Here is a 111,493-nt window from a genome sequence, read left to right as displayed (position 1 = left end):
TGTGGACAGAACTGAGTTGAAGTACCAATGGACTGAGTGTTTTAATGCACCTTCCTAGCTTCCCCTATGGTTTGTTTTTCTGCTGAAAATTCCCCTCACCTTGTAATCTGCAAACAGGGAACTATATTATGCAATATGTGTTTGAGTATCACCACTCAAATGAAACGTAAAAAAAAAGCAGCTAGTCACACCCTGATGCACCTGAAAGTCATTATTTGGAACCCATCCAATATGTTACATGTGCTGACCAAAATGTTATGGTCCCGGTACACCTAGAATAAAAGCCCGGGAAAGGATAAGATAAGATGCTAAACACAAGTTTAGATTTATTGAAAAGTTAAAGTGCCCATGGAATTAAGTGCATTACGGATTTGTAAGAAAACATACCTTATCTGGTTCCTCCCAGATTTTGGGTCTGCAACTCCCAAGAGCAGAAACTGTGGTGTCTTTATGATGTATGGTTTTTTTATACATATATACAACCTGAGCCTAGATGGAGGGAGTTCAGAGCATTGTCTTTCCAAGAAGGTCTCTGGCTTCTCCTATAGGTGCAGCAGGAATGGCTCTCAGAACAGAGAATTCAGCCATGCTCTCTGTCTCTTTGTTATAGCCTGTCACAGCCAGCCAACATAGTTTCGTAGAAGAGATCACCAGTGTCTTAAAACAAGCATTGTTTTCAACAGTTTTAAATGCCATTATCCTTTAAAAAGTGCAGTCCTGTCCACAGAAATTGTCTTCGTTCAGCTGAGTGGGGTTTTCTTCCAGGTGAATGCATATCGGGCTGCAGCCCACAAGTAGCAATAGATGAATGCACATTTAATCAGTGTTCATGCAGTGCCTTAGAAAAAAGGATGAGAAGACTTTTGGCATTTCACCTATTAGTATGTCTGTCATTTGCATTCCAAATGAGGGAAGAAACCAGAGATGCCTCAGTGGGGGAGGGGGGATATGCAGCCTCAATATGCTGTCCATCCTAGGATAGTGATTGTTGATACATTGGTATTCCTCCTCCCCCCCCCCCCACCGCTGCCGCCCCGACTCATCTATGGGCCAACAACAGGTAAGTTCTGGTTCTTGGGATCTCCCTTAAAAAGTGTGTTGCAAAAGCTGTATCTTGAGTAAGCCCAAAGAAATGGGTGCCACCCACAGGTATCATAATAGTTTCTGTGTCGCTGCCGTTAGGTCATGCATTCTGACGTAGAACGGCACCAGGGAACAGAGCCAGACTCCTGGTGAAGTATAGAATGAGTCAGTGGAGGTTGACCCATTGGACAAATGGAACATTGTCCTCATCAACCTCAGTTTGCTCTCGCTTGCCTGCCTCGTTTATCTTGGACAACCAGTCCAAGGGCGTCACTTCCTCTGCCATGGGTCATTTAAAGTGTATGGCTCCCCCATTTAATCACAAGAACTGTACTTTACTTCTCACACTTCCCAACACCCTTAACAAGCTACAGTTCCCAGGGTTCTTTGGAGGGAGCCATTCAAATGTATGGTGTGGATGTGTTGCCTCTTGTAAAACTCAGCAGGGAGGACAAAATTATAATTAGTTGGCTTTGCCTGTCATTGGCTCTGGCTGCACCTGCTGATGGTCTCCTTGCTTTCCATCCTACCAGCCCCAAATGGCACCAGCCAGCACTGGTAGGACTCACCATGCCTAAAGGGTAGGGAGAAACTGGCCAAAGTTTGTGCTGACTAAGCCTCCTTACTAAGTCTTACTTGATGAGTCTCCGCTGGAAGGAAGAATGAAGGAGCCATGTTGTCTGGCAGGGCAGGGAGAAAATAAGAACATAAGATGAGCCATGCTGGATCAGGCCAAAGGCCCATCTGGTCCAAAGGCCCATCTGGTCCAAAGGCCAACAGGTGCCTATGGGAAGCTTCAAATGGAACCAAAACACAGGAGCATCTTTTCCTTCTGCAGTTTCAGACAACTGGTCTTCAGAAGCGTTACTAGTTGTAAAGGCAGAGCATGATGGCTACTAGTTGGTGAGAGAGAATGATCTTCAGCTGATGCTTGTGTTTCACCATAAGAGCCCAGGGAGATATATGGAAGATATATGGGGTTGGGCTGGAATTATTAAGGGTTTGTTCTGTTTTTGTTAATATTTTTATAAAGTACTGCTGTTTGTGGTTTTACTCTGTATTTTTATGCTGCAAACAGCCCTGAGAACTTCAGATGAACCGCAGTATATTATTATTATTATTATTATTATTATTATTATTATTATTATATTGTTCACAATGACTCAACATCTGCAGGTCTATTGTGTCCTCCTGGGAGAAAGCGTGCAAATATAAAATACTGAAGTGTAACTGGGCAACCGTTTCCCCCTGCCTTACAACATATATTTCCGTAGACCAATGCAGCAACCACAACTCTTTCTTATAACTACTGCCCTACTTTAAACATCCTGGATTAACTGGTGATGGGATGTAATTCTTATGAATACCATCAATTGTGTGCGTAGGCCTGGGCATGCAATGTTGAAAGCACGAACGTAGAACAAAGAGAATGCCTATGTTAGATTTACAGACTTGTAAGATCCTTAGCCTGGAAATGTTCAACATGCGCAGTAGTAGGTGATCTGTGTGCCAAAGAGTTATCATGGGGTGTTACATAAACACATTTTCCCCCTTGTTCCTCCCCTTTTACGTGAAATAATGGGAGCGAAAAGGCACATCACAACCCTCAAAATAGTTAACAAGTGAATAAGAGAGAGCAAACTCTGCAAACTGAATGCAAACTGAATCAAAATCTTGCCCCTGTTAAGGTTAATTGGCAAACTCTTGCTGATTTTAAAAGGAGGCAAGATTTCAGGCCTAGGCTGCAAGCCAAAAGCACTGTTGCAATTGAAAAGAATTTTCCAAAACAAGCCTAACTGAGTTAGGAATCTAGGAAAAAAAGGTACTCATTCAATATAAATCTCAGCAGGTGCACGGAATACAAATAGGCTAATCCCACTTTGGAAGAGATGAATTAATCAGTTAAGCACCACATAAAATAATTGGACTCCATCCAGGGGACTGTGCACTTACGGACAATAAAAGCCAGCCAACCAACCAAGACTATCTTCCACTGTGTGGATGTAGAGAAACAAGCATTCTGCACAACTTGTTCTGCAAGGTGGAATTCAGGGCTTGGGAGCCACACAAAATTCTTTAAGGTGCAGCAGGGAACAGAGAAGAACAGCGGGTCTTCATTTTATATCCTTTCAAATGTCACTGTTTTTATTGCTTCCATTTGCCTGGCTACTCTTCAGTGCCCCTCCTCCCTTTCTTGGTCTATTCGTTCCTCTGCTGCGCTTCTCCATCAAGCCAAATCTGTCTCTTAAATTGCCTGGCTGCATCCTCCCCCCCCCCCTTTCTGATCCCTGTCTTTTGAAACCTTCACCACATGGCATCCATTTTTTACTTCATCTGGGACTAGTTTTCAAGCAAACATTTCAACCAGAGGGGGTTAACCTGTGATCCTCTGGACATTGATGGACTGCAGTTCCTACATCCTCCCTAACTATTGACAATGATGGCTGGACTGGTGGAAGTCCCACAACATCTGAAGACCACAGGTGTGTCACTTCTGCTTCCTGTAATTGTCGGAACCAGACAGAGAAAAATATTTAATCAAAACTGGCAGATAGGCCCTCTTTCCATAGATGTGTTTATCCTTGTTTTCTATTTTTGTCTTCTGGGCCCTAAATGAACAACTGCTTAAAGTACCAGCTTGTGTTCAAGAAGGATATGACTGGTTAGCCTAAAAGAATATGTAATTTAGAGAGCACCACTTGACTTTAATTTAGATAAACTCCTTCTGCTGGATTATACAGCTGGGCTGGACTGATTGGAAGCTTGCTAAAGAGATTGCGTACCATTCTGCTTTTCTTTAAATCAGCGGAGTTGGGAGTTTTAAAGGAAAAAACACATTTCCATGTTCTACGGCGCAGAAGACAGTGCTTGCATATGGCTGAAATTTAGTTCAGCAAAAGGAGCTTGGAGGTGGGGAAAGGACTGGAAATAATTATTTGAAACCGTAACTTCTGTACAGCTATGAAATACAAATCCTAGAAGGTATTTGCAAGGGCCCAGTATCAGAGGATCTGCTTTCCACGCAAAAAGTCCAGGGCTCAATCCCAGGTAGGGCTAATAATAATAATAATAATGATAATAAATTTTATTTATACTCCGCCCTCCCCAGCCAAGGCCGGGCTCAGAGCGGCTTACAAGCAATAATAAAAACAAGTTGAATGATTACAACTTAAAAACAAAATTAAAATACAACATTAAAATATTGAAACATTAAAATATTAAAATGTTGCAGGAGAAGGAAAAGAAAAAAGAAATAGAGGGAGGGAATCAAATTGGCTCCAAGCCAAAGGCCAGGCGGAACAACTCTGTCTTACAGGCCCTGCGGAAAGAAATCAGATCCTGCAGGGCCCTAGTCTCATGAGACAGAGTGTTCCACCAGGCTGGAGCCAGTGTTGAAAAGGCCCTGGCTCTGGTTGAAGCTAATCTCACTTCCTTAGGGCCTGGGACCACTAGGGTGTTGCTATTTATGGACCTTGAGGCTCTCCATGGGGCATACCGGGAGAGGCGGTCCCATAGGTATGAGGGTCCTAGGCCGTGAAGGGCTTTAAAGGTCAAAAGCAGCACCTGTACTCCACCGGGAGCCAGCGCAGCTGGAAAAGCACTGAGTGAATATGCTCCCATGGCAGAGACCCCGTGAGGAGCCTCGCTGCAGCATTCTGCACCCGCTGGAGTTTCTGGGACAGCTTCAAGGGCAGCCCCGCGTAGAGCGAATTACAGTAGTCAAGCCTGGAGGTGACCGTCGCATGGATCACTGGCTAACAAAGATGGCTTTTTGAAATCCTGGAAAGCCACTGCTTGTCTCTGTAGGTCACAGTTGGGGAACTTTAGGTTCTCCAGACATTGCTAAACTACAGTTCCCATCAGCCACAGCAAGTATGGCAATGGCTGGAGATGCTGGGAGCTATAGTTCAGCATCAGCTGTAAGGCCAAACATGCCTCACCTCTGCTGTATGCAGTGCTGAGAAAGAGGGACCAATGACTTCCTATAAAACAGCTTCCTATGAAACCTCTGCAAGCTGCTTGAGGCTACTCCATTCCAAGTGTGAACATATATCAACATATGAAGTTACAAGGTTAGATCATTGGCTTGTCAGCCTAGGATAGCCATCCCTATGTGGCAGCAGTTCTCATAAGAAGAGACCTTTCCTAGCTGTCTTGGCCATGATCCTTTAATAGGAGGTGCCAAGGATTGTGCTGGGGCTTCTTACGTGCAGAATGTATGCTTTGGAGCTGGTTAAAAGGAAGGTGGGCTGGTGTACTTCTTCCAAAAATTGATTGCAGAATTTTGGGACAACTTCCTCTTGGGTCTTGCTGATTCTGCTTCTCCAGTAGAGCCCTGGAGCAGGGCTCCTCGTCCATCAAATCTCAGAGAGTGAGAAGGAATGATATTGACACTGTATGAGGTATGCTAATCCTAGTCTGTGAAGAGCTTTAAAGATTAAAACCAACACAAGGTAGTCGATGCTCTTATCTCCCAGCTCTAGGCCTGGACAGGAAATCCTTATGTTTTGAGACATCTTAAAATAGTCATAAAGATTACGAGGGGATGAACAACAATGACAAGATCCACACTCTACAGTTGCCATGCCCTGTTGCAATTGGAAAATGAAACTTATGACATGCTGATTCAGAGGAAGCCCTGGATTGATCAAGCAATTGCTGACTCATCATTAACTCACACCCCAATGGTTAGGGATTGGCACTGCCTTCTTTGTGTCTAACTTTTTCTTATGTTGACCATCTTTGTATCCACTTGATTGTGGCTTCCAGTTCCAGATACTACTAGTCCAGCAGTGAAACAGCAGCTTTTGACAGTTTGGTCGCAGAAATCCAGCTATGGGTGGTATCCGAATACAGTGGTGCCCCGCAAGACGAACGCCTCGGAAGACGAAAAACTCGTTAGACGAAGGAGTTTTTCGTTTTCTTAGCCGCTTCGCAAGACGCATCTCCCTATGGGCTTGCTTCGCAAAACGAAGCTTGCCCCGCAAGCTGCGGGGAAGCGCAGTGCGTCTTCCATGTTGTCCCCGGACCTGTTTAAAGCAAGGGGCGGCGGGGAGAAGATCGCTTCTCCCCGTTGCCTGCCCCGCAATCTCCGGGGACAGAGGGGAAGGCGCGCGCCTTCCCCGCTGTCCCCGGACCTCTTTTGAAGCAAGGGTCGGCGGGGAGAATGCGGGGCAGGCAACGGGGAGAAGCAATCTTCTCCCCGCCGCCCCTTGCTTTAAACAGGTCCGGGGACAGAGGGGAAGGTGCGCGGCGCTTCCCCTCTGTCCCCGGACGGTCTCCATAGGAACGCATTGATTGATTTTCAATGCATTCCTATGGGAAACCGTGCTTCGCAAGACAAAAAACTCGCAAGAAGAAAAAACTTGTGGAACAAATTAATTTCATCTTGCGAGGCACCACTGTACTAGCAATGCTGTGCTACAAAGGGCCAGGTCATCTCTTCCTGCAGATTAGATGTTTTTGGGCTGCAAGTTTTCTCATTCCTCCTGACCACTGGCCATTCTGGGTAGGGCAGGTGAGAGCTGGATTCATTTGGAAAGCCACAGGTTCTCCATCCCTGATATTAAACAACACTATTCAACCCTTTTTCTCAGTAGTGATGTGTGGAAGTGAGAGTTGGACCATAAAGAAGGTCGATCGCTGAAGAATTGATGCTTTTGAATTATGGTGCTGGAGGAGACTCTTGAGAGTCCCATGGACTGCAAGAAGATCAAACCTATCCATTCTTAAGGAAATCAGCCCTGAGTGCTCACTGGAAGGACAGATCCTGAAGCTGAGGCTCCAATACTTTGGCCACCTCATGAGAAGAGAAGATTCCCTGGAAAAGACCCTGATGTTGGGAAAGATGGAGGGCACAAGGAGAAGGGGACAACAGAGGACAAGATGGTTGGATAATGTTCTTGAAGCTACTAGCATGAGTTTGACCAAACTGCGGAAGGCAGTGGAAGACAGGAGTGCCTGGCATGCTCTGGTCCATGGGGTCATGAAGAGTCGGACATGACTAAACGACTGAACAACAACAAAAATTCAACCATTAATGCCAGTGACAAAGTGGAACCCTACGTAACCCAGCACACCAGCTGCCATGTGGCAGAGTGATTATCCCCAAAGCTATGCGGGGGTTAACAGCACACTGAACAGGAGAGGGGCTTCATCAGTGCTCATTAGACAGCCTTTTCACAATCTGTTTACATAATGGCTTTACATCCTGCCGGAATGAGGAGTTCTTAACAGCCACACAAAATGCTCCCAGAAGCTTAGGAAAGAAAATTAAGACTACCTTATCCACTTGACTTTAGCGGAGAGGGGAACTCAGCAGATTGGAACGCTCCCAGTTAGAACAGTCCAAAGACATTTTAACAAAATGCTGAAAGATCAGGAGTTTTTTTCTTGTATACTTCACCAGGAAAACAAAAAATGTGCATTGGCTCAGCATCTTACACAACCACAGTAGCAGCACTTCAAGTGCTAAATGAAGGGAGGGGGAAGGAACTACCAAAGCAAATAAACAATTTAATTTTCTTCCACACACCATAATTACGCAAGGCTTGAACCTGAGGTTTGTTAAATATATTTCTTTCTCATGAAGGTTTACCTGGTGCCATTAAGTGCCAAACAGCTGAAGGTCAAACCTGTTTGCAAAGCCAAACATGCATAATAACTTTATTACTCGTGGAGACCTTAGGGAATGATTAACAGAATACCAAAGCCATGTTTTCTACCAATCCTCCACTCAGCAACATTTTTCAAGCTGAATATTTTGTTTCAGCGGACAAGGAGCATCTGTTCTGAGACAATATGCTCATGGAACGAGAGCAAACTTTGGGCCTGCTGGGACTCTCAAATGTTGCTAGACTGTTATGTTACCTTAAGCCAGCAACTTCCAAATAGCAGGTAAAGTCTCCCTAGTGGGTGCAGGGAGCTTTATGAACCTGTTGGCTATGCTTGGATGTCACAATAAAGGACGGTTTATTATTATGGGATCTCCTAGCTTTCCTGGGCTCCTATACTCCCCCTCCCCTCCTCTGCCATGGCTACGTAATAATGGAGAATCAGAGAATTGTAGTGTTGGAAGGGACCCTGAGGATCATCTAGGAGTCCAACCTCCTGCAGCTGTCCCACACAGGGATTGAACCTGCCGCCTTGGCGCTATCAGCACCACGTTCTAACCGACTGAGCTATCCAGGCATAAACTTAGTATTAAATTAAAAGTGGGGAGCTTCAAGCAAGGTGGCTGACTGTGGCCCTGCAGGCCTATGTGGCATCCAAGATTCTTACCCGGCCACATCATCATCTTCATTATTTCAATTTATTTCAATTTTGGATTATTGTATTTTAATATTTTGTTGGAAGCTGCCCAGGGTGGCTGTGGAATCCCAGCCAGATAGGCGGGGTATAAATATATTATTATTATTATTATTATTATTATTATTATTATTATTATTAACCGCTCTTTATCAAAAATCCCAGGGCGGTTAAAAATGTTAAAAACACATTACAGAACATCAACCTAATAACAAGCATATGACAGATAGCCTAATAATAAAATAGTCATCATAATAACAGCCCTCTCCACCACACTTTCCCAGGCCATAGATTATTTAATAGCCATAGGCCTAGGTAAAGAGGAATGCTTTTGCTTGGCACCTAAAGAAGTGTAACGATGGCGCCCGGCAAGCCTCTATGGCAGGGGTCTGCAACCCGCGGCTCCGGAGCCGCATGTGGCTCTTTTACACCTTTGCCGCGGCTCCGGGGCGGATACTAGCGAGGGGAGGAGGTGCATTGTGCGCCCCGACGCTCCCCACTGCAGCGGGCGCTGTACTGGCTGTGACGTCGCATGGGGGCGGTGCGTGTGTTAGTCACGCACTGTCCCGACGTCACCTTCCCGCCCGCTGTCAGATCGGACATTAAGGTAAGAAACAATATATGCAGTGTTATATTTGTTTTAAATGTTGCAATGGTTTTGCGGCTCCCAGTTGTTTTTTCTTCGGAAACGGGTCCAAGTGGCTCTTTTTGTCCTAAAGGTTGCAGACCCCTGCTCTATGGGGAGAGCATACCGCAATTGGGGAGCCACTACAGAAAAGGCCCGTTCACCTGTTGCCATCTTCTGAGCTTCTCTGGGATGGAGAGACATAGAGAAGGGCCTCAGATGACAAACGCAGGGTCTGGGTCGGTTCCTCTCACTTCCATACCCTGAGGGTCTGCAACCCCTTGCAGTGCAGGAACCTTTCACCCAATGTGGGGCTCAAACCCATAGCCCAGAGATTAAAAATCTCATGCTCTACCAACTAAGCTATAAGGTCTAGCATACTCTAGATAGGTAAGAGCTACATCCATGACTCTGCCTACTTTTCCCTCTATCCCCACCCACCATTGGAATGTGGCCCCAGAGAGTTGTCTAGAAGGGAATGCAGGCCTCAGGGGTTGAAACAATTTCCTACAGCTGTTCCAAGTTCTGTTTCATTTTTCTTTCATTGCTAATTCCCCTTCTTAGAAACCCGGTCTTTGCTGCAGCACACTGTGACTCTTGACTGAGTCACACATGTATCGTTCAAGGACTGTATATATGCTAGGGCTGCCATACCTCTAAGATATCAAGGGTGGAATTGACGTTCAGGGAGGGGGGATTTCCAAAAGGCGGCGTTTTTTCCCTGGATCTTAGGCAAGTCAATCAAAAAATCACAATTAATAATAATAATAATAATAATAATAATAATAATAATAATAATAATTTATTTATACCCTGCCCATCTGGCTGGGTTTCCCCAGCCACTCTGGGTGGCTTCCAACAAAACACTAAAATACAATAACCTATTAAACATTAAAAGCTTCCCTAAACAGGGCTGCCTTCAGATGTCTTCTAAAAGTTAGATAGTTATTTTTCTCTTTGACATTTGGTGGGAGGGCGTTCCACAGGGCGGGTGCCACTACCTAGAAGGCCCTCTGCCTGGTTCCCTGTATCCTCACTTCTCACAGTGAGGGAACCGCCAGAAGGCCATCAACGCTGGACCTCAGTGTCCGGGCAGAACGATGGGGGTGGAGATGCTCCTTCAGGTATACTGGACCGAGGCTGCTTAGGGCTTTAAAGGTCAGCACCAACACTTTGAATTGTGCTCAGAAACATACTGGGAGCTCAACAAAGCTCAACAACTTTCAGGGTGATCTGGCAACCCTAATATCTGTGTGTTCCTTTACATTAGTGAAGTAACTTAAAAGATTAAGAGTCCAGAGAAAAGTCTGCTCAGAAGTAAGGACCATTAAATTGTATGGAGTTTTCTCCCGGCTAAGCGTCCATAACTGGAGTGAGAACTACTTGTGGTCCTTCAGATGTCGTGGCACTCAGATTCCCGTCAGCCTCAGCCAGCATGAGGTGATAGCCAAAAGAAAGATAACTATTTGTATACCACTTAACCACAGTGGTCTCTAAGCAGTGTAGTCCAGCCATACTGCATGGCCACAGATGCCCCACCCCTGGTGTATAAGATTGCATCCTAAGGCTCCATCTCCACTGGGGGAGTTGTCCTAACCAGTGCTGGAGCTGTTGGGGCCTCAACACCCTGGAAATAATTTTGGCTGTCCCTTCTGTGCTCCCTCCCCTCCCTCTACTGAGAAAAGGTAAAGGGACCCCTGACCATTAGGTCCAGTCGTGGCCGACTCTGGGGTTGCGGCGCTCATCTCGCTTTATTGGCTGAGGGAGCCGGCGTACAGCTTCCGGCTGACTAAGCCGCTTCTGGCGAACCAGAGCAGCGCACGGAAACGCCGTTTACGTTCCCGCCGGAGTGGTACCTATTTATCTACTTGCACTTTGACGTGCTTTCGAACTGCTAGGTTGGCAGGAGCTGGGACCGAGCAATGGGAGCCCACCCCGTTGCGGGGATTCGAACTGCCGACCTTCTGATCGGCAAGCCCTAGGCTCTATGGTTTAACCCACAGCACCACCCGCATCCCTCTCTACTGATGCTTACTCCTTTATCTGCTGGCTTTCTGAGCCAGCAAGTAGATGCTAAGATACAGGTAAGTCAGAGGAAGTTTGGCTTGAGGGTATTTCCAAAATCTGGAACGAACCCTGATCCTAATCTTGGAGATTCTGGTCCTGGTCTACATGAGGATTCTGAACCTTAAGAAAGGCCTAGCGCTTTAAAGCTAAGCTTTGACTGTGGACTGAACTCCCTCAGGAGGTTGTGGACTCTCCTTCCTTGGAGGTTTTTAAGTAGAGGTTGGATTAAAGCATCTGTCTTGGATGCTTTAGTTGAGATTCCTGCATTGCAGAGGGTTGGGCAAGATGGCTCTTGAGGACTCTTCCAACTCTACGATTCTGCGATTCTATGATTCAAGCTAATGTGGCAGAACAGGAGGTAGTTTGCCGTAAATGAGGCAAAGGCACAAAGCAGAATGACCACAACTAGAATAATAATAATATAATAATAATTTATTATTTATACCCCGCCCATCTGGCTGAGTTTCCCCAGCCACTCTGGGCGGCTTCCAACAAATATTAAAATACAGTGGTCTGTTAAACATTAAAAGCTTCCCTAAACAGGGCAGCCTTCAGATGTCTTCTAAAAGTCAGAGAGTTGTTCTTCTCTTTGACATCTGGTGGGAGGGCATTCCACAGGGCGGGCGCCACTACTGAGAAGGCCCTCTGCCTGGTTCCCTGTAACCTCACTTCTCACAGTGAGGGAACTGCCAGAAGACCCTCGCAGCTGGACCTCAGTGCGATGGGCAGAACGATGGGGGTGGAGACGCTCCTTCAGGTATACAGGACCGAGGCCGTTTAGGGCTTTAAAGGTCAGCACCAACACTTTGAATTGTGCTCGGAAATGTACTGAGAGCCAATGTAGGTCTTTCAAGACTGGTGTTATGTGGTCCCGGCGGCTGCTCCCAGTCACCAGTCTAGCTGCTGCATTCTGGATTAGTTGTAGTTTCTGGGTCACCTTCAAAGGTAGCCCCACATAGAGCGCATTGCAGTAATCCAAGTGAGAGATAACTAGAGCATGCTTGACACACAATTTAAGGAAGCTGCTGGCCCAAGATCTGATGCTGGCTGGTGGCTTTCTCTCAAGTGGCTATACTACCTCCAGAATCAGAGGCAGCATTCATCTGAATACCAATTTGCTAGGAAACAAGTGTGGAAGAGGGCTATTGGCTTCATATTTTGCTTGCCAGGTTTCCCATAGGAATCTGGCCCACCACTGTTCAAAACAAGATGCTGAATGAGACACATCTTTCGTCTGATCCAGCAAGACCTATGACTTGCGTTCTTAACTTTGCAGACCTTCCAGACTTGGTTCCCAAAAGGGTTTCCGTTGTGATTTTTTTATTGTTTAGTTATCCTTTTTTAGCTGTTATATTGGGTATGTTCATCTGATTTTATGGCATTTTCTAAGCTGCCACTGCCCATAAAATATTTTAAATGATTAGTTGCAAAGGTTGTAGTGGCATTTTTAAGCTGGGAGTGCTGTTCTTTTTGGCTGTGTTGGAACATAAGGATGCAGCCTCCCTGCAATTAAAATTTCAGACGTATTCAGGACTACGGGACACACTCAAGTAGTGTAAGTTGTAGCACTTGTAGACACAAGTTGAGGAGTAAATCCAATAAAGGTATGAACAGATTTAATAGCCCAACACATGTGAATCCCTCAAGTCACTAGAGTAATGTTGCTATCATGTGGCTCTTTCAGAAATTTATTTGGAACTGCTTACCTCTCTGAATGTGGGTTTGCCTCTCTGAATTATCCTACTTTTACCTGAATCAGGAAACAGCCCTTTCTCTGAGCAGGCAGTAGCTAGAAAAAGTTTAGCAGCAGCAAACTAGAATCTACAGTGAAATAAACGAAGCCCAGTTATGTAACATGGGGCCAAATAATGACTACCTACGTGTAGAATTCATTTGTGTCAAAAATGATAGATGGAAAGCAAACAGGGAAGGCCAATCCACTTTAGTGACTACAAGTTAGAAAGCTCTCAATTTGCCACAATTAGAATTCCTGAATTTCTAGTTCTCAGAAGCTGCTCGTAAAGCCTCGCTGCCTTTCTGTTTTTGTTTTTGTTTTAAACTTCCTGTTAATTGCTAGAGCTTTCTGCTATACGATGAAGAGGTTTCATGAGGATTAACTACTAATATTTAATTTCTCCCATCTGCCAACTTTGTAATCAGCAAATCAAAGCTCAGGGGAAATCTCCAATCTTGCTAGCTTCCGTTTGAACAGATTTCCAAACTTTCAGGACTACAGCAATGCAGCTGTTACAGGCAGGCTTCCTCTTATTCACTGAATTTCACTTCAGGCACCAGCTGAGATGAGATCATACAGAGGTGACACCTGGGTCTGATGTTCAGTATTTGTTGCTTTGTGACTAAACCAGCACTACAGAATTCCAGCGAACAGGAATGGAAACAATCCAGAATTCATCGTCATATCCTAGTTTACATGGCACAGAGTCAAACCTGGATTCTGCCAGTATTTAATCAGATCCAAGGAACGACTGATGTTTTGGTTCTCTCCTTTAAATAGCATCCTTCCTCTATTTTCCTCACATTCCATTGCAAAACACCTTTGAAACTAAGGGAAGTTTGCCTCATGAAATGGAGGAACAGTCAACTTGGGTACAAGTCTTTGGATTAATCTGAAATGGTCCCTCAGCTAAATACATACATTTTATGGAAAGTGTTCCAATAACATCTGTTCACCAGGATTTATGGAATTTAGCAGATTCCATAGTGGCAGCAATATTTTGTTTCATGGGACAACTGAAGCCACGGTTCAATCATAGATCTCCAATTATTCTAGTTGCCTTTTATCATAGATGTGTCATGGTAATAGATACCCAAGCACGTGCTAGCAATAAGCCAGTTAAAATAAATTAGCACTAAATGCAAGAGAGCCTGCTTAGTTTTCAGGCATTTAAAAATGCACACAGGTCAAGAGAGCATGAGGTTTCTGCACGTATTCAAGTGCTTGATTGGGCATGGGAGGTCTAAGGGGGAGAAGTTAAAATAAATGTGACCTTTGTTACAACCCGATAGGTATGGTGCTTTTTTTCCAAATTGAGAATCCTGACTGGCCACAGCCTCTTATCTGACCTGCAATATTAACAGTGGACTTAAATTGCAGGGCTGCCGTAAGCCATTCTCTCAGCACAGCCCCTCCACACTGCAAAAGGGATAAAAAAAAGTTAACCACACCACATGCTTAGAATAATAGAGTTGGGACAAGGGTCATCTAGTCCAACCCCCTGCAATGAATGAGGTTTGAACCCACAACTCTGAGATTAAGAGTCCGATGCCCTAACAACTGGCTATCCCAGCTTATTGTATACTAATCTCAGCCCAACCTACAGTTTGGAAATAAAAGCAATGCTCAACACTGCAGGGTTGTTGTGCACTCTCAGCTTTGGCCCAATTCCCAATGTGCAAAAAGGATTTAATACCACTAACTGAAGACCCTGACCTGCAGTATGCAGTCTTAACCACAGTCTAGGGCTGGCACAAGGCTTTCTCTCCCAACCACAACCCCTATGGGGACAATGAACTACATTCGCTTTGGAATTTGTATTAGCAGGGTGGTTGTTGTTGTTTTTAAATCACAGTAAATATGCACCAAGAAGTAGCAGCAAACATTTTCTGCTCTCTTTGGCAGGTTTGTGAGGTGAGATAAATACAGTAGTGCCCAATCGCAGTTGCATTAAAATCAAGTCACTCCAGTCCATTCATGTTCTAATTCAATATTCTGATGTTTTCCCAAACAACCAGTCCATGCTCAGTCCTCATTGGGCTGTTTTTGGCGATTTGCTCTCACCTGACTTTTATTCGTACCTTTGCAAATCTCAGGGATCCCTGGAATGCACGCTATTTCTGGCGCTCTTCCAACCCGGAAGTCAGTCCCTGCGGCAGAAAAAAAATGGCGCTGCGGGGGGGGGGGGGAGCACGGAATCTCCACACCGATCCAGAGAACGTCTGTGGGCCAGTTCCAGGAAGCTCCCTGGCCCAGAACCGGCCCATGGGCCTTAGGTTGCCGACCTCTGATCAAGAGTATAAAGTAACAGTCTAAAGAATGGAACAGAAGAAAGTGTGAAACCACTTGAACAAATGGCAAATTCACATTTGGGATAGTACAAGTTTTGGACCAGCATACCTTAAAAACCACTTGCCACTCTGTACACTAGTAGTAGGGAACCTGTCAGACTCCCAACTCCCATCAGCTCCAGCCAGCATAGCCAATGGTGAGAGATGAGAGTTCTAGTCCACAGCAGCAGGAGGGCCACAGCTTCTCCACTCATGTCCTAAGATGTTCAGAGGCCTTTCTCCAGGTTCCCCTACCTTCTGAGGTATTGCAAAAGTAATAGTTGTGGAATGCTCTCCCCTGGTGAGATTTACCTGGCACCTACGCTGATGACATTTCAGCACCAAGCAAATGTCTTTTATTTTCTCAGACCCTTTAATTTGTTTTCTCTTGGCTGGCAGTTTCTTATGCCGTTTTTACAGATTCTGCTTTCTTTAGTTTTTTTGTTGGCTGTCAGCCTTCTTATATTCTGAAATTCTGTAAGCTACCCTGGGAATCTGACTGAAGGCTGTGGTTTAAGGCTGTGGTTTAAACCCATATAATAGATGCCAGGCATATTATTATGTGTTATGTCAACATACTAATGCCCTACTCTGCTACTGTGTTGTACTGCAGAGTTGAAATACAGAATATAATAAGTAGAAATAAATAAAAGTCACACATAATAAGAGATTTTGATCATGTTTGGAAGTGGCACATGATTAAGGTAATACAAGTTGCACTAATAATAGACAGCACATTTACTGAGCAACACATTTATTCAGTCCATGGCAGATTACTACTGTGCTAATGCTGTACACAATTAATTTTCCATGGTGGCAGCTTGCTTCATCTACAGTCAGGATGGCGGTTCAAATTCATATTGAAGAACATTTAATGGTGGCCAGAAGAGGATTCTGAAACAACACACACAGACAAACTCAATTGATTGAGCAATTTTCAGGAAGCCATTTGCATTCAACTTCTACGCTGTCATGTTTGGCCACTTTATAAGGACTGAAAAATATTGCAGATCAACTAGTGGAACACATTCTACCGTCCCCATCAACTTGGTGTGAACACATATGAAACCTGGCAACACCTTTAGAAAATGTGTTAGTGAGTTTTCTCCAACAACTTTCCCCCTTTGCTAGTTATCTTTATGAGAAACCAGTGCTTTTAATGACCATATTGGTAAAAGGATACTTAAGTTCATCTATTTTTAAAAATCAAAACACGCAGTACGCTAAAATCTAGGTAGACAGCAGCACTACTGCGTACAAGGAGCCTTACTTTCTAGAAAGTGTCTGTAAGATTAGTCTGAGAGCCCCTTTGCTGTGCTGATGCAATCTCCACCCTAGTGACAACAAGCAAACACTAACTAAAGTAGTTGCAACACTTCTCAGAGAAGAAATGGGATGCCGCAGTTCAGTAGCTTTCTAGCAAGGAGACCCTGCTGATGCCCTCAGCAGTTGGGCAGCTGTTGCACAAGCTATGCCCTCTGCAGCACTCAAGAGCACAGATATACCTGAAGTTTGTAAGGGCCATCAGTTTTGTTGATCTGGCGCAGACAGTGACTATTTATTTATTTTAATACCAATTAGGTTCTAGCTGGCTGGATGATGAAATATAACAGCATGTAGGTTTGGTTTTAAAATATTATGGGCAAATGCCTGCAATATACAGTAGTTGGTTATAAATGATTTTTATTCAGAACATTTCAGAAGTGGCAGCAGCATTTTCAGAGTTTTGTACACACCCTCAGCATCAATGATTGGGAACTATTTTACAATTTTTTTGAGCTATTTCAAGCTCTGTCTTGACTAATTAAACATTTTGCAAAAGAAAAGCTGTCAGTACTTACTATTTTCCAGTGACTTTTTTTTACCTAAGAAAATGAAGAAATTAATTAGAAAACTACTAATTAACAGTTCTCGTCAAATTTAGGCACAATGAAAAAGCCAGATTTAAGCCATGTTTTAAACATGACTACTACATCTACATCAGAGGTCAAAATTCAAGACTACCCAGTTTACCAGTTTCTAATCATTCTTAAGTGAGGCAATTCCACACCTGAGGTTTTTATTAAGGCTGAAGTCCTATGCAGTGGCCTGGGGATAAATCTCCATGAGTTTGGGATAGTCTTCACAGTAAACATGGATAGGATTGAGATGCACAACATTTACACTACTTATTGGAAAGAGATAGTAAGAAAATACTGCTGTGCAACTTGGTAAATATTGGCCATACAATAAGGGACTAGTCAAACTATTTTGTACTGGCACATGTACCTGAATAAATCATGAAAGTAATCCAAGACAGAAGTGTGGGAATCTGTTAATCTTTTACAAGAAGAATCCAAGATTTATCCTGGGCCTACTATAGTGTTCCACAGACCAAATGGAATGTGCATCTTTCATTGAAGCTGTTTTGATTAAATCAAGCTTTAAAAAAAAGAACTAAAAAGAATAATAATAATAATAATAATTTCACATAGAATTTCTTACTTGAAGTTAGGCCCTAGTTAAGGATGGCACCTCTCAGAATATTGAGAATTTTGCTATTAATATTATAGTTTATACAAGCTGTAGCTTGCTATTTTGTATTCAAATGAATGAAAGCTACTTCTGTATATTTTTTTTACATATAACCATAAACATAATCCATTTTTTGTTTTGATTCAGTAGCTCACTATCATTATAGTTCTGTTGGGCTAATATCCTCCCCAAGCCAATTTTAGCTGACACCTATAATTGCAACTTTAGAAGAGAAACGCACAAAACTTACCTCCATAGGAGATTTTGTAAAAGACGAGGCTGGTTAAGAGGGCACCAATCCATAGTTCTTGGTGAACTTGAGTATGGTAGATCTTTTGCATGTCCCACCATCTTGTCAAAGCACTCTTAAACATCTGTAAGTTGGAACAGAATGGCAGTCTTAGTATTTTGAAGTTAGCAAATGTCTAACATTAAGGATATAGTTGTTGTTTTTGAGAAAAAGGAGTGGGGAACCTGTGGCCGTCCATATGTTGCTACCAACTCCTACCATTCCTCACCATTGCTTATGCTGGCTGGGACTAATGGGAGTTAGGTTCCAACAATACCTGGAGGGCCACAGGTTCCCCATCCCTGAGTTACAGGCATAGGTCTCATTATAGGTAGTGGTACCTCGGGTTGCAAATGCTTCAGGTTATAAACTCCGCTAACCCGGAAGTATTGTATATGTAAGTATTGGAGCTCCAATACTTTGGCCACCTCATGAGAAGAGAAGACTCCCTGGTAAAGACCCTGAAGTTGGGAAAGACCGAGGGCACAAGGAGAAGGGGACGACGGAGGACAAGATGGTTGGACAGTGTTCTCGATGCTACCAGCATGAGTTTGACTAAACTGCGGGAGGCAGTGGAAGACAGGAGTGCCTGGCGTGCTCTGGTCCATGGGGTCACAAAGAGTCGGACACGACTAAACAACAACCCGGAAGTAGTTGCTCCAGGTTGCGAACTTTGCCCCAGGATGAGAACGGAAATTGCGTGCTGGTGGCGCAGCGACAGCGGGAGTCCCCATTAGTGAAAGTGCACCTTGGGTTAAGAAAAGCTTCTGGTTAAGAACTGACCTCCGGAACAAATTAAGTTTGTAACCCGAAGTACTGTACCACTATACTTAAAATCAACAGAATGCTTAGCAACATGCCCAACTCCAATCAATGTTTAATTGCATTTTTTTGGGGTAATGTGTTACCTTCAATATGGTCTTTTTAACTCCAAGGTGTATGGCAAAATTCCCCAACCTGGTGCCCTCTAGATGTTTTGGAGTACAACCTCCCAACTAACGGGCAGCCCCAACCACCACAGGGCAGGCTTAAAAACTTTTGCTTAAGAGTTCAGTCACTACGACATTTAGAGGTGTGAGATAGCTTTAATCAAAATGTGGAATGATTCTCAAGACCAGATTATGCCAGTGAACATGGTCATATGATTTTGACCACAGATGATAATGCAGGAATTCTACCAATGGCTGTCAAATGCCTCTTCAATGCTGTTTGACATATTCTGAGGTGTCATCTTTTTAGACAGGAAAAGTCAACATGAAGAAAATGGTCTAATATGCAGATATCATGCACACCTGAAATGTCAAAATAAATTTGCCATGTTGTTAATTGGCCTAGTGGGAATATCTCTCACTGATTCTGAAAGCTCTTTGCCAGTCCATTTCTAGGCATAATTGCTTTTGTTTACCTTTAAAGCCCTCACACAACTTGAGCCCTAGATAACTGAAGGAGTGCTGGACGGACTGCCCTTCTCTGAGGTCAGAGCACCAAGAGATGAGACAGGTGGCAACTGTTGATGGATGCAATCCTATATGTACTATCATGAGAGTAAGCCCCCCTGACTTGACTTTCTAACTTCTGGGCAGCTGGAACAACTTCTACCATCTCTTCCTGCTCTGCAAATTGCTGCTGCTGTCTCTGCAGGAAAAGTGAAATGCTGGGCCATCTTTGGAGGAGGACCCACCCACCACTTGATTTATAGTAGCTGAGCCGATCTTCACATAGGACTTCTGAGTTGAGAGGGGAGGAGGAGGTTTTCAGATACTTTGGGCGTAAGCCACGTTAGGGCTAGGCAGCTTTTCTCAATATCGGGGCCTCATATGTTGGGACTACAACGCCCATCGTTCCAAGCCATCATGACCAGGGATCACGGGAGCTGTAGTTCAAGAACATCTGGGGACCCAACGTTGAGAATACAGTCATACCTCGGGTTAGATGCTTCAGGTTGCGTTTTTTCAGGTTATGGACACTCCGAAACCTGGAAGTACTGGAACAGGTTACTTCCAGGTTTCAGAGGTTGCGCATATGCAGAAGCGCTAAACTGCGCATGCACAGAAGCACCAAATTGCAACTCGTGTGTGCACAGATGCGCTGCTGCGGGTTGCGAATGTGCATCCCGCACGGATCGTGCAACCCGAGCGTTCACTGTATATATAAAACACACTCACTCACTGTAAAAGAAGCAAGCCTTATGTTGCCCACCTCCCGTAGGAAGAATGCCTCACAGTGGATCAGACTCCCTCAGGAGGTGGTGGCCTCTCCTTCCTTGGAGGTTTTTAAGCAGAGGTTGGGTGGTCATCTGTCATGGCTGTTTGAGATTCCTGCTTTGCAAGGGGGTTGGGCTAGTTGACCCTTGGGGTCCCTCCCAACTCTACAATGACAAGAGCTGTTCAGCAGTGGAAGGTGGGGGGGGGGTCTCTCGTTCACTGGAGGTTTTTTACACAGTGGATTGAATAGTCACCTGTCAGAGATCCTTCAGCTGCGATTCCTGCACCGCAGCGGGGGTTGGACTAGATGATCCTCGGGAGTCCCTCTCATCTCCACGATTCCGGGATTGAGTCTCAGACCGGCCTCACCCGCCAAGCCAGCTTCTGCGGCTGACCCCTTGGGCTTGGCTCCTGAGTTTAAGTCTCTCTCTCTCTCTCTCTCTCTCTCTCTCTCTCCCTCCCCCCCCTCTCCACACTCCCTCCCTCCCTCCCCCCCTCTCTCTCTCCACACTCCCTCACGGTCCCGTAGCCAAGGCAACCCCGTTCGCCCTTCCGCAAGGCCACCAAGGCGCGGGCACGAAGGCCCTGGACGCCGCCTCCGCCGCCGGGAGAAGAGGGCAAAGCCTTCCGAAGGCTCGGAGCAAAAAGGCGGGCCTACCTCGAAGCCTGTGACACACAACAAAGGAGAACGGCGAAGGCGAAGGTCACAAAGCTGCCGCCACCAGGACCGCCGCCGCCGATCGTCGCAAGGCCTGCCGGGAGAAGAACAAGTGCCTGCCTAGAGCGCCTCTCCGCCCGCTTCCTTCCGCTCGCAGCGCCCCCTATCCTGGAGGAGCTCGCACGACAGCCGCCGCTTTCGCCTGCCCTACCCGGTGGAGAACTGCACATTGTAATAATAGGGATGATTCGCGCGGCCCAAGCTTTTATTTTATTTTATATGTCGCTTGACTGTGTGTGTGTGTGTGGGGGGGGGACCTCGAAGCGGTTGCGCAAGGCAAATTTACAGCCATAAATTACAAACACGATTGCGGAAAGTTTTGCTTCGAAGCTGCCGCTCCCACCGATTTCAATCCACTGCATCCGGATATTAAAAGCTGTTTTTACGCGAGCCGGATTTGCGAGCAGAGCCCATTGCATTGAGCAAGACTAGGAGCAGCATTAAAAAAAAAATCGCTCAGGATTCAGCTCGAACGGTCTCAAGATTGTATTCGCTTTCAAATTAGAGCCAGATTCATGTGCATGGTTACTGGGAAATAAGTCCAGTGGGGCTTGCTCCTAAGTAAGACTGCAATCTTACTCGGGGTGAGGATGAAGCCTATTAAATTAAGCGGGATTTTTCTTCTGATAATACATAGGATCGGGCTGCAATAAAACCTCTTTAAAACAACAACAACAACGCCTCATCTGCTTGAACCATTAAGGTTCGCATCTTTGGAGACATCACTGTGCAATAAGTCCCACTGAATTCAGCAAAACTTCCCTCGGAATAGGGTTGCATGGACTGAAGCAGTTCGACGTGCGATCCACATGCTTCTTAATTTAAGCGTCTTAAACCTGCTTGCCCAGGCTGTCATTTTTTTTATTTTTCACCGCAAGCGCTTGTCTCCTCCCAAAAGCAAAAACGGCATAGGTTACCGGTGTGGCAGGTTCTCCAAGGAGCTCAAGATGGCGCACGTAGTTTTAATTTTAAGCCCTCACACCAACCTTGCGAGGTGGCTGAGAGGCAGTGGCTGGCCTCACGTGATCCAGTGAGCTCGACACGTGTACTGTAAACAGGCACAGCTGCTGAAATTCTACTTCTCTTACAGCCGCTCAGTAATTATTTTGCTGAAGTTATTTGAGGATGATCGCAAAACCAAGTTGTTAAGAATGGGTTTGAATTACATACTAGACGGCTGCATTAGTAGGAGCCATTGGGCACAGTGGGACCTACTTCTGAGCAAACATACACCTATAATTCTTTATTTTTACATGTATATTCTCAAGCAGGTGTATGAGATTTCCCTCCTGCCGTTTTATATTCGCGACAGCCTTGCGAGGTAGGCTAGGCTGAGAAAGAAGTGGCGGGCCTAAGATCATCCAACGAGCATCACTGCTGATATTTTTTTTGAGGGGCGGGTTTCCTTGAACCTGGGTGGGTCTTCCCCATCTGTAGTCCGATGCTGTAACCGCTGTACCACACTGCACAGGATGGCGCTGTTTGTGGGCTAAACTGGACTACCGCCTGCCTGCCGTAGAACAATGGCTAACCTCATTGTAACTAAAAAAGTGCGCACGAAGTGCATGTTTTCCCTCCAGCAGAGTGGCTTATTATGGTATGCACTTTTGTGTTTTTATATTGTAAACCGTCCTGTGCTATTTGGAAGAAGGGCAGTATAGACATTTAATACTATATCCATCCATACTGGCGCAGCAGCAAAAAAATAAACAATACAAATGTACAAATATTTGGGTAGAAACTCCTCGATGCAGCCCAAGCAACCTGACAGGATGCAAATCGTCTCCTCTCGGATGATCAGATTGCCATTTAATTAGCTGGAAGAATGAAACAGATCCTTGGAGATGAGCTGTGTGTGTAAGAGTGCAAAGTGGTCGCCGCTGCCATTGCTGTGCGCGGCAACCTCCACCCCCAAAAAGACTAGTCGCCCCCTTTACCCTGCAGGAAGGTAGATTACATTTTTATTTTATTTAGAATTTATTTAGAATTGCGAAAGAAAAGAGTAAAAGCGAGACGACCCCGTCCTCTAGGCACGTTTACTCGTGGGTGGAAGAAAAACCGACGAGATAACTGCATTTTGCGCGATCGACCACAAAAGCATAGACAAACCGTATATTGTGGGTTTTATCTGTCAGCCTTTCTCATCAACTTTCCGCCCCCCCTCGAAGTTGTTGGACTACAATTCCCATCATCCCTGACCACTGCTCCTCTTAGCTAGGCATTGATGGGAGTTGTAGTCCAACAAACACCCATAGCTCTTTGCAGCACAGTTTCCAATTTTGGGGAGAAAGAGCAGCCGGTAGCAAGTGCGAGTAAATGATGCATATCTTTCTCTAATATACACACATCCCATTTCACACTTGCAAGGCTTACATTCGATTAAAGGTGCGGAAAGCAGATTGTACCGCAAGGTTGCTTGCAGGCCTAAACGCGCCTGAGTTTAAGCTGGACTTCGGTTTCAAACGGGCTTGTGCGGTCCTTACACACGTGCGCCGCGCGCGCCTAAACTGGGCGCAAGCCCCGTTTGAACGCGGCGGCAGTTACTTCTGAGTAGATGCGTAGGAGAGCTCTGTACCGGAAGCCACGCCCATTCAAGAGGAGTCGCAGAATTCTGCCTGCGGAATGCTTAGCACGTGGCTGTGGGCGGCGCCTAGCCATTGACCTGGGTTCTTAGGGGGCGCTGCGTGGCCACTTGGGCGCTGGCGCTGCTGGGGTGTCTTGGCTTGGCGAGGGGGCAGAGATGTTGCGAAAGCTCACCTTGGACCAGATCAGCGACTGGTTCACCATCGGCAAGGCCGTCAGCGGAGTAGAGTTCTTGGGGGGGCAGCCCCAGGCTGGTGGACCGGCTCACAGCCCGGGGGGGTCTGCGAAAGAGCAGGCCCCTTCTGCCAATGCGTATGTATTTCTGCGGGACAGCTTGTTGCTCACCGTTATTTATTTATATTTTGTTTTGGATGCTTTACTGAAAAATGAAGAAAAAAGCACAAAACGACACGTGCACAGAGTAAGATAAGGCACAAGAAACAGTACCCACGTAGAAACAAAAAGGAAAAAATAATAGTATTAAAAATAATAGAGGGGGGAAGCTTGTTATTGTAGTTAACCAGATCGTAATCTAATTTGCCGTTATTTATTTTAAAAAGTTTAGCAACTTTCTCCAAAGGAGCCCAGGGATATATATGGGGAGGGGGGGGGTTACTGGTTTGTTTTGTTCTTGTCTTTATTATGTACTGTTTTTGTGTTTTTATTCTGTGTTTTAATGCGGTGAACTGCCCTGAGGTTTTTTTGATGAAGGGCGGCATACAAATTTAATAAACAGGATTTGTAGATTGCTGTTCTGTTGAATGGTGGAAATAGTAATCTTGGGAAGAAATAGAGCTGCATAATGCACTCACCCCAAACCTAATTAGTAGAGTACATTAATCCCTGAGAAGAGTTGGGGCCTTGCAGGCTAACCTGCACAATCTATATTTATTGCTTACCGCATCACAGGGCAGTTTACAATATAAAAACACAAAAATGTGTAACCTAGTGAAAACAATACCCACCCCAAGGTTAAAATGCCATAGATTACAGTGGTACTTCGGGTTACATACACTTCAGGTTACATACGCTTCAGGTTACAGACTCCGCTAACCCAGAAATATTACCTCAGGTTAAGAACTTTGCTTCAGGATGAGAACAGAAATCGTGCTCCTGCGGCACAGCAGCAGCAGGAGGCCCCATTAGCTAAAGTTGTTTCAGGTTAAGAACAGTTTCAGGTTAAGAACGGACCTCCGGAACGAATTAAGTACTTAACCCGAGGTACCACTGTATTTAATTTGTCCAAAGGAAAAATAAGCTTTTTTCCAATAAAACATTTCATGCAGCTGATGAAGTGGTCTCTTCGGGACTGCTTTGCAATGAAAAATAGGCTGGGCCACAATCCTGTATGTGTTTACTCAAGAAGTAAGTGCTGTGGGGTTCACAGGGGCCTTACTCCCAGGTAGGGGTGTGTGGGATTGCTGCTTTTGTTGTTAAGATTATTTGTTCCTCATTGCAGGCAGGTGTTTGTAGCTCCAGGAGACTGGAGGAAAGCAAGTGAAGCCCAATGTCCAAGAGAAATAGCCTCTTAGGAATACTCAGTCTAAAAAGACATTTGAGGCCCCAGAGTGTATGTTATGTGTTTCATTAGAAACAGAAGGGGGAAAGGGGGAGTATTTTAGGGGTATGATCTCACCTCAGTCACCCGGAAAAGCAGGTGGTTGAGGCTGACTACCTGGCATGGGCATAGCCAGGATTTTTGTTGTGGGGTGCAGGCCTTTTGTTTGGGGGGGCAGAACCTCAGTTATATATTTTTGATTTTTATTCATGGGGCAGCTGCCCCTTCCTGCCCCACTCCCACTATGCCCATGCTATCTGGTAATATGTTAACTACTGTTTGTGAACTTATTGAAGGCATCTTTTTGGCCCCTGTGAGAGAAGATGCTGGACTAGATGAGCTTTTGATATCTCTTAGGTATTGATTTGATGGATTGTTTGATTTCCAAGCTAATCACGTTACCACCAGGTGATCAACACTTCACTTGCCCACTTTGACCCTGCCGGCAGTTTTTGGAATGAAAGCAAAAGCTAATGTACAGTAATCTAAAAACAGCGGCAACAACACAGGAGTCAATAAAATTAAAATCTAAGCTGTATAAATTAGAATTACAATTCAAAATTTCAAAGCCAGGAATCTAAGCGGCATATATTTTAAAATATCAGTGGGTAAGGTATGTCTTGGTCAAGTAAAACCTGACAGGTGTGCGCTCTCTCTCAAAAGTCACAAGACTGATTTATAAAGCCACTTTTTCTTTATGTATTGATGGTTGACTCCTCTGCAGGAGGGATGAGTTCTTTGGGACAGGGCTGGACAGGCACGGCTTTGCAGTATTCAGAATGGCTGTCTATCTGTGCAAAATCTAGAACCGTGTTATTCAAACGATGGGCCTTGGGCCACTTAAAGGCAGGCCTCAGCGCCACAGTTCCTTCTCTCTTGCCTGCCCAGCCCCTTAATTATGTCAGCTTTTTTGGTTAGGCTGGTGCCTGCACCAACAACTCCTTGCCTTCAGAGTCAAGATGGCTGGGAGATGTTCAGGGGCAAAAGGAAGGAAGGAAGGTCTCTGTCCTAAGTGGGGAAAAAGCTAGAGGAGGAAGTGAAGGAAATTAGACTGTGAGAGAAAAGGTTTCATATTTATTAATAATAACAATAGACTGGAAACCAAAAGGGAAGGGGATATAGCAGAAATGTAATAGGATCATGGATGAGGGATGATGGAATAAATGGGAGTTTTGAAGGCAGGGAATAAGGTACAAGTTGAGTGTGAAAGGAGAAAGGGAGAAGAAATTACAAGAGGGGGGTAAAAAAATACTTAGACATGTGGGAGTGGGAAGGGGAAATGATATATATGTTTTTGGGTTTCCCCACAGGCAAGCATCCTCTGGCTGGCCACTCTGAGAATAGGATCATAGATTTGTAGTGTTGGAAGGGGCATGTGGGTCATCTAGACCAACCCCCTGAAATGCAGGATTTTTTTTCCCCAAGGTGGGGTTCGTTTGGCCATATCCAGCAGGGCTCTGCTTACATTCTTCTCTTCCAAAGATTAACAATATGATAGCAGCTGAGAGAGATTCTCTCCCCCCGCCTCCATTCAGTCAACTGGTCGGAGTCGGTTGCGTGTAGTGTTTAGAGTATTGGACTAGGTCCCGATATCTCTGACCACTGGCAGTGATGACAAGGCGCTGATGCAATTTGTAGTCCAATACCATCCACAGGGCCATCGATCCCCTGGCCCTCCCAACACCATGAATGCAGACTGCGCATGCACCGCTTTGTGTGGAGGTCTCTGCATATCCTGCTGTGGAACCCTTGGCTGTTGCAAGGGTTTGGGGGTGGGCGGTGTCTGGATGATGAATTTTGGGGAATAAGGCTTCCTTTCTTTGGGAGGGCTTTATTTAAATAAAAAGGATAGGTGCGTAAAAGGCAGAAAATCAAGATCGGACTGCAAAGGGGAATTGACGGAACTCGGAGATTAGCTTCCTTGCACGAACAGTTTTTTCCCTCATTCTAGGAGTGCGTTGGATTCAAGATGCAGCCTTGAAAACCTACACAATTTATTATATTCTAAGCACCAGGGGCAAAAGAAATGTGTGTATGCAATAGGAAACTAAAGTCCCGTTTTTACTTAAAAGCAAGTCCTATTGAATTCAGTGGGACTTCTTTTCAGGTGAAGTGGGGTTAGGATTGCAGCGTTTGCCTCTCGACTCTGCCTTTGCTATCTGGTGGCATAACCCTAAAACTGCAAGCGTGTCAGTTGCTGTTCCGTAATGGTGGGAGTTAAATTTAGCTTGGATATGTTTGCGGAAAAGTCAATTCTGGCAACTATTTTCATTGATTTTCTGCTCTACTTATGTCAGTTGTGGCCACAGTTCCCACATGTCAGTTTCAAGCTATTGGGGGGGGGGGACCACCCTTCTGCATGAACCCCCCCCCACAACAAATGCTTGAGGGGAAAAGCATATATTGAAGTGTTTAAAAACCACAGACTAACAACATGTATATAAAAGCAAGCAAGATTGGAGTGTTTATATGAATGTATCCCAAGTTGGTTTGTTTTTAGATCTAACCAGGAATTTTACTGTATAGGGAACCTTTTTGTTTCTTCACAAAAATTCTGTTGGCTGCCATGTACTGTGGTAATCAGACTTATCAAATCTGCAATCCACTTTTTAACCCCACACTGCCGCATAGGACTTGTGGTTTATTTCCACTTCATGCCCCTCCCCCTCTTTAGGTATTTTTCTACTTTAGGATGATTAGAAGCAGAGAAGATCAGAGCTCTTAAATTTGTTACACGGTGGAAGTGCTGCATCGTTCTTACACAAGTATTAACAGTAGTAAATGAGTGCTGTCCTTGATTTTTTCTTTCCCTGCCTCTCTCATTGAAAAAGCAAATAGTGGTGTCCATTGTTTTGTGATTTGCCTTAGACCAGAGTGCTTCCTATCTGCTGAAAACCAACGTTATAAATAAGAGTGCAGAAAAGGCTGTATAATTTTTCCCTTTTTTACTGTTGAGTTTTCATTTCAGAAAGTAAATGACTTACTTTGGAAAAGATTGCATGCCTGCCGACCATAGAACAATCTCCCCTCCCCCATTTGTTATTGCTTTTCACAGTAATAATAATAATAATAATAATAATAATAATAATAATAATAATAAATTTATTATTTATATCCCGCCTATCTGGTTGGGTTTCCCCAGCCACTCTGGGCGGCTTCCAACAAATTATTAAAATACAGTAGTCCATCAAACATTAAAAGCTTCCCTAAACAGGGCTTCCTTCAGATGTCTTCTAAAAGTCTGGTAGTTGTTTAACATAATTTATTATTTATACAGTGATTTCATTTTTAAAATATTGCAAACTGAAGTTTTATACCGTACATGCTTATAGGAACATTATGAACAGCATACTTCAGACACCTCATTAAAAAAGTCTACTCTACAGTATGGATTGGGTTAGGAAGGTTCTTTTACACAACATGGTTAGCTAGCAAAACAGTAGAAAGAGGCTGGCATTCTAATTATCCTAAGGACTGTAAATTATATGCAAGTTGTAACAGGTTTAACATTCTGAATTTGCAGCAATGGGGCTGGAGTGGTATAAAATTTTGTGATTTCTTCAGAGTTGTTGAATCTTGCTGAAAGCTGGTAACCGAGGGACATCAGAGGCAACCTTGGGAAGAGAGGGAAACTTAACTTGATGGGTAGTAATAGGGAAGATTCCAAATTCTGTGGGAGAAAGTTGGAAACATGCCCTGTGTGTTCTTGTCAACATAACTAGATACAGTCGGGATCTCCTCTTTGTCTGTTTTGCCTGAGTTGTCGCCAGGCGCTGCAAAGTGCATGGAGCAATTTGTATTCCAAACGTCGGCCAGCTGCTCCTGTTGAGCCTCTCTCTCCAGATTGGTTAGGAACTCTTTTAAAACTTGCTTGAATATGTACACAATTTCCCAAGGTAAAACGTCGTTTTCTGCCAGAACCTCACGGAATCTAGAAAGAAGAGGGCGGGAAAAAACCCAAACAACCTGAAATCTAAGGTTGCTTCCAGACAACTTTTAAAAATATATATATATTAAATTGAGCATTAATTTTGATTCCTTTGCTGTGTATTGCATGGAAGGGAATTTCCAGTAGATTTTCCCTATCACTTATTGCAAGAGTCTGATGTTTCGGGGAAGTGGTTTTGTTGCCTGATACCTATACAGGAGCAACCTGAATTTGCTGGTATGTGCCTATCGCTTCTATCTCTTTTGTTTTTGGTGGCAGCGGAGAAAGATGTTCTGCCCTTTTTGTGGTTGCTTTCTAAAGACACCATCAAGGAACAGAGGAGAATGGCGCTTGTAATACATATTGATGTCATACAACAGTGGAAGCTATTCTGCTCCCCCTTCCCATATTAAGCTGTCTGAGCAAGTTGATTCAAACTGACGTTGCCCTCCAGTCTTTTACTGGGCTCAAAAAGAGAGCATAGGATTGTTCTGATTTTCTTTTTTGAATTCCTATACACTGCCTGTGGGTGAAAAGTTGTATGTATAGAATTAGGAATGTTTTAATGGAGAGCTTTTAATAGGCTGCTTTTGTGAGTCGCACATGTTAGCTTTACCAACATGTGTATGAATTTGGATCGCGACTCACTAGTTTCACAACCACAATGATAGCAAGCAAATTTTAAGCTATACACACTGGGGAAAAGGGTGGTTCATCCATATGCCGATACATATCATGTCTAGCAGAAATAATGCATGCACCTGATTTTTAAATAATAAAGACCTTTTAATAGGCATTGAATTTGCATAGCAAAGCTAAACTTTTGTTTCTAGAAGGCTTTAGCATAGACGTTTTGTTCATCACATTCAGGGAACAGATAAACATTGAAAGTTACATCAACCAGCATTTAACTTGTGCAGTTAAATTTGCCAAAATCGCTCCTATGCACACTTGGCTTGAGGTGACCCATTGAACTTGGAGGGACTTCGGAATAAGCTAAGGCTAGAGTCCAGAGCATACTTGCAATGAACTATGTAACCACACTGAGGACTATCTACCTGGGGTTTACTTTCCAGAAGCATTATTAAGATGAAACTGCAAGGAAAGGTCTTTGCAGTACTTGATTTTTTGCAGACGTTTATGTGATGCTAGGTCAATAAAACGGTGTTACCTGCTGAGAATGATTCCAGTTTGGCACGGTTGGATTTGGGAGCAAAGGACTTCAAGCTGTCTTTGTTCAGTCGCTGGGATAGTTATCTGAGGAGTTTGCTGGCTCTTCAGCCAGTTGTAATCCACACTAGTTTTCTGAACTTTTTGTTCATTTTCTATCTCCTGTATCAGGCGCTCGCGTTCCTTGAGGTGCCATTTCAGTTCCCTCAGGAGGGTCTTGGTCACAACCTCTGAGCCAGGGTACTGTCCGGTCTTATAGGAGTAGTTTTTTGGCCATTTCATCCAGCCAAAGAATGGCATTTTGGCAGCTGGTTTAAAAAGATGAGAGAGAAGGTTCTGCCTTCAGGTTTGTTGGGTGCAGTTATAACATTCGTAAATTACCACACAATCTGACACATAGAGGCGGCAATCCTATACACACTTTACCTGGGAGCAAAGCCCATTGAACTCAGTGGGCCTTGTACCTGAGTAGACATATATAGGATCACACTATTTGGTAACAATCTGGACATATAAGCTTGCTTCCCCTTTAAAACCAATTGGACTCAAACATGTTTGGATTGGGTCAGGTTATGCTGTGTGTGTGTGTTTATGTTTAAGCTTTTTGCACTGTATGAAGAGTTAACTAAGCAAAGCCCAAAAAACTTCACAAATGTGATTTTTTAAAACAGAGATAGAAAAGTTTTTCCACTGAACTTAATAGTTCCAGTTATTAAGATATGCATGTACATAACATGAATACATACACACATGTGGATGCCTGCAGTTTACTAAACTGTTAGAAATCTGGAAGTCCAGATCACTACCCTTCCCATGAAAGACATTGGTCGTTTCTGATCCTTGTTTGTTTCGTTTTTAGACAATACAATTTCTAAAGTCAATACAACTACAGTACTGTGCTTTTAATTTTCATTTTGTAAGTTTTGAGTGAAATGACTCACCTACTTACTGTACTTATTGAAAGGCGTATCTTTCCCTGATGTGGCTGTGTATGAGTTTTGCTCGACGTGAAGGCTGTTTATTCCAGCATCGTTCCCTTTTACAGGCAGTTGCACATTCTGTAAAAAAGCAGACAAGCATTCCTCACTCTACCCACTTGAGAAAGGAGCACTGAAGATGGCACAATCATCTTTTTGCATCCTTTTCCAGCTTCTCAGGTTGCTTAATTTGCTGCTTCTTATATTAGAGAGAGCCTGTGCACTTGGACGTGGATCCTTCTGAAATTCTTCTCCCAAAGTCCATTCAGGGTTTCTGCCTTTTAGACAGTTTTGTCTTGAGCAGTAGTTGGTCTGTTGTGTGGGCTTTGTTTTGTTTTAAAAAATAAAGGCAAGGACGAGGATTTCAGAAGCTTCTTACAGCTGTGATATGCATCCAAAGTTATTGTCGGTAGCTGGATGAACAACGATGGTCTGAAGTCATGCCAGATGTGCTTCTAGCTAAAGTTAAGACTGTCGGTCGGATGATGCGATGCTTGGATGTGCATAGCTGTAGGTCACAGTTTGGCGCTCTATTTCTATGCCTGTAGTGCTCTAAAAATAACCACGTTGCTTTCGTTGTCGAACTAAACTTTCAGGCCATTTTGATGCCGGATTCCCCCCCCCCCTTTGTCCCCTCCTGTTAGACTTGTGGTAGAGGAAGAAGAGGACAGGTCAGCGCAGCTGCTCTGTTTTACCTATCCACAGTTAACACACACATATATAACAAACCAATACAGCCTTGCGATAGCTCATCTCAACTGGATTTGTGCCAGTTGAGGGCTACTTGCACGGCCGCATACAGAGAGAGATTCCTAGTCTATACTTCCCCTGATTAAATTAATCTCTTAGTATTTGCGTAGTTCTTATTTATAGTCCGCAGCTGTTAACGGTTTCGTGGGGTTTTTTTTTAACATGATGAAGGTATTTAAAGAAGCAGCTTGCTTTGCTAGCACCTCCAATAAGCCACGAGAAACTTGGTTTTGAAAAATAAAAATCCTAGCTAGGATTTGGAAGTAAATGCACGTAGCCTGGCCTAGGATAAGGCAGCCTTCAGTATGTCCACCTATCTCAGTGTTGTCTTTTCTGCCTGGCAGTGGCCTTCCAGATCTCAAGCAGAGAGAGCTTTCTTATCCTTGGCTTACCTGTTTTGTTCAAAAGGGGATGCCCGGAAACCTGTGAGCCTTCTGCGTCCAAAACACGATCTTAACTACTGAACAGTGGCCCCCTCCAAGAAACCTAGATCCCTGGCTCTTTTAAGAAACAATACCCAGGTTTTACTGCAGACTTTTCTCCTCCATTATGTGAATATGACGACCTTCTTAGTCTGCCTTTGCTGACTGGCTGATTGGGGAGGGGAGAAGTACCCCCTTTCAAGATTCATTATATGTGTTGTTCGTGCAAAAAGTCTTAAACGGCCGTTTTGCCAAACCTTTTATTTCATTTCCTACCATAAACCTGAACAGAAAGTGTAGAATACAAGTCTATTCTGTTTTTCCCTCCCGCTGCTGTAATTTCCAGTGACAATATTCTCTTTTGTAAGTGTTGGTCTCTCCCAGCCAGCCCTCTTCCCCCTCCGTTGTGTTGTATTGAACTGCTTCGTGTGGTAGAACGGCCATGCAGATCTGGCCTGGATGTCATGCAATATAAAGGGTGACGTGTGTGGCTGTTATTAAAGCCGATGTTACTTATATGTTGGAAAAATTCAGGTGTCAGTATTAATCATCCTCAATAGGGAGGCTTTCACATTGCATTGTGTTTGGGGCAGTACAAAAAATAAAACCCACCAAAAAAAAAAAAAAAAAAAACGGGGAAGAGACTGGACTTGCAATGGCACAGCTGCCTTTGCAAAATTTCCGACGGAATTAAAATGTTCCCCGCCAACTTTTCTCCAGTGGATTTGCCAGGTCCCTGCACTATTTTTTAATTTTAATTTTTGTAAAAAAAACACACACACAAAAACCTGTACTGCAACTAGAAAGTTCTTTTTTAAAAAAAACAACAACACCCACCCTGTTACACATTCCCTTGGAGAATGCGATTCTTCTGTAAAAGGACTAAGTAAATTCTGTAACCTGTATGTTTGGTGAGCAATCTGCTGGAGATATTAGGCTTGCTTAAAATGTCTATAGTGTGGGTAGAAATTGTAAATGTCTGGCATTCCTCCCCCCACCCGTGGCTGGATGCAGCAAAGCAAAGCTCAGGTTGGAATTTAGTTTGACAGACCTTCTGTGTTGGCATAAGTGCTAATGCTTCCATGGAAAAACTGGATTCTCTTCTCCACACACCCCTATGTATTTTCATAGGTAGGTAGTTTATTTAAGAATGTGCTAACTAATAAGGAAATAATATAGTTGTGTGAATTCAGAGGGCTGGATGCTCTCGTTGCACCTCACGTTCCCAAAATTGATCCTGGCGTGACACCTAGACTGTTATACCATGCTGGCTTTTGGGTGATTTAGCACCCTTTTTTTGTGGGGAGGGGTGGGTGAAATAGCTGTAATCTCTTTTTGTAATGGCCCTGTTGCCATGTGGTCACAACCAGGAGGACATTACTGAAAGTGACCCTCTGCTGTGCAACGATACTCTGCCGTCTCCAAATGTGTTTCGATGCAACTTTTGCTAAGTTTGCTTGTGCTACTTGGTCCCAAAACGAACAGACAAAAAGTTCTGAAATCTGCAGAGCAGGCAGATTTAAACCTCCTACGATTTCGGTGTCCCTCCCTTGTTTCAGATAAAGTGATGCTCTCTTGTAGCACGTTATGAAGAAAACAGCTCTGCTTGATCTCAGCTGGCAAATGACTCATGGCCTGAAGTATTAACTTAAGATTTCTTTTTTTTTTTTTATCTGGAGCAGTAAGTAGAGCTGGCCTCCTTACTTACATAAGGCTTCCTTTCTGTCTTTGTTGCTTTTTAAAGACATATATGCTATATTAACTGTACTAGTTGGAGGCTTTTAATTAGTATTCATTATAGTTGCGGAGGCACCATCACTTGGTGGCAGAATCTATGCCAAGAAAGCCATTGTGGTCTAGTGCAGTGTTTCCCAACCTTGTGCCTCCAGCTGTTTTTGAACTACAACTCCCATCATCCCTGACTAGCAAGACCAGTGGCCAGGGATGATGGGAATTGTAGTCCAAAAACAGCTGGAGGCACAAGGTTGGGAAACACTGGTCTAGTGGTTAGAGCGTTGGACTAGGACCTGGGAGGCTGGGGTTCAACTCTGCACTCAGCAGTGAAGCTCACAGGGTGACCTTGGGCCAGTCACTGCCTCTCAGGCTAACCTACCTCACTGGGTTGTTGTGTGGGAATCTACTTTCTCATTGGAGAAGAAAGTGGGATATAAAAGCAGCCATTAAATAGTAGTAGCCATTAAACAGAAGTATTCAGAAGGTCCCATATTCAGTTGGCAGCATCAATTATTATTAATAATAATAAAATATAATAATAACTTTTTATTATTTATATGCCACACATCTGACTGGGTTGCTCCAGCCTCACTGGGCGGCCCCCAACAGAATAGTAAAAACACAAGAAAACATCTAACATTAAATATCTCCCTCTGCATTCAGATGTCATCTAAAAGTTCTTTATTTCCTTGTTGAAAGGAGCAGGCTTCAGAGTCAGACCTTGTCTGCCTAAGACAAGGCCTGCAACTGTTGCTGGCTTTTGTTCCTTCTTAGGCCAGCGGGGATATTCCAAATTTTTATTTATAGGCAGTGACCGCTCTAGGTACGTCCGATATGTGTTGTGACCGTGCACAAGCGCATTGCTCTGTACCTGAAAAATCACAAAAAGGGGGGTGGGTGGGTGGAACTGGGTGTTTGCAGGCTTTTTCAATGGCGTTTCGAATATATGCAATTCCACTTAAACACGCAATGCCTTGGAACGTAACCCCCAGGTAAATTGAGAGTTGCCTGTATTAAATTTGTATAGCACCCTTGATTTGTAGATCTCAGGGTGGCTCAAAACAGATAAAAACACAAAAGGCATAATAAGAACGCAAACCCAAAAGAGACCCCCCCCCCCACAGACTAATGAATGTTTTCTGGGAAAGTTCCACAAAATGGCCGCCGCCGTGGGTGTTGCGTAATTCTAAAGGCCTGCTGCATCTAAAAGAGCAGAAAAAGAAACAGCAACACAATATAGTATTTCCCCATCTCACATCGGTAGGCAAAAAGGCACCTACATCAGCCACCACCCAATTCATTCCCTGAGAGAAGCTCTTTGCATCTCTTCTTTGTTCAAAAAGGGAGTGATGGTGTGTGCCCCATTGTGGCATTCTGGGAGCATTCGTAGGAGAAGCCAAAGCAAACAGGCTCTCACATACGGCGTAGTTTGGAGGGGATTATTTGCTGAGACCTTTAGCACGCACCACATGGGAGGTGATTGCAGGGATATGGGCCCCTGTGTCTCCTGTGTCGGCAACCCCTGGCCTAGGTTCCCGGAGAGCTGCTGCCAGTCAGAGTAGGCAGTATTGGACTGTTTTGAAAAGAAGCATCCTGGGGTATAAGACAACTTCCAATGTTGTGAGGCACTAGGGTGGTGGCACTAGGTAGAAGTTGGACATAAAGTTCTATGGACCAGATGTTCCTTCTTAAGAAGCAATTTTAAATAGCTCTGGAAGCTGGGGAAAGTCACAGAAAATTGTGGTTAGATTTGAAGGGGATGGGGGCACAGGATAAAAAAAGGACTCTTGTCCCAGGTAGGCTGCCTGGATTTTGGGCAAGGCTGGCCTGAGATGTGTTGCTGTCTGTGACAGGGCACCGATTGCTCCCCCCCCACCTCCCCCAAGTTAAAGTGCATAATAGGCTTTGCACTGGAGGCAGAAATTGTCCTTCCTGGGCAGTAAAAAAACACACAAAACCACTTTAAAAATTGGGCTGCAGTTTTATTTATTTCCAGTGTAGAGAGAGTCGTTTTCATCATGCGTGGTCCCAGCAGCTTACAAAGCAATCAATAAAGCAATCCGTCAGTCAAAATCAGGCATAGGCAAACTCGGCCCGCCAGATGTTTTGGGAAAACTCCCATCATCCCTGACCGCTGGTCCTGTTAGTTAGGAATGTTGGGAGTTGTAGTCCCAAAATATCTGGAGGGCCGAGTTTGCCTATGCCTGGTCAAAATAGTACAGTGTATGAAACCCAAAAAGCACAGGCTCAGAGCTAAGTTGGCACTGTACTGCTGCAATAGCACAACGCTCAAATTGCATTGTTAATAAGGGTGTTTCTCAGTGTCCTATTTATCAGGCTTTTGTGACCATTTGTGATCGTGATGGTATCAGGGTGGTCATACGTGATCCCACTTTTAGTGCTGTTTGTTCCTGGAAGAGTTTTAGGGCAGTCACACTGCTTCATTTCCAATCAGTGTGTATCCCATATCTTCCTGCAGAAATCCCATAACCTATGATAGGTCTGGTGTTGCGTACAACTGCATCAGAGGGGTGAAGTCGTTAAGTTTTTATTTTACAGTCACCAGCATTTTTTACTCAAGAGAAACCATCAGCAGTTTCTTCTGTGGTCTTTCTAGGTGCAATCTAAACCACTGGTGGTCCGTGGCCTGCGAATTTTAAAACTCACTGGACTAATTATTAATGGAGGCATTAAAATTCTTCAGTACTATTCCTATGTCAGAATGACCCCTAGTAGTCATATTTAGGGCTTATGATTGACATGTCTTGGCTATGTGCTGGAGCTGCTTTGGGCATCCAGCTGAAAGCCTGGACATGACAGCTGACTGCCAAGGTTAAGTTGATGGCCATCTCATTTGTGGGGGGTGGGGGTGGGTTGCAGGCTTTATAATGTACAAATGTGAGCTTGCCCTTCAAGAGAACTCTTTAACTGCCAAGGGGTACTCTTTCTATATATTTTCCACATTCAGAAGCGAAGCAAGGGGTGTGCACCTGAGTTGTGATTGATTTCTCTCTTCCCCCTCCCTCCTCAAAACAAACCTTCACTTAAATGATGCTGTGGTCCTTTCCAAGGAAAAAATGAGAATGATAGGCAAGACTCAACCGATAAACTAAGGTCAGATGAAATAAGATGGCTGTGAGATCAGGGAATGCTGAAAGTCATTTTGGGCCTAGAAAAAGTGACTGAGCAGGTTGAATGCAAGGCCTGTAAGCTGCACACCTTTTGTACGTAGCTTGTATAGTTAGCACCGACCCCCCCCCTTTTGGGTTAAGAATTTAGATTTTATTCTGCGGTTCTACATAGTCTTCAATATTTATAACTGTTAAGCCCGAAGCTTTGAAATTCTGAAAAGGTACGCGTCATGCTAGTTAATGCAGTGGCGCATTAAGGTTTTTGAATTAATGAGTTTTCCATTCCCCCCTTTCCTTTCCCGATCAGCCTATTTCAGTAGCTGAATTCAAGCGTCTTCCAGTTTTGAATGCCACCTTGTCTACTAAAGGAAAGGCCACAGCCCCTGTGAATGTTGCTGCCATTTACATCGGATGAAAACTCTTTTCAGCGAGTATTATTAATAATAATAATAATAATAATAATGTAATAGCAGCTCTGTTGGATCACACTAAAGCAGGGGTAGGCAACCTAAGGCCCGGGGGCTGGATGCGGCCCAATCGCCTTCTCAATCCAGCCCGCGGACGGTCTGGGAATCAGCGTGTTTTTACATGAATAGAATGTGTGCTTTTATTTAAAATGCTTCTCTGGGTTATTTGTGGGGCATAGGAATTCGTTCATTTCCTCCCCCAAAATCTAGTCTGGCCCCCCACAAGGTCTGAGGGACAGTGGACCGGCCCCCTGCTGAAAAAGTTTGCTGACCCCCGTACTAATACATACCATTTCCCACAGTGACCAGCCAGAAGACTTGGGAAGGCAACAAGCAGGACATAGTTGCATGGTGGAACTCCTATAGTATGTAGTGAAGGCCACAGACTTTGATCTCTTTAAAGGAAGGCTAGATTAATTTCATGGATGATAATGTTTTCAATGGCCACTAGCTAAGACAGTTGTGTACTTCCGCCAATGTGAGAGGTGGCATTTGTCACTGAATATCAGTTTTTAGGGAAGGTTGTTGGGGAGAATGCTGTTCCTTGCAGGTTTCCTGTTAGGGCATCTGGTTGGTCACTGTGAGGACAGGAATCTGAACTAGCTAGCTAGGACCTTGGCTTGATCCAGCAGGAGTCTTCTTCTTTTAGGAGCACAAGAGCATTCTCCTATGTTCTCCAGTGGCGGATGGTTCAGAGACCTGCTGCTATGGCCTGGTACACAATGCTTTCTTCTTCTTCTGGTGGAACGTGCCGGAACCCAGTTCTGGCATCTTTTCTTGGCCCCTGCCTTGCGCTGCCGCCACCTTCGCCATCCTCCCTGCCTTGAGTGTTCGTGCCCCGGAGCATGGTGGGGAGTGATGGTGCTGCCAGCGGCGTAAAGCGCGGCAGGAGATCCGACGTTGCTAGGTTGCCCATGCACACGTCAAAAGCAAAGCAAAAGTATCGCTGCCGGATTAGGTTCCTGCAACCCTGCGTAGCACCAACAGGTGTTCTTTGCCAAAGAAGGCAACAAGATGGAGTTGCAGAATAATCGATGCTGAAAGAGTGAAAGTTTTACCAATCAGAAACTGCGAGGGGTGGGTGGGGGCTCTTTCAGGAAGAGCATCAGGAGCCAATCAAGAAAGGAAGCTGTCGGCCAGTAGGCTAAAGTAAGGCAAGTGTGAGCAGCACCATATCAGCGTACTGTGTTGATCATCCTTTTTGTGATGCACAGATTTGAGGGGGGAAACAATCTCCCTATAAGATGGTATAGCCCAGCATCTAGTCATGTGATTTTGGTTTCAAGATGGCGGCGACGTTGGCGACTATGGCGGTGAGCTCTGGCACTTCTTTTTCCGGAAAACGCTATTAGTACACATTTAAAATAGTAGTAGTAGTGATAATTATGATGATGATGATGATAATAATATAATATTTATACCCCGCCCACCTGGCTGAGTTTCCCCAGCTACTCTGGGCGGCTTACAGCATGTAAAAAATGACTTCATAAAACACTATAAAAGTCAGATAGTTGTTTATTTCCTTGACATCTGATGGGGGGGGGGCGTTCCACAGGGCGGGCACCACAACCGAGAAGGCCCTCAGCCTGCACTCCAGATGGAGCTGGTAGATAGCTGCCCCGGACACATAACTGACCTGCTCCCCCATGGAGAGCTGTGAGTCCAAAATGACTCCAGGCTGCATACCTGCTCCTTCAGGGGTACAGTTGCCCCATTCAGGACCAGGGAGTCCTCAACACCTACCCACCCCCTGTCTCCCCAAAACAGTACTTCTGTCTTGTCAGGATTCAACCACAATCTGTTAGATGCCATCCATCCTCCAGCCGACTCCAGGCACTCACACAGGGCCTTCACTGGTTCCGATTTGAAAGAGAGGTAGAGCTGGGTATCATCCGCATACTGATGAACACCCGGCCAAAACCCCCTGATGATCTCTCCCAGTGGCTGCATGTAGATGTTGAAAAGCATGGGGGAGAGGACAGAACCCTGAGGCATCTCACTAACCCCCCCCCCAACACCACAGTAAATTAATCAAAAGGAAACCGACATTTTTGCCTCTCTTTGTCTCTGGCTCCCCCTACTGTTGAACTTCTGCCCAATCAGTCTCAATAGGCACCTGCTTCCATGGCAGGTAAGTGCACCTCAGTGTAAGCTTGGGGAAGGGCAAATTTGACATAGGGCATCCACTTTCAGCAGTGACCTCACATTGTCGTTCAGCCCTTTGCCAGCTATAACTGAAGCAGCTGTGAGGGATGAGGAAGACACTGGTGCTGGAATGGGGGCAGTGTTTGTAAGAGCATCCATACAGATGAAAGCACAACTTCTGGGTTGATTGATGCTGGCATCAGTATTAAGTAAAACCCCTAGTCTCTTGCTAACAAAAACATTGATGTAGGGATGGAGAATTGGGTATTAAAGTGGAAAAATAAGGGCCTCAGAAATATCCAGGCTTGTGGAAGATGGGATGCTGTCACAAGTGCTTGCGTTCAGAGTTACGATTTCCAGTGGCTTTGGTACATCTTACTGCTTCCACTTAAATTCCCATTGTTCATGTGCTGCCTTAGCACCCTGTCACTTTGTATTATCGAGAGCATTATAGGTCAAGACCAGCCATCTTGTATGCTGAAAATTCCGTGTTAGAATAGCTAGTCCCACGACATGTTTTTTATATTTTAAGTTCTGGCGATTAATGGATTTGGTGTAGGTTTTCATTCAGTCATCATTTGGTGGGGGGTGGGGGGAACCTTAAAAAACCCCAAAAACATTTGCCCTGTTGCAAATCTCCAATAAACTATGTTCCATTCATTGCGAAGCTGAAATCTGCAACCCTACTCCAGCCGCAGGAACCAGTATCCTGATTGTGTAGCACTGAGAACTGGCACCCCTTGCATTGGCACTGGAGAGGTGGCGCTGACTTGTGCTGCTAGTGGATGTGTTGTTTGAAAACCTTTGTTTTCCTTTGGGGAGCTTTGCTACCACTATTTACTATTTACAGGTAGGTAGCCGTGTTGGTCTGCCGTAGTCGAAACAAAAAATAAAATAAAATAAAATAAATTCCTTCCAGTAGCACCTTAGAGACCAACTAAGTTTGTTCTTGGTATGAGCTTTTGTGTGCATGCACGCTTCTTCAGATACACTGAAACAGAAGTCACCAGACCCTTATATATAGTGAGAATGTGGGGAGGGGTATTACTCAGAAGGGTGTTGCGAATGGGTGATTGGCTGATAGGTGTGGGAAACCTGTTGACGATTGTTAACAACTGCAGTTAGTCTTACAGGAAAAAGCAAGGGGTGAGATGGCTAAAAATAGCTTTATCTTGTATTGTATAATGAGATAAGAATCCAATGTCTCTATTCAGACCAGGTCTCTCCATGGTTTTAATTCAGCAACTTCTCTTTCCAGTCTATTTCTGAAATTCTTTTGTAATAAGATAGCTACTTTTTACTATGTTAGTTGCTTTTCTTAAAAACTAACTCAAAGTGACTTACGTTAAAATCAGTTAAAAACAACAATGAAAACTTTTTTTAAAAAAAAGTCAAATGAAGGACTGAAAACACAGTTAAACCAAAAGGCAGGGCTACAAGTCCTGCCCTGCTAAAAGAGGCCACAATGCCATCCTTCAAATTAAGGGCTAAGAGGCTGGGTGAAAAGAAAAGCCTTTGCCTGGCACCTGAGACTGGACAAAGATGGCTCCAGGTGTGCCTCCCCATGGAGAGTTTTCACAAGCAGGAAACCACCTCTGAAAAATCCCCTTTTTTTGTTGCCATCCTCCAAACCTCCCATGAAGGGTGCACATGAGGAGGGGCCTCCACAGGGTCTGGGTTGGTTCATGTGGGGAGACGCTGTCCTTGCTTCATAGGTAAAAACCAGTGCCAGAATTGGTGTTAATATGTTCCGACTCTCCTGCCTCAGTCCATAATATGTCAGCTGCAGTTTCCATACTGTCTTCAAAGGCAGCTCAACAATGTAAATGCCTTGCAGTAGTCCAGCCTAGAAGTTACCAGAGCATAGACAGCAGAGGTTAGGCTTCTTCTGTCCACATAGGGCAGGGGTCAGCAAACCTTTGCAGCAGGGGACCGGTCCACTGTCCCTCAGACCTTGGGGGGGCGGACTATATTTTGAGAAAAAAATGAACAAATTCCTGTGCCCCACAAATTACCCAGAGATGTGTTTTAAATAAAAAGCACATATTCTATTCATGTAAAAACACTAGGCAGGCCCCTCAAATAACCCAGAGATGCATTTAAAAATAAAAGGACACATTCTACTCATGTAAAAACGTGGTGATTCACAGACTGTCCGCGGGCCGGATTGAGAAGGCGATTGGGCCGGATCCGGCCCCTGGGCTTTAGTTTGCCTACCCATGATGTAGGGGCACAGCTGGAGCCACAAATCGGAGCCACTGAGGTCACTTGGATCCTACAAGCTAAGTACCTGCTCCTTCGGGAGGAGTGTAACCCCATCTTGAACAGGCTGCCTCCCATCCATCTGGTCTAGGGAGCCATCAGCGCCTCAGTCTTGTCTGGATTAAGCTTTTGTTTATTGGCTCTTCAACTTCTTCCACAGCAACTTCTTGCAGTGAGGTGGTTGTTTCAGAGCCGCAAAGTCTTCCAGCTTTTGGATGAGAAATCGTTAAGGATAATAGAAATGCTCCATATACTGGGATGCTCCCTGTTTTTCATTGTGTGCAGTTGTTGTGACCATCTCTTCTATAGAATAATAAAAATTGTAACACATGTTTAAGAAATGTGAGCGTTATAGCTGTGTCATTTGTAAGATCCCTCTCCTCGCTTTTGAAATATGTGTGATGTATATATGTGAAATATGTACATATTTATGTGTCTCTGTGGTTTCCTTTGTATGGGTTCAGTCCCCCCCCCCTTTTGCTGGCATTGGCTCACAACCTTTTCTGAGGTCATTTCATAGCTTTAAGTCAGGGAAGACCTTTTGAAATCCCTGAATTCCTTTAAAGCCTAACGTGTTATTGTGGGAGTATATTTAGTACAAATGTGCCAATTATTTTTAGTGTTAAATTGTGTTTCCCTCCCAGTAATTCCTCTGAAGGGACAAGCTGGCATTCCTTTTGTTAATTTGATGTTATTTTTGTGGTTAGTGCTTAATAGCTAGCTATTGATACCAGCAAGCAAGCAGGCAAGAAGAAAAAAATAGCCTGAAGAGTCGCTTGGAAATCGCCAGAGCACGATTTCTGTTCTCATCCTGAAGCAAAGTTCTTAACCTGAAGCACTATTTCTGGGTTAGCGGAGTCTGTAACCTGAAGCGTATGTAACCTGAAGTGTATGTAACCTGAGGTACCACTGTAATAATGATTGATTGCATGTAATTTCATCGTCCTTTTATGACAGTTGAAAATCACCTCAGTCTGCCTAATGGTAGGACCGGCCCTGTGGTGCACCTTGGAGCTCAGTGTGTGACTGAGGGACCAAACCTGGTCCAGTGAGCATCTCCAGTTGCCATTTACAACTTGCTGCATCCTTCTCCATCACTTAACAGGAGTGCCTCATTTCATATCACTTCCAATTTGTATGCCACCTTTCTATATTACTATGCACAGGCTGGAACTTGTCTGTGACCGAATTAATAAATTCATTCATTCATTACTATGCACAAGGCAGTTTACAGCAACAAAGAACACACATCTTATAATAATCTGATCCAATATAAAAAGTCACCATAAAACATAACTTTAAAATGTAACCACTATATCAAACAAAGCAATCTTAAATAATCTATTAGAATATAATAGTACGCAATAAAATCTACAGTGGTACCTTGATAGTTGAATGCCTTAGTTGTTGAACAAATTGGCACCCGAAAGTTGCAAGTGAGTGTTATGTTTTGTGAACATTTTTTGGCAGCCGAACATCCGACGCAGCTTCCATGACTTCAACTTGGCTGCAGGAAGCTCCTGCAGCCTATTGGAAGCCGCGCCTTGGTTTTCGAACCATTTTTGGGAGCCGAACGGACTCCTGGAATGGATTAAATTTGAGAACCAAGGTACAAGTGTACTCTCAAAGCATCGGCAAATAAACAGAAATCACTCTTTACAATTACAATAAGTAACTACTAAACGATTGATAAAAACAACTGCAAGTCACAACACATAAAATGCCACAGTACATACAGAACCATGTAGAAGGATCAAATTGCGAGACAAAAGACACACAACTTGTAAAACTTTTTTTAAAATAAAGGTTTCTTTGAGTTTATGAAATAAGAGTGAGACTGTATTTTGTCTTCCCACCTGACAGAGCTCGACAGAGTGCTGGAGTTGAATATGTTGAAAGATACAGACAACTGGAGTCCGATGAACTCGATGCATCAGACAGCAGTTGGCCTCCCTGTGAACCAGGTAAAAAAAAAAGTCTCCTTAACTTTAAAGGCACCTTAGGCAGCCATGCGTAAATTGTGAGAAGGCATTGTGAGATGCTGCATTTGGTAGAGGCTGGATTAACATCATGTATGTGAACTTAAAGTGGTGTTTAGCTGGAGTGTGTTTGTGTATATGTGCAACACTTGTGCACAAGAGTCAACAGGAGGAACTGAGCGCATATTTTCCTAGACTGAAAATGCACGATGTTCTCAGAGGTTGCTGGATTGCATTCTGCATCGTCCCTGGCTATTAACCATGTTAGCTGGGGCTGGTGGAAGTCTGGATAGCTCAGTTAGTTAGAGCATGGTGCTGATAACGCCAAGGTTGCAGGTTCAATCTCTGTATAGGACAGCTTCACATTCCTGCATTGCAGGGGGTTGGACTAGATGATCCTCGGGGTCCCTTCAAACGCTATGATTCTGTGATAAAGTCTGGTCCCAACAACACCTGGAGCACATCAGATTGGCTATCCTTTCCCTACTGTTAAGTGCAGGCATCCCCAAACTCGGCCCTCCAGATGTTTTGGGACTACAACTCCCATCAACCCTATCTAACAGGACCAGTGGTCAGGGATGATGGGAATTGTGGTCCCAAAACATCTGGAGGGCTGAGTTTGGGGGTGCCTGGTTAAGTGTCTTCAACAGTAATTTGGGGACAGGCAGAGTGCAGTTCTCCTTCATTGTTTGCCACCCAACTATCTTGCATTCTGTCCAAGCATCACGTCTGCAGAAGGCCAGTTTTCTCTGGACCATGCTTTGCCACCAGCTGACCCATCACCATTGAAACTGTTATGAGGGTTTTCCTTGGGCCAAAGGAAGGGATTTAGCATCAGTTTTGGAAGCGTAGGAGGAATGATTCTCCCTTCATCTCAAGTCCATTGGAATTCTCCTGATCCCGCTCCTGAAGCAATCACAGTTGCTTATCTTTGGCCTGGAGGAGGAAGTTATATGCTTTCCAGGGTCCACAGAACCTTTGGGACAGTTGGTTCAGTCCACAGAATCTTGAGGGCAGTTGGTTTGGTCTCCCCTTTTGTATTTCTGCTAACGCAAGAAGATTCTATGTTAGAAACGCCCCTTCCCTTCCTGAACCCTCAACTTCATCCATAATAACTTCACCCACAGCGGCAAACTTAGCAGAACTTGACAAGAGGTCTCAGCCCCTACCCTGAGCAAAGGTTTGGGGGCTCACCGGCTTAACCCCCGCCTTCTTATAATGCTACCCACTTTCCTGTGTCACAGTTCACAAGAGGGTGAGCGATTCTGTGTGAAGAAGAAAAAAGTGTTCCATGGCAACCATTTGTGCTGTGGAGAAATTTATATTGGACGCCAATATTAAGCCCGTAAAGACCCAGTGTCAACATTTCTTCTATAGATCCTACTTAGAGCTAGGAAACAGCATGAAATTCAGGATTCTGGGTGTCACCAACAAACTTCTAGGCACCTAGCAATGATTCTCTTTGGATTTTTCCAATGCTGCCAGAACCATTTTCTCCTAGCGGCTTAAAATATCTTCCAGCATTGGTCAAATCATGCAGAGCTGTTGATGTTTCCATACTGACATCTCTGAATTTGCCAGAGGGTGGGTAGCCAGCAAGAATTGTACTGTTGTGACAGAATGCTGTAGTGTACATGAGTTTTCCCAAGGATTATATTTAGAAGAATCCTGGCCAGAAAACCTTATTAAAAGGAGGAGAAGTGTATTACTGCGCATTAGGGGCACAATCTAGCTGAAGTTAATCACCTTTAAATGCCATTGACCTTGGTGGAAGGGGGCTGATTGTTAAGACTAGTTGCATTTATATAAAGCTTTGGAATTACAGAATCATAAAATGGTAGCATTGGGAGGGACCCTAATGGTCATCTAGTCCAACCCTCTGCAATGCAGGAATCTCAAAGCCTACATGGCAGATGGCCACCCAACCCGGGCAACAGCACAGTGGCCCAAGTTGCACATTCATGTCAGCAGTGAAATGCAGGAAGTCTTTAAAGGTAAAGGACCCCTGATAGTTCAGTCCAGTCGCGAACGACTCTGGGGTTGCGGCTCTCATCTCGCTTTACTGGCCAAGGGAGCTGACGTTTGTCTGCAGACAGTTTTTTCGGGTCATGTGGCCAGCATGGCTAAGCCGCTTCTAGCGAAACCAGAGCAGCGCACGGAAACGCTGTCTACCTTCCCGACAGAGCGGTACCTATTTATCTACTTGCACTTGGACGTGCTTTCGAATTTATAGGTTGGCAGGAGCTGGGACCGAGCAACGGGAGCTCACTCCGTCACGGGGATTCGAACCACCAACCTTCTGATCGGCAAGCCCTAGGCTCAGTATTTCCTGTTAACATCCTGTAACAGTCCGGTGTGTGCCCTCAGCTTTCTCATCTCAGCAGAGAGAAGTGGTTTACTTCCTAGTGAGTTGTTGCCAACTCCCAATTTCTCTTTCTGTCTTTGAAGCTATGGAGAATCCCAGACATGGGACTATTACTGGTTGAGGGAGAGATTTTTTTTTAGTAAGCCTTCAGGTATTCCCATAAGCAAGGACTTGCTCTGAGGTTCCTTAGAAGCTTAGCTGCATGGACAATTGGTGAATGGTGTGAACATGACCACTCTCTGATTCTGTGAGTTTTATTCTTCCTTTGCTGTGTTTCACAAGAGAGAGGTTACCAGAGCATGGACAAAAGAAAAAAGTTAGGCTATCCCTGTTGGGCCACCAGCCGAATCTGATGGACGTATGGTTGAAGTATTAAACTGAAGTGTGGTTGTGGTTGTCCAAGCTGGGCTGTCGCACCCTTCTCAGTTAGGGACCAGACTGCTGCATTCCGGCTGATTCCAGACAGGTATTCCGCTCCTAGTGTGGCTCTTCTGTTGTAAACTGCAAGTGGAGTTTCAGTTCAGTTTGTGCACGATCAATATTGTACGTCATTTCATCCACATCAGGGTGTTATGTAGCGTCTGTGGATGGGGCTATTTGAGGCTCAGCAAATATTCATTATAATACTTGCAGAGGAAAGCCATTTTAGGACTCAGTTTTTTGGTTTTTCAAATATTACTATTGTTGTTTTTATTTACATTCCTATTCTTACGCTTCCTCCCAGAGGAGCAGCAAAGCCAAAACGTTAAATCAATAATATTTAAAAATAAAAACACGTTTCAAACATTTAAAAACAATGAAACCATCTAAGAACATGAGAACAAGTGAAAACATTTAATCAGTTAGTCACTTACCCTCACAGCTAATAGTTTCAAGTTGCCAAGAACAATATATATATACAAAATATGAACATTTGGCCATCAAATACCTGGGTAAACAGGATTTTTTTTAAGTTAACCTAAATCAAGTGGGTCTTTTTTTCTCCCCCATGTAATTTTGGGAAATAGGATTGCGAGAGGTGCTGTAAAAATACTTAGAAGTCTGCAGCTGATTCCGCTGCCAAATCTTGTTTGTATTCTCTAATAATTTACACATTGTATCAGCAAGGGCAAAGGATCTTGCTTGTGTGCCTGTCTGTGTGCTTTCAAAAAGTCCAGATTTTTGCCACCAGAAAAAAACAGATCTTTCAAGAAGCCATGAATAATGCAAACTCTGCAAATATGAGGAAATCCAGTTAATCCTCAATTCAAAGCGTGGATTTTTTGGGGAAGAATACTCTTTGTGGGGGCGGGGGCAGAGGAGGAGAACTATTCAGAAGATGTATAGAACAGAAATGAATCCAGATTATTTATAGCCAGCTATAAACAGGAGTAAGCAAAGTGCTTTTTTCAGAAAAGTGGCTTCAGATGCAAGAGCATCTTTTTAATAACTGCAGAGGCAACATAGTTCATGTAACTAAGCCAGGTCTTGGCATACAAAACAGCATACAAAAATGCATTATTTCAATAGCATCTGCTTTGCAAAAAAATAAATTGTATATTAGGTAAACTTGCATATAAGCCTGTGTATATTGGGAGAAATTTGCTTTAAAAGCTGATGGATTTTCAAAAGGACTTTTATTTATTCCAAACTGATGTGGAGAACTGAATTTAAGGTTGGAAAAAATGAGAAACTGACAAATTCGCATTTGACTTGACATGTGTTTTCTGAACCTTTTTGACTGTGTCTCTAGCTCCACTCCAACCACCCCAGCGTGAATCCAGTCCTGCAACTTGCATGCAAGTCAGCAATTACAAATATCCTGATCTGCCTGTATCAAGATACAGAGAAGAGGTAAATGATGCTGCATCTTGGCTTTATAAAGTTACGCTGTGTTTTCTTTCTCCCACCCCCAAGCTACTGTCTGCTTGGTTTTCACTTGTGCTAAAACAGGTATTGGAAAGGGTTTTCTTGCCTTTGATATTTGTAATTCATCAATAGCTTCCTCCCATGTATATCTGTCTCAAGCTTCTCTGTTGATGCATGTGGACTAGATTAATGGACCAAGGAGCTGTTTTTTTGGCCTATTCTGAATGAGCATCACAATGCCACTTAAGGAACGGGTTCACAACTTGAGCACTATTAACCCCCCCTTACTTTGGATCATCAGATAGTTTCTACCATTGCATCAAGTCCTTTTCATCCATTAAATCTTAGTGTGCCGGCTGCATCCTTTCTTGGGTAAAGAGGATCTCACTGTCGTCATCTGTGCTTTGGTAATACTCAGCAAGAACGTGGGGTGGCAGTGTCCCCAGAGCTTTATTTTCATTTTGGACAGTGTCAGGGAAGAAGTTATGGCAACTGAAGATGCTGGGATTGAATCGCAGAACCCTACAGTAGAGTTGGAAGTGTGGAGGGTCATGTAGTCCAAACTCAGCTTTCGAAATTTGCCAGGCGGAATTCAGCCACTTGTGACCAAGTGAAGATGCCTGCGTGCCAGGATGGATCCTTTGATCTCACCTGTTTTCACACACACAACACCACATCCTGTAGAATTCCACCCCTGATATTTCATCTGCACAATCGGAATCAATTTCAGGAACCAAAAACTGGAATGGAAAAATACAACTTTTTTTTTAAAAAAATTTAATTCAAAATTATAACAAGACATATTATCCAAAAACATATCATCCTTGTTTCCCCCCTCCCATTTTTCCTCCCTCCCCCCTCCCACACAAAACCACCCCACCCCACCCCCCAACTTCCCTCAGTTCCAGTCTTTGGTTTTTCTAAGAATGCTGTTTTCTGCATGTTACAAAGTTGTACAGATCCTCAAACTATTTAACTGATTATTATCAATAAAAAGTTTGTGAATGTTTATTCAAAACCTGCCAAGGAGTCCAGTTCGCTTTGTTGCGTCTTCAGATACTTTGTAAAGGGTTCCCATTCATCCTTAAAGTCACAGTTATCCTTGTCCCGTAGCTTATATGTCAGTTTTGCCAGTTCTGCATAGTCCATCAATTTTTCTTGCCATGATTCTTTAGTTGGGGTTTCTTCAGTCTTCCATCCTTGTGCTACCAGAACTCTCGCAACCGTTGTCGCATACGTGAAGATGTTTTTCAACTTTTTTGGCAGGTCTTTCCCTACAATCCCCAACAAAAATGCCTCGGGGGAAAAATACAACTTTTGAGCTGTCTGACCGCAAAATGGCAGCTGGACGTTCAGTTCTGGTGACTGTAACCCTGGTTTAAGGAGCCATTTGGCGTCTAGCTTATATAGCTGAGTTTCTAACACTGGTCCAACCCCCTGCCATGGAAGGTCATGTGCAAGGGAACACGGACTGAAAGAGTAAGGCAAGGCCATGCATAGGATTTGAAGCAGCAGTGGAGAACGGATGGTTTGCTGGCCTCAGTGTTTGCTGGACTGCAGTTTCTGCCCTCTCTGGCCAGAAGCCATTGTGATGGGAGCTGGAATCCAGCCACATTTGGAGGACCATAGGTTCCCCACCCCTGCCTTAAAGGAGAGGAGAAGCACTTTGTGTTGAGGATAACGTTCACAAGTGGGAGAGAGAAGCTTCTCTTTTTTTTAAAAAAAAAAATATTTTTATTAAGTTTCTTACAGATATAACACATATCACAACAAAAGAAAAACAGAAAAAAACAAAAGAAAAAAGACAAGATCACAAATATAAACAAAAAATAAAATAAAAACAAGGTACCTAAATACCTAAACAACCTAAACACATAAACAACACAAATGAATTAATTATTTAAACTTCTAACCTCATAAACATATTTTGGGCTTCCTCTGAGCCCTCCCATCTGAATTTCCTTGTAATTAAAATGTAGCAGTTTTCTGGTATCATTTTTTAAAAACACAGTATTCCAATTAAAATAAAATTTCTTAACTTTCCTTTAGGTTCTAAATCTTATTTATTTATTTAATTTAATTTAATCCTAGGCCTATTCTGGTACTTTCAAGTAATTTCTAAATTTTAATATCGCAGTATTTATTCAAATAGTCCTTAAATTTCTTCCACTCTTTTTGGTAATCCTCTTCTTTTTGGTCGCGGATTCTTCCAGTAAGGACAGCCAGCTCCACATATTCCATCATTTTCACCTGGAGGGGAAGCTTCTCTTGACCAACCCTCTAAATCCATCAGCGGGCAACAGAAAGAACAAATGTGGATCTTTTTCTCTTTTTTTAGTGTGAAAGAACTGAGAAGGTGATCAAAATCCAGAGAAGGCTGTTAAAGATTGTGGCCTGTCATCCTGCAGACGTGTCTTAAGTTACGGTTCTGTTTCTGTTTTTTTTTAATAGATGATCTCCTTGATAGAAAGCAACTCTGTGCTAATCGTGCGTGGATCTACCGGTAGCGGCAAAAGCACTCAGCTTCCACAGTTTGTTTTGGACCACTGTGTGCAGCGCTCCACCTACTGCAACATCGTAGTGACTCAGCCTAGGAAAATTGGTGCCAGCAGTATTGCGAGGTGGATTAGTAAGCAGCGGGCGTGGCCCCTGGGGGAACTTGTGGGCTACCAGGTACAGTGGCGTGTTCACCCAACGTTAAAGCGCGTGTTGTGTAAAGAACCCACCTGAATCTCTCTTTTCACTTTCTTCCCTCTTGGAATTGGAGGGGCCAAATCATCTGATTCTTAGACGGCCTTTGTTGTGCGCTGAAATAGAGGTTTAGTCGAATCCCAGTCTCCTGTGCAGAAAAGGCATTTGCCGTCCTGCTGCAGGTCTGTGGCTCAAGTTTCTCTAATGAATGACCACCAATTTTAGGTGTTTGCAGAAATTTAATACCTTGTTGCTTGTTCTTCTGAGGACATTTCTGTTCCAGAACAGCTTCTTTTTCATTATGCTCAGGTGACACTTGGGACAAACAAGGGTGCATTATAGAGCGCCTTTCATACCAGCCCTTCCTGTGCGTGGGAACCATTTCAACCAAAATTCGTTGACTGCCACAAATGTTTTCATGATACGTGTTTGAAGCAAAATGTGTGGTGTTTATATTTTTCAATGGTTTTTAGGTTGGTTTAGAAAAAGTTGCATCCAAGGACACGAGGCTGATTTATATGACGACGGGAGTTCTCCTTCAGAAAATAGTGGGGTCCAAAAGCCTTTCAGAGTTCACCCACGTCTTCATAGATGAAGTAAGTTGAAGGAAGATAAAAGATTGCACCAGGGCTGCTTATTGTAGGAAATGTTTCCATTGGGCTCTTAACCTCACACCTTCTGCATGAGAATAGCGCTTGGATGCCTGTAATATGTGCGTTCATCATTGAGAGCTGCCAGGTTGGTGTATCAGGGGCCAGGGCCTTCTCTGTGGTGGCACCATATCTTTGGAGTGCACTCCCCATTGGAAATGCAGATCATTGTCATCAAATTTATTACGAGTAAAACATACTACAACGACATAAATAGGGTGGTCCCTGAGAACACCCAATGGCCTGGGTAAAAAGGTACTTCTTCAGCACTGAAAGCTGTATAGCAAAGAAGCAAGGCTCACCCCTGTGTAGAGGGAATTTTACAACTTGGGAGCTGCTGCAGAGATTGCGCTTTCCTGGGCTGCTGCTGCCACCACTCTCAACTTCCGAGTGTGGTGGAACGGTACCAATAGGGCCACACTGCTATTCTTAACACCTGGGAGGGTCTGTAGGGTCAGGATTTCAGGCCTAAGTTGTTTAGGGTTTTAAACACTAATGTGAGCACCTTGAATTGGGCTGGGAAATGAAATGGCAGCCAATGCAGTTTCTTTAGGAGTGAGGTGGGTCCTAAATCACATCCCAACCAGTAATCTGGCTGCTGCATTTTTTGCCTTTAGCCTGTTTTATTTTCCTTTCGTACTTTGAACCGGTTCATGGTCAAATGATAACTCTGCACCTTTTTAGCTGCAACCAGGAAAGATGGGGTGAGAGAGGAAGAGAAATGTGCATGCCAGGGTTACCCTTCTGATCTCCTGACAACTAATAATAATAATAATTTTTATTTGCACCCCGCCCTCCCCTGCCAAGGCCGGGCTCAGGGCGGCTAACAAGCAATAATAAAAACAAGTTGAATGAATACAACTTAAAAACAAGATTAAAATACAACATTAAAATCTTGAAACATTAAAATATTAAAATGCAGCCTCATCACAGGAGGAGAAAGGAAAAAGAAAAAAGAAAGAGGGGGAGGGAATCAAATTGGCTCCAAGCCAAAGGCCAGGCGAACAACTCTGTCTTACAGGCCCTGCGGAAAGAAATCAGATCCTGCAGGGCCCTGGTCTCATGAGACAGAGCGCTCCACCAGGCCGGAGCCAGAGTTGAAAAGGCCCTGGCTCTGGTTGAAGCTAATCTAACTTCCACTAGGGTGTTGCTATTTATGAACCTTGAGGCTCTCCGTGGGGCATACCAGGAGAGGCGGTCCCATAGGTACGAGGGTCCTAGGCCGTGGTGGGGAGAATTAGCTAGGGAGAATGCTGATCTCTGAGCTCAGTGCAGCTCTAAAGTTCACTTCACTCGTGTTAAGCCCTCTCATCGCTGTGACCCCCTTCAGGTGCACGAGCGTACTGAAGAGATGGATTTCTTACTGCTGGTGGTCCGTAAACTGTTGCGCACCAATTCGCGATTTGTGAAGGTAAATTTAAACTACAAGTTAATGCATTCTGAAAAGGCAAGATCAGCTTATCATAATTCTGTGGCATGGAAATAATCTCCTAATACTGTGATGCTGGCTTTTTGGTGTTAGGGGTGTCGTGTAACAGCCTACCAGGCTCTCAAAGTAGTGACAGAGTAGGACTTAGACATCAGCATACAGGGACAAAGGACATCTTGATTGCGTCACAAACAGCTCTATCCTGAGATATCTGGTTGCTTTTGAAAGTCAATTAAGGCCCACCCTGCCACTTGCACACGTTCTCTTTCCACCCCCACCGCCCAGTCCTGCGCCTTCCAGGTTCCCTTGTTGTTCCTTTCACCAATGCCATCTGCTGCCAGCTATCACTCGTTCTCCAGCTGAAAAGGGCATCACAGCTGAACCCAGCCCATTCAAAGCCAGGAAACGCAGCTGGGAATGCCCCGGAGCGATCCCTGCACGTCGGGGCTGGCGAGTTTTCAGCTGGAGTGCATCATGGTTGGGCATTCTGTTTCCCCTGGAATAATTTCCTCTGGGAGCATCTACAGACTTCAGAGTACTCCTTGTGCATTTGCGATCTTTTCCGGCTCAACCCTCTGTTCATAGAATAGCGATAATGAAACCTGATCCCAACAGTTTCGCTGTTGGATGAAAAGGCCGCAAAGTGGTGGAAAGCATTGATGTGCTGCGTAAATAACTATTGAAAAGCATGCCATCTCTTCTGAGAAGTTTAGCAGGCTTCCACGGCTGTTTCAGGCATCCAACAGTGATGGGTAGCTGATGCAGCCTTTCCCTGATTGGGGGACCTCTGGAAGTTTTGGACTACAAATACAACAGCTGTGTTGGCTGGGGCTGATAGGAGTTGCAGTGCAAAGCATTCAGAGGTTGGGAGAGGCTGTTGTAGTAGACAGAGGCACAACGAAGGCAGCTATAGGAGGATAAGGCTATATCCTACCTCCACTGTTGGAAACGGTTGAGGTTGTTGATCGCATCTGTCTGTCTCAAGAGACAATGGATTGAGCCTCTGAAGGTGGTCAAACTGCTGTGTTAGCAGCACCGGCGTGACCTCTCCAGGGTTCAAACCTGGGCAGTGTATATGGAGGTCCTGGGCTGCCCAGACGACAAGCCCCCTCTCAGCCTCGTTCCAACCCCCTTCTGCCCACTCTGCTGCAGTACAGGATCATGTTTGCATTAACCAGCATTGATATGTTCTGTTGCTACTTGCAACGTTTACAAAGAATAAGGAAATAACATTGGAGGCGCATATTATAGTGGGGGAAGTATGTATCGGAGGATCGCCAAAACATGTGCCATCAGGACACAACCTCATCAAAGCTGGAAGTCAGGTCCTTCATTATTCAGATTTAGAAATTCCCCACATTACTTTCTCAGGCATGCACTCTTGGGTTGGGGCAACTGGCTAAAATGTTTTAAACAGTTCTAATTTTTGTTCTTCTGATTTGTTTTTTTGTTGGGTCGATGTTGGTTAAATGTTTAGTTGTGATTGGCGGTTATTTTAATTTGGGTATAACAGCAAATTGTTTATTATTGTTATTTGTTTCTATTGATTGGTTGGTTGGTTTGTTGCTCGTATAGGATATTTTGTTTTTTAATGTTTGATGCTTTGTTGTGTTTTTATTTATGTTGTAAGCCGCCCATCATTATTATTATTATTTATGTAGTAAGCTGCCTATTATTATTATTATTATTATTATTATTATTATTATTATTATTATCATTGATGTGGTCCAAAGGAAATCAGGGCAAGACATTTGGCACCAGCTTGGCTGCAGGAGTTGCCAGAAGGAGGCATACAAGGCACCATCCAACCGCCTTAGGGACTCCACTCTGGATTTGTGTAGGGTTTACTCCTTAACCTTTCCTTCTCCTGAAGATATACCTGCCACAAGGCAGTGGAGGTTTAGGACCAGAGTTTTCCTTCTCTTAGATGGGCTACCTTCCCAGGTTGACGAGCCCCATCTGCCCCTCCCTTCTTTCTACAGCACATGCAGAAACCTCCTTCTTAACTGGCAGTAAGCCTCTAAATACTAATTGCTGGGAATTGCAATTGAGCAGTCCTACTTGGGTGGTTCTCCCACTGGCAAACCAGATGCCTCTGGGAACCAGGATGCTGGACTAGAGAGGCCACTGGCAGGGCTGCTCTTACGTTTTGAGGCCTGATCGTGCTGATGACGAACCCTAGAAATGACATTTACACAGAGGGGATCTCATGACACTAGCAGAATGACATTTGGAAGCAGCCCCCCCTCCGACTCAGATTTTGTGACACTTCGTATCTATTAACGAGAGACACGTGTTTTGCAGCTATATTATGCCCCAAGGGTTTTTAATCTTCCTATTGTGCACATTGAGTAAACACGTTGTGCTTTTTTCTTGTATGGACAAGATGTAGTCAGTGTCTGAAACTATACCTACATCTCTTCAAAATGCAAACAGCTTTTTATTATTATTTATTATTATTATTTATTAAATTCCATAGCACCCTTTATCTGAGGAACACATGGCAGTTTACAAAATAAAAACATAAAAATACATAACATAGTAACAATACCACCACCCAAAAAAATTCAGTACACAGTAGGAATTCAAGCTGTGAAGCTTCTGAAGCTCATTTTCATACTCCCCCCTTTCCACAGGTAATTCTGATGTCTGCGACAATCAACTGCCAAGAGTTTGCCGACTATTTTGCTATCCCAGTCCGCAACAGGCTGTATCCGGCATATGTGTTTGAAGTAGAAGGCAAGCCTCACGCTATTGAAGAGTATTACCTCGACGACCTGAGGCCTATTCTCAGTCATATCAGGGTATGGAAAACAACTGGCTTTGGTCTCTCTGTCTAGAATAACTTTGGGGGTATTAAGGGTAAGGAGATGGGCTTAAAACCCCAAGAAATTCCCCCTCTCCTTTTTCTGGCATATGCATAGTAGCTTCAGGAGGTAAGAAAGGAAGAGGTTTAAAGTAGAGATTCTCCCCCTCCCACCCTAACATAACATCTTCCTTTTAAACCAGGTTTCAGATTCTGCATTGTCAGTGTAATGTGATCTAATGAGTGAATCCCGCCGAAGCATTGATTTAATGGTTTCAGACTTAATTCAGTGGAGAGGGGAAGGGGCCTGTGGGAGAGAAGAAAATTAATTGGCTGTACACTCCAGGCAGGCGTATCTTTTAATAAGCAAGAGTGCCAATCAAAGGCAAACTCATAGACTCCTGCAGTCATCGAAGTCCCGATACACAGAACAAAGAGTATCTGTCCTGTTATAACAATGTCCCGTCAGCATTCATGTATTTGACAGCAGTGTGTTGGCAACACCCATGGACAGAACAGGGAGGGAGGCTTATATAATCTTTCTGGATGTTTGTGAAAGATTCCTGGTGATGCGTGGCAAGTAAGAGAGTCAGGAAAGTTGACTAGAAAGTCTCTCCCTATCAGGTCAGATCAAGGTTTCTTTAGTGTGTGGTTGGACACAAAATGTGTGTAGTTTTTTGCGGGGGGGGGGGGGCGGGGATTTGCAACTGGGAAGCTGATAATGCGCAATTTGGAAAAAAAAACCTGTGAGGGATTAGGCACAATTAGGTGTTACATGTTTATCAATCACTTAAATGACAAGCAATGTCAGGGGTAGCAGGCACAAAAATTATATAAGGGTAGAACATACAGTTTTCCATATTTAAAAGAAACAGCCCAAACCGTATTTAAAAACAACAACATTTTTTCTTTGGCTGGAACCTCTTCTTCACATTTACCTTTCAGCAGGTAACACTTTGTCACCTTCTTCATAAAGTTATCCTGGTTTTGCACCTGTTAGTTGCTGATTTAAGGCAGATAGTCAGTGTATAGTAGACTATACACTGACTATCTCCACCCCCCCCCCTTTTTTAAAGTCTGACAGAGAATTTGTGCAATTGGAAAATCTGCTTTTTAAAAACTTCCAGGATTGGATCTGTCAGATGTGTTACTGCTTCTGTCAATTAGGTTTCCTAGCCATTTGATTTCAAGCCCGACACCTTCATGTGTATGGGAAAGGGGCTGCTTTAGGATCCTGGCTCCTCTACCCCAACCTTCTGAAAAGATTGTACAGCTTTAATCCTCCCATTATTGCTACTGTATTTCCTCCCCCTCTTCTCACTCCCCCTTCTGCCCTTCCTGGCTTACGGCCCTTCTTCTTTGCTTAGTAGGGAGGAACAAATAGGATGGTACAGGCGGTTGTGTTTTGTACCTTTAGGGCAGCTCTGAAGCAGCTTTGATAATAGCGGTGGAGCCCTTTTGGAGTTTTCCTAGGAGAAAAGGCACCAAGCTTTGTTTGCTATTTTATGAAGGCTTTTGCTTTTTTTATTTATTTTGAAAAAGCTGACAGCTATGGGTGGTATCGAACACTTTGGATCTGCTGATGCAGGGCACTTGAGCTAGCGGCCTCCAGCCCACCCTCAAAATCAGCCCCAGAGGGTTGGGCACATACCAAAATATTCCAACTGAGAAACAACTCTGTCCCTGTGGAGATGGCAATCTGGAAACAGTGGCTCATATTCTCCTGTCCTGTCCCCTTTATAAAGATCTGAGGAATGAGATCATCACCCCACTCCTACTTACCTGGATAGCTGGATAGCTGAGCCTGGATAGCTCAGTTGGTTAGACCATGGTGCTGATAACGCCAAGGTTGCAGGTTCGATCCCTGTATGGACCAGCTGCATATTCCTGCATTGCAGGAGGTTGGACTAGATGATCCTCAGGGTCCCTTCCAACTCTACAGTTCTATGATTCTATACCATTCCAGGCCACCCATCTGCGGCCACATTGTTCTTTCTCTTATCAGATCAAAATGATCAGACAACAGCAAAGGTTGCTAGGTTTATCGAGGGTGCAATGAGATTAAGGGCCACTATCTGAACAATAATCTTGACCATTTGATTGTCCTTCTACCAATTGTTGTCTTTTTAATTGTATATATTGCTTGTTTTATGTTGCTATGGCCATTGGCTAATGCAAATAAAGTTTTTTTAAAAAAAAAACTCTGGAGAAGCATTTTGGAAAGAGAGTAAGTGCTGCATTGGATGCAATTCTACGTAATGGGTTGGATGCCAGTTGGAAACTGGTGTTGTGGCCTCACAGTCAGAGAAGGTGGGTCCAAGGATACTCAGCCTCCAACTGGGGAATCGGATTAGGCTTCTCATGCTGATGTGTTGAGAACCAACAGAGTTGAGGGCTGGTGGTCTGGAACCTACACAGATGCTTGTCCTCTGAGCCTGACTCATCACACAAATCGGCTACCTGTTCTGCCCAGTGATGCAGGGAACAGAAGGAGGGACCAGCTGGTTGGCCCTTTAAGAACCACAGTCTCTCCCTTTACCTCTGGCCTGTGTCAGAGGTATGGGAGCTATCCATGGTGCTGCAACTACTAGCCTGGCTGGCTGCTGTGGAAATCTGGTACAGATGGGTTAGAACGGCTACAGCTTCTTCTTTCTGTGTTTTCATAAACATACACAAAGGCTTGGAGCCTGGTGCTACACTCCAGTGCATAGGCAGGTTCTGATGCTTGAGCAGAAAGCACCAGTTTTTAGAGCAGCCTTTCCCAACCTCGTGCCCACCTACCCCAGGCAGCTATGCCACTATAAATTTATGAATATGAGGAGGAATAGCATGGTTATTTATTATTTGTTACATTTCTGTATTATGGGAGTTGTAGATCGGAAGAGGTAAGGTTAGAATGATGCACAAATTTGGAATTCTTGTTTTCAGTGAAAATACTGCACCACATCCTTTCCTTATGTTTACAGGGTGCAGACCTACTTGCTTGTCATTGGTTACTCTGTACAAGGCTCCATTTTTAGTTTGTCTACATCTCGGTGCTTGAAACCCCCTCAACTACTTTTGCCAGTAGGAGAATGCTGTCCCCACTCAGGAATGCCTCTGGTCTGTGGGGGAGGGGGGGAGAATCCATTTTAAGAAATGCCCTGCTATTTGTATGCCACCTTTCCATAGTTAGAACCATACTCCTGCCTGGAAACCAATGTCCCCACTGTGGAAGGACGTGTGGATCCAGAATTGGCCTTCACAGTCACTTACGGACTCATTATGAAAACCGTGTTTATGGAAGACAATCGTACTCAGCTACGAGTGATCACCAAAGAAGAAGAAGAAGAAGAAGAAGAAGTTAGAACCATGCTCAAGGGGGCTTTCAACATGAAAAGATTTATGTAATCACAAAGCATGTCAAAAGTTTTATTTCTCTTATCTGAGGAGAGTTTTGTCATTTTCTTCCTTTAAAAAAAACCAAATTTACTTGTTTGCAAAATGTTCTATACCGTCAACATTAAGAAAAAGTGTCGTCGTATTGAGTAGCACAAAAATCAACAATAAAATTTCATCAGTAAAACCAAATGCAAAGCACATCACAAATCAGTAGATCGGATTATAATGCATCAACGTAACCTGGTGGGGGAAAGCCTGGGTGAACAGGCTTCCTTGCATGAATTGTTGTTGGATCCCAACAGCTGCTTTTCCTCAAGAGTAGAGCAACTTGGGAGTACTTTGGTTTTTAAAGGCAAAATAAATTATTTAAAATTCTCTTATTTTTTATTTCTGTGCTGGGCTCGTGAGAAGCCTGCATTGTGTTGGGTAAAGCTGTCTCTATCAGATTTGCTTCCAGTTTGAATGGGTCACTTCTGGCAGCCAGGGTACCACTTGTGGACTCTTGTATTTGTCAAACTGCAAACTTGCCTGGTAAAACGCCCTGGCAGCTCTTGTCTTCGGAGATAGCAAAAAAGAAAAAGAAAAAAGCGCTGAAGCTTCAGCAAGGTGAAAACTCAAGCTCTGAAAGCTACTGAAGCAGAGAAACTCAAACTGATGGCTTTTACATTCTAACAAGTAAGAAGGGAATAAGATAGAAGATGAAACGGCCTGTAGCCTTCATAAAATGGTTCACCAACCCATCCCGACCGTCCAGTCTCACTGCCTTAGGTGAAATATATGCAACTGTTCAAATGAAACTAACATCTTCACACAAGGATTTGGGTTAATGGTCACTGAGCAACAGGGTCAGGGAACCTCTCCAGATGTTGTGGATCTCAATTCTCATCATCCCTGACCATTAGCCATGCTCACGGGCTGGTGGCAGTTGGGGTCCAACGTCATTGGGAGGACTGCAGGTTCTTGGCAACATTATTTTTTTTGTTTGTTTGCTAACAGTCTAGCACACTTTATATTGTGATTGTTTGTTTCCAACATTGCAGGGGGTTGGATGACCCTTGGGGGAGGTCTCTCCCAACTCTGCAATTCTGTGTCCACATCTCTGTAGGACACCATGCATAGCGTGTGCTACGTGCGCCAAAAAAATTGTTCACCTCTTTTCTATCTCGGGAATGCCAAGTTTAGTACAGTGGTACCACTGAGCCTCTTGGGCTTGGCGATCGGAAGGTCGGCGGTTTGAATCCCTGCGACGGTGTGAGCTCCCGTTGCTCGGTCCCTACTCCTGCTAACCTAGCAGTTTGAAAGCACACCAGTGCAAATAGATAAATAGGTACCGCTCCGGCGGGAAGGTAAACGGCATTTCCGTGTGCTGCTCTGGTTCAGCAGACGCGGCTTAGTCATGCTGGCCACATGACCCAGAAGCTGTACGCCGGCTCCCTCGGCCAACAAAGCGAGATGAGCGCCGCAACCCCAGAGTCATCCGCAACTGGATCTAATGATCAGGGGTCCCTTTACCTTTACCTTATCTTGGTTGTCAAACTTAATCCGTTCTGGGAGTCTATTCGACTCCTGGAACCATTTGAAAACCAAGGCATAGCTTCTGATTGGCTGCCGGACTTTCCTGCACTCAGTTGGAAGCCACGTTGGACGTTTGGCTTCCAAAGAACATTCAAAAACCAGAACACTCAGCATTCAGGAGCCAAAACATACGAGTACCAAGGTGTTTGGGAATCATGGTACAGTTGTACATAAATGGAACTTGTAAAAACCAGCAAACTCTTTAAAAAGCATTGGTTCACTATCTGTCTACTTCTGTTACACAAAATTTTTAAATATGTTGATTAGCCAGGTTTCTCTGACCTTAGAAAATAATTCATTCTTTAGCCAAGGGGAACAAAGGCTGTTCACTCAGGTGGAATTGCATCTCCTTTTAGAAGACTTTCGGTTAATTAACATTGTGAATTAGGCTTTGAAAAATGTACTGATGGAAGATTTGTGTTGGCTGGGAATTGCAAGTTTCTTCATGTTCGCCTAAAAGCTCCTTTCTCATAAATAGACTACATCTTACCAAAGATTGAAGGAAGCAGCTTCTTTATGTTCCGCAATCCGGAGCAGAATGTGCCCATTTGTACTTCCTGCCTGTCAACTTTGGCACAACTGGGAAGAGAATAAAATCATACTAGTAGTCCTTCCACAGGAAAAGCAGCTGTGCTTGAAATGTATCAGGAATTCAGTTCATCATAAAATATTCTCTGTACCTGTTGGTTGCCTGCCTTCAGTATCTTGGTTGGGGAACAAATTGCCACCAGGGCTGTGTACACGCTATGCATTTAAGCACATTCCCCCCTCCCCCAAGAATATTGAGCAATGCAGTTTACCCATCACCAAATTATAATTCCCAACGACAGTTAAACTATACCAGCCTTATACGTAGACAGACCTCTTGGTCTATCTAGCTCTGCATTGCTTACACAGACTGGCAGCAGCTCTCCAGGATTCTCATAACATGGGGCGCCCCCCTCTACCTAGGAATGCTGGGAATTGAACCTGTGACCTTTTGCATGCAATGCAGGTGCTCCACCACCGAGCTGCCATCCTGCCTCACCTTGCTTTCTGTCTTACGTCTCTTCTGATTTCCTTCACTCATCCCTTCCATTCACAACACATGCCTGACCTTTTTTTTTTTCATTTGTAATTTTCAGTAGTTTTAAAGTCATTTTAACATTTCAAAACTCTACTTCCTTCCTCTTTCTGCGGTTAAATTTATATTTATCATTTCCTGCATATTCTGAATTAACTGATTCTTTTATATTTACTTTTATGAAACTTGAGGTTATTACAATAATCCTGCCAATGTCCTTATCTGTTTATAATTTATTTCTGCATATTCAGTAAACCATTTCCATTCTTTTATAGAAAGTTTGTTGTCTTGATTTCTTATTTTTCTGTTAAGTTTCGCCATTTCTGCATAGTCCGTGAGTTTTTGTCTGCATAGTCCGTGAGTTTTTGTATCCACTCTTCTTTCATTGGGACTACTACTACTTTCCATTTTGGGGCCAATAACATTCTTGCCGCTGTAGTCGCATACATAAATAAATTTCTATACTGTTTAGGTAGTTCTACCCTTATAATTCCCAGAAGGGAAGCTGCTCCTTTCCCCCCGAATGTTATTTTAAACATCATTTTCAATTCATTATATATCATTTCCCAGTAAGCTTTAACCTTTCTGCAAGACCACCACATATGATAAAGTACCTTCTTTCTCTTTGCATTCCCAACATTTACTCGATCTTGATTTATACATTTTTGACAGTTTACTCGGTGTTAGACACCATCTATATAACATTTTCAGGGACGTGGGTGGCGCTTGTTGGAAACTGGCCCCCTTGGGAAAGGCTGGCTCCTGTTCTCAGGCTTGTTGGGGCCTGTTGCCGGTGACCTACCCTGGCTGGCATCCTGGCAGACCAGGGAGATCTTGATAGGTGACACCTCCCTCGTGAAAGGTGCACAACCCCTTCCCCCTTGCATAGCAGCAGGAGAAAGAAAACAGTCAGAAAGTAGTCTATTTCATCTCTACTTTATTCCTGACTGTACACTGTACAAAAGCATATCTGCTCACTCAGAATCCTCCAAGCAACTGAGTCAGTTTTCTGGACACAAACAACAGGAAGGTCTCATGTTACACAGAGTACATAACCCTGAGAATCGCTTGGAACATCCTGTCCCACGCTTAGACCCATCATGTGATGTAAACATCGAACTGCTTGTTCGCAGCTGCGTAGTACTCATATCATAACAGCGCTGTGGTCTAAACCAGTGAGCCTAGGGCTTGCCGATCGGAAGGTCGGTGGTTCGAATCCCCGCGATGGGGTGAGCTCCTGTTGCTCGGTCCCAGCTCCTGCCACCCAGCAGTTCGAAAGCATGCCAGTGCAAGTAGATAAATAGGTACCGCTTCAGCGGGAAGGTAAACAGCGTTTCCGTGCGCTGCTCTGGTTTCGCCAGAAGCGGCTTAGTCATGCTGGCAGCATGACCCGGAAAAACTGTCTGCGGACAAATGTCAGCTCCCTTGGCCAGTAAAGCGAGATGAGCACCATAACCCCAGAGTCGTTTGCGACTGGACTTAACTGTCAGGGGTCCTTTACCTTTACTATATAACATTTTCATACAGTTTTCTCTTAACTTCCCTGACCTTTCTGCATCCCCTGTCCATTTACCATTGTTTGCAAGACCCCTCAGGCAGGGAAGGTGTCATAATTCCTTTGGTGTCACCCCGCCTCCTTAATACCAGCATTTTTTTTATAAATCGCAAGAGTAATAGTAACACCCCCCCCCCTTTTGCTCTACCCTCTAGATTCCTATTCAAGTTACTGAGGACCCGGTCATATCTGAAGAGATGTACAGAGCTGCAGTTTCTCTGATCCAGTGGTTTGACGAGTTGGAAATGAAAGAGAGCAGGTGAGATTCTGTTCCTCCTGCTCCCTGTGCAGAGTTGCACAGGTGGGCTCTGCTCCTCCAAAGAAGAGACCTTGGAACATTCCGACCAGGAAATTGGTGCTTGTCAGCAGTTGATGGTATCTGGTAGGGCAGAAGGCAGGGAGTTCAACAGTAGGTGGCGCCAGAGATGGTGATGATGATGATGATGATGATAATAATAATAATAATTTATTATTTGACCCCGCTCATCTGGCTGGGTTTCCCCAGCCACTCTGGGCGGCTTCCAACAAAGTTTAAAAATACATTAAAATGTCACACATTAAAAACTTTCCTGAACAGGGCTGCCTTCAGATGTCTTCTAAAAGTCTGGTAGTTGTTGTTCTCTTTGACATCTGGTGGGAGGGTGTTCCACAGGGCGGGCGCCACTACCGAGAAGGCCCTCTTCCTGGTTCCCTGTAGCTTTGCTTCTCGCAATGAGGAAACCGCCAGAAGGCCCTCGGCACTGGACCTCAGTGTCCAGGCAGAACAATGGGGGTGGAGACGCTCCTTCAGGTATATTGGGCCGAGGCCATTTAGGGCTTTAAAGGTCAGCACCAACACTTTGAATTGTTCTCAGAAACGTACTGGGAGCCAATGTAGGTCTTTCAAGACCGGTGTTATGTGGTCTCGGCGGCCGTCACCAGTCTCGCTGCCGCATTCTGGATTAGTTGTAGTTTCCGGGTCACCTTCAAAGGTAGCCCCATGTAGAGCGCATTGCAGTAGTCCAAGCAGGAGATAACTAGAGCATGCACCACTCTGACGAGACAGTCTGCAGGCAGATGATCTTATTATATGCCGCCCAGCTGACTGGGTTGTCCCAGCCACTCTGGGTGGCTTCAGCAATGACAGAGCCAGCTAATTCCAGCTTTGTCCTCATCTTCCTTCCTGGTGAGTTCTACAAGGGCAACACTGAGGCAGAGGAGAAAGAAGCTGATAGGCAGTGCCACCCCCAGACTTGTTATGAGTAAGAATCAGGCAGGTGTTGCCCAGCTGAGGGCAGACTGAGGTTGGGGGCGCAGTGCCCCATTCAGCCTAATGGACTAGCCTCTACTGGGCTTGCCCCCCTTTCTCCTTAAAGGGTGCCTTCAATGCATTGTGAAGGTGGGGACTTGAATGCTTCCCCATAACAAAACCAGCATTCCCTGCAGCTGTGGTTCAGTTCTGGAGGAAAACTCTTGAGTTTTCCTGTGATCGAGCCCCTTTAGTGCAGAATTCCTAAATGAATTCCCGTACTCAAACACACCAAGTGAAAACTACACCGACAGAACAGCCCTGGGGCAATGTTTTCTGCAAGTCCCCTGCTGCGTGTCCTGCCCCCTGTTATTTTGGGTGTTTTGCAAGAATCTGTCCCTCTCTGAGAAGGTCTTTGGTCCCTTGTCTCTTGGCAAAGGTTGTGATGTGGTGCAGGCTGTCTTAACCTCTTCCTGTAGACGTGTCTGGGCCCAGGCAGTAGCCAGGTTGTGACTGGGCTGATGGAGGTGTGTGTGTGTGTGTGTGTGTGCGCGTGTGTGCAGGCTGTGGCACTGGGTTGTGTGTGTGCCTGACCAGCCTAAGTTCTTTGCATTGGGGACAATTACCCCCATATTACCCCTGATAAATTGCACGACTGGAGTCCGGTGCCATGGGAAAGCAGCCAAATGCAATGGCAATCAGACCAGAAGTCGTGCCTCCATCCATACATGAACTGGGATGGGCATTGAAATATACTCAGAGTCAAGAGTGGATTTCATGCTCTTTATTCAGCTCATAGTGGTGAGGAGGAATGCAAGTTCCCCCAGAATGTCTGCTTTATATACATTATTTACACAATGGGCCCCACGTGATTGGCTAATTCCAGAATTCTCCTGTAGGCTAATCAGGTTGCGGATTCACTTCCACCTGGAGATGGATTGGGTGGCTCCTGTGGACCAATCAGACTGCTGCATTCTGAATCCTATTGTTCTAGGACCAATCAGACTGCTGCATTTTGGATCCTATTCAACTCAGTACATAACAGGCATCATCAGTAGCACAGCCTATGAATGTTTGGACTTGGCAGTACTTTCAAGCCTATCAAGGGCATGTCTGTTCTTTGTTTTCTTGGTGCCGTTTTCCAGTTGTATCTTTCGTCCCTCCTATGTTGAGTGGGTATAAAATATGCCAACCACTTCTATCTCTCCCCCCCCCCCCGATTTTTTTCTGCCCAGATCCAGATTAGGAATGTAAACATGGATTTGGCACCAAATTCCAAAATATGTCCCTATACTTGCTTCTTCTTCTTGCCTGTTTTTGTACGCTAATGCAAATTCTGCATAGACTAATACGTGTTTGGGCTACACAGATTTTGTTTAATGCCTTGTTTGCATTTAAAAGGACATCTGTGTCAAATGGAAGAGTTCGATAGCTGCAGGGAAGATTGTATCTGTGTGTGTTTGTGTAGTTTATGGATTAAATCATTTCAGAGAGAGAGAAAAATGCAACGAAAACTTCTTATATGGATGGGGGAACCCCCCATGCACTTTCTCCTGAGCGCTCTCTCTCTCTCTTTCTTTTCATCTTATCTTATTTTGATACTTAATGTCCATGTTAGTTCAGAGTGCAGAACGGATTAAGGCAATGTAATCTGCTGTGCTCTGGAGCGTTTTGAGTAGCCTGGCATGCAGTGACTGCAAAAACCTGAAAGCCTCATAGGGCCGGCTCCTAATTTCAAATTGCATTCTATTGAGATTTTTAGTACCGTCTTGTTGATAAGAGGTATTATAAAAGAGCAGAGTCCTCTATCATCATCTTTTTTGACAGTCGAGCAATTTTAACAATTGGGAGAGAGCTTGTTCTTGCAAGACTTCCAGGGTCGCCTTGTATTTATCAGAGGGCAGTTTCATAATAAGAAAATAAACAGAGGGGAAAACATTCACGGACAGATAATTGCTTTGTTTCGTGGTAATGTATGACCTTCTTTTCTCTCTCTCTCTTTTTTTTTTTTTTGGAGAAATATGGCTTCTCTGCACTGCCCCCCTCCATTGGATATCTGACCTAGTTTTAAATCAGAACAAAATGCTGTTTTTAAAATAGCTGCTGTTAACCTCAATCCTAATACTTTTTTTTACTGTCATAATCTCATCAAGATAAGGAAAATTACACTAGAACAAGTAGATTTTAGATTGCAGCTGCGAAGATGGGAAATTGCCTTACGCAGGGTTGGGGAGGTGGTTCCACCTAACTTAGTATTGTTGACTGTGATTGGCCTTCCATTATTTCAGGTGTGTGTGTGTTTCTTTCTCGGCCCTAGCTGGTGATGCTAAGAATTGGACCTGGCAGCTTCTGCATTTGAAACAGAGAAGGGGTGCCCTTCTCAAACAGAGGGCCACATCCCTTACGGGGAACCTTTAGGAGGTCTCAGGCCAATGATGGGCGACCCCAGAGGCCAAAGTGGGTAGAGCAACAATTCAGATTTCACCTCCATACAGTAGTTTCCGCACACACTGATAACCTCCCTCTGTTTCCTTCATCAAGGCAGCCTACAGACATTCCACTTGTGCAAAACATTTGAGCAGAGGGTATGAAATAGGACTACTTCTTCTTTGGCGATCACTTGTAGCCGAGTAAGATTGTCTTCCATAAACACGGTTTTAACAGTGGGTCCGTAAGTGACTGTGGAGGCCAGTTCTGGATCCACATGTCCTTCCACAGTGGGGACATTGGTTTCCGGGTGGGAGTTGATCACGGTGAAGGTTTGCCAAACATACCTTCCTCTTAGCACATTTCTCCCTTTCATCCTGAGTTTGAGCGTCTTCAAAGTCCATGACACCTTTGGTAAAGGCTGTTCTCCAATTGAAACTCTCACAGACCAGTGTTTCCCAGTTGTTGGTGTTTACACTACATTTTTTTAGACTTGCCTTGAGACAGTCTTTAAACCTCTTTTGTTGACCACCAGCATTATGTTTTCCATTTTGAAGTTCAGAATAGAGTAGTTGCTTTTGAAGACGAGAATCAGGCATCTGCACAACATGACCAGTCCAACGAAGTTGATGTTGAAGAATCATTGCTTCGACACTGGTGATCTTTGCTTCTTCCAGTACACTGGCATTCGTTGCCTGTCTTCCCAAGTGATGTGTACAAATTTTCGGATTAGGGAAGCAGGGGCAGACTGGTAATATGGGGCCCTGAGCAATGAAATTTCTTACTTTCCACAATAATTTCTTTTGGTACACTTTACCCATATATTTACTCGCATTTTACCTGTATAAATATAGGTGGTATTATTATTACTATTATTATTAATTTAATATTTTGCACCCCCTTGGCTTGGAACTACCTGCAATACCCTAAATCTGGCAATCAAGGTAAGGGTGTGGGTGAGGAGGATGTGGGGTGGGAGGTGAGGAGAGTCCTAAGTGCCATATAGCGAGGCCTGGGGCCCACGTTCCTGGGCTTGGGGTTCTGCACCCCTGATGTGCTATCCCTGAGTTATGACGGTTGACTCACAGATGAAGAAAGCTGAGGGGACTGAAGTCATCTGATGATTGGAATGGAATGCTGTAACTCTTTTTGCCTACCTTTACTAGTCTTCCCCACCCCCACGAAGGAATATTTGGTGCATTCTGTGTTGCATGCGCTTGTTGGTGCGGGAGCAATGGCGAAGCCAAGGTGCAAACTGATTTCTGTATGTCTCCAAATCCTCTGCAAAGTGCTGGGAGCCCTGCCCTTTTGAAAACCCACCTGATTAGTCGTTTTGCAGTGCTTCCTCAGTGCTGTTGCAATAATTTTATGAAGAAAGCAAATACAGTGGTACCTCGGGTTAAGTACAATATTCGTTCCAGAGGTCTGTTCTTAACCTGAAACTGTTCTTAACCTGAAGCACCACTTTGGGTAATGGGGGCTCCTGCTGCCACTGTGCCGCCGCTGCGCAATTTCTGTTCTCATCCTGAAGCAAAGTTCTTAACCTGAGGTACTATTTCTGGGTTAATGGAGTCTGTAACCTGAAGCATATGTAACCCGAGGTACCACTGTAAATCAGGGTGCCTCTCCAGACAGCAACAATGCAATATAGCACAATAAAAGTATGTGTGTGGGGCGGGGGGTAAAGCAGAACATTTGTGGTATATAAAAAGTTGCAGGGAGCTGTTAGATTTCTGTTATGCCACTGTGCAGTTTTTGGAGTCACAAGACTCTGTTGACATTCCAGACTGTTGGAAGTCTCACAGGAGACGGATGTTGATATTATTGGTTTCCTGTTTCTTTGTTCCTGTTGTTCTGTCTCTCACAGAGAGCAGATGCATATTCTTTTCTGTCCTGCGTAGTTAGACATAAACGTAGCAATGTAGCACATATTTCTGGCTCTTCTGCTGTTGTCTGGGTACTCTGCGTAATGGGAGCGTGCCTGAAGTCTCATTAGAGGCTTAGGTCATTAATCACCGTCGGAGCAGAGGTTGATGGATTCCGAAGATACGAAGAGGAGGAGAGCCATTACAGCTTGGTCGTACGGAAGCTCCGATAGGAGCTATTGGATATGCAGTCACGCACTTGATTGTAAACGAATGTCATGCGTTTGCCCAAAACAGTACTGAAAATAGGATCATGAGCTCAAATTGTCATGGGGGTGCCATGAAAAGGATGTCTGGAGGGGACCCTACATTCGTTCCCAGAACATGGCCCTTGACTGGGGAAAATGAAACCAGATCGTTAGAAACTGACTTGCCTCAGCCTCAGCCATAGTTTAGGGCCCTCCAGGTGTTATCGGACTCCAACTCCCATCATCCCTGAGCATTGGTCATGTGGGCTGGGGCTGATGGAAGTTGGAGTCCTGGAACATCTGCAGGGATCAAGGTTGGGAGAAGACTGTTTTAAATAACTGGCTTTCATTGTTCGCTTTCCTGGAAGCTCTTTGGGAACTGAAGAATGGTACACGAATAAATATTCATTTTAAAAAAGAAGTCGTTATTATCCTAGACTTACTTCCATCCCTCCCTTAGTATTTTTCTTCTAAAAGGAGATACTTAACAAGGTAAAAAGCATGTTCCAGCATTGCGAGACCCCCACTATCAGGTGCTTATGTAATATGTTGCACTACACTACACCAGTGTGGTGTAGTGGTTAAGAGCAGTAGTTCTGTAATCTGATGAACTGGGTTCGCTTCCCTGCTCCTCCACAAGCAGCTGCTGGGTGACCTTGGGCTAGTCATGCTTCTTTGAAGTCTCTCAGCCCCACTCACCTCACAGAGTGTTTGTTGTGGGGGAGGAAGGGAAAGGAGAATGTTAGTTGCTCTGAGACTCCTTAGGGTAGTGGTAAAGCGGGATATCAAATCCAGACTCTTCTCTTCTGCAGCATTTCATATCGAGGTCTAATTATTCCTATGAAGCGGAAGAGATTTGCAAAACTGACTTCTTTTGTATTCCCTTATAAAGAGGCTTGCAGTGTGTGTGCCCCCCTCCCCCCGATTGATCAGAAAAGCTCATAATTGGGGAAGCGGGGGTGACTTTTGTCAGATGTATTTAGCTTCATAGTTTTTGTGGGGTGCCGTTTTGAGTTCTGTTAAAAGTTACCTAAAATTATTGTTAAAGGGGGCCAGGTGGCAAGTGATTGGGGGGGGGAATCTGCCTCAGAACCCCTAGATCTGCTGCCCGTCACATTTCAGATTTTGAGAGTGCTGGGGATGGCAGCAACAAAATGAGCTTCTGCCACAATGGTTAGCTGATAGGTAACATTAAAGTCTGTACCACTTTGCAGGGCACCCATTTCCCTAATCTGGTGTCCTTGAAATATTGTTCTACAACACCCATCATCCCTGACCCTGGGCCATGCTGGCTGAGGTGGTTGGCTAGAAAATGGGGAAGGCCACTCAGATTCCTACTGTGAATAAAACATACACAGTTCAAAAGCATATGCCTTTGTTTTTCAGCTGCTAGAATTGCTCCAAAACATCAAAACTATTCTATTTGTTACATTGCCATCTCTGGGAGATGCATTCCAGTGTGAGCTGCTGTGATAGAGAGCTTGTAAAAGCTTGTTACACAACAAGTTTTTGAAATATAATAGGGAATAAGAACGCTTCTCTTTCTGTTGAGGCTATTGTAGGCTTCTTGCTTTTAGCTTCTTCATGCATGTATTTTGCAGAAATTGTAGCTCCAGGTAACACTTTGTAAACACATCTGTTCAATTAGCCGAATAACATTAAACACAAAGGGAAGCTTCCCTCGTTGGCATTGTGAGCGAATCTGTTCCTTAGGCCTTTCTTTTGGAAAAGTAGATCATTGTTGCTTTTAACGTGAAACTAATGCATACTGTCTCTTTCCCTAAAACCAGAAACCCGCATGCAGAAATCCAGTGTTTGGACTTCATGACTGAGCGTGGCAGTGTGCTGGCATTTTTACCTGGTGAGGTTTCTTTTTACTTTTTTGGGATGGAGGAGAAACTGTTTGTTAACATATGAGGAAATGTCACCAACTCTTTGTCATTTGGGCTGCGGTTTCTTTGTGTAGAGTTAGGCAGATAACCTTACACATGGCCAGACTATTTGTTCTTTATGGCCCAGTTGCCTGGCAGTGGTTTTCCAAGGACTTGGGCAGAGGTACAGTGGTACCTCAGGTTACATATGCTTCAGGTTACATACGCTTCAGGTTACAGACTCCACTAACCCAGAAATAGTGCTTCAGGTTAAGAACTTTGCTTCAGGATAAAAACAGAAATCGAGCTCTGGCGGCATGGCAGCAGCAGGAGGCCCCATTAGCTAAAGTGGCGCTTCAGGTTAAGAACAGTTTCAGGTTAAGAACAGACCTCCGGAACAAATTAAGTACTTAACCTGAGGTACCACTATATTTCAAATTTCCTGCTACCTGATCTCCCCCCACTCTTTTAGATTTAAACTGGAGATGCCGGGGATTATTAAACTTGGGACCTTATCTGGGCACTCCTATGTATAGGCTCTCCCTTTGAACTCCCGGTTTCAAACAGGGGCCTAGCCAGATGAGCTAAAATGGATTATGTGCTCTCATTCTTTGGCTCCCTCACCGGGAACAAAACGGAACAGCTTCATCAAGGTTGGCCTTTGCCATTGGCCAGGAGTATGAAGCCTGTGAATTGGTGCAGGCCTGGTGCAAATACTAGCTTTCAGCCATTACCTGATCAACTGAGACCACCTTCCTGCTTAATTTGAGGCTCTAGAAACCGAACACACCCTCCCAAGATACGGCAACCAACACTCAGCCTCTCAGCCGAGTCTGGAACATCCTGGGCAGTAAATGTTAACAACTTAGGTGAAGGTCACAGGGAATGCAACGGACACAGCGCGATAGCAGGGGTGTGAAATGCGAATGTAAGCCACAATCTGAGCACTTGGCTGGAGAATCAAAAAGTGTGAACGCAAACCAGATAGGAGACGTTTGTTCGGGGTGAAAGCCGCTTGCAGTTGAATAAACAATCTTCCAGATGACTATAAATGATTTTGTACTTCTTTAGCTCCAAGTAAACATGCAGCACACTATTTATCGGTTATTTTTCGCCCTCCAGGTTTGGCAGAAATAAATCGCATGCATGAGCTTCTCACGATCATGGCTCACAAGAGGTGAGTCTTAAATCTGTTTATGGTGAGAGGCGCTGTGGTGCTAGTCCTGTCAAATAAGGTCATTCACTCTCCCCGTCCCCCAATATATTTGCTTTTAGCTGCAGTAAGCTACATGGATAGGACAAAATTAAACTAAGGCCACATGCACTCCCTACATTTAACACCTATTTAAAGCATGTGACTCCTCCAAGGAGTGCTTGAAACTCTAGTTTACCCCTCACAGAAATATAATTCCCAGCACCGCTAACAAACATCAGTTCCCAATTCCATAGGGGTGGGTGGATGTGGTTTAAGTGCATGGTATTTGCACAGCCACATTTGATGAAGATAAGAGTTTGGTGTAATAGCACAGAAAGCTTGAGAGATCCTGTTTGGGGCAGCAGAAGGGTGAAAGAGAAACTATTACTCTACATGTTCTCTATTATAACTGCGGGCCCCTTGTGTGAACGCAGCTTTATGTGCTTGGTGGCCGGCCGATAGCATACAAATTACTGTATTTTTCGCTCTGTAAGACGCACCAGACCATAAGATGCACCTAGTTTTTGGAGGAGAGAAACAGGAAAAAAAAATCTGAATCTCAGAAGCCAGAACAACAAGAGGGATCGCTGCGCAGCGAAAGCAGCAATCCCTCTTGCTGTTCTGGCTTCCGGGATTGCTGCGCAGCCTGCATTCACTCCATAAGACGCACACACATTTCCCCTTACTTTTTAGGAGGGAAAAAGTGAGTCTTATAGAGCAAAAAATACGGTAAATGCATGTAAGGCAGATATGCAGATGACACAACCTTGATGGCAGAAAGTGAGGAGGAATTAAAGAACCTTTTAATGAGGGTGAAAGAGGAGAGCGCAAAATATGGTCTGAAGCTCAACATCAAAAAAACGAAGCTCATGGCCACTGGTCCCATCACCTCCTGGCAAATAGAAGGGGAAGAAATGGAGGCAGTGAGAGATTTTACTTTCTTGGGCTCCATGATCACTGCAGATGGTGACAGCAGCCACGAAATTAAAAGACGCCTGCTTCTTGGGAGAAAAGCAATTACAAACCTAGACAGCATCTTAAAAAGTAGAGACATCACCTTGCCAACAAAGGTCCGTATAGTCAAAGCTATGGTTTTCCCAGTAGTGATGTATGGAAGTGAGAGCTGGACCATCAAGAAGGCTGATCACCGAAGAATTGATGCTTTTGAATTATGGTGCTGGAGGAGACTCTTGAGAGTCCCATGGATTGCAAGAAGATCAAACATATCCATTCTTAAGGAAATCAGCCCTGAGCGCTCACTGGAAGGACAGATCCAATACTTTGGCTACCTCTTGCGAAGAGAAGACTCCCTGGAAAAGACCCTGATGTTGGGAAAGATGGAGGGCACAAGGAGAAGGGGACGACAGAGGATGAGATGGTTGGACAGTGTTCTCGAAGCTACCAGCATGAGTTTGACTAAACTGTGGGAGGCAGTGGAAGACAGGAGTGCCTGGTGTGCTCTGGTCCATGGGGTCACGAAGAGTCAGACACGAGTAAACGACTGAACAACAACAGACTCTGAATGTGCACTAACTGCTGCAGTATAGTTTTATGACATTTGTACCTCTGTGACATTGATAGATAAATCAAGGCTGCTGATGGTCTGCAGTTTTTCCAAAGGACTACTGAACTTCTCCATGGGAGACACTGTGTGCTTCTGAAAGTCCACATTCACTCTAAAAAGAAATGCGAAGCGCAAAGCAAATTGAACAGAAATCACTCATCGCTACCTCCTGCAGACTGCTCCCTGACCAAACTGTGGGAGGCAGTGGAAGACAGAAGTGCCTGGCGTGCTCTGGTACATGGGGTCACAAAGAGTCGGACATGACGAAATGACTAAACAACAACAACAACAACAACAAGAAGAAGGCAGCGAGCTTAAAAGCTCTTTTCGCACCTACTCTCCACCTGCCTTACCTTGTGTGGCCATTTGAGATCTTGCAATGGCCTCCAGAGCCTGTGTGAGGGTTTCCGAGAGCCCATTAAGCAAGGCAGAGACCTTGTAAATTCTGGAGAGGTCTTGCATGGCTCTGGAGGCCTTTGTGAGATCTCAGACGGCCCCATGAGATCTTGCACGGGCTCTGGAATGTAAGATTGCTTGTGCAGGGTTGGTTCCAGGGGACTGACTATATGCGATTTCGGCTTTACACGCTACCCCCCCCCCAAAAAAAATAACCCCTGCACAAGATCCAGTTTTATTTACTGCCCTCTTGAAAAACATCAGGGTGATATGTAGCAACATAAAAAACTGCAAAAGCAACACAGAGCAATCATTAAAACCAACTTAAGAAAATTTTAAACAACTGCTTGGGCCCTTATGTGAGAATAAAAAGTCTTTGAGAGATACCTGGAAGTCAGAAGCAAGGATGCCTGCCAAATCTCTGCTGGAAGTTTCCATACCATGGGACCAGCAGTGCCAGTGTCTGGTTGTGCCCTTCTGTTGCTACTGGGGCCACTTCCAGAATGTCACTATTTTGTCAGTGGGTTTCAGTTGTACGTGGTCAAATTTAGCTTGCACAGTTAAAGTGGGGTTGGTGTTCTTGTGCAACAAACTTATCTCCGCCCCGCAGGACTTCCTGCACTAAGGCAGGTGGCAGCAAAGTGCACTGGGATAATGGTTCTTGAGGTGGTATAATACCAGTGCAAACAAATCACAGCGATAGCTCGGTAAACAGCGGGCATCCGATTACCTGCCGGCAAACTTTGTGAAAATATATAGAGATGAATGCTCAATAAGCAGGTGGTTTGGAAGAGCTGCAAGTTTCTCACCTGTGTTTCCTTAGGTTGCAAGTATATCCGCTGCATTCCAGCGTCACCTTAGAAGAACAGAATAATGTGTTCTTGGCTCCAGTTCCTGGTTACCGAAAGGTGAGATTTTTGAACACTGGCTTCAGTAGTATTTGTTAACTCATAAATCTCTTTTTATATGCATCTCAAGGCTTATTTACAAACATGCTAAGATGCCCAGTTTTTTTTTAAAAAAAATTAAAGTAGCTATTGCAGACCATCCACATGCAACCCATATAGTCTTCTCATCTAAATAGCGTGGGGTTAGGATACCTGAAACATTATCTATTCCCATAGATGCCTACCTGAACAGGAGGTCAGTTTCTGAGCCCCTTCTCCAGGTGCCTTATCCAAAAAAAAAGCACCAGATGGCTGCTGGAGACGAGGACTTATTGGTGGTGGCTCCTGGTTAGAAAATGTGCTTGCCTGGTGCCCACATTATTATGGTTCTTTGGGTGCCTGGTGAACACATTTTTATTTTCTCCCAGGGTTTGAAATTAATCTTTTGGCGCTGTTTATGATTTTGCTTTTGCTGATGGTGTCTTTGTCTCTCTTAAATCTGTCATGGATGCTTTAGCTGAGATTCTTGTATTGAAAGGGGGTTGGACTAGTTGACCTTTGGGATCCCTTCCAGCTCTAAAGTTCTATGATTCTACTTGGTCGTATATGCTGTATATAAATAACAGTAATAATTTTTGCTGTGATTATTTGCTTTCTTGGTTTTTTTAAGGCTTTTTTATATTAAGGCTAGTAAATTGTTGTTGGGCAGCCTTTAAATGCCCTTAATTAAATCAATCACGTAAATCGTTAAATAAATAATTTCTTATTTTCTCTTTATTAAAACCTTCATGTAGATCATTCTGTCTACAAACATTGCAGAGAGCTCTGTAACAGTTCCAGATGTCAAATACGGTAAGCACGTTTTGATGCGTTATGGTCATAGGAATAAAAATAAATATTTGTATGTTCTGCTTTTCTTCTAGCATTATTGATAAACCAACATTTAAAACCCTTTGAGCTGCTTGCTTCAGAGTAACATCTGAGCATAAGGTCCCTGTTTTACTATGTAAGGCAGAATTGCTAAAGTATTTTTCTCCCTGTCTCGGAGCTCTCTCAAAGGCACATTTAAAACTAGGATGGAGTGTTCTCTGTGCCAAAAATTCAAATTCTGCCCCAAGGAAAAGTTTTATTTTGTTCAGAGAGAAAGTCAGGAAGAGGGACTTATTTATGGCTTTTGGCAATAACTACTCACATTAAATTAGGTATATTATTTTAATTTACTGTGATTCATTCAATTTGCATAAAATCAAGTGCACTTGCTTCGGGTGCTAGTTTGGTAAGCACCAGAAAGGTAAAGAAGGGGGGAGGTTTTAGGACAGAGAAGTGGGGAGTAGTGTTTATTGTATTCATGCAGTGGTTAGGATGTGTTGAGTAGATGTAAGGGAGCACCTCACATATACAGAAGCCTGGCTTTTTGAGTCCTTTGCAGACAAGTTGCTTGCATTTTTTTACCATAGGGACTAGAAACTTGAGCTTTTAAAAAATATTTGGCAAGCCAAATATTATAATGTTGCATGGAGTATAATGGTCACAAGGCAGAGGCCATTAGCCATACCAAACCTGTGCAGAAACCAGTGACACTTACAACACTATTTTTAAAGTATCAGAGTTCTGCAGCACTTTGATTCTTCCAGCTTCTGGGTTGTACACAAATTGCTCACAACCAAAGAATTCTAAGCCAACACAAGTTGGGTTCTTAAGTGCTTTTGATTTCTGTGAGATTAAAGTGTGTGTGTTTTTTTAACTTTCGTAGCTTCAACACTAGCTGTTTAGTCTGGAACTGCCATCCTTGGTTCGCTCGCTTTTCTTTACATAGGGAAGTCAGGCAATATTGTTGGCAACCCGGTACATTCTAGTGTGTTCTATATTGTATCTGTGTTTCTTTTTCACATCTGATTTGCGGAGATTTTGTCCACTTCAAATGGAATTGTCGCTCTAGCCTGTCAGTTGAAGACTGACGAACTTTTCAGCGCTCCCTTTGCCGTCTTCCCATGTCATTGCTTCCTGCCTAGTGGAGATATGGCATCATTGACTCTCGTTTTATTGACTATGAGTATGCATGCCTTAATTACAGGTTTACTTGAATTACATTTTCTTTTCTTTTTGAAGGAAAGCGAAGAAAACTTAACCAGGAATTGAAGAGCACACAGGCTGCTCAGAAAAGAGCAGACTAATTAAGTTGCAATTTAGTGCTTTAGTACCATAATAATAATAATAATAATAATAATTATTATTATTTATTATTTATACCCCGCCTATTTGGCTGGGTTTCCCCAGCCACTCTGGGCGGCTTCCAACCGAATATTAAAAACAACACAGCGCCAGACATTAAAGACTTCCCTAAACAGGGCCGCCTTCAATTGTCTTTTAAAAGTAAAGTTGTTGTTTATTTGCGTGGACAGGCGGAGTCCCCAGATCCCGAGCGGTCCCCCCCATCATGTGGAATAACGACTCACGACAACGTGCTATGGGATTAAATTGGCCACAACTTTATTAAATTTCAAATGTGGGTAGACCTTGGCTCAGGCATTGGGCGTTCTCCCTCCCCAGTCCCCAGCCAGGGACCTAGGGAGCATCAGGGTTATCCAGTGTGTGTGTGGGGGATGGGCCGGCTCTGGAAAACATATGTTCAAGCAGAGATAGCCGCCCCCGTTACGCCGCCGCAGGGGAGAGCAATGACGACCTTTCGGCGTACGGCCAAAGCCTCCCTTCAGAAACCCCTTTAACGGGGAACCCTGGTATCGCCGCTGCACAGAGGATTCTGCCCAAGGCCTGATACTGCCAAAGTTGTGACGTTTTGCTACGGGAAAGGCGAAACCTGCCAATGCAGGGAAATTCCTTTCTGGCCCTTTAACAGTGACCTTAACGTAGCAGCACCCGCATACCTGTGAAGAAAAGTTAACCTACAAAATAAGACATTAACTGAGGGTGGGTAGGGTGGGAGAAGCTCTGGAGCCAAGTGAGGATTCCCAGGTAAGATCCTCCCTCTATTGTGTGGGCAGGTAATCCCTCCCCTACCTGGCCTGGTCTCCTTGGCAACGCTTCCCTCAGGTGGGATTGGACAACTGACTGAGGTAGGCGGAGACCTCCAGGTATCCCACCTGAGGGAAGGCAAAGCCAAGCCTATGCTGTTGGAGCCGCTCCAGATCTAGGGGCTGCGCGCGTCCACGCAAAGAGCACCCCCCGTTTTAAGCGGGGAGCGGTCATTTCTTGACATCTGAGGGGAGGGCGTTCCACAGGGCAGGTGCCACTACCGAGAAGACCCTCTGCCTGGTTCCCTGTAACCTCACTTCTCACAGCAAGGGAACCGCCATAAGGCCCTCGGCGCTGGACCTCAGTGTCTGGGCTGGATGACGGGGGTGGAGACGCTTCTTTTCCCTTTGAAAAGAAAGCAAGGGGAAGAAGCCTTGAAGAGGAACCTTCTAACTAAATTTGCAGGGGATCTTACGTTGAATAAGAAGCATCATGAGTAAACATTACAACAAGCATCTTCACCATGGGGAAAGCATTGCCTGATGACATAGCACCATAGGAAGTGTTGTGTGATCTTTTAAAAGTCTGCTTTCAGCCAGTTGCAGAAAAATACAATCACACCAGCACGAAAGGGCTCTAACGTAGGAGAAGCCTTTGTGCTCCGGATGTGAGACCTTGCTCAGGAGCCGTAGGCATCAACTGGCCTAATCTGATAGGAGCATTGCTTTTTAAAAACCAACTCTTTTGAATGCTGTATTGCAGTGACGAACGTGTTTGTGTGTGTGTGTGTGTGTGTGTGTGTGTGTGTGTGTGTGTGTGTCGCTAGAGAGGAAACCTGCTTTGAGGCCCATAAAGTGTGAGCTGACTCTTGGCAGCAACGTGAAGCATCTAAACAATTATGCGGAGCGACACAAATGCAAGATCAAGACCTTCCGATTGGCACTAGCAGCTTCTCGACAAAAGGGAGCTCCCTGTCCCTGCTAGGAGAGAAGGAGGCTTGTTTTCACATCCCACTCTCCATCCTACCCCCCACCTCCTCGCAGGCACTTCCTTGATTTTGCCTGGTGGTTTGGTATTACTGTTTTGTGACCTTTGCGTTGGCAGCAGCCCCAAGCTTAGCTGACAATATTCTCATGACCTCTGGTGGTAGCAGCAGCAGCAGCCACGAGGTAAGGAGGAGAATGTCTGTGCCCTTGTCTTAATCCATTCACAGTTGCTTGATTTTTTAAAAGGAGGACAGGCTTTTTCAGTGGGTAGTCAGAATCTTCCGCCTGCTGAAAAGCGTGTCTTTTAGAAATGATAGCTCCCTCCATTTTAAGTCTGGTCTTCAGTTTAGCAGCTAAAAAAGGTATAACTTCTGCAATGGAGATTACCTCTTTAAAATGCAAGCAAAACCAAACACCAATATCTTTTTTTTGGGGGGGGGGGTGTAAAGTTTGCATCAGATTCAGACTGCTGCTGCATATTTTAATTAATCACATGTTTATCCCACTCTTATGATTCTTCAGCCGGGATGTAAGAAGTCATCATTTTCTGTTCTGCCCTGCATTTATCCCATGCAACACTGCTTCAGTTCTGCTTCAGTTCATCTTCTGCAAAAAGCGCATTACTCATTCTCCGCTGTGGCCAAATTACGTTGTCCTAATGTTCTTCCACTTCGTTCACTTGAAGTGCAAAGGAAGCACAATGCAAATAAGGGGAAATCTCATTAATTAAATACTGTTTGCAGACTGAAAGCAACAACAGTGAATGCAGATTGTATTCAGTGGAGTGATTTTCATTCTGGACCTGGGACGAATAAGCAAACATTGGCAATTTCTGCTCCTGTTTCTGTTGGAATTCTCCATCTTTACTCTTCAGTGAGGCAGATGTGCTTCTTATTCTCTGTCTCCTCTTACAATCCTCTCACAACAGCCCCGTGAGATGAATTAGAGAGTTACCCACATCTTTTTGCGGGTTCATTCTAAGTCAGGGGTTGGCAGATTTTTTTTTTTCTTTTTTTGTATATAATTTTTTATTAGTTTTTTTAACATATCATTTTCAACAGTAATTAAGCATACTTGTATATCTTATTCAAATTTTTGACTTCCATCAATCCTGTCTGAAAATTTTGCAATCTAATCTCTCAATATGCATTTCTTATCTTCGCTATTACATTTCAAACTCATAACCAATATCTATCTTTTTCTACTTTGTAACACTTCTTATATTTCTCCTTACAAAACTTATTGTAGTCCTACTAGCGTAATTTGTTGATTACAGTTTCTCTTCAAATAATTCATATTCTTCTTCCAATCTTCTGTAAATCTCTGGTCCCGCAGGTTTCGAATCCTTCCTGTCATTTTGTCCAATTCTGCATAGTCCATTAATTTCGTCTGCCATTCTTCTTTCGTAGGAATTTCTTCTTGTTTCCATTTCTGGGCTAACAACACTCTTGCTGCAGTTGTTGCATATAAAAACAATTTAACATCTTGCTTATTAATGTCCTGACCTATAATACCAAGTAAAAATGCTTCTGGTTTTTTAAAAAATGTATATTTCAACATCTTTTTTATCTCATTATATATCATTTCCCATAAGTTCTTTACTTTTTTACATTCCCACCACATATGATAAAATGTTCCTTCTTTTTCTTTACAGCAGATTTTTTCAGCAGGGGGCCAGTCCACTGTCCCTCAGACCTTGTGGGGGAACGTACTATATGAGCGGTGTGCAAAAGGGCTCTGGAGAGGGACTGCTTTAAATGGCGGCTGCTCAAGAGGGGCGCTCAGCCAACAGCTGCTCCTGTGTCTTGCGAGCGGCAGGGGCTGGTGGCGGCGGGGGGGACGATGAGCAACGCATGAAAGGGCTCCGTAGAGGGGCTGGCACCAACAAAGCCCAGCCCCCTTCCTCCTCTAGGCAGGGCAGGGAGAAGCCAGGAGGAGGGAGGGAGGAGGTGCCGCCGCCGCCACGTATGTGTTTGGGGGAAATGGCGCAACCCGAACAATCAGATGCACGCCTATCCACATGGCCATTCCCAGACCATCCGCGGGCTGGATCCAGAAGGCAATTGGGCCGGATGCGGCCCCCAGGCCTTAGTTTGCCGACCCATGTTCTAAGTCATGGTTTGGCATGGCATTGCTTGCATTCTGGGCCAGTGACTGGCGTGAGCTTCATGTCTGCGTGGGATTTGAACCTTGGTCCCTGCCCCCCCCCCAGTTACCATCAAACTTTCTAACCCAAGGATTAGGCACCTGTGGACCTCCAGAAGTTGTTGGACTCTCACTCCCTTCATCCCCAGCCAGTCTGGCCCCAATGATCGGGGGTGTTGGGTGCTGCAGACTCCTAGAACCATAGAATTTTAGAATTCTTGAGTTGGAAGGGACTCCAAGGGTCATCTAGTCCAACGCCTTGCAATGCAGGAATCTCAGCTAGATCATACATGTCAGATGACCATCCAAGCTCTGCTTAAAAACCTCCAAAGAAGGAGAGTCCACCACATCTTGTGGGAGTCTGTTCCACTGCTGAACAGCTCTTGCTTTCATAAAGTTCTTTCTGATGCTTCAGAATCTCTTTTCCTGTAACTTGAATCATTTTGGGTCTTATCCTTTGGAGCAGGAGAAAACAAGCTTGCTCTGTCTTCCATGTGACAGCCCTTAGATATTTGAAGATGCTTATCATACCGTATTGGCCCGGATATAAGCCACACTTTCCCCCCAAATTTCGACCATGAAAAATTATGACTGCCTCCAGTTGAGCCAAGTTGAACACGGTTTCTTGTAATGTAACATGCCGTTTCAGATCATCACTCTTCTGTTTTGCATAGTCTTTTCCTCTCTTTTGTGTGTGTTATCTTACATTAAACCAACATTTGCATTGCAGAAGCACAGTTTTATTCCGTAAACTTTGTTCGTTCTTATTTATTTATTTATTTATTTATTTATTGTAGTCATTGATTTCTGTTTGACCAAAAATCTTGTCTGTGATGAAGAGACCAACTATCAAAGCTTGAGGCTGTGCTGGGCTTCTAAAAGCAGCAGTAATCAGAGGAGAGGTAAGGGTGGTGCTGATGTAAAGTTATTAATATATTATTATTCATTTCGTTTGTATATCACTTTATATTTTAAAGACAAACTCTGAAAGTGGTTTACAACACATTATACCATCAAGTAAAACAATCCAGAATACAGTGGTACCTCGGGTTAAATACGCTTCAGGTTACAGACTCCGCTAAGCCAGAAATATTACCTTGGGTTAAGAACTGCTTCAGGATGAGAACAGAAATCGTGCTCCGGTGGCATGGCAGCAGCGGGAGGCCCCATTAGCTAAAGTGGTGCTTCAGGTTAAGAACGGACCTCCGGAACGAATTAAGTACCGTATTTTTCGCTCCATAGGACGCACTTTTTCCCCTCCAAAAATGAAGGGGAAATGTGTGTGCGTCCTATGGTGCGAATGCAGGCTTTCGCTGAAGCCTGGAGAGCGAGAGGCATCGGTGCACACCGACCCCTCTCGCTCTCCAGGCTTCAGGAAGCTATCCACAAGCCTTGCAAGCCCGGCGGGAGGTCCCGCGAGCTCACGAGGCTTGCGGGCAGCAGCCTGCAGCCCCGGCAAGTGTCCACAAGCCTTGCGCGCCCGGCGGGACCTCCCACCGAGCACACGAGGCTTGGGGCGGCAGCCTGTTGCCCGAAGCACGCGGAGCCCTCCGGAGGGCTCCCCGTGCTTCGGGCGAGTGTCTGCAAGCCTTGCGCACCTGGCGGTAGGTCCCGCCAGGCGCGCGAGGCTTGGGGCGGCAGCTTGCCGCCCGAAGCACGCGGAGCCCCCCGGAGGGCTCCCCGTGCTTCGGGCGAGTGACTGCAAGCCTTGCGCGGCCGGCAGGAGCTCCCGCCGGGCGTGCGAGGCTTGGGGCGGCAGCCTGTTGCCCAAAGCACAGGGAGCCCTCCGGAGGGCTCCCCGTGCTTCGGGCAAGTGTCTGCAAGCCTTGTGCGCCCGGCAGGAGGTCCCGCCAGGCGCGCGAGGCTTGGGGCGGCAGCCTGCCGCCCGAAGCACACGGAGCCCCCCGGAGGGCTCCCCGTGCTTCGGGCGAGTGTCTGCAAGCCTTGCGCGGCCGGCAGGAGCTCCCGCCGGGCGTGCGAGGCTTGGGGCGGCAGCCTGTTGCCCAAAGCACAGGGAGCCCTCCGGAGGGCTCCCCGTGCTTCGGGCAAGTGTCTGCAAGCCTTGCGCGCCCGGCAGGAGGTCCCGCCGGGCGCGCGAGGCTTGGGGCGGCAGAAGGGTCTCCTTCTGTTCCTTCTCCAGGTTCGCTGAAGGGCGATGCCCCTTCTCCCTCTCTGCGCAGCACCTCTCCTGTGAAGGAGGGGCACTGGGCAGAGAGAGACAAGGCGCAGTGCTCCTTCAGCGACGCGTCTGTCCTGGCTTCTGCTTTAGCCCTGCGCAGCCTCTTTGGGCAGGGGGAGCCTTCATCCCGCTGCCCTGAAGAGGCTTGACGCGGTTACCCCAGAAGCCAGAACAGCCACACGGTATCCCAGAAGCCAGATCCCTCTTGCTGTTCTGGCTTCTGGAGTTCAGAATAATTTTTTCTTGTTTTCCGCCTCCCAAAACTAGGTGCGCCCTATCGTCCGGTGCGCCCTATGGTGCGAAAAATACGGTACTTAACCTGAGGTACCACTGTAAAACAAATCCTAGCTTCAAGGAGGATGCAGAACTACAGACCAGGGTGCAAAGGGTTCTATAATGAAGTTTGCAGGGGTGGTAGAAATGTTGGTCATGGGGCAGATTTGTCTGATGGGTTTGGAAGGGCTCTATTCCTTTTCTCTTTTTTTGCCCTTCCAAAGGCTGCAAAATTCAAGAAAGATCCCAAAAGCCCCCAGTGTCTCCCTATTGCTGGTGCCTCTGTGGGTGATTGATTCTTTAGTCCATTTTTGAGCATAAGGCTTAAATGAAAGCAAGCAGGTGGCATTTGTAGGATACGGCAAGCTCACCTGTCAGGAGTAGCCACTGTCAAGGAAGTTTTAAACTCAAACGTAACCAGTCAAAGCAGCTTATGCCTTTTCTGTGAAGGTCGTGCTGGACGAGTTTCTAAAGGATACTGCTACAGGCTAGTGTACAAGGACTTCTGGGAAAACTGTATACCTGAGACCACCTTGCCTGAGATGATGGTAAGAATCACACACAATATATGTATACCTGCCAATTTCGGTTTCTCTCAGTTCCTCGTTTTTCCAGATCTTAAATTCAGTTCTCCACATTTCCGCAACAATTTGTGAATTTCTTCCCGTGAGAATCTGGCAGCGATTTGATGCACATCTTTCCCAATCAACACATTTTTGCATGCAGTTTTGACTAATAAACACATTTTTGCAAACCGTTTCCTCCAATATAGTGCATTTTGGCATTTGCATGCTTATACACACTTTACTCAGATATAATGCGTTTTTGTGCACATTGTTTGGAGAAGTGCAAATTTCGAGGGATAGCTGTGTTTTGGTATGCATAGTGGGTTGAGAAGTGTGAACTGGGTGCTGTCCAATTAAAATGCAAGTATGTGCCCTGGGGCTCACGGGTAGGCCTCCTGACAAAACAATTCTTCACTTAGCTTGAGAAGGTTTCAGTCTTCTGAGGAGGCACCGAACCCCAATGTGGGACCATGCAGATATCCAAGGAGCCACAGTTACAGGTGAGCAATCTGTCTCTCCTGCTTGCTATGTCTGTCAGGAGATTGATGGCCTGGTTTATACATCGCTTCAAACTGTAGTTAAGCTAAACTATGGTTCAAATCTAGATCTGACATCATGGGCGCTTCACTTTTTCGCTGCTGCTGCTGCCCCCGGGAAACAAGTCATGGTTTGGCTTAATGTATTGTCCAAACCAGAACTGTTTTCTCTCCAAGCAAACCACAAACAAGTAGCCAAGGTTTGTTCTTGTTTTTATTATGTATTTTGTGTTTCTTACCTTTTTTTAATGTGGGGAACTGCCCTGAGATCTATAGATGAAGGGCCGCTATACAAATTTAGTATATATATACAAAACGAAAGGTGCTTTCATGGCTTACTGTTTATGGGTTACCTGGAGAAAACGGACCAGGTTTCTGCCGTAACGCTAAGCCAGGCCACAATTTATTCCTTGCAGCATGGCAGGAGCGGAAGAGTAGCAAAGCACCCATGGCCTTAGCATGCACTTGCATTCTGTGCATTCACATTTAAGCACGGCTTCAAGTGATGTGTGAACATGGCCACTGTCAGGAGATTATTACTGTGCCTCCTCCCACCCCCATATGATTTGCTCAGCCCAGAAAGTAAAGGCGAACATCTTTCCAGCCGCCCGCGAAGAGATTTGCAACACAGAATCGCATTTGTCTTCACTGTGCTCTTATTCTTCCTTTCAGCGGCGCCCACTGGAAAGTACTGTGCTGAAGGTGAAGCTGCTTGACATGGGCGAACCGAGGGCCTTGCTAGCAACCGCTCTGTCTCCTCCCAGTATAAGTGATATTGAGCGCACCGTTCTGCATCTCAAGGAGGTGGGCCCTTCTATTTTGTGTTTTTTTTTTTATAATAATTTTTATTAAGTTTTCCATTTTAACAATCCAATCCAGTCACATTAAATATTCCAAATTATACAAACATATATCATAAAGTCCAAATATTTTGCCAAATTATAATTTTTTTGTTGGGGGTTCCCATGCTTCAAGTTCAGTGGGGTCCAATCATCTCCTATTTCTACTGCTTTGAGTGTCCACTAGTCCCATCTTTAAATCTTCTTGTAATTTCCTTCTTCTTTCATAGCCTCTGAGTTGTTTCCACAGGCGAGCTGAAATGAGCAATATTATGCTTCTGTGTGAACTTTGTATGACCCCCCCTTTTTTTTTTTTGCAGCTGGTAAGTCTTTCATTTGCAGTATGTTCTCACACGCTGGTATTTATGCTGAATCCATCCAAAAGTCCTTCTCGGGTGGCAGACGCCATCTTTGCTCAGTTCCGATGAAATAGAATCTAGGCGTTTGCTTATGGGCCCTTCTGTTTTGATATATTAAACATCAGAAACCGGGAACACTTGCCCAGGAGGCATCCGCTATCCCTCAGTCACGCCCTTCTCTGGGCCCAAGTGTTTTTGCCTGGCTTCAGCAGGCAAGATTCACCTAATGTGCCCCTCCAGCAGAAGCTCTCTGCAAGGACTTCCCTTGCACAACAGGGCATCCTCTCCTCTCCCCACTGCCTGTCGGGATTCACAGAATGCTGTGTGAGATAGTAAGTCTGCAGGCTTGAGTTTGCTAGCTGATGCAACTGGCGGATGCAATCAGCCTGCAATGCTTTCTATAGAAGTGCTGGGTCAGAACGACTCAGCAGTAATGTGCTGACAGTTGATTGGCTGTCATCGGTTTCAGAGGGAAACCTGTCCAGCAGTAAAAGAGGTGGTGTAGAAGGGTGTGGTCAGAGAGAGAGAGAAAGTTTCTTCCTGTTTGCCTTAAGGTGCAGCCAGGTACTCTGTTGGACTGTATGAGCTGCTCATGTATTATAGCCTGTAGATTATTGTATATATTTTGTGTGTGTGTGTGTGTGTGTGTGTGTGTGTGTGTGTGTGTGTATATATATATATATGCAGGTTTTGGTGTCCTCGGGTGTCTTCCCGTGTAAAAGTTGGGGTGTCTAGGCGACGTTTCGACGAGGTCTCACTCGTCATCTTCAGGCTGGTGCTTTCGGCTTCTTGTTACTGGAACAGAGCAGGATCTCAGTGTTTGAGTTCCTATAAATACTGAATTACAGACACCATCCAGTAGCCAATCCATGGTGGCACCTCCGGATGCTGCACCCCCCTGCAATCCCTACACAGATCTGGCTGACACAAGCCACAAAACCACAGCTCGCCCCTATACACGAAGCCAAGCCAGAGCACAACTAAGTACAGTACAGCCATCTTCTCAGGAAAACTCTTCACAAAGTTCAAGAGGTCAAGACACAAAGACTTTAACAACTAATCCACACCTAATGACCCACCTAAGTGGTACTCAGGATATCACTCAAGAAATCACTCAAGATATCTCTCAAGTAATTAAGGAACAAAAGAAGAAAAGGCACACTAGCCTGGGAACTTCCTCTCTGCCCAGAACATTGGAGGCTATACACCACACCCCCTCTACAGTATTTATAGGAACTCAAACACTGAGATCCTGCTCTGTTCCAGTAACAAGAAGCCGAAAGCACCAGCCTGAAGATGACGAGTGAGACCTCGTCGAAACGTCGCCTAGACACCCCAACTTTTACACGGGAAGACACCCGAGGACACCAAAACCTGCATTCCTGTACCCGTGAAAATCTACGAAAGCATATATATATATATATATATATATATATATATATATGGTAAAGGGACCCCTGACCATTAGTTCCAGTCACGGATGACTCTGGGGTTGCGGTGCTCATCTCGCTTTATTGGCCGAGGGACCCGGCGTCCAGCTTCCTGGTCATGTGGCCAGCATGACTAAGCTGCTTCTGGCAAACCAGAGCAGTGCACGGAAACGCCGTTTACCTTCCCGCCGGAGCGGTACCTATTTATCTACTTGCACTTTGACGTGCTTTCGAACTGCTAGGTTGGCAGGAGCTGGGACCGAGCAACGGGAGCTCACCCCGTCACGTGGATTCAAACCGCTGACCTTCTGATCTGCAAGCCCTAGGCTCTGTGGTTTAACCCACAGCACCACCCGCGTCCTGCAATAAATATATAGCTCACAATAAATATACTGCACTGGAACTCTGAACCTGGACTCTGAACCTGAACTCTGAACTCTGAACCTATATACTGAACCTGGAACTCTGAGCATTTCTGCTAAAGCGCCGCGGAGAATTTGCAACAGTGCCCCCTGGAATTGGCTCTGGGGTGGGGCAGCATGTGGGGGAGGATTGTTCCGGTGGAAAGGTCATAACACCATGATGTTGAATGGCACCCCATGTCTCCATAAACCGAACGCTTCTTGCTTGTTTGGATTTAGGATCAAGGGTGTCGGTATGTAGAATGTAGTCTGCTGTACAAAGGTGAAATTTATATTAGCTGCTGTACCCACTTTTGCCTCTGGCGTGTGGCCCCCAGAAGGCAAGTGGCCCTCAGTCTGAGAACACTTTCCCACCTGTGTGCTAATCGGTTGAAATAACTCTTTTCTTTCGTTGTAAATGCTCAAATAGTATAGTGGTACCTCGGTTTAAGAACAGCCCTGTTTACGAACAATTCGGTTTACAAACTCCTCAAAACCAGAAGTAGTGTCCTGGTTTGCGAACTTTACCTTGCTCTAAGAACGGAATCCAAACGGTGGAAGGGCACCAGTGGCGGGAGGCCTCATTAGGGAAAGCGCGCCTCGGTTTAAGAACAGTTTCGGTTTAAGAACGGACTTCCGGAGCAGACTAAGTTCATAAGCCAAGGTACCACTGTGTTGTTTTTAACATTGACAACTGCAAAAGCAGGCATAAGGAAGAAGAACATGGTGAGCAGAGCACTTTTATTTTCTTCTGACTGAAAACTTTTGTTTCTGACTGTTACTGAATTTTACAGTATTGTTGCATTATCTTTGCTTTTAGATTTTTAAAACTAATTGTTGTTGTTGTTATTATTATTTATTAATTTATTGAATTTATATACCACCCTATACCCAGAGGTCTCAGGGTGGTTCACATAAAAAGATCACAGTAATGGTGGTTCTTTTTTTAAAAAGTATGCCGTGTGCCACTCGTGAGACCTCTGGGAGGAGGGAGGAACACAACCAACATGCACCACATCATTGTAAAATGGATGAAGCATTCAATACGTATTGAAGTTATCAGAAGACGAGGCCAACATGTCCTGGAAGAGGTCATGTTCCCCCTTAGTTCATCAGTTGTCTGTGGGTTTTGATGGATACAATAGCGCAGGCCTGACATGAATAAGTATTTGCAGGTTTGGAATATATATTTTCAGGGATTCTTAATTTTAGCCTTGAGCTTCGTGATTGTTGGCAAATCAGTTTCCCATTAACATCTATCTCTGCTTGCGTTTTGCTATAGATAGGAGCACTTGCTGTCCATTCAGAAGCAAAAAACCCTTACGATGGTGAGCTGACCTTCCTAGGCAGGGTGTTGGCACAGCTACCCGTGAACCAGCACCTTGGCAAACTAATGGTTCTTGGCCATGTCTTTGGGTGCCTGGAAGAATGCATTATAATAGGTAAGTTGGGCAACAGAGTAAGTATAGTTAATGCTTTAAGCTGGAAGTTGCATACCTAGGTTACTAAAGGCTTTCCTGGTAACCTCAATATTCATGGTGCTTTAAAAATCATGGTGCTTTTTTTAAATTTTAAGTAAGGTAGTTGTCCAAAGGAGCTTACAGTTGTTGTTTAGTTGTTTAGTCGTGTCCGACTCTTTGTGACCCCATGGACCAGAGCACGCCATGCACTCCTGTCTTCCACTGCCTCCCGCAGTTTGGTCAAACTCATGCTGGTAGCTTCGAGAACACTGTCCAACCATCTCGTCCTCTGCCATCCCCTTCTCCTTGTGCCCTCCATCTTTCCCAACATCAGGGTCTTTTCCAGGGAGTCTTCTCTTCTCATGAGGTGGCCAAAGTATTGGAGTCTCAGCTTCAGGATCTGTCCTTCCAGTGAGCACTCAGGGCTGATTTCCTTAAGAATGGATAGGTTTGATGGATAGGAGCTTACAGTAGGGTTTCCCAAACTTGGGTCGCCAGCTGTTTTTGGTGTTCGTTATTGTATTTTAGTGTTCTGTTGGAAGCCGCCCAGAATGGCTGGGGAAACCCAGCCAGATGGGCGGGGTATAAATAATATATTATTATTATTATTATTATTATTATTATTATTATTATTATTATTATTACAATTCCCATCCTCCCTAACTAGCAGGATCAGTGGTCAGGGATGACGTGGAAGTAAAATTTGGATCCTAGACCTCTTTTGTGAAGGAGAGGTGGGGTACAATTTTTAGAATTAAACCCATTTCTTTTTCTTTGTTTCAGCTGCTGCCCTCTCTTTGAACAACTTCTTTGTAATACCTTTTAGGCAGCATCTTGATGGATACAGGTATTTTCCCATGGGCTGTCATTTGATTTTTTTTAAAAAAAGAAAATTTCAGTGGGTCAGTTAGCCAGTGAAATCTACACAAGCTTGCATATAAATACAAAAATAGTTGGAAGAAAATGCCACACTTCCTTTTTTTCCAGATGATGTATGTTAGTATTGCATGAGGTGGATGAATCCCTTCTGTTTGAAGGTTGGTGGCCAGGGGAACAGAATGTCTATTATATGAACTAAGGCGGGGGGAGTGCTAGGAAATTGGTGTGTTTGGACCTGTTACGCCAAAAAAAACAGATGAAGTCGCACCACAGTTATATTTCGATCCGCCATCTTGTGTGTCTTCACCTATTTTCCATTTTGGCTGAAGAAAAACATTTAAAACTTGGCAGTTGAGGCTGCAATCCTGAACATAATTGCCTTGCAGCTAAGTCTGGTTGCAGTGGATCTTCTTTCTGAACATTACTTAATCTGCTGCTTTATTTTATCAGAACAGCTACTTGCATATTGGTGTTCCTTTGGTGTGTCAGAGGCAGTAGCCAAAAATGTATTTAAAAAAGTAACGGTGTTGTAAAATTGTAAAATGTGATGACTGCTCCTTAACTTTATAACAGTTTGCGGTGAATTGTTTACAGGAATAAATGGCATTTTTCTGGGAATAGCAAGAGTGACTGTATTGCACTTCTGGATGCCTTTAAGGTAACTGTTTTCCCCCACTACCCGCAAATTATGTTCCCATTTGCAACTAATAACTGGTGTCACCATTAAGGTGGGGAAAGCAAACATTTTGGTACCATCTCTACACTGTGCAGTGGGACCACCACTTAGTGGGGGGGCTTGCTTCCAGGGGTCCACACACGAAGGCGAAATCAGGAACCTCTGGAACGGTTCCCTGCCCCCTATAAGGCAGAGGGCTGCTTGCTTGGAATCTAGGAAGGCCCCTTCCCAGACGCTGGGCTAAGGAAGGCAACGCCTTGCTTCCAGGCTTTGGGAAGGTGGTGCAAGGGTTCTGGGATGCTCTCAGAGCTCTCCTGTTCCCTTTCCAAAGCCCAGTAAGTGAGGAAAACATGCTGGATGGGAAAATGGAGAGTGGTGGGTTTACTGTGCATTTAAAGGTAAAGGGACCCCTGATCATTAGGTCCAGTCGCGGATGACTCTGGGGTTGCGGTGCTCATCTCGCTTTGTTGGCCGAGGGAGCCGGTGTACAGCTTCCGGGTCATGTGGCCAGCATGACTAAGCCGCTTCTGGCGAACCAGAGCAGCGCACGGAAACACCTTTTACCTTCCCGCCAGAGCGGTACCTATTTATCTACTTGCACTTCATGCTTTCCAGCTGCTAGGTTGGCAGGAGCTGGGACCGAGCAACGGGAGCTCACCCCGTCGTCAGGATTCGAACCGCCGACCTTCTGATTGGCAAGCCCTAGGCTCTGTGGTTTAGACCACAGCGCCACCCATTTCCGCCCCCCAGTTCCCCTCGCAGAACTACAATTCCCAGAGCGGGTTAACACTCAGTCCCTCTTCCTAGGGAATTCTCAGCACCCAGGATTCCTTGGGGGAAGTTGGGGGCTTAATGTGTGGTGTATACAAAGCCTGCGTCTCGCTCTTGGTGCATGTGGAGTATTTTGTGTCCAGGCTGTATTGAAGTGCAAATGACCAAATTATTGTTGTGTTGGTTTTTTGTTTAAACCTACTCCCTTCCCCCCCCTCTTGTTTAGGAATGGCAGGAAAGCAAGAAGAAAGGAAAACTGAGACACCCTAAGGTTAGTTTCACTTGTCAGTCGGGTGTTTAGGCCCAGTCTGGACTATTTAATTGCTGGGCACCCAGACATAGCTTTATCTCCAACCTTTCCTTTCGAGTAATACCAGGCCTGGCTTTCAGGTCTGTGGTTGGTTTATTTATTGAGCTTTTAGGTCCACATTCAGGATCCCAGGAAGGAGTTTAAAACCAGAGCCATTGCCATACACAACTGATAAGAACATGAATAAAACACTAACACTATGTAAGTAGCAGAAAGTTAAAATAAAACAACACCTTAAAAAGCTTGCAGCAACCAGAAATTATGCTAAGACCTCGAACAATCCTAACACCAGACTGATCCTTTGACTTTACAATACATTATTTTCCTCGTACATTTTTTCGCTCTCTGTGCCTTCTCTAAAGAAGCTTGTTTATGATGTAACATTGTTTTCTTCCTGCATTCATTCTGCACTCTCTTCTGTTTTTCCTTTGCAGTTATGTCATTTTGACTTGTAATATCTGTAGTAATGGAAAATTCAGTTCAACATCAATCAGATTCCTCCTAACACCTGGGTGAACAGCAGGCATGGCCAAATCTATCAATTCTGGTTTCTCTCTCCCCTCTCTCGTTTTTCCAAACTCAGCTCTCCTTATTCCTCCATATAGCCACATCAGTTTGCATTAAAAATAAATAAAATAAAGCCATCCAAAGTCATCAAAAGCATTTTAGTGTGCCTTTCTCCTAACACACACTTTTGAAATGCATTTCTGAAACTGAACCAGATTTCTACTTCATCCCTAGTGAACAGATGCATTTCCCCGATTATATAGAAGCCACCGCTACCTCCATACGAAAAAGCGTTATTATATCAGAAGAAATTGCTTAGCGAACATGAGATTTGTCCTAAAATGTTGATGAATTTGCATGAGGACTTGGGGGAGGGAATAAATCAAAATGATGTGGAGGATTGGAAAAACGAGAAACCAAATATTCATATTTATTATTTAGTTCATAAAATTGAATACACTGCTTGATTGTTGGGGGGAAAGCCGAGAACCAAGTGGTTCACAAAAAGATAAAACAATAACATCAATAAAAATCCACAACCTTACAACTGTTAAAATACTGCAACAGATTCAAATTGCCTCAACTTTCTAAGCATCTGGCTAGGTTTGTCGAAGAAGAATGTGTTCAGTAGGGGCCAAAACAAGTACAGTGAAAGTGCCTGCTTGATCTCAGTAGGCAGGGACAAATTGAAATATCCACCCATCCCTAACGGGAACATCCTGGAAGTTTGGGTGCTGACATGAGCTCATAGAACCATGGAATAGTGGAGTTGGAAGGGACCCTGGGGTCATGACTCCAACTCCCTGCAAGGAAGGAATCTTTTTTTGCCCAATGTGGGGCTCGAACCCACGACCCATAGATGAAGAGTCTCATGCTCCACCAACTGAGCCATCCCAGATTACCTCCACGGGATGATTTATGAGCAGAGATGGGTGTAAGGGGTTGAAGAAACTTTCCATGGCCCCCTTGGACTGGAATTAACTACCCACCAGTTGCCTCCTTTTTGCTGAAGGTGGTGGAGAGCGAAGTGGTTTTGCATGCTTTTTAGCCTCTTAGCTTCCTGGCTTTCTCCCGCAGGATGAGCTCGACTGGGGTCGTTCCAACTACATTCACATTAAGAGAATTAGAGAGGTGAGTTGAATGTGCGTCTTTGTTTTCTTTCCCCCAATAATACAAAGTACCTGGGCAAGAAGAGGCCTGCTGGATCAGACCAAAGGTCCATCTAGCCCAGGCTTCCTCAATCTGGGCCCTCCAGATGTTTTTGGCCTACAACTCCCATGATCCCTAGCTAGCAGGACCAGTGGTCAGGGATGCTGGGAACTGTAGTCTCAAAACATCAGGAGAGCCAAGTTTGAGGAAGCCTGATCTAGCCCAACAATCTGGCTGATCACATGTAAGTTCCTTCGTACATAATCCACATGAAAACCATACAAGCACCCTCCTTGTTTGTGGGATGTTGTTCGCTTACTCATTTCAATGCCAGGAGCTCTTAAGCAGCTCCCCTCAAACAAACATCACATTTTACAATTCCAAAGTGAGACCCGACTATGGGGTTCCCATGATAACCACCTCCTGATCAGCTTTTTTGCTTCATTTTTTTATTTGTCTCACCATTACATTTATACCTCAGCTTTCCTCCAGAGGGAGCTCAAGGTTTCACACACAGCTACCCCACTTTTCCTTATCTTCCCAACAACCTTTTAAGGCAGGTTGTGCTGAGAGAGCCATCACTTGGGCCCAAGAGTCTCCCCAGTCCTAGCCCAACACTATTTTTTGTTTTTCTTCTAACTCTTTGTGCTTTCATGTTGCATTTTTATCTTGCGAACCGCCCTGAGATTTTTAGGTGAAGGGTGGTATATAAATTTTATTGGTTGTTGCTGCATATCAAGACCCCGAGGCCTCCCCCTTATGTTGAATAATAACACCAGGACACAGTATTTTAAGTTAAATCGGCAAATTTAGGTCACAACTTCATTGGTTACAGAATGTGAGTGGTAGTGGCTTAGGCCAGTGATGGCCAAACTTGGCCCTCCAGCTGTTTTTGGACTACAGTTCCCATCATCCCTGACCACTGGTCCTGCTAGCTAGGGGTGATGGGAGTTGTAGTCCAAAAACAGCTGGAGGGCCAAGTTTGGCCATCACTGGCTTAGGCATTAGAATTGAACTGACTATATCTGACTCCTGCCCGCCATGCCGGGAGTCTAGTAAGGATCAACCACCAATAGGGGGAGCCCTGCTTATGTACGTCAACTAGAGCTCTCCCAGGGTCCCTGATGGGGTCGTGGCATGGCCCTAGCCCTACCCGGGCTTCGGACAAAGATCCACACCCCCGGATCCCTTTAATGTAGCTGTTCTTAACCTGTGGGTCCCGAGATGTTGTTGGACTACAACTCCCATCATCCCTGAGCTCTGGCCTTGCTAACTAGGGGTGATGGGAGTTGTAGTCCAACAACATCTCGGGACCCACAGGTTGAGAAAGACTGCTTTAACAGAATACCCTTTAACATGGAGGGGCAGGTGATGGCCACACCTCCCCTCCCCCAAACCAGGCTTTACCATTGACTAACCACCAAACCTTACAAAAGTTGTGACGATTGCTATGAGGTAGGCGAAAACCAAATGGCCAGAGCCAATTTGCCACGTGGAAAAATTCCTACCAGGTCCCCTCAACAGGCGAGGGCATTTTCAGTAAGGAAGATAATGTAAGGGAAAGTTTAATTTCCTAGAGCCCAGTGCTCCCCCCCCCCCCCGGAAATACTTAAGGGTATGCACCACTGGCACCTTTCCCACCCCCAAATGTTAAAAGTATGGCACTTCCTGTAACAACTTTGTGGTGACTACCTTCACCTTTTTTTCTTAAAAAAATAAAACGAAAACTAAGCCAGCTACAACATTTCCTGCCCTGCCATTCCCTGCTCCCCACAGTGTTTTGCTTTTAAAAAAGCGTGATCGGATGCAGTTCGTTTCATGTAGGCCCACAGAAGCCAATGCATAACTTAGCAAAAACTGTTCAGATTTCCTGCTGCAAACAACGGACGAAGGCCGCTAATGAGTGTGCTTGAATCGCGGTGCTCGGTTACTAAGGTTACCCCGCACTTAACGGAAATTGTTTATCCCCTCTTGAACGTAACGGGTTGCACCCTGAAAGAGGAAATAATGGGGAACCTTCATTGGCAGGGACATGCCTTTCCTCCGCTCTGAGTTTAATTGGGAACATTGCTCCAAGCAAACAAACCCTTTGATCCAACACACAGGAACGCAGTGGAACTTCTCAGTGCAGCTTGCAGAGAAAAGTCGCAGCGTTTAATGTGGGACTCAGAGCGTACCCTCTCACGGTGAATTGTTCTTGTGGCAAAGCAGTTTTGTGTCTTGGCCTGCCGCAGTTTTTAGACCAACGTGCTACTCCAAAATTGCAAATCATTTGTAAAAGGATATTTTAAAATAATTTCACTGCTCCCCATGCTGGCAGCAGCAGCAACATAACTCTCCTGTTGGTGGGAAAGGCACTGTTTTTAACACCAAGATGACTTGGGTGTGGCATTTTTCTGGGGCAGGTAATAAGCATGGTAGCTGAGAGAGGAGTTGTGTTGCTGCTGGCAAGTGCGGCACTGACATGAAGCTCAAAATAAAAGCTGTATGAAGCTGTTGCAGCCGCTGCTGCTTAAGGCAAGAGGCTAATTCCGGTTCAGTTCTTCCCTTGAGAAGCGCATGGCCCGCAAACAGGGCCTCAATAGTCATGGGTCCTTTTGGTGCCATCCTATTAAAGACATATGTTCCTAGCAAAGGGCTCCTCCCTCCTTCAGCTTCTAGGATTCCCTCGTTCATACGATGCTGCTATCCTTCCATCTTACAGCAAATTCAAATGGTGAAAGCCAATAAAAATGGTGCCAGAAAAATAAGGCCACTGAGAAGTGAGAGAGGTATCGGCATGTTTGGGGAAACCCTAAGGCTTGTAGAAGCAAAAACATAATCTTTTAAAAAATCGTTAAGGTCCACCCCCTCCCCAAAAACACTTTGGGGTCCAGTGAGGGACTGAGCATGCTTGGAAGCCACAGAGTGCCAATTGAGAAAGAAAAATGGCAAACTGGTCAAGGTGGTGGGAATGGCCTTTAAATTGGGTTGTGGCTGACCGGAACCCTGTTTTTAGGATGTGGAGATAAACCACAATGTTTTTTCCCTACCAATATTAATTTAGCTTTTGGCCTAGGCCCTTGGTGCCTATGGCATAAATAGATAAGAAATCATCTTCTAGTGTTGTGCTGTTACATTCATTGTATTACGGTTGGCATATATTTTATACTTGCATTTTCTGTATACAGTGGTGCCCCACAAGACGAATGCCTCGCAAGACGGAAAACCCGCTAGACGAAAGGGTTTTCCGTTTTGGAGGTGCTTCGCAAAACGAATTTCCTATGGGCTTGCTTCGCAAGACGAAAATGTCTTGCGAGTTCCTGCGGGGTTTTTTTCCTTCCCCCCCCCTTTTTTTCTAAGCCGCTTATCTGCTTATCCGATAAGCCGATAAGCTGCTAAAAGCCGCTAATAGTGCTAATAGCGCTAATCCGCTAAGCCGTCAATGGGCTTGCTTCGCAAGACAAAAAAACTGCTAGACGAAGAGACTCGCGGAACGGATTAATTTCGTCTTGCGAGGCACCACTGTATATAAATATTTTTTAAAAATAAAATAGTAAGGTGTGGGTTTGTTTGTTTGTTTTTGCAGGGTGCAGAAGAGAGGGAGATGTTTTGCCTTAATGAAATTTCCTTTTGATGGTCTTGGGATGTATTGTTCTTAATATCCAGATGTAATTTTTTTAGGTGGCTGAGTTGTATGAGGAGCTGAAAAAGAGAATGGGCGTGTTCAACATGGAGGTCAACCCTCACCCCCCTGCTATGGATCAAGACCATGTGTATAAGCAGCGATTCATTTTGCAGGTGAGATGTCAGGATGTATGAGAGATGTTTTTCTAGATATGCATACGTAATATACATACGTAAAATAAAACTTTTTTAAAAAATTACACAACAAAACTCAACCATTTCCACATAAATCACAACAAAATCGAAAATAAATATACGAAAAACCACCAGCGACAACCTTCCCCCAACAAACCCTTCCAAAGCACCCCAGCCCAAGATTCTGTTTAGCAGTCTCAGCTTTTGTAGCTGGAGTCAATCAGGCCAAGTGGAAAAATGCCTGCAAGGCAGGCAGCAGGTCTTCCAGGACTCTTCAGCAGCTTCAGCTTTTGTAGCTGGAGTCAGTCAGAGCCCCACACACCTGAGTCCCAATGAAAATCTGTGAGACTTAAAAATAAATGCTTGGTTTGAAAGTGGAACCTCTTTTACTGTTACTGCAAATTGCATTTACGCAACTACAAACACATTTGCAAACCCCACGAAACCAGAGAGTTTGGCTCACGTGATTAAGTAATCATGCACGTGTCATTGCAGTGTGACGAATGGCTTACTGCAGGCAAACTGCCACCTCTCCTGAGGCACTTAACTTTTCCTTCTTCCTCAGGTTGTAATGGCTGGAGCTTTTTATCCAAATTATTTTACTTTGGCGGAACATGATGAAGAAATTGCCGTCCGGGAGATGTCGGGCAAAGATCCCAAAACAACTATAATGGTACAGCTTAACTAAGTTTTGACTCTGCCTTGTGAAGCCATGTTGAAGTGTCCTGTCCCTCTTCCCCGATACTGTTGTTTTAATAATCACATTTCATATATATATATGAAATATATATATATATATATATATGCAGGTTTTGGTGTCCTCGGGTGTCTTCCCGTGTAAAAGTTGGGGTGTCTAGGCGACGTTTCGACGAGGTCTCACTCGTCATCTTCAGGCTGGTGCTTTCGGCTTCTTGTTACTGGAACAGAGCAGGATCTCAGTGTTTGAGTTCCTATAAATACTGTAGAGGGGGTGTGGTGTATAGCCTCCAATGTTCTGGGCAGAGAGGAAGTTCCCAGGCTAGTGTGCCTTTTCTTCTTTTGTTCCTTAATTACTTGAGAGATATCTTGAGTGATTTCTTGAGTGATATCCTGAGTACCACTTAGGTGGGTCATTAGGTGTGGATTAGTTGTTAAAGTCTTTGTGTCTTGACCTCTTGAACTTTGTGAAGAGTTTTCCTGAGAAGATGGCTGTACTGTACTTAGTTGTGCTCTGGCTTGGCTTCGTGTATAGGGGCGAGCTGTGGTTTTGTGGCTTGTGTCAGCCAGATCTGTGTAGGGATTGCAGGGGGGTGCAGCATCCGGAGGTGCCACCATGGATTGGCTACTGGATGGTGTCTGTAATTCATCTGTGGAGAGGGTCTGGGTTTGGGTCTGGTGTGGTTGATTGGTGTTGGCGTTCTGTGTGCCTCTGGATCTGGTGTCAGTTTTTGTGGGGAGGGCTAATTTCCAGATGTCTGGCAAGCGGGATGTGTCGTCACGCTTGTTCATGTTGTGAGGGTGTTTCTCTATCTCGATGGCTTCCATGATTATTCTCTTGTGGTGATGTTCCGTGTTAAAGAGCAATTTGGAATCTGCAAAATTAATTTCGTGTCCTGTTTCTTTCATGTGTTGGAAAAGAGAGGAAGTTTTTTCTTCTTTTTTGACGGCATTCTTGTGTTCTGCGATACGTGCATTTATTCGTCTGTTTGTTTGTCCAATGTACGTGGCTGGGCAGACTTTGCAGGGTATTTCATAGATCCCTTGGTTTTCCAACTGGATTTTATCCTTGGGGTTTCTGAGGATATTGGCTATTTTTTGGTTGGTGCAAAAGGCTGTTTTGATATTGTGTTTATGGAGGATTTTGCTAATTTTATCTGTAGTGCCCTTGATATAAGGAAGGAGGGCCATGCCATTGTTTTCTTCTGTGTCTTGGTTTTTGGGGGGTGTTTCCTTTTGGATTAGCTTCGTAATCCTGTTTTGCTGGTATCCATTGGCAATTAACACGTTTGAGAGATTCTGTAACTCAGTTGTCAAGTGGTCTTTGTCAGCCAGGCGTTTGGTTCTGGAGATGAGAGTCAAATCTACTAAGAAGAAAAATCTAAGAAGAAAAGGCACACTAGCCTGGGAACTTCCTCTCTGCCCAGAACATTGGAGGCTATACACCACACCCCCTCTACAGTATTTATAGGAACTCAAACACTGAGATCCTGCTCTGTTCCAGTAACAAGAAGCCGAAAGCACCAGCCTGAAGATGACGAGTGAGACCTCGTCGAAACGTCGCCTAGACACCCCAACTTTTACACGGGAAGACACCCGAGGACACCAAAACCTGCATATATATATATATATATATATATCACACACCATTGTTGTTTTTGACCTATCTGAAGGCATACATTTTTCTTAACAGTTGAAGAACATTCCCCCGTACGGCTTCCTCTACCATAAACAACTGCAGTCCCTGTTCAGACAGTGCGGCCAAGTGAAATCCATTTCCTATCATGGGACCAAGTAAGGGAACTTCCATTTTTAACATGGGCATAATTCATTCTCGAAACAAAAAAATAAAATTTAAAAGTTAGTTATTGTTATGAGCGTACGTGTGCATGCACACTTCTTCAGATATGAAAGCTCATACCAATAACTAACTTAGTTGGTCTCTAAGGTGCTACCGGAAGGATTTTTTTATTTTCTTTTATTTATTTTGTTTTGTTTCGGCTACGGCAGACCAACACGGCTACCTACCTGTAACTATAATTCATTCTGGTTTTGCTAATCATGGGCAGGGCAGAACATTTTCTCTTTTGTGTATTTTTTATATTGCTACCCTGGGATACATATTTCAGAAGGGCTGTATATAAATACCTAGCGTAAAAAGATTGCCTACACATTTTCAAAGGTATCTTCGCAGTCATAAGGTTTGAAATGTTCTGGGTTTGTGTGCCTGTCATATATAACTGAAAGTACTTGGCAGTCATTCTGAATGATTTCTGTCTGATTTCACACAAATTTTACTTGCCAAGCAAAACTAAATTATATTAATTTAACCAAGATATCTTTTGAATCTCTAAGTCACATTACAACTTTCTGGCAACCCTCATTTTTGGAATTTGAACGCTGAAAAATTCAACATGCCCTACCGCCTTGGTATTTTCTTCGTTCTAATCTACAGAACGTACTTTATTTTTACTTTGCATTTTCTCCCTGTAGAGCCTTTGTAGAATTTTCCCGGAATCCAACCGAATGCTTTAAAACACTTTCTGCCGTATACATGGCCCTTAAGATGTCACAGCTGCGGACTCCATTCGAGCTGAATATACATTCCCCAGAGGAGATTGAAGGGAAAATGGATGGAGGACCAAACATGCTCGCGCGGGGTTCACAGTATGATGCAGATTCATTAGTTTTCAAATTAATGCAAATTCTCATGAGCCTTTTTTGCATAAATTTATTCTGTTGGCAAATAAACAGGGACAGGAGCAGTGAGTTAAAGCCACGCTGCACAGTGTGAATTCTGTTCAGCTCATTCTTTGGGTTCAGAAACTTCGTGAGACAAAGCAAATATAATCCCGAAATCTGAACAATAAAGAAAAGAGCAAGTTGTTCTGGGTGCCTAAAGTGTCAAGGAATTAGGGGAGAGTGGTTTACATTTTCTAGAATGTGCTCTATTTCTTTTAAAAAATATTAGCTTTTTAAAATTTAGATTTACATAATATTGAAGAGAAACCTATGAAAATGAAAGATGTGTAATCATTCACGTCTGTGTAAACGTAGCACTTGCAAATTTCCGCAAGTTGTGATTGCAGCTGGTAATGCTAACCTAGCCAGGCTTTGCAAACCAGCTGTTTCGAACTTGGTTTCAAGCTCTGGTTTAGAACTAACCATGGTTGACATTTAAAATCAGCCTAGATGCCACACTGCACCATGGTTAGCTCTGAAAATGGAACAGGGGCATTATTAGGTGATTGGCCAAGTGTATGAAAAACATTTTCAATGTATTTAAAAAGTATCAGCTTTGTTCAACTCCAGTAGATGTTCCAGCCTTAAAAAGCCAAGTGTTTTGCTCGAGGGGAGCATGTGCTTTTGTTACGTTGAGGGTTAATCCGGCCTTGCCCATGAGAGGAGAAGAGATCGTTTCAGGTTTGCTGGTTAGTTAAACCAGTGATGGGGAACCTGTGGCTCTGCAGATGTTGTTGGACTACATCTCCCATCAGCCCAGCCAGCATGACCTGTGGAGAGGGATGATGGGAGACGTAGTCTTCTGTTCTGGCTAGGCCAGTTGCTATAAACATTTTAATTGAGGGAGCAGTCTGCAGGAGGTAGCGATGAGTGATTTCTGTTCTGTTTGCTTTGCGCTTCACATTTCTTTTTAGAGTGAATGTGGACTTTCAGAAGCACACAGTGTCTCCCATGGAGAAGTTCAGTAGTCCTTTGGAAAAACTGCAGACCATCAGCAGCCTTGATTTATCTATCAATGTCACAGAGGTACAAATGTCATAAAACTATACTGCAGCAGTTAGTGCACATTCAGAGTCTGTTGTTGTTTAGTCGTGTCCGACTCTTTGTGACCCCATGGACCAGAGCACACCAGGCACTCCTGTCTTCCACTGCCTCCCACAGTTTAGTCAAACTCATGCTGGTAGCTTCGAGAACACTATCCAATCATCTTGTCCTCTGTCGTCCCCTTCTCCTTTTGCCTTCCATCTTTCCCAACATCAGGGTCTTTTCCAGGGAGTCTTCTCTTCTCATGAGGTGGCCAAAGTATTGGAGCATCAGCTTCAGGATCTGTCCTTCCAGTGAGCACTCAGGGCTGATTTCCTTAAGAATGGATATGTTTGATCTTCTTGCAGTCCATGGGACTCTCAAGAGTCTCCTCCAGCACCATAATTCAAAAGCATCAATTCTTTGGCGATCAGCCTTCTTTATGGTCCAGCTTTCACTTCCATACATCACTACTGGGAAAACCATAGCTTTTACTATACGGACCTTTGTTGGCAAGGTGATGTCTCTGCTTTCTAAGATGCTGTCTAGGTTTGTCATTGCTCATTCAGAGTCTAGAGCATATTATTGCTGCCAGAACCACTCCCATGTCCTCTTTGCACTTCTCATTCCCCGCAATCATTGGTTGATGTCTCCTCATTTCTGCTGGCAACTGTAAGTGCTCGTGAAAGCATTTCAGTGTGCAGCTGTCCTAATACACACTTTTTTTTTTGCGAGCTGTTTTATGCTCCTCGTTATGGAATGGGCAAGGCGGCAGGGAGCTCAGTGCAAGCTTAGCATCATGAGCATGGGATTAGCTGTGCCCACACTGTGCCAAGCTACCCATTGCCTTGCCAGCCATGTGCAGTTGTTGGAAAGCCAGACAACGAACGCTGTCCTGTCAACTGCTGCTGCTGCTGGGCAGGTTTACATTAAAAAGCGGACTCAGCCAAATTTCTTCACCCACCCCTACCTTTAAAAGCCATTAATGGTGGCTTCCCATTTCTCACGTAATGAGAAGCTGCAGTTAACTGTTGCCTCTTTGCTGGCTTTCGTGTTTCTGCAAAGGGAGTCACAACACAGCTGGCTGGATATCCTGAATGATTAAGTAAGACTTTGACCACACAGTCAATATCTATCTATCTATCTATCTATCTATCTATCTATCTATTCCCTTCCTTCTCTTCAGGTGGTAGAAGTTGGGCACTTTTGGGGTTACAGAATTGACGAGAAAAATATGGCTGTGCTCAACAACGTGTCTGCTGAGATCAACCAGTTACAGCTGACCCCTCTGCTAGTCCGTCCCTATCCAGATTTGGTGTGCTTGGCACCCTTCACTGAGTGGGAAGACGAGAGATACTACAGAGCCCAAGTCCTATATGTATCCGGGGAGAATGCAGAGGTACATATTTTTTAAAGCATGCTTGTGTTTGCAGCTTAATTCAAACCCAAGGAAGCACACCCAGCTCTGAATCAACTCTGAGGGCTCTAGAAAACGGGGGAAGGGCAGGATTGGCAAATGCTGGGAGAGAGCGATCGGAGGGGTTAGGAAAGGCTAAAATATATTAAATAGTAGGGCAGACTCTTTCATGTTGGCAAATTGGGCTGAGTTCGCATGGCCATTTTAAGAAATTGCATCCTTGGGAATCTAGTAAGGTTCCTTATGCTGCAGTAGTCAACATGGGTCTGTCCAGTTGTTGTTGGACTCCAACTCCCATCAGCCCCAGCCATCATGGCCGGTGGTCAGGGATGTGGAGGGCACCGTGATGACTGCCCTTGCCATATGGAGTTGGACCATTGTTCTGTCTTCAGAGTTTCAGGCATGAGTGCTTCCCATGTCTGCCTAGAGAAGTTAGGGATTGAACCCAGAATCTTTTGCCTACAAAGGTTGCGCTGTCTCACCAAGTTGTTCTCCACGGTCCTTTGTCTGCCCTGGTGACAGCTGCACTTGTTCAGCGAGCCTCTGGTGTGCCAGGTGCTCACAATATGCAGATTGGCACCTCACCTCTGCTCTGTGCTCCCTGACCAGTGGCGTAGCGTGGGGGGTGCAGGGGGGGCCGGCCGCACCGGGCGCAACATCTGGGGGTTAGGGTTAGGTGTGCAAAAATGGTGTGCAAAGCCTTATAAAGACTTTTGAAATTCCCATCCTGTAGATCAAGACCACCCCCAGAAACATCATACATACATCACAGAAAAGGCGGTCTAAACAGAAATTTAAATGTTGTGTATCTCTTGTCCTTGTTTATCTCCTGTCTGGCAGGATACTTGATTGGATTTCCTCGGTAGCATGGCCATTCTTTTGTAGTGATAAATACTTAGTTCCTGGCCATGTCACAGGCTCACACCCTATTCAAACAGAGACATACCCTTAAGACAGGATTTGTGAAGGAAAAGACAATGGGGAGGCTTTTCCAGTTTGACCTTACAGAGAAAACATTTGCTCAGTTTAGGAATCAAAATGGTTCCAGGTTGGCCTTCCTGTGCTGATCTATGTACGTGCGGTTATGAACATTGCCATATATCTAAGACCATAAAATTCCTATCACACAGTCCCCCACACTGATAGTAAACATTGATCTTTTTTTTCAAATCCAGGGCTATGCTTACTGCCCGGCCTGTGCATATTTAAAGTAATTAATTTCAAATGTTGCCGAATTTAAAAGCTTGTAACCTGCCAGATTTGAAGTTCAGAAGGTGATACTGAAAACTTGCTATCCCTGAAAATCATATTTCTGTAAAGAAAGAGGTGAAAAGAGTCTGTGGGTAGGTTTTGCCCAGATCACAGAAGCTCAGGCGCAAAGGGATCAGGAGGGACAGGATTTCAAGAAATCTGATCACAGTAATCCCTAGAGCATGGCTTACTGGGAATGAACATGCTGCTGAATCGTTCTTGTCTAGGTCCTCCTTTCCTTGAGTTTCGGGCAATAAACCACAAGTGTGCTTACTGTGAAGGGATGCGGGTGGCGCTGTAGGTTAAACCACAGAGCCTAGGGCTTGCCAATCAGACGGTCGGCGGTTCGAATCCCTGTGACGGGGTGAGCTCCCGTTGCTCGGTCCCTGCTCCTGCCAACCTAGCAGTTTGAAAGCACGTCAAAGTGCAAGTAGATAAATAGATACCGCTCCGGCGGGAAGGTAAACGGCATTTCCGTGCGCTGCTCTGGTTCGCCAGAAGCAGCTTAGTCATGCTGGCCACATGACCCGGAAGCTGTACGCTGGCTCCCTCGGCCAATAAAATGAGATGAGCGCCGCAACCCCAGAGTCGTCCGCGACTGGACCTAATGGTCAGGGGTCCCTTTACCTTTACCTGTGCTTATTGTGAGGTGTGAATCAGCACTCATGGTTTGTCTCTCTCCAGACAAACCATAGTGGTAAGCCAAGGTTTGCTCCTGGCCTATGGATCATGGGTCATTTGGGGAAAAGCAACCAAGCTTGTTGCTCTTGGAGTGAAATGGGAGCAATTCAGCATGCCTAGAACACTGCTCATTCATGCTTTATGGTTTACAGTTACATACAAACAGGGCCATTGTGTGCAAACAAGCGGTATTCGGTTATGATGTCATATAAAGTTTCTGCACTTGTTTATTTTAATATACTACTCCTCATCTGAGGATCACAGGCCAGTTTACTGTATAAATGACTTGGTCATTAAAAAGCTTCCTTCCAGTAGCACCTTAAAGACCAACTAAGTTAGTTCTTGGTATGAGCTTTCGTGTGCATGCACACTTCTTCAGATGCATGCACACGAAAGCTCATACCAAGAACTAACTTAGTTGGTCTTTAAGGTGCTACTGGAAGGAATTTTTTTATTTTGTTTTGACTATGGCAGACCAACACGGCTACCTATCTGTAATTAAAAAGCTTGTTGCTCTCATTAGGGTTGATGAAAGCAGGAACAGATACATTGGTGTCCTTTGTGGCTTGGGATGGAACTACTCGCTGGGAGTCCCCATCTTCTCTGACCACGACATGGAGTTTATGTTTGATGTGAAAATTGATGCAGATGACATAACCCAGGTAAATTCCGCACCAGTTCATCCCATTCATGCTGCCCCCTCCCCCTGGTTTCTTGGAAGTGAACCCAACTGCCTTGGCTGGTTTATGTGCAATGAGATTGATCCACATCTTGGGAAATAATCCTGTATTTGGGTAGACGATTAAGCTAATGAATTCTTTTAACAGATCTGGTTTAAAAGTGTTTCAGTTTGAATCAGAAAACTAGTTTCATCAAAAGCTCAACTACAGTGGTACTTCGGGTTACATACGCTTCAGCTTATTGACTCCGCTAACCCAGAAATAGTACCTCGGGTTAAGAACTTTGCTTCAGGATGAGAACTGAAATCATGCTCCGTCGGCAGCAAGAGGCCCCATTAGCTAAAGTGGTGCTTCAGGTTAAGAACAGGTTCAGGTTAAGAACAGACCTCCAGAACGAATTAAGCACTTAACCCGAAGTACCACTGTATTCAACCAGGCGCTGTCTCTGCTGCCTTCAAAAAACGACCCTCTTTTATCCACAGATAAACATTATAAGGATCGCCATTAACAAGCTGGTCTCAGATGGTCCAAATGGCCTGATGCATTTTGGTCAAGAGAGAATTGCCCAGTTGCAGAATGCCACTCGCCAGAAGCTTTTAGGGTAAATTACCTTCTTTTTTGCCATAAGAAGTTGCATTCATTTTTATAGCACACAGCAGGAGAGAGAGTGCATTACAAATCTGAAGAAGCGCTAACTCAGCTTTCCCTAGCCTGGTGCCATCCAGATGTTTCGAACCCCCACCAGCCCCACCCAGCATGGCCATGGATCAGGGATGATGGGAGCTGTGGTTTCAAACATCTGGTGGGCACCAGGTTAGAGAAGGCCGGGCACAAATGTTAACAATCCTGGAGAAACGAAAGAACCTAAATGTATCATTATGTATTCGGGGCACTTGTGCATCTGCAGTTTTACGTTAATTGTATTTACCATATGTCATCACTACTTAACGGGAAACTCTGCGTTTGAAAAACATGTCTAGACAGAATGAATTAAAACGTATCACTGCCGTACTTTGCACAGCTCAGGGAGACAGGAGATGGCAGGCGGGGAGTCTGTAGTAATCGAGTTGTCACACACGACAAAACATTCCCAAAATAGCTAGGATTAGATCTGCATAGACAAATTTGGGCACATGCACGTGTATGCACTCGGCTGATGCAAACATTGGCACTGGGAGATCAACTTAAATTATGATGTTTTAAATGCTTGCCTTGTCAAAATACTCCTAATAAATTAGCTCAGCCAGGGCTTGAATTAGAAAGGGGCAGGGGATGCTGCTGGCCTTCTTAGCTTGTCCTCCTAATGAAGGTTAGGAGGGGGGCAGGATTTGGCTACAGTTGGGGAATGTTGGAAGTGGGCTTTCTGGCTTTCATTAAGGACCCCTTTAACGCCTCCCCTTCCGATAATTAGGGCACCAGATTCTGTGTGACGCTGAATTTTTTTCCTGAGCGGCTTCGCAACAAAGTAAGGTTGGCAACTGGTGGGCCCTGGAATCTCCATCCAGCCCTCTGTGTAGCCTCTGCCTGCCCCCCTGCTGGGGACCTCAGCTACTACCCCTCCCCTTGCAAGGCAAAAACACCATTAGAGGCCTGTTGAGCTTCATTCACACCATACATATAAAGCGGTCTTACACCACTTTAGTAGTTTTGACTTTCCCCACAAAGAATCTTGGGAACTGTAGTTTGCCACTGTGGAACTACAGTTCCCAGGATTCTGTTGGTGTACTATGCTGGGCTTTGTAACCAACTTGGGAAAACACCAGGCAGCTGCGTTCTTCCCCCCCTCAAGCGCCTCTCGGGATGATCCATCACTCCTCTGTCCCGATGCGCTTCTGCGACACATATCCAAAGATACGTGCACACAATACAGTAGAAGAGTCCAAGCAGAAACTAGGCATAGAAGTGTAGATTCTCAGCTAATTTATTATGTACACAATCAGGTGTTACAGAACAAAGGAAACATGTCTCCTTTCCACTTCTTCTCCGAGAGAGAACAGCAAATGCAAAAATACAACAGTAACGGAACAGTGTAACTGAACTTCCGTTCCCATGATTCCAGTAGTATGGAATGTCAACACAGACATGTGATGAAAACAATCACACATCAGCAGTGGAGAGAATGAAATCCCAACAGATTCTCCATCACTGTTCAAGTGGTATAAGAGTGCTTTAAATGTCTGTCCTACTAATACAGTTTTTCTTTACTCACAATGAGTTTCTTTCTCCCCGCTCTCTCAGCCTGATTTGTAAATCAAAACCTCGTGAAGTTGTTCCTCCCAAATTCTATCCGAGGCCATATGAATGGAGTCAGGTAAGATTTGCTTCCCAAATTTAGACCTCAATAACACCAGTCCCAAGCCTTCTAGCCTCAGGTATGGTGACTCTCCACGGTCTCTAGCAGATCACATACTACCTGACTGTTTTACTGAAGATGCCAGGGTTTGAATCTGGGGTGTTCTGGTTGGGGATACTTGACGAATTTGTTGCAGTGAATTTCAGTATGACCTGCCCTGATCCACAGCACCTAGACTGCGGTGTGGATTGGAGCACATTTATCCTTTGCATTCCACTCTTCTCTGAATTTTGAGACGTAGTGACCAGCATAAAAATGTCCCCCAAAATGAAGCTAAACACTTCCTGAAAAAAATATGTAAACCGAACTGCAGCCATCGTTCAAAATTCACACGCTTCCCCAGATTTAGCGATGCAGTTCTCTAGTCAAGAAATGCTTGTGTTCAAAAATGAACATACTAATAAAAATAATATACAGAAATGCCTGTCTCTACCCCCATGTCATTGTGTTAGTTTGTAGTTGTGCCTGTACCATCCTGCCAAGTTTTAACATTCTATACCACATCTACCTACCTACCTACCTACCCATCCATCCATCCATCCTCTGTGAGTTATAAGCTCTGCCCAGGAGAAAATGTTACTGGAACAGACACCCCTCCCCCCCTTCAACCTCACCAGAAAACCTTCCCTTCCGTTCAAAGCATTAAACCTTCACTTTAAAAGAACAAACAATAAAATGTTCATTACTTGCATGTACTAAGTTATGTTGTTTGGACATTGTCCCCATGTTTTTCTTTCTCATTTAGCCACAGTCAAACATTGTCATTGACCAGTCTGAACCACAAGATGCACGAGCGAGGACTGATTCCTTGTACCAGCTGCATAAGTTGATTTTGTTAAATGCCTAAGGCTTCAGTACTCATCGTCCTTCGCTGGAAGAAAGTCCCATTAGACCTGGTGCAATCTGCTTCCAAATAAGTGTGTTTAGGATCAGAATGTTGTTTTTTTTTTAAAAAAAAAAAAACCTATTGTTCTGTTACATAAAAATATAAAAGATGTGTTTAAAAATGTGACGTTACCAGTTTAACTGTTTGTCTTGTTTTCCTAACAAACAAGAAGCTCCCAGAAAATGACACAGGTATGTGCAGTACAGTATTTGAAATTGGAAGAACTTTAGTGCTGCTCACTTACTAACCACATGAGGCACTAAAAGCTGCTTATCCCTAACAGTAGACTACCTGGCTTCACCCCTCCAACGTATATGCATTCAGTAAAGTTCTGAATGCCAGGGTTTGTAGGGGGACGGTACACCCTTAGGCTTTTTCATACACCTGAGAGCCCTGATCACACTTGGCTCCTGGCATTGAGAGAGGGGAGGGTTCGGTTTCAGGAATGGCTTCCCAGGCAGAGTGAAGCTGCTGTGCCATCTTCCTGGCAGGTGGATCAATGTTGCTTGCTGTGAGAGGGACAAGATGACAAGGGGTCTGGTGCAGTGCAGACGCACAGGCAGAGCCAATCTGGTGCTCCTGCTTGCATGTTTCACCGTGCCAACCTCCCTTGCCACTTTCCCTCCCAGTAAGCAGCAGTTATCCATCTGTCACTGGGGAGCTAATGTAATGACTCTGCCCCACAAAGCCAGCTGTTTCTGCCTGATGTACAGAAGTTGACGGGATGGAGCCAGGCAGCTGTAGGAAGAGTGGGAGCACAGTGGGATGTTGCCGTGGTGGGCAGTGCCAGGAAGAGGAGTCCTCCGCCACCTCCATTTAACCCTGCCTATGTTTCTCTTCTCGAGTACAGAGCAGGGCTGGGGAACCTTTGGCCTCCCAGATGTTGTTGATCTACAGCTCCCATCAGCCATGACAATTGGTCTTACCGGTTCTGGAGGGACAAAAGTTCCCTATCCGTGCAAGTTGCTACAGCTAAGATTCTTCAAATTGATAGTTTTGACAGCAGGGCTTAGCTGCGACAGATTCTTTAAAGAGTGTGAAGTGCATATAATTAAGCCGCTTCAGTTTAGCTCGTAGTTAGCATTCACAGCAGCCAAATAGGAAGATAATGTTTTTGGTTTTGCCTTTGGATTAAAGTGCATTTCAAGTTTTAAGTGTTCCATTTAACATTTGCTTTCTGTTATTAGCTATATCTGCAACTGCTAGTTTGAAAAAATAAAGCCAATGAGTTTTAATACACTGTGATTTTTGTGTCTTTTAAAATACATATTGGGCAAAAGGAACAGCATAGATTAAATCAAATCTGTTGTTCCTTTTTCCATTCACGCAGCATGATGGAAATTGCAATTTGTTTCTTCCTAGCTCGAAGTAGGGGACAGGACGGGACATGCCTTTATAGAAGTTAGCAGTGGAAATACAACTAAAACAAATAGCAACACTAAAGCAAGAAACACAAAGGGCAATTTTATAGAATTGGTTAGAACTGATTAACCAGATCATAATCTTAGTACAGACCACAGAATGTGGTTTGGCAACCAAAGGAAAAATACTGCAATAAATCTTAGGACGGATTCTGCTCAGTTCTCTTCCATCAGTGCAAGAAAGACCACTTACCTTTTAAGGTGGGTGAAGGCTGCAGCCACGGAGGGTGACAGGATAGGCTGCCTAAATTTTAAATCTAAATTGGCCAATGAAGGCCTACGTGTGGGGCAGGGCTTTGGCAGACTGGAGGAACAACATCAGCTTGGCATCATTGGCATCCAAATGCCGGCCTGTAACTCTCACCCCTACCCTAAAATCTGGATTTACCTTTTCTGAGGCAAATCCAAGAAGTAACAAGAAAAAAAACCCCAAACTTGTGGCCAGCTACTTGTTTTTGCAATATTTCAGTGACTCATTTGTCAATTAATCTCGATGTTCCAGAAATTGTACTCTAGAGCAAGATATCCTCCTTGCCTTGCACAAGAAAAGAGGCCTGGATTATGTTAATGTGCTGCCCTTGACTCAATGCATTGCACATAAAGTCTGGAAAAAGTCTTAAAGTAGAAGGACGCCTCTAGATCCAAGATACTGTTCGATCTATTAAAACATGAATATCCTGTCAGTTTTGTGTGTGGCAAAGAGCTACTGCCTGATGTAATAGAACCTTGTTTCCGAAAAAACGAGCGGTACACTGTTACTGCTGGGAAATAACTGGGAACGCCAGTTAATCCTGCAGGTCCCACGTGTGTGAGGCTACCAAGAAAAAAATGGCTGACTGCCTGAATTCAAAAAAGCACACGCGGGGCTTGACTCACTCTTATGCCAAAACAGCGCCCAGCAGAGTTTAAAACGCAGATCTGTGCAGCGTTTGCAAAGCCTCTACCCCTCTTAGAGTGAATAGTCCACCAACTTTGGTATGTTTAAGCTCTTTACTTACAGTAACCACAGGTTTCACTCATGCATTGTTCAGTGCAACAGCAGAAATCATAAGGGCAAGGTATTTTTGGTTGCAAAATGCA

At 44.5% G+C, this 111,493-nt stretch overlaps 3 protein-coding genes and 1 long non-coding RNA gene across 5 annotated transcripts; 1 reads left to right on the top strand and 3 right to left on the bottom strand.

The window, feature by feature from the left end:
* Nucleotides 1–15,885: 15,885 nt before the first annotated feature.
* Nucleotides 15,886–18,699, bottom strand: ATP5MJ (ATP synthase membrane subunit j). Its single transcript, XM_081867266.1, has 4 exons — nucleotides 18,380–18,699; nucleotides 17,913–18,036; nucleotides 16,990–17,013; nucleotides 15,886–16,042 (listed from the first exon to the last, which is right to left on the bottom strand). The coding sequence occupies exons 1-4, from the start codon at nucleotides 18,557–18,559 to the stop codon at nucleotides 16,020–16,022; spliced, it is 351 nt and encodes a 116-aa protein (XP_081723392.1). The 5' UTR covers nucleotides 18,560–18,699; the 3' UTR covers nucleotides 15,886–16,019.
* A 720-nt stretch (nucleotides 18,700–19,419) lies between these two features.
* On the bottom strand, nucleotides 19,420–20,807 carry LOC309345283. Its single transcript, XR_014158152.1, has 3 exons — nucleotides 20,667–20,807; nucleotides 20,525–20,600; nucleotides 19,420–19,586 (listed from the first exon to the last, which is right to left on the bottom strand). It is a non-coding gene; the product is annotated as an uncharacterized lncRNA (long non-coding RNA).
* Nucleotides 20,808–23,251: 2,444 nt separating this feature from the next.
* TDRD9 (tudor domain containing 9) lies at nucleotides 23,252–110,227 on the top strand. Its single transcript, XM_081877093.1, has 31 exons — nucleotides 23,252–23,768; nucleotides 43,864–43,964; nucleotides 48,077–48,177; nucleotides 50,644–50,865; nucleotides 51,357–51,479; nucleotides 52,864–52,944; nucleotides 55,599–55,766; nucleotides 63,498–63,601; nucleotides 70,901–70,971; nucleotides 72,104–72,158; nucleotides 74,960–75,044; nucleotides 75,818–75,875; nucleotides 81,925–82,029; nucleotides 84,030–84,127; nucleotides 85,354–85,485; nucleotides 88,993–89,152; nucleotides 89,954–90,017; nucleotides 90,644–90,707; nucleotides 91,723–91,767; nucleotides 93,391–93,444; nucleotides 97,126–97,242; nucleotides 97,829–97,936; nucleotides 99,653–99,753; nucleotides 100,453–100,626; nucleotides 101,616–101,727; nucleotides 102,911–103,123; nucleotides 104,317–104,351; nucleotides 105,597–105,735; nucleotides 106,236–106,354; nucleotides 107,992–108,064; nucleotides 108,852–110,227. Exons 1-31 carry the CDS (start codon nucleotides 23,614–23,616, stop codon nucleotides 108,951–108,953), a joined length of 3,339 nt encoding a protein of 1,112 aa, XP_081733219.1. The 5' UTR covers nucleotides 23,252–23,613; the 3' UTR covers nucleotides 108,954–110,227.
* On the bottom strand, nucleotides 28,120–31,817 carry RD3L (RD3 like). Of its 2 annotated transcripts, none has more exons than XM_081866568.1 (3): nucleotides 31,062–31,817; nucleotides 30,114–30,420; nucleotides 28,120–28,945 (listed from the first exon to the last, which is right to left on the bottom strand). In XM_081866568.1, exons 2-3 carry the CDS (start codon nucleotides 30,410–30,412, stop codon nucleotides 28,648–28,650), a joined length of 597 nt encoding a protein of 198 aa, XP_081722694.1. In that variant the 5' UTR covers nucleotides 30,413–30,420; nucleotides 31,062–31,817; the 3' UTR covers nucleotides 28,120–28,647. The 2 variants fall into 2 exon arrangements, with proteins under 2 accessions (XP_081722694.1, XP_081722693.1); XM_081866567.1 differs by having other exon boundaries at nucleotides 31,054–31,815.
* Nucleotides 110,228–111,493: the final 1,266 nt, after the last annotated feature.

The sequence above is a fragment of the Podarcis erhardii genome (assembly GCF_964252035.2).
Source record: "Podarcis erhardii genome assembly, chromosome: 1".
NCBI classification, from domain to species: Eukaryota; Metazoa; Chordata; class Lepidosauria; order Squamata; family Lacertidae; genus Podarcis; species Podarcis erhardii.
Note: the sequence above shows the minus strand (reverse complement) of the source record. Positions and strands in the feature narration are given on the sequence as shown.

Coding starts and splice junctions, on each gene's coding strand:
- ATP5MJ (XM_081867266.1), bottom strand. CDS start 18,559: ATGGACCAGAGCACGCCAGGCACTCCTGTCTTCCACTGCCTCCCGCAG. Junction 18,037..18,379: donor GAGTCTTCTCTTCTCATGAG/GTGGCCAAAGTA, acceptor TCCAACTTACAG/ATGTTTAAGAGTGCTTTGAC. Junction 16,043..16,989: donor AAAAAAGTCACTGGAAAATA/GTAAGTACTGAC, acceptor GTGTTGTTTCAG/AATCCTCTTCTGGCCACCAT.
- TDRD9 (XM_081877093.1), top strand. CDS start 23,614: ATGTTGCGAAAGCTCACCTTGGACCAGATCAGCGACTGGTTCACCATC. Junction 85,486..88,992: donor CCGTTCTGCATCTCAAGGAG/GTGGGCCCTTCT, acceptor GTTTTGCTATAG/ATAGGAGCACTTGCTGTCCA. Junction 99,754..100,452: donor ATTTCCTATCATGGGACCAA/GTAAGGGAACTT, acceptor TTCTCCCTGTAG/AGCCTTTGTAGAATTTTCCC.
- RD3L (XM_081866568.1), bottom strand. CDS start 30,412: ATGCCATTCTTTGGCTGGATGAAATGGCCAAAAAACTACTCCTATAAG. Junction 28,946..30,113: donor ACTGGAATCATTCTCAGCAG/GTAACACCGTTT, acceptor TCTTCTTTCTAG/ATTCCGTGAGGTTCTGGCAG.